The 144179-nt window shown below is 34.1% G+C and overlaps 12 protein-coding genes, 3 long non-coding RNA genes and 1 pseudogene across 23 annotated transcripts; 7 read left to right on the top strand and 9 right to left on the bottom strand.

Moving 5' to 3' along the window:
* Positions 1 to 10479: 10479 nt before the first annotated feature.
* Positions 10480 to 19715, bottom strand: LOC142239189 (uncharacterized). The gene is made up of 3 exons (XM_075310955.1): positions 19578 to 19715; positions 11336 to 11557; positions 10480 to 11253 (listed from the first exon to the last, which is right to left on the bottom strand). The coding sequence occupies exons 1-3, from the start codon at positions 19579 to 19581 to the stop codon at positions 10622 to 10624; spliced, it is 858 nt and encodes a 285-aa protein (XP_075167070.1). The 5' UTR covers positions 19582 to 19715; the 3' UTR covers positions 10480 to 10621.
* Positions 19716 to 24572: 4857 nt separating this feature from the next.
* LOC142239098 (uncharacterized) lies at positions 24573 to 29316 on the top strand. The gene is made up of 3 exons (XM_075310859.1): positions 24573 to 24732; positions 27404 to 27889; positions 27951 to 29316. Exons 1-3 carry the CDS (start codon positions 24729 to 24731, stop codon positions 29198 to 29200), a joined length of 1740 nt encoding a protein of 579 aa, XP_075166974.1. The 5' UTR covers positions 24573 to 24728; the 3' UTR covers positions 29201 to 29316.
* An 8657-nt stretch (positions 29317 to 37973) lies between these two features.
* On the top strand, positions 37974 to 51573 carry Mdr49 (Multi drug resistance 49). The gene is made up of 11 exons (XM_075313365.1): positions 37974 to 38151; positions 43762 to 43907; positions 44481 to 44674; positions 44743 to 44887; positions 44955 to 45055; positions 45118 to 46706; positions 46794 to 46969; positions 47035 to 47301; positions 47376 to 47821; positions 47888 to 48050; positions 48349 to 51573. Exons 2-11 carry the CDS (start codon positions 43782 to 43784, stop codon positions 49096 to 49098), a joined length of 3957 nt encoding a protein of 1318 aa, XP_075169480.1. The 5' UTR covers positions 37974 to 38151; positions 43762 to 43781; the 3' UTR covers positions 49099 to 51573.
* LOC142241522 (uncharacterized) lies at positions 40776 to 41379 on the bottom strand. Its single transcript, XR_012723669.1, has 2 exons — positions 41158 to 41379; positions 40776 to 41095 (listed from the first exon to the last, which is right to left on the bottom strand). It is a non-coding gene; the product is annotated as an uncharacterized LOC142241522 (long non-coding RNA).
* Positions 51462 to 57342, bottom strand: Sans (SAM_USH1G_HARP domain-containing protein Sans). 3 transcript variants are annotated; one of them, XM_075313367.1, is made up of 6 exons: positions 56433 to 57342; positions 56138 to 56266; positions 53770 to 53913; positions 53078 to 53299; positions 52043 to 53020; positions 51462 to 51981 (listed from the first exon to the last, which is right to left on the bottom strand). In XM_075313367.1, the coding sequence occupies exons 2-6, from the start codon at positions 56158 to 56160 to the stop codon at positions 51816 to 51818; spliced, it is 1533 nt and encodes a 510-aa protein (XP_075169482.1). In that variant the 5' UTR covers positions 56161 to 56266; positions 56433 to 57342; the 3' UTR covers positions 51462 to 51815. The 3 variants fall into 3 exon arrangements, with proteins under 3 accessions (XP_075169482.1, XP_075169483.1, XP_075169481.1); XM_075313368.1 differs by having other exon boundaries at positions 56901 to 57342; XM_075313366.1 differs by having other exon boundaries at positions 56138 to 57342.
* Positions 57343 to 59788: 2446 nt separating this feature from the next.
* On the top strand, positions 59789 to 63998 carry SCCRO3 (defective in cullin neddylation 1 domain containing SCCRO3). 3 transcript variants are annotated; one of them, XM_075308711.1, is made up of 6 exons: positions 59789 to 60020; positions 60085 to 60199; positions 60259 to 60762; positions 60822 to 60953; positions 61023 to 61350; positions 62643 to 63998. In XM_075308711.1, the coding sequence occupies exons 3-6, from the start codon at positions 60561 to 60563 to the stop codon at positions 62992 to 62994; spliced, it is 1014 nt and encodes a 337-aa protein (XP_075164826.1). In that variant the 5' UTR covers positions 59789 to 60020; positions 60085 to 60199; positions 60259 to 60560; the 3' UTR covers positions 62995 to 63998. The 3 variants fall into 3 exon arrangements, with proteins under 3 accessions (XP_075164826.1, XP_075164828.1, XP_075164825.1); XM_075308713.1 differs by having other exon boundaries at positions 60256 to 60762; XM_075308710.1 differs by having other exon boundaries at positions 60085 to 60762.
* A 3391-nt stretch (positions 63999 to 67389) lies between these two features.
* Positions 67390 to 70223, top strand: LOC142238392 (uncharacterized). Its single transcript, XM_075310027.1, has 3 exons — positions 67390 to 69364; positions 69423 to 69562; positions 69617 to 70223. The coding sequence occupies exons 1-3, from the start codon at positions 67527 to 67529 to the stop codon at positions 69790 to 69792; spliced, it is 2154 nt and encodes a 717-aa protein (XP_075166142.1). The 5' UTR covers positions 67390 to 67526; the 3' UTR covers positions 69793 to 70223.
* Positions 70224 to 71543: 1320 nt separating this feature from the next.
* Xrcc2 (X-ray repair cross complementing 2) lies at positions 71544 to 72375 on the top strand. Its single transcript, XM_075308714.1, has one exon. The coding sequence runs from the start codon at positions 71621 to 71623 to the stop codon at positions 72344 to 72346; it is 726 nt and encodes a 241-aa protein (XP_075164829.1). The 5' UTR covers positions 71544 to 71620; the 3' UTR covers positions 72347 to 72375.
* A 169-nt stretch (positions 72376 to 72544) lies between these two features.
* sug (sugarbabe) lies at positions 72545 to 82687 on the bottom strand. Of its 3 annotated transcripts, none has more exons than XM_075308708.1 (3): positions 81641 to 82687; positions 74299 to 74808; positions 72545 to 73601 (listed from the first exon to the last, which is right to left on the bottom strand). In XM_075308708.1, exons 2-3 carry the CDS (start codon positions 74676 to 74678, stop codon positions 72737 to 72739), a joined length of 1245 nt encoding a protein of 414 aa, XP_075164823.1. In that variant the 5' UTR covers positions 74679 to 74808; positions 81641 to 82687; the 3' UTR covers positions 72545 to 72736. The 3 variants fall into 3 exon arrangements, with proteins under 3 accessions (XP_075164823.1, XP_075164824.1, XP_075164822.1); XM_075308709.1 differs by lacking the exon at positions 81641 to 82687 and adding an exon at positions 76564 to 76804; XM_075308707.1 differs by lacking the exon at positions 81641 to 82687 and having other exon boundaries at positions 74299 to 75167.
* Positions 82688 to 82831: 144 nt separating this feature from the next.
* Positions 82832 to 83513, bottom strand: LOC142237412 (uncharacterized). Of its 2 annotated transcripts, none has more exons than XM_075308715.1 (2): positions 83361 to 83513; positions 82832 to 83290 (listed from the first exon to the last, which is right to left on the bottom strand). In XM_075308715.1, exon 2 carries the CDS (start codon positions 83237 to 83239, stop codon positions 82838 to 82840), a length of 402 nt encoding a protein of 133 aa, XP_075164830.1. In that variant the 5' UTR covers positions 83240 to 83290; positions 83361 to 83513; the 3' UTR covers positions 82832 to 82837. The 2 variants fall into 2 exon arrangements, with proteins under 2 accessions (XP_075164830.1, XP_075164831.1); XM_075308716.1 differs by having other exon boundaries at positions 82832 to 83303; positions 83361 to 83507.
* A 1851-nt stretch (positions 83514 to 85364) lies between these two features.
* Positions 85365 to 91235, bottom strand: NAT1 (N-acetyltransferase 1; the record flags this gene model as incomplete). The annotated part of the gene is made up of 4 exons (XM_075310589.1): positions 85365 to 86188; positions 86259 to 88066; positions 88137 to 89071; positions 89556 to 91235. Coding segments are annotated over 4 exons (4602 nt in total), but the record flags the coding sequence as incomplete, so codon positions are not given.
* Positions 91236 to 100798: 9563 nt separating this feature from the next.
* LOC142241837 (uncharacterized) lies at positions 100799 to 101755 on the bottom strand. The gene is made up of 2 exons (XM_075313666.1): positions 100948 to 101755; positions 100799 to 100891 (listed from the first exon to the last, which is right to left on the bottom strand). Exon 1 carries the CDS (start codon positions 101548 to 101550, stop codon positions 100984 to 100986), a length of 567 nt encoding a protein of 188 aa, XP_075169781.1. The 5' UTR covers positions 101551 to 101755; the 3' UTR covers positions 100799 to 100891; positions 100948 to 100983.
* A 2264-nt stretch (positions 101756 to 104019) lies between these two features.
* On the bottom strand, positions 104020 to 115462 carry LOC142241169 (uncharacterized). 2 transcript variants are annotated; one of them, XR_012723509.1, is made up of 5 exons: positions 115409 to 115462; positions 115123 to 115213; positions 104665 to 105037; positions 104193 to 104621; positions 104020 to 104134 (listed from the first exon to the last, which is right to left on the bottom strand). It is a non-coding gene; the product is annotated as an uncharacterized LOC142241169 (long non-coding RNA). The 2 variants fall into 2 exon arrangements; XR_012723511.1 differs by lacking the exons at positions 104020 to 104134; positions 104193 to 104621; positions 104665 to 105037 and adding an exon at positions 114967 to 115065.
* LOC142239138 (cytochrome b5-like) lies at positions 106776 to 109118 on the top strand (annotated as a pseudogene).
* LOC142240653 (uncharacterized) lies at positions 111906 to 113432 on the bottom strand. Its single transcript, XR_012723344.1, has 3 exons — positions 112673 to 113432; positions 112503 to 112607; positions 111906 to 112437 (listed from the first exon to the last, which is right to left on the bottom strand). It is a non-coding gene; the product is annotated as an uncharacterized LOC142240653 (long non-coding RNA).
* A 5093-nt stretch (positions 115463 to 120555) lies between the features above and the next one.
* On the top strand, positions 120556 to 122544 carry sel (canopy family protein seele). Its single transcript, XM_075310304.1, has 3 exons — positions 120556 to 120760; positions 121632 to 121951; positions 122011 to 122544. Exons 1-3 carry the CDS (start codon positions 120670 to 120672, stop codon positions 122173 to 122175), a joined length of 576 nt encoding a protein of 191 aa, XP_075166419.1. The 5' UTR covers positions 120556 to 120669; the 3' UTR covers positions 122176 to 122544.
* Positions 122545 to 144179: the final 21635 nt, after the last annotated feature.

Here is a 144179-nt window from a genome sequence, read left to right as displayed (position 1 = left end):
GATAATTAATATAAGGTTTTGGAGAAGTTTTATTGATAGATTTTAAAGTAAATTTCAAAAAAAAATTAAACCAACGCCTTATACAACAATATATTTTCATCAAGGCAAAATTATATTATCCAAAATTACAATTAAATTTATATTTTTTGTTTTTACAAATAGCCCTAAGTATGGCTAAACCGTTTAATGAACTATATTATAGATTTTTTAATTGTGTATTTGATAGCAAAAAAAATTAATTTCACTAGCCATAATTAATTGCACAGGCTATTCAGAATAGTTCATAGTGGCAGCTCAATATCTTAGGGTACACTAGGCAAATATTTGCCCAAAATGAGAGTCAAACATTTTTCCTGGAACAATTTCGAAATATCTGAATACCGTTTTTTGAAAATATTCTTATTGTGATATTATGTATCCAATATGGGCTAAAAATGTTTGATGATTTGACAGTGGCGATGAATTCTTTTTTGATTTCAGTCAAATATTTGCCAGTGTGACCATACCGTTAGTCACACTGGGACTATTCAATCCATTAAGATATCACAGACGGCACCTCTTATTAATTAATGATTGCCGATTCAAATTTCCGATATGATAAAAATAATTAAATATTAAATAAAATTTATTGACAATTATTTTTTTTTTTTTTCACTTGTTAAAGAAAATTTCGTATGTTGAAGGAAAAAATGGGAAATTGCAAATCTTGCTTTACGAAGTTAAAGAATTTTTTGTATAATTTATAAATTATAGGAAATAATGTACACAAAATTAAAAAAATTAAAGTGAAGGAAACTTTTTTATATTGGGAAACTTTTAACTACAATAGAATAATTTCCATGAAAAAAAAAATTAAGTGAAATTGGTTTTAGTGCCCCCTTAATTTGAGTGCAGCCATTGTACCACGGTGATCCATAAAATTCACAATAACTTCTAAAATGGATCGAGGAAATATCACTTTATTAAAATTTGACCTGGAATTGCTAGAGAACGAAATTTTAGGCAAGCGTATTTTGTTTTTCGCGCTAACAAATTTTCTTAAAAAGCAAATAAAAAGATAAGAGACAGTCGCCTATTTTTATTTCAGGTTTATTTGCTATTAAGGTTGCTAATTAGTTCGAGTTTACCTCCTAAAGGTGGGTACTAAGTTCGAGTTTAGCCGCTAAAATCGCTAAAGTGAAAACTAAATCAGTAAGAAAAAGGCATAAAAGTATACATATTTGTTGCAATTTTTTTATAACTTGATGGGGAAAAGCCCAAAGCAAATTTTCACAAAGTTTGTATTCCTTAAAATGGATTATTAAAGAAGAGTAATCGTGAAAAAATGACGTTTTTAGCGGCTAAATTCGAACTTAATACTCACCTTTAGACACAAAAAATAATTCTTTCCTCTTAACCGAAATATTAGCACTACGAAGATTTATTTTGTTGTCTTCTTACCCCCATTTTCAGGAAGCTCCGTTAGCTAACGAACTTTTAAACCGTACTATGGACATGTCTGTCATCTAGTCTATATAATTCATATGCCAGATAGGAACTTAACTGCTAAAATTTTTTCAGTTAAAGTTGACCGGAGAGAAGATATTTCGATTTTACTTTTTGCTAACTGGGAGTTAAAGTCTAACGGAGATACATGAAAATGGCCGTTAAAGGCAAAAAAGGTGCACGTTTTAATGATTCTAAAATTTAAAAATTTATTTTTTGGGTGTAGCCTTCTTAATAAATGTATCTAATATACATATTAATAAAACATGATTTTTATTAAAGAAAACGTGGGCATATTACCAAATAAACTGCCTTTAAAAACAGCAGGGGGAAATTACAAAAACACAATTAAACATTGAAGATACCAGTATACACCCAAAGATAAAATACTTTGCTCCGGAACGATACTTCAGGGAAACAAAATTCGCCTTTCTCATAAAGTATTTTCTTTAAGAACGCACAAACCCGAAGCGATTGTTTCTACTACACCTAGACCTAGCTTTGCGTTGTTTCGAAGTTGCGTCGCTGCTGAATTAGTACTAGTTTTCACTTTGCGTCGTTAGTTTTCGAAGTTGCGTTGTTATCTGTCTCCAATCTTTGCTTGGTTTGGCATAGAAACTCATAATTCACTTTGCGTCGTGTTTTTTTGGAACGTATCTGCGACGCAAAGCGAGGTCTAGGTGTATTTTTTTATTTGCTTCTAAAGAATTTTTCTTTCTGTCAAAAGAAAAACTTCACATGTCAAAAATTTCATTCCACAGAAAAGAAAACTCTTCTTTCAGTGTTTTCAAAACGTAAAATTTAATTTAATTTACTGTGTTAATAACAAATTTTTAATTGCTTTTCGATATCCCTTAACGAACAACAAAATAATATACCTATTATATGCGATAACAGCTCTTATCAGACACAACACAGTCATAAAAAATCACAGTTCCCCGTGTTTGTGTTTTCTTTCTTGAAACATCGACGCCCACAAATGTGTTTGAACGGCGGCAGTTGAAAATGAACGATAACATGAAAATGCCGTCGGTATGGCAAATGAAACCAGCCAACGGAAAGCAAAGAACACCGAACAGTCATGGGGTCGTCATTTCCCACACCGACACATAGCCCACATGTACACACATACACGCACATTAAAAGTTTTGGTGGCGGATGGGGTAAAAGGCAAAGTGAAACAAAAATTTATTGGAGATTTTTGCGGAAGGCATTGTCAAAACATAAGACCTTGAAGCAAACATACCCCTGTGTTTTTGTTTTTGTGCAAATGGCCAATTGGTAAAATAAAGGCAATGGTCAAGCTATTAAACCATCTGTCGCAAAATATGAATTTGGAGAAAACATCATTTAATGGCATCAAAAATGTCAAATAAAAAATATTTTTTTTATTATGGTTATGTATTGCCTATAAGGATGTACCGATAACTACTTCTTAGCCCCATCACTTGAGGTAAGAGATACACTCTCGTAAACGGCTACTGTTGAAACTTCGGTCAGATAGGAGTCGTCTTGTTTTTTTTTTTGCTAAATGTGAAATGGTAAATAAATGGGACACGTGACATGTCACGTTTTCATGCATGAAAACGGCTAGCACTGAGCCGAAAAAACTGCGAATCAAGTTAATTTATTTGCTTAGCATTGAAGTGTTTTAATAAAGTAACCTCTAAAATTTCAACGCGAAAAGTGAACATAGTACTGACTTTATTCTAAACAAAACTGCCCGGCGAATAAAACAACAATAACAATAATTTCCTTGTAATTTCAGGTCAAAAACAAATCCTATTACGCTAGGAATTCCATGATTGGCGTCAAAAGCTACGGAAATTTCCTTTTTTGTCTCTTCTTCCGTTTTGATGAAATATATACTGATCACAGATTTTCCTCAAATATCATCAAACGAAATTTTGGGTATATAATATTTGGGTATGACAAACCTGCCTCCGTGAGTCTATTTCATGGCAATGTTTGATGCTGTTTTAGTGCAATACGGGAGAGTTTTTAGTGATTGCCTACAAACAATACACACCGTAGAACAAGGAACATCTTGCGCCCGTCGAATGTGCTCCGAAGAAGGTGAAGACATTCCCATGCTCAATGACAAGGGACCCCCTTTTTATAACCGAGTCCGAACGGCGTTCCACATTGCAGTGATACCACTTAGAGAAGCTTTGAAACACTCAGAAATGTCACCAGCATTACTGAGAGGGGATAATCCACCGCTGAAAAACTTTTTCGTGTTCGGTCGAAGCAGGAATCGAACCCTTGTGTATGCAAGGCGGGCATGCTAACCATTGCACCACGGTGGCTCCCCATTTGAGGCTCATACAGACTATTCAATCTACTATAATAGCAAAAGTGGTGAACTTTACTCTTATCAATGAGTGATGTCCAATACTATGTTCAGCTCAATGGCCGTGGACAGTTTTTTATAACCAAGTCCGAACGCCGTTTCACATTGCGGTGAAATCTCTTAGAGAAGCATACCTGAAACGGGATAGTCAGTCCACCGCTAAAAATTTGAGATGTTTGGTCGAAACTCGGCTTGATCCCATGAGTCTTTGTATTCATCACAGCATAGTCTCACCCGATTTTTTAAAATACCCACAGTCTCAGCAAAAGCTCGCATCTTCAATCGGTAGCCAAAACCAAGTAGCGACCACTTTAAAACACCGTATATCTACACGGTTGAAAAAGACTGTTTTTCATATGTTTGGCTATAAACATTATATGTTTGGAACACAAATTTTTAAACACAATATTTTTGAGTGCAAGCATATAATGTTCATAAACTAGCATAACATGTTTGGAACATATATGTTAATATGTTAGAACATATTATGTTTGGGACATAAAATGTTTGTAAATATAATATGCTTGAATGCAAACATATATTAATTTAGAAATAGCCTATAAACATATATGTGTTTAGTAGCTTGGAGCGCTATTTAACAGGGAGCGATATTGAATTAAGTTGGTGGTTGTTGCTTGTTATTACAAAATTAACATTTTATTTTTCCTTGGGCAATTAATCAGCTACTTCTTTGATCCTTACAAACTGTGTGGTCCGCTGTTCGAGTCCCCGTCCGGCAAAAGGTAAAATTAAAATAAAAAAATCATAAAATTGAATAATTTCTTCTACAATGTTTGTATTACAGAAAAAGGTGCTAAGAACTAAAGAATCTCGTGGAAGTGAGAAAGATGTCGGGGAATATACAATTGGGCAGAAACAAAATTTTGAGCATTCATGTCGAAAACCTATGTTGTTAGCACCTATATTACCTGTTTATTTTCATAATTCATTATGGTTGTAAATATATAAATACATAAATAAAATTTTGGGCACAATATTGTTTTGGAGAATTTTTTTTAAGCATATAATATTTTTGGGTGCAAAATGCTTCCAAACATATTATATGGTCACATAATAACATATTGTTTTTTTGGAAGACAACATTATTGAATTTGGATGCAAAAATACAAAATGTTTGGAATTTAGACTACCCAAACATATATTGTTTAGACCAATATGCTTTCAAACATATTATATATTGGAAGAGATCAAACATATAAATGTTTGGGCAATACCCAAAAATGTATATGCTTGAAGCAAAATATGTTTGGGAGTATATGTTACAGAAGCGATTTTTTGTGAGCGTGTAGTTTTGATTGTAGCCCTGTACACAGCATCCAAACCGATAGCTATTTCTTTTTCGACAATCTGCGTACACTCTTGCTTCCACATGTGGTACACGAAACTGTACTAAACAGTTCCAAATTACTATTGCATTAGACGGCGAAGCTGTTATATACTGGCTAAAAATTGCTTACTTTCTTTGATTGGTATTTAATATGTAATTGTAATATTAAACGTCGCGGAATTGCTTTACATAGTATTACAATTTTAATATGAGCTTATTGGACGTGAAGATTAAGGAATTGGCAGTATTAAATTATGGAAAAGAAAATGGCAGATACCAATCTCTAGAAGCCTGATATGTTAATTTCCTATGGAAATTACAGGCGAGAATCATTCCCTTCAAATTGAATCATTTGTCACTACCATTGTGCATCATCTTCTCACTTAACTACAATTCCTTAATCTCATCATCATTTTGGTTTGTTACTACACTAATGTAGGTTAGGTGGCAGCACGATGTATCAGGCTCACTTAGACTATTCAGTCCATTGTGATACCACAGTTACCACCGATTCCAAGTAAAGCTCAATGACAAGGGACCTTCTTTTTATAGCCGAGTCCGAACGGCGTTCCACATTGCAGTGAAACCACTTAGAGAAGCTTTGAAACACTCAGAAATGTCACCAGCATTACTGAGGTGGGATAATCCACCGCCGAAAAACTTTTTGTTTTTCTGTCGAAGCAGGAATCGAACCCACGACCACGGTGACTCCCTACACTAATGTAACAACACTTTCTGTCGCTCATTTTGGGTGTAATGGTTATATAATGAAACATCCGAAAAGTGGACACGAATATGCGTGAATGGGACTGAAACATTTATGTCGTGCGTAACAAATAAAACCGATTCGTGCGGTATGTGCGTGAATAAAATTTCTGCAAAATCACGCTCACGAAAAAAAATCTAGATTTAATTCTGACTCGTATCTTAACTGAAATAAATTTAGCTGTCGAACATATTTTAATGATAATTCAAAATTTTGCTGATATATGCCAATCTATTTAATATCCTGATATTTGAACGACTAGTGGTAGTAGTCCTTCAAATATCTACTTTATACAAATATATCATTATACTATAACTGCCGTCGGATAAATTAGGTGGCAGCCCGATCAGAGGATGAAGCCGCCGATTTCAGTCGCCGCCGACCATTTTTTGCTGGTTGACGCCGCCGCCGAATATGTCGACTCATCTCGACTCAAATTTAGCCACCAATTAATCGAAAATATCGGTTTAAATAAAAAAAATGTATTAATAATTGTCGTAATTTTTTCAAAATTTTGAGCATTTCACCCCCAATCAATCTATATCAAAGTGTTATAATTATTTTGCAAACATTTACCTCAGAAAATTTGAATGAAATGTAAATTTGATTGTAAGATTAGTTGTACAATCAATATCATTACCATTCGAATAACTTCAAATTGATTTTATAATGGATAATTGTCCGCCGCCGAAGAGACTTATTTATATCGGCTTAGCCGTCAAGCCGCCGGAGGCAAAAATTTAGTATCAGCCGCCGCCGACATAAATGGGTCGGCTTCATTCTCTGAGCCCGATGTAGCAGGCTCACTTAGACTATTCACTCCATTGTGATACCACATTGGTGAACTTCCCAAATATGATGCCCATTCTGTAATCTCTCGTATTGATATGGTTGTGTATTTTTTGGAAAACCCGCTTCACAAAAAAATGAGATAGGTTTACGGTGATCTTATGAAATATTTGATAGAAATTTCTGATCTTTTATTATTTGTCATTCAATTTGATTGTATCGAATTGACGTAAAACTATAGATATCCCTTTGAAAATCAAATTCGTTGAAGTTACACAACTAATAATAAGTTTTATTTTACCATTGCTACCCCTCCCCTATAATACCAGGAACAGGTCATTAACTAAATTCGCCCGCTATAGTATCAAGATGATACATATACACATTATTTATTATTGGTGCATACTAACTCACACCGAAGGCATAGCGGGGTATTTTCTAAGAAAAACACGAACACACATCGGCTATGCTCAATTTTGATTGGTCGGTTTTTACTATTCAGCATAGTAACGCTTCAAATTCGCCGCAGATAAAAGAGAAACAAAGAGCGAATTCGAAAAGAGGTGGAGTTTCTTTCTCTCTCTCCCTCTCTCTATAAACAAAATTTAAAACACCCTCTGCCAGAGAAAACGTTAGAGAGCGAGAATGAGAATTGAAGCGATTTGAGTATATGAGCAAATTATAAATGAGATTGAAACTCTTCTCCCAACGAAAAATAGAAAAGAGAAAATGGGTACATACAAATTGTAGAAAAAATAATTTATTTAAGGTAACAGTTTTAAGGCGCATTAAATATTTTCATGGTAGTTTGACTATTACTAAACGTAATAGTTCGAGAGTATGAAAAATGTGGACATAGGTTTGAATGATGTTGGAAGCAACAGATCAAATAATAAAAAGTTATTAAAATGTTTAGAATTTTTTAGTATGTATATAATGCAGCTACATTTCCCAATGAATAAATGAAATAGATGTCAAGATCTGAATCTGAAAACTTGTTTCAATGGCCTTTTCTAATCCTGTGGCATCTTACGAAAGTAAGTGTTTGTTGATTTCTTTAAAAACATTGACATCTAGAAGAGATGCCGATTCTTTAATATTTTTGTATAAAATCATAAATTCTGTAATTTATTGTCCGGAATTACTTGCCTTGATTACTTTTAATGCCCCTTCCCCCTCTCTAACACAGTATTATGCATTTCGTATTGCTAGCACGGTTGCCAGAGTTGACAAAATTTTCTAAAGAAACAAAATTTTGATAAAAATTAAACTATGACAAAATTTTCTATAGAAATAAAATTTTCTATAGCAATACAATTTTAACAAAATTTTCTATAGCAATAAAATGTTGACAAAATGTTCTATAGGAATAACATTTTGACAAAATTTTTTCGTCACGGCTTGTGTATCCAGTACCAAAAGAAAACAAGCCCAATATAATACATACGTTTTTTCCTGATAAATCCACAATAAATTAATACCGTCAGTAACTGCTTCAATTTCCTCAATAAAAATTCTATCATGCCCTGGGAAACCTTAAAGGATCAAAGTTACTGAGAGCTCACCTTAATCTGGATTCTGATATAATTTGATTTCGAGAAATATGTATGTGTGTACAATGGTTCCGGCAACATCACTGATGTTACCCCCCTAAGCCGAGGTATACATCGCTGACTGTTATATACAGATTTCACCGTAGTATTATTTTTTATCATAGTAGGTTTTTATTTTTTTGAAAATTTTTAAACTTAATTTATAAATTAGTTTTCATCGTAGTAGGCTTTTGTTTTTTTTTGAATTTATTGAAACCTAATTTTCTCTATAACTTTTTGATTTGTGTTTGAATTTTCAATGTTGCGGAAGGGTCTACAATTGTAAGTTCTTTAATTTAATTGTTAATATGTACATATTTTTCATTTATAATTTTTAGTGAATAAACGAATTGAAAAATTTCTGTTTATCAAAGGCCCTTTGGTTTTTTTGGGCAACATTATTAACACTGACCATGGAAGCCACAACAGTTAACTGGATAAGAGTCACTGTGTACTCCAATTAACTTCCTTTTCCTTCAATGACTCATTGAAATAGGAGCACAATAAATCTTTCATATACAACTTCGATTTCTTCAGATTTTTTTATGGATTTTTATGGAAGTGAAATATCATTCTTTTCGCTTTAGCATGAATAGTTACAGAGATACGGGCGAAATAAATTTTTCATAAAATATTTTGATGTTTTTAAAGGTTGTGATTAAATTTTAGATTTTTTGGTGATCACGATTTTTATACCCTTCACCACTACTGTGGTACAGGGTATAATAAGTTTGTGCATTTTTATGTAACGCCAAGAAGGAAAAGTCTGAGACCCATCGTTTAGTATACCGATCGTCTTAGAATTAAATTCTGAGTCGATTTAGCGATGTCCGTCTGTCTGTCTGTCCGATTGTCTGTCTGTCTGTTGATGTATTTTTGTGTGCAAAGTACGGCTCGCAGTTTTAGTCCAGTTGTCCTAAAATTTGGTATAGGGTCCTGCTTCGGCTCAAAGACGATCCCTATTGATTTTGGAAAAAATCGGTTCAGATTTAGATATAGCTGCCATATATATTTTTCACCGATCTGGTCATAATTGGGGTGTATATCAACCGATCTTCCTCAAATTCCGTACATCCGAATATTTTATGAGTCTCGAAAAACTTGCAAAATATCAGTCAAATCGGTTCAGATTTAGATATAGCTCCCATATATAGCTTTCGCCCGATTTACACTCATTTGCCCACAAAGTCCAATTTTTTGCTCCGATTTAGTTTAAATTTTGCATAGGGAGTAGAATTAGCATTGTAGCTATGCGCGCCAAATTTGGTTGACATCGGTTCAGATTTAGATATAGTTCCCATATATATATTTCGCCCGATATGGACTAATACGGTCCCAAAAGCCAGAGTTTTACCCTGACTTACTTCAAATTTTGCACAAGCGGTACTTTTAACGATACTATTGTATGTGCCAAATATGGTCAAAATCGATTCAGATTTAGATATAGCTCCCATATATATCTTTCGTCCGATTTGAACTTATATGGCCTCAAAATCCAGGGTTTTGCCGTGATTTGCTTCAAATTTCGCACAAGGAGTACGTTTGGTAGTATCGGTAATTGTGCCAAATTTGGTTGAAATCGGTTCAGATTTAGTTATGGCTCCCATATATATCTTCCGTCCGATTTGCACTCATATGACCAGGGGGCCAAAGTTATACTGCCATTTACGTGAAATTTCGCATAGATAGCAGAATTATTATTCTAACTATACATGTCAAATTTAGTCAAAATCGGTTCAGATTATATATAGCTCCCATATATACGTACACCAGAGTTGGGGAAATATGGTAGACTGTTACACATTTTAGACCCATTTTCAATGGAAGTGTCCTCCAATTAACTGGATAGCGTTAGCCGATTTAAATTTTAATTCTAGAGATTTTGTAGAAGTAAAAAAATTGTCTCCTTTATGTTATATAGCTTCCAGCAAATGTGAAATAGTTGAGATGGTAACACAAATTTTGGCCTACATAGGGGTGAAGGGTATAATATAGTCGGCACCGCCCGACTTTTGACTTTACTTACTTGTTTTTAATAATGGAGTTCTATTTTTTTTTTTAATTTTCAAAAATTTAACGTCTATAAGTTGGATCTATGACTATGAAAATATCCTCCACTCTATCCAAACATTTACGAAACGAAATATTTTGATTTTCTTAAAAAAAAACTGAATTATAAAACTTTATTTTATAGAAAACATTTTAATCAGATAACAGATTAAAAGAACAATAAAAAAAACAACAACAACATAACATTCATCTAAGGTGTATTAGACAATGGCAACATTTTAAGCACGAACTAAAACTTCATAATCATTTAGGCGAACCTCTTGACCACCGAAAGGAATATACAAACAGCCATGGGATGGATGAATTTTACCGGGTGTTAAACTGCCACTCCAATGACCACGGCCAATGTACAAAGGCTCTCCGTCAGAGGTGCGACCACAGACAATAGCACCGGGTGGAACACTTCCATTAGAATCGGGTACCCAACCATAACCATAGCCGGCCAATAATTCGAAATCATGTTTGACATGCTCTTGACCTCCATAGGCAACATAGGCACAACCTTTGGCGGGTATAACTTTGGCGGGCAAAAGATCACCATCGTGATAGGCACGACCCACATAGATGGCATCACCATTACAATCGGTACCGGCATGAATGGTGCCGGGAACAATATTGCCACCAGATGATGAGACCCATGTTTCTGGTTGTACCAAAACTTCATAGTGATCCAATTTGTGTTCACCACCTCCGTAAGGAATATACAGACAGCCATGTGAAGGATGAATTTTGCCAGGAGTCAAACTGCCAGCCCAGTGTCCACGGCCAACATACAAAGGCTCACCATCACCAGTTTGGCCAACACGTAGAGCATGAGGGGGGACATTACCACCGCTACTGGGAATCCAAACTGTAATAATAGAGGAATCGATCGAATAGGTTATTTTAGGAGAGTTAACAATTGTGGCACTATGCCCAGCAGGACGACTTACCATAATGATGTCCTGTGAGAATTTCTACATCATGTTTGTTGTGCTCTTCACCACCCCAGGCAACATAGGCTTGTTTTTTGTTGGGAATTACCTTGGCCGGCAACATATCTCCGTTGTGATAGGCCCGACCTACATAGATTGGATCACCATCGGAATCATGACCGGCATGGATGGCGAATGCAGGCAAATCTTCATAGACATTTGTGGAAACCCAAGTGTGTTCTGGAAAATTTTAAATATTTTCGAAAATTCTTAATTTTTGGGCAATAAACAAAAATATAAAGATAGTATATTAAAGATTGTATGAAAGCCAAGTGATTGTTTTAGGAAAATCATGGCATTTTTAATAGTAAACAAATTGTGGCACGTTATTATCGACTGTTTAAATTGATTCCATAAGGAAAGTTATGAAACTCTAACGAAATTTCCGCTACCCCTAACAAATACACTGGTACTTTTGCTATCAAAAATTCTGCGAGGAGTTGTTCCTCCATGTTCCGAAATTTGGAATCGCTAATCGCAAAATTTTCGTTTGGCCATAATTTTTTAACCCTGAAACTTTTATACTTAAATCTTGGTAATATATTTCTCTTTAATGAGAAGTTCAAATTAAAATTGTATTTGAGTCCGAGAGTATCTCTATTTTTTCGTTACAAGTAAAATACATTCTTGCGATTCCGAATTTTGGAACATGGGGGGATTATCTATTTTTTTTAATAAAATCTATTCTCAGTACCGTTCCACCCTAGGTTGGGTTAGGTATAGTGGCAGCCCGATATTTCAGGCTCATTTAGACTATTCAGTCCATTGTGATACCACAGTGGTAAACTTCCCTCTCCACCCTAATATATAAATATTGCTATCTTAAGATAAATGGTGCTCACCGCCATGCGTCAGAACCAATAGGCGTATGCATGATATGAAAGTACCCACGCACACATTCATACAAATGTCTGTAGCTAAGAGCCTACAGCTAAAGCATTAAATGACAAACTCTCCTCATCATATCACTTAGAGACTTAGGGAAAGCTTTTTACCCAAGCCTAAATAATCTATGGACACTTACGATATTGCCGATGTTAAGGCAATACAACACTACCTTAACGTTTAGCAAATTGGTAAACACTAATCAGTCAAAATTACTTGGATAATTGATTGATCATGTGGATGACATGGTGCTCTAATTATAATCAAATATAGAATATTATTATGAAAAATCTCACCTATATACAATCAATTGCAATATTTTATAATGAAATGTAAAAATAAATGGGCTTAGAGAAAAAAATTCTTGCGATAATGGTAATAATTCACTAAAGTCTTTTTGGCGGAAGGAAAATGACATTATTTATATAGCAATGGTATTAACTTGTCAGTATTGTTTATTATTTACACAATTGTTTACGCTTGCCTTTTGCAAAACATGCTGGTTGTCATGCTAATAACGAAGGTATTTCATAATTATTTGCCATAGGTATATTCAGTGGTGGTGTTTGGTAAAGGAATTTTACGCAAAGACTAAAAATAATCAATAATAATTTTATTTTTAATTTTATTAAAAAAAGACTTGTAATTTAGTATATTTTTGATTACTCACACTGAAAAAATAGTGAACGCACCAGGATGAAAAATTTTCCTCAATTTTAGAAAATTTAGATTAGTTTTAGAAATTTTTAACTAAACAATATTACAAACACTGACATCACGCCGATATCAAACAAATAATATTTTTCGACAAATTCAAGAAAATTTATATGCATAATTAATTTTTTACAGTATAATGAAAATGTTGTAGTGTGAACCAAAAAATTGGAGTTCAAAATTGCAAAAATGTCTTTAGTGCCATACATTGTGCATTTGTAGAAAAAATTAAAAAAAAAATAATGATGAACTATTTTGTGAGAAGTACGAATTTAGTAAATCTTTATTCTTCATTTGGGTACATTTTTCCCCGTTTTTTAGTTCATTCAACCAACGTAGGCCAAAAATTGTTAGAGTAAAGGAAACTTTCTCCAAACATAATATTTCTATGAACTAATATAAAGTTAAATTGACTTTAATGAAATAGAGGGTTTACTTTTTTTAAGTGTACATAGAAAGCCCATCAAGACCTTCCTTTATAGGAGGTTACTAATGCCACTTTAGGGGCAAAGTGACTACTTTTTTCAAGCGATTGTAATTTGGTGCCACTAAATGCCATACATTTACTTGATTGTGCCAAATTTCTGGCACGATGTGCCATGTTTTAATTAAATAAACTTAATTAATTTTGATCGCAAAGCCCGTTAAGACTACAATATGATCCATAAAATCGAGTTTACTTGTCCATTACCACTTATGTGAATACTTTTTCCTTCTGATAGCATTACAGGGCTGATAATTTTAATACTATTGTACTTTTTTGATACTTTTGTACATTTTTCGTCTTTTTTAAGATCTTACATATAACACCAGTCATCTCAACTCAGAATCGCCTTGAGTTAAGACCTTCTCTCTTTGGTATTTCTAAAATGAAATTTGCTATTTCTATTTTTTTTTTAATGAAATTTGGTATTACTAAGTTTTTTGATAGAAAGACGTATGGAAGACATCATGGTCGATTCATTCCGATTTAAAGGCAATCAAAAGATTTATTCACATTTAAATGCTGGAGAGTTCCAGCGATAGCCATTTGTGAATTCCATCACGAATAATTTCATTTTTGAGTGCAATATATTCAAATGCTTTTATAGGCTTGTAAATAATAAATAAATCTGTCAGCTCTCAGACGAGCGGGTATTGATTAGTACACTGCAAAAAAGCATGTCTGGATCCATGGTTAGGTTATGTTAAAGTGGCAGCCCGATTAAGATTCAGGCTCACTTAGACCATTCAGTCCATTGTGATACCACATTAACTAAAAGTACCTATTACATATGGGCACTTCTAGTTTTAACCGCTGCACCTTCTTGACTATTTTTCTTTGTTGAAACAACCAGATTGTTCCAAAAACATTAGCAGACTGCTTAAGTTAACGTTTTCCAGATCCGCCAGTAATCTGAAGCTATATGCTCCTAAAAGTTGCTTGCGCTTTACACAAAATGCAGGACACTAACACAAGAGGTGTATAATTGATTCATTTTCCTCCGCATCATGACAACTCATACAATAGTCATTATACTTCGCGCCTATAGTTTTTGCAAAATCGCCTATCAGGCAGCGACCCGTTATAGCAGATATCAGGAGTGATATCTGACGTCTCGAGAACACTAGCATATCTAGTGTGCGGTTTAATGCGCTTTACAGACTATCAGTTATTCCGGACGGAATGTCGGTGTTTGTAAAGAATCGTACAGTGTGTCGAATCGATACGACTTGTCGGCGATGACTAAATAATCGGTAAATGTGTTATCAATCCCATAAACCTGCAGCAGTATCGACTATGCCTTCGGACTTAGCTCATAATGTTCCAATATATGGGATATGTTCGACACGAGCACTGTCGTCCGGAATAACTGATAGTCTGTAAGGCGCATACGTTTAAATGGGGCCATATTTGCTTGGTGTCGTTACAGCCCTTGCAATTCTCCCATCGAACATTTGCCATCATAACAGCCTTCTCACGCAGCATGAGCTTGCAGGTAGCCAGGGGCATACCAACAGATTCTAGTTCCCCTGGAATATGTATGTTAGTCCCTAGCCTTGCCAACTCACCCGCTTCGCAGTTCCCCTTTATGTCCCTATGGTCAGGCACCCATATTAGGTGAATATTGTACTGCTCAGCCATCTCATTGAGAGATTTGCGGCAGTCGATGGCCGTTTTCGAGTTGAGGAACACAGAGTCCAAGGATTTTATTGCAGGTTGACTGTCTGAGTATATATTAATGCCCACATTTTTTGGAACATTACTTCTCAGCCAATTCGCCACCTCTCTTATTGCTAATATTTCAGCCTGAAAAACACTACAGTGATTAGGTAATCTTTTCGCTATTCGAAGTTCCAGATCATTAGAATATACTCCGAAACCCAATTGTCCATCCAATTTGGAGCCATCAGTGTAGAAATCTATATATTCTTTATTCCCCGGGGTCTGTGTGCACCACGCCTCACTGTTGGAGATTAGAGTCTCAAATTTTTTGTCGAAAAGTGGACTCGCCAAAGTGTAATCCACTTTTGTTTTTCTGCTTTTTCCTTTAAAACCGTGTTTACGGTATCTTACATTTTCAAATTCAGGCTCGACTTTAAGCAGAAATTGTGTTATGTTTCAAGTAAAAATCGTTTTTAAAATAACCTCTTTTTTCTTTGTTCTCAATATTCAAATAGACAACAAATTTAAAGACAATTTCATTAATTTTGAAGAGTATTTTACCATTATTATTATATTATTTCATTTTAAGATACCCATTTTTAGTGGAATTATTTATTTATAAGGAAGAAACTATTTTATAAAAAAGTTTATCGTTTATATCAGAGAAATGCGAAAAAACGCATTCGTATTCGTATCTTTGGCCTCAAGACAATAATTATTTCAGTGTACTAAGATCGTTTCTGTGGAAAACGATTATCAGCATTAATCATCGCCCAAATAAGTTAAAAGCACAGAAAAAATGTGGCCCACATATTTCCAATCAAAAAGTTGATTGAAGTTGAAAAATGGGTCAATTAATAAATTAATTGATACAATTAACTTTTTGATCAAGATAGAAACATTAACTTAATTATGACAATGATTTAAATTTTTAAAATTTTTAATTAAAAAATGTGTAAAAAAAATATTTTTTTAATCGAACTCGAAAGACTAATTCAGATGGATTTTTTTTTTATTTTTTTATGAAAACTTTATATCAAACAATCAATTTTTTAATCAAACTAAAAACTCTAAGCCAGTTAAGAAAGTAATAGGAAATTGTTACATTTTTACGAACAAAGTTAATTAAGTTTTGCAATCAACATCATTGCCCACCAAAAATTCCAAAATTAAATTAAAATACCTCACAAAAAATTTTTAAAATTCTGTGTCCGTTTCTAGTTCGAATGCTCTATTTGTATCCTATTATTTTATAAAAATCCTCTGAATCATTAAAAAATTAATTGAAATTTGTTAATGAAATCAATTAATTTTTTAATCATGTATTTTTTTGATGCTCAATTAAAATTGATTGATACCACCATTTTGTGATTGAAGACATTTCAATTAAAAAATTAATTAATTAATTGTGATTGAATTAGAAAAAAAAATTATGTTTCTCAAAAATAAGTATCTTCGAACTAAAAGTGCGTTTTCGAAGCGGTTTCTATTTATATTAAGATAGTGTTTTCAATCGGAAATAAGTACCGCACTGGACATTTTTTTTATAGTGTAGTTAAAAGTGGTTACTCTGAACATTCAATTCCAATGTGTGATTTTCGACCAACTGGAAATAACAGCAATGTTAGCTTAATTTATATCTCTCTCATTTATTTAAGGCCCTGTCATACTGCCATCGATGTATGATTCACTTCTGTATTTTGTGTAAATTACAAAGAATTTTCGCAAGTAGTGGAACTTGCATTGCGGAACTGTATGTTAGTGGTAATAAAAATTATTTTCCTTTTTTTTTGTTTTTTGCTCTTATCAGGTGTTATTAAAGTTTTACACAAGGTATGCCATTGTTGTAATCGGTGTTGTAGGCGAATATAGATGGCCTCAACTTTAATTTAGGTCAGTATTCAATATGACACAGTGTAATTGTATAATCATTTTCCTAAAACATTGAAATATAACTTAGTATATAGACAAGGTGTACTTTTATTTCACCACAACACGTAGCCAATTCAATTTCATATTTATCAGGAATCGACTTATCTTGAGGAGCAGAGGGTAAAATTGTCCAAAAATATTACTGCTTATCAATTTCAGCGGATAAGAACTAAATGAAGTCATATTAGGTGAAGTATTTTTCACATATTTTATTGATTTGTTATTGTCACGAAATTAATTGATTAAAATAATAATATCTAATTAATGCTTCTTCATTAACCAGTATAGTAAAATGCAATAAATTGTGTACCTAATTTTTAAGCTAAGTGAGGTAAAATTTAGGATATTCTATTGATTTTTATACGGAAAAAATATTTTTGATATCCTAATGGGAAATTGGTTCAAAAAGCCACTGATAGTGATATTAGATATTGGTACGAATGAAGTAAATGGTAGGCCTGTTTTCTTTTAGTACTGGATGCAACATTTGTATGGGCTGTCCAGATTATCGTTATACTGTTGTTAAATTCAGAACATCCTATCAGTGCAGATCTCGCCGGTATTTCATGGATCAGTTTCGATAAAGTAACGTTTCTTCAAATCACGATAGTTATCTATTGTGAATCATTTGTTCAATAAGATGAAATTGAACGTACACAATAAAGTGTCATATATTCCCACATTAGCTAATATTTATTACAATTTGAGAAATTTCATCAATTAAAAATATATAATGTCCCTTGTATTCTCTCCCAATATTTAAACAGCTGATTCCAGTATTAAGCAAATTTGTACATGCTCTGGATAAACGGCGAATATTGTTTTTTTTTATCCCCACAACGACTTAAATGTTCTCGGTATTTTCAGGTCGAATTTCGATTAAGTTACAATAGTAGCTTATTGTGAATAGCTTGTACAATGGAAAGAAAATAAACTATGTAAAGTGAAATATTTAAAGCAACAAGTGTTTACCATTAAAGCACTTGTATGGAATTGTATACACCCAGAGAAGGAATATGATCACCTCAAACATATTTCAAGAGCAAAATGTTATTTTTCAATGGTGACCATTTAACATGTTTATCGCACCCATGTTTTTTTCTCGGAAATTATGTATATGATTTCGGCAAGCATGTTATGTTTAGTGAGAAAACAACATTTTTGCGACAAACATGCTACATGGTCACCATCCAAAAATAAAATTTTGCTCTTGACAAAACCGGTGGTCCGGTTTATGTTCTTACCCCGATTTCGGTTTTCGTGAAAATCCCATTTTCGAAGGGCCGATAGAACCGGTGTGTTCAAGTCCTCAACAACCGGCTTTCTCTTTTTATATGTTCATTGTAAAATTTCATATTTAATGCCATATTTAGGGAAGTGTTTGTAAATGTTTCAATAAACTGTACTAAAAACACTTTCAAATAGGTGCGACGTACATTTGAATTATAATTATTTTTTTTTGGCAATAAAATTAGATTTTTCTTTCAAATATATGTGTTTTTATGAAAAGTACGGTTGAACCGGTTATTAGGCGTACATTTGAATTATAAAAAAAAAAATTGCGTACAACTTTTAATAAATCATCGAATTATTTTTTTTTTTGGGGATTTTTGTGACAAAAAAATTAGGTTTTCTTTTAAAAAATACGTATTTTTATGAGAACCGGCTGAACCGTTTATGCCGTTTATTTGTTTCATGAAACACCGGCTTGGGAAAAATTCCTGGTTTTTTTTAAAAACGGAAAAAACTCGGCTTTCCGGGTTTTTATGGCCGGTTTTTTTTTGGATCTCTCTAACCGGGATGGAATCATTTAGTATCTCATGGCGTTGTTATCTTCATTATGAACACCATGGTACGAAAAAGTTACCATCCGAGTACTATTTATTACCGTCAATTTTAAAAAGTTTAGGAAATAATTGCAACAGAAACTATACTTATCGGAAAGACACAGGAAAAATAGGCGACTCAATAATTTGCTTGGGTTCGTCGGATTCTCATACAAATGAGTAGTTTTCGCAAAAAATAAAGGAACTGCAACAACAATTTCCCCCAGCCTTTTGAGCTGTAGAAAATTGTTAAAGACAAAATAGAACTAAATTTCTCTAAAATTTCGTTTCGAAGAAAAGATCTTGGTGTATGCAATTTCCACGAATACCCCACGTCATAAAATCCTGTATTAAATTCGTGCTTTACCAAAAGTGCAAACTAATATTAAAAGTATGGTTTTCTTTGAACAATCGCACATAACTTGAAGGGAAGGATCCATTTCATCCATTCAATTTTTTTTCCTTTAAAATAGCATAGTAAAGTAAGCGTAACAATATTTGATTTTCACCTATGAAACACGAAATTAGTACCGATATAAATATTCCTATGGGCCGTTTACACTTTAAGATATTTCTTTCACATACTTCTGAAGGAATACAATAATCCTTTATTTTTTTTTTAATAATTTTGGACAATCATTTGGTATTATTCACTTTGTATTTTTTATGTTCGAAATTCCGAGACACTTTCACTCACCCATTATTATTTTGAAGAATTTTCTCGACTAACTGTTAGTGGTCAAACGTAGAGTGTCGGGGTTCTTTAGCCTTTCAGCTCCTAAATACAACTGCTTAAAATTAAATGAACATGCACTTTATCAGCTCCTAAAATTCGATGATAAATCAACAGCTGATAAAGTTTTCTACCAGGTAAGACGAAGACAAAAATACAGGGTGTCTGTTTTTGAATGCATTTACCATAGAGCCTCATGACTTCATAGGAAAATGACAATAGTAAACGAGAGAATAATTAAAATGAATATATTTTGTTTTTGTAAAATAGAATATGTGTATACAATTGAACAGATGTCTTAATTATTTTAACTGCGACAGTTTTTTTTGTACTAAATATAAATAAAAACTTTGCAAAAAGGTGTCACTTTGCTTCAGAGTGATCCAAATGAAGCTTTTCGTATGTAAAGTAATATAAAAAAGTCGGGGAAACCCAGTTGCAAGCTAATTTGTTTTCTTAGTAGTGAGAGTTCAGAGCAACATTGATAATCCTTAGTAATAAATAATAAACTAATTAGAGGTAAACGGCTACCACAAATTTTGGAAATCTATATGGCTTAAAGTATTGATTAAAGAAAAATAGATTTTTCTACTGAACAATTGCGCAGTCATTAAGAAAAGTGTGGATGTACAGAATTTTACTTTTTTCAAAATTTGCGAATTTTATCAAAAGAAGAAAGAAAGCTAATTAAAGGCAATTGAAAAAATGTAGTTTTTTGAGTGAATAAGTACTTTTCACTGATTTCAACAAAAAATCCATTGCAAAAAGAGCACCTTTTTGTAAACTCCTCAATTTTAAATATATGGTTTTTAGTTTTATATCCCCTTATAAAGACTACAGTGGTATTGTAATCACGGTTGCCACAGTTGGTAGAATTCTACTGTTTGGTAGATTGAAAGAATTCATGATACTTCATAAATATTCTGTAGATAAATAAAAACAAATTTTTGACAAAATTTTCTATAGAAATTAAATTTTGACAAAATTTTCTATGGAAATAAAATTTTGACAAATTTTTCTATAGAAATAAAATTTTGACAACATTTTCTATAGAAATAAAATTTTGACAAAATTTCCTATAGAAATAAAATTTTGACAAAATTTTCTGTAGAAATAAAATTTTGACAAAATTTTCTATAGAAATAAAATGTTCACAAAATTTTCTATAGAAATAAAATGTTGACAAAATTTTCTATAGAAATAAAATTTTGACAAAATTTTATATAGAAATAAAATTTTGACAATATTTTTCCATAGAAATAAAATTTTGACAAAATTTTCTATAGAAATAAAATTTTGGCAAAATTTTCTTTAGAAACAAAATTTTGACAAAATTTTCTATAGAAATAAAAATTTAACAAAATTTCCTATTGAAATAAAATTTTGACAAAATTTTATATAGAAATAAAAATTTGATAAAATTTTCTATAGAAATAAAATTGTGACAAAATTTTCTATAGACATAAAAATTTGACAAAATTTTCTACAGAAATAAAATTTTGACAAAATTTTCTACAGAAATAAAATTTTGACAAAATTTGCTTTAGAAATAAAATTTTGACAATATTTTCTATAGAAATAAAATTTTGACAAAATTTTCTATAGAAATATAATTTTGACAAAATTTCCTATAGAAATAAAATTTTGACAAAATTTTCTATAGAAGAAAAAATTTGACAATATTTTTATTTTTCTTTTTACAAGTCTTTAAATTTGATATTATGTAATTTTAGCACCTTTTTGCCTTCGAAAAGTGCATTTTTAATACATTTTTAGTACTTTCTCGTCAACATCATCCCTGATTTGAATACGTTACCCGTATTCATTTCCAGAAGATGCACTCCCAATGATGTTCTTTATTTTAACTACCCAAGAAGTTCTTTTAATTCATTTTTTTATAACTTGGCTTTTTCATACTATTAATGGATAATTTTAACTTTTTTGTTTCAAATAGGTTAAAAACTGAGTAAGAATTCATAAAATGGTACAAATCATTTCCGACAAGCGTTAAAATCCATTAAAAATTATAAAAAAATTATAAAAATTATTTATTTGACAAAATATCACAGAACTTTTTAATTTACATCCAAAACATTGTATTCGGATCACACCTAAAGAAGTGATGCAAATTCAGTGCAACGGCTGTTGAAATGGAGGACTTCCGTCCTATGACAAGCCCATGTTAAATTCATCGCTTCTGCGTCAATTTTGCACCACTTCCGGATCCAAAAAGAACATTTTCATTACTTTTTTGGCGACGCTTTTTTGCTGGGATTCTAACTACCCAGCAAAAAAAATAAATAAATAAATAAAAGTATGAAAAACCAAGTTATAAAAAATTGAATTAAAAGAACTTCCTGGGTAGTTAAAATAAAGAACTTCATTGGTTGTTCATCTTCTGGAAGTGCTTTTAAAGTTGTGCCCTTGGAAGAACTTCCAAATTTTTTTGCTGGGTATGTAGGTACAAAGTCAAGTATAGCTATTAATATCAATAAACAATTTTTAATTTATACGTTTTTCCAGTTTTTTTCTCCATGTTTAACAGCACATGAAAAAGGGTTGAACAATTTATATGATAAAAATTTGAAAGTTCATTAAATTCCTGTGCTCATCTTTCAAACAGATGGAAGCAATGTAGCACATTTTTGTTCGTTTTCTAGAATAGAATCTAATTGTGTCCTCTTCCATAGGCTATAACATTTAACATTCAACACCCTGTATAAATTAAAGTTAATCTTATCGCTTTGTCGAAACTGTTAAAATAATAAAAACTTGTACTATTTAACTAGAAGCCACTTCGAATCAAATGCTTACGAAAAAGATATATTTCGGTGGGCATTTGACAAAACAGCATAACTCAAAAAAAAAATAAGAAAAACATCCAATATTATTGTGTTAGTTCCGGAGTTTGGAATTCTAGAGTGAGATACGTTTAAAGATTGCATTGTGGTCTTAGTCATCAATATTTTCCCTAAAATTTATACACTAAAGTTTTATATGTTATAAAAGGTATATTTTGAGTTTCTTGGAAAAAATATTGTTTTATTTTTGGAGTTATGCTATTTTGTCAAATCACCACAGATATCAATATATGAGAGGCCCTTAGGACGCACAGTACTCAAGAAATCATTAATAGGTCAACCAGGTGGATTATCAAAGGATGTTAACAAAAAAAAAATAAAAAAATACTATGATATCATTATTCCATTAAATCCTCTTTACTATTCTATCATAATTAAATGAAAGTTTATCCATAAGGAATAATAATCCACAATACTAATATTTTTTCAGTTAGCGTAACACTGTGATTGGGGGGGATTTACATGTCTCACCTGTACTTTGATCATCAATATTTCGAACATGACTCATTGATGAGCATTAGAAATCTATTGGGAATTTTTCACTTCCAATACTTGGAAGTGATATTGTTTTAATGCGAATATGTAATTGTATAAGATTTCACTTGAACATTTCATATTTGGTTAGACGAATTTCTTGGCCAAGAGACATTATGGTCAAAGCAAAAGTGTAGAGAGTTGCGGTAGACCATTAGGTTAGGTTAGGTTAGGTTATGCGGCAGCCCGATGTATCAGGCTCACTTAGACTATTCAGTCCATTGTGATACTACATTGGTGAACCATTAAGTTTGGAATATATATTGTACGAGTACACAGAAAGAAATTAATTTTGAAGATATTGTAGATAAATCTGCTAAATATGAAACTGGAAATTGAAATGAAGTCACAAACAATGATAAACAACTTTGCTCCGGAATTAAATTTTAGACAGACCACATCCCCCACTATTGAAGAATATTTCCTTTCAACGGAAATATAACGGAATTTATGATCTTCTTTAATTGCTTTTAACATATGCATTTTTTATAAAACTTCGTTTGTCTAAAATTGCATTCCTCGGAAAAGAAAACAGCTTATCCACGTCTGAGAGACGTATGCGTTTTTTAGTTTTTCGCCCTCCCTCATAAAAATGAGTACCGAAAATGTGATTTTTTTTGTTACACAATAAATAAAAGTTTAGCCAAAAACGTATTTAAATGATAAGGATTTGTATATATAATCAATGTAAGTACAAAAATTTAAAACAAATATCCACAAATGTTGTCAACAAGATGACATACTATGATACGTGCCACAGAGGTATGTTTAGCTTATCCGTGACTTTCAGTTTGTTAAGCTTTCTAGGGTTAAACTCGATTACCCCGAAACAAACAAAAAATATATTCTACGGCCTGGGTATAACAAAAGAAATAGTGCTTAATTACAAAATTGTTTTTCTCATCTAATTAGTTGTGGATTAACTAGATTCCTACTGTCCCTATCTACTATCTAGCGCAACCACAGCCAAAGGAACGTGATTTCAATAATTAATGGGGAAAAGCACCTGTGGAGCTTGTTTAGAAGCTAGGGACAATGGTATAATAATAAACATTATTTATTAAAAAAGCATCTCTGGTAAAAAAATTTTGAACATTTTAACGAAGTGTTTTGTAAAATTTTTATTTCAAACTTGTTTATAACATTGCTACAACATATTTCACTACTTACTAAAATTTTTTTATGAAGAAAATTTAATGTTGGTTTTAAAGAGTGAGGAATTTCGAAATAGTTTCGAAGAATTTTTGAGATCATATTTATTTTCATGGCAAAGCAAAACAGTGGGAATAAATAGCCCATTTCTGGGGGTTTCCATAAGAAATACACATAACCAAGTATACGTCTATCGACAGACGCTCCGCTTGTGTTCATACACTAATGCGAATGGTTTTTCTTCAGACCTGCCTGATGTGTATGATTCATAATACCTGGTTGTTTATGCTAGGGCTGACTGTGCGAATTAAAATGCTATCGTTCGTTATCGTTATCTGATTCTCATAGTGGAATTCTTATCAGAGCAGAGCCATTCCACTGGAAATACTTCTTTTTGTTTTCAAAATAAAGCCATTTGGTTGATAGATTGGTTAGAGCGTTATGAATCAGTATCATAATATTATTGTACCCGAAGGATACAAGGTGGAAAGAAATCAATTATCGGAAAGAAAAAGTGTTGAAAAACATTTCGAGAACGATCTCAAAGTAACATATGAAATAAACGAAAATGGGTAAGTTTTTTTTTTGGGAATAGAATACGGATCTATTTCGATTGAGCCAGACACAAGAAATTCAGACAGACGTCCACTCAATGTATGCTCTGTCGGTTGGGAGTTCTCTTCTAGGAGAACTTGATCTTAGAATCAGGATAATGAGTCTGCAGTTTAGAGGATAAACTATGGCTATAGTACCTGAAGCATGGCGAAGCTGCGAGTACAAGAAGGTATTGATCCACCTTTAAGGGCCTTCTTGAATCCCTGCAAAAGCCATCCGATAAGGCGACAACAAAAATCATTCATCGCATTAATGGAAAAATAACCAACGACACGGGACAATTTAATTGGAAACAAGCGTGTTGTAATAATTAGCATTCCCGCCATGCATGGGCCGTGGATTCATTTCCAGTTTCGACCAAACAGAAAAAAATTGATCATCGAGATAACAGGTTGGCTGATAAGTCCCCGGTCTAACAAAGAAAAACACATTTTTTTGTCAAAATTCGTTTTTATTATTCAACATAGTTCCCTTCAAGAGCGATACAACGATTATAACGACCTTCCAATTTTTTGATACCATTTTGGTTGTACTCCTTCGGTTTTGCCTCAAAATAGGCCTCAGTTTCGGCGATCACCTCTTCATTGCAGCCAAAATTTTTCCCTGCGAGCATCCTTTTGAGGTCTGAGAACAAGAAAAAGTCGCTGGGTGCCAGATCTGGAGAATACGGCGGGTGGGGAAGCAATTCGAAGCCCAATTCATGAATTTTTGCCATCGTTCTCAATGACTTGTGGCATGGTGCGTTGTCTTCGTGGAACAACACTTTTTTCTTCTTGATATGGAGCAGTTTTGCCGCGATTTCGACCTTCAAACGCTCCAATAATGTCATATAATAGTCACTGTGATGGTTTTCCCCTTCTCAAGATAATCGATAAAAATTATTCCATGCGCATCCCAAAAAACAGAGGCCATTACATTGCCAGCGGACTTTTGAGTCTTTCCACGCTTCGGAGACGGTTCACCGGTCGCTGTCCACTCAGCCGACTGTCGATTGGACTCAGGAGTGTAGTGATGGAGCCATGTTTCATCCATTGTCACATATCGACGGAAAAACTCGGGTGTATTACGAGTTAACAGCTGCAAACACCGCTCAGGATCATCAACACGTTGTTGTTTTTGGTCAAATGTGAGCTCGCGCGGCCCCCATTTTGCACAGAGCTACCGCATATCCAAATATTGATGAATGATATGACCAACACGTTCCTTTGATATCTTTAAGGCCTCTGCTATCTCGATCAACTTCATTTTACTGTCATTCAAAATCATTTTGTGGATTTTTTTGATGTTTTCGTCGGTAACCACCTCTTTCGGGCGTCCATTGCGTTCACCGTCCTCCGTGCTCATTTCACCACGCTTGAATTTTGCATACCAATCAATTATTGTTGATTTCCCTGGGGCAGAGTCCGGAAACTCATTATCAAGCCAAGTTTTTGCTTCCACCGTATTTTTTCCCTTCAGAAAACAGTATTTTATCAAAACACGAAATTCATTTTTTTTTCATTTTTTTCACAATAATAAAAGTTGCTTCACAAAAAGACGCTCTATCTCACAAACTAATTGACTTACAGACGTCAAATATTGACACGAATCATTTGAAGGTTGGTACTATATAAATATGCATTTAATACATAAAAGTGCTTTCGCCTCCGATCGAACTCGGCTATAAAAAGTAGAGGCAGCACTGATTGATAAGAGAGAAGTTCACTACTTGTATCAGAATGGACAGAATAGTCTAAGTGAACCTAAAAGAACGGTCAGCCTCTGTACCAAACATAACCGAAGTCGACCAAAGTTGCCGATGTCGTCAATAGGGGTTAAGCCAAAGTACTCCAATGTACCCGGACCATACTCAATTTTCTTTAGACTCACTCATCAATCCTCAGGTCTATTAGGCTATTAGGTAAAATAATACCGCTAATGAAGCCAAACAAATAGTAAAATAAGGGCGAGTCGTACAGACAGATCTCCCTCCTTTCCATTAATATCTAATTGAAACCGCTTCAATCACTGGAATCAATCCTCAATGTTAATTAAAATATTAATTTATACAACTAAAACTGTAATTCCTATAAATTTCTGTGATCGCGATTGCTCACGATCCCAGCAGGATCAACTTTATGTGTATGTTAAGGTATCATCATTTTTGGGTTTTTATCGTATAAATCACTCAAGTCCCCATTTTGGGAGTAGGTAATCTTCTCTCAGGAAAATAGTGGATGGTTCCCATTATTTACATCGCTGGCGTATCGGGCAGCGTATCAGACAAGAATCACATTTCAAACACAGCCTTTAGAACCGCAGGAAAGAGCTTGCTCGAGGCATACTAGGGTAGTTGTGGCTTAAATACGATCTTCCAAGTTTCTGCGGGAGTATAACATAAAGGAAATCTTTTCCTCCGGTGATTTCGGTAGATAGACATGTAAGCACATAGGATCCAGATGGGATCATCCCTTTAAAGAACTGTGGACCGATATATGTAATGGTTAGAATAGGGAGGTTACGAACAATTAGCTCGTCTATCACGAAGCGATAATAGACACGCTATAAACTATGTCCATGATATCGGTAGATAACAAAAACACAAACTTCATTGTTAAAATTAAATGTCGATGTTCCCTTCCATTTCAGCCAATAACTGGTTACATTCGTCACCCTACGCTCCACTTCCACCGCATGCTGTGGTAGGTGGTTACGACAGCGATGGTAGTCCAATATATGTAGGACGCTCCTTTCATGAAGGCGACTGCCTACCCACAAAGGTAATACCCAGCAAGAGATCCGCTTTCATTTCATGGGCTGGCGTTGAACACTCCAAGTCCCACTATGAACTTCTATTGGGAGAAAGTTATACATGGCAACCCTGTTTTGGAGCCAATATACCACCGAATGCTATAAGTGCAGGCAAAACAAGCAGTGGAGAACCCCTTTATGTGGGTAGAGGACACTATGCCAATAGCTTGACCGTGGGAAAAGTACAGCCATCACATGGCTGTCTTTATATACCCTTCCAAGGGGGTGAAATCAAATTGGAGAAATATGAAATTTTGGTTTATGGAGGTGGAGCTGTTGACCCAAGTGGGGCTTCAGGCTCTGCGTCCCTAATAGATTTCGAAGGTAAGGTACGATTGTATGGTATATTTTCTGGATTAATCCCATTCAAATCTTAACATTTTAGATTACAAATGGGTCCATTCATCGGCCTATTCGAACATCCCTCCCAATGCTGTGGTGGGAGGCAATGATTTCGATGGAGATATGATCTATGTAGGCCGTTCATTTCATCATGGCGATATGTTGGTGATTAAAATTATACCAGCCAAACGGCTAGCTTTTGCCTCGTGGCGAGGTGAGGAGATACCCAAGGATCATTTTGAAATTTTATGTGGTCGTAATCTGGTATGGCGGCATTGCTACAATCACATGATTCCCGATAATGCTGTAGTATGTGGCACAACCTCATTAGATCAGCCTGTCTATATTGGCAGAGGTCATTATGAGGGAAGCCTGACTGTGGGTCGTGTTTCTAAGGTATATCGGGCGTTATTTATACCATTCAAGGGAGTTGAAAGACGTTTGGAGGCCTATGAAATTCTAGTTGAAGAAAAGAATACAGCTGGCTGGAAAGTTGAGTTGGCATCTACAGATCCGTTGCCACCACCGCCTCCTATGACACCTGAAAAAGTATGTCCATATCCAAGTGAAAAATCTCCATATCCATATCCTTATCCAGAAATTAAACCTCCCATGCCCATGCCCACACCTGTTGATCCACCCCCACCATATACTCTAGTGCCTCCATCTATGCCGATGGCTACCCCGGCGGTAAGCTACCAACCCCCAAGTTATCCACCACCAACAAATGCATCCACCTCCTTAGGATTTAGTCCAGCCTATACCTATGTGCCACCCAGTTATTCCGCGCCTCCTGTTGTTATTCCAGCTTCGACATATAACCCAAGTCCTTACGAAAAATGGGTATCGGTATCTGGAAATTATTTACCCGCTGGAGCAGTACACGCTGGGCACGATTGTGATATGTCCACCATTTATGTATGTCGAGCCTTCCATAATGGTGACCTACTGCCCGGCAAATTCGTAACCGGTCACAATTCAGCATATATCAGTTATGAAGGTCAAGAAATGAAAATGCAAAACTATGAAATTTTGGTTGGTGAGCATTACATCTGGGTACCGGCCATAAATGGTTATGCTCCGGGAGCAGTTGAGGCTGGTCGCACTGCCACTGGTGAAGTTTTATATGTGGGAAGGGCCCATTATAGTGGTACCTTGACATGTGGTAAAATACATCGTTCACATGGTTGCCTCTACATACCATTCGGTGGATGTGAGATTGCCATTCGGGGTAACTATGAGATTTTGGTTAAACGCAATGCATACTACAGCGGCCAAGGAATGATCTACTAAAAACACCATGACTAAAAATATAATTATTCTCCCTTCATATGTATATATTTTTTTTGAGAAACAAATAAATTGCTAATAAAAACTTTTATTTAATTACTTGTCAAAGTTAAACTAAATGAATGCTCTATGATGATATGATATTACCTTTTAAATTGAATATTTAGTTGATTTCGGGAGTCAGCATAGATCTTTTAAAATATGTGCAATTAAATGCGTAAAAACACAATCATAGTGACTGCGATGGGCGAACCTTGTCCTATGAGATGAGAGATGGAAATCTGCAACGTTTCACCAAATAAAGGATCCACCGTGGTGCAATGGTCATGTATACAAAGGATTATGGGTCTGATCCCAGTTTTAATCGAACACCACAAAGTTTTTTTCCGTGGTGGATTACCCCTCTCAGTAATGCTCGATGGACATTTCTGGTTATTTCAAAGAGAGGAGTTCACCACTGAATAGCCTCCATCCATTATAAACCTAACAAGGTGGCAACTATGGTCAATTTAATGTTATCTATGGTAAATCACGCCAAGCCCTTCATCACTGTCTCTATGTATGTACCCCCATTTCTTTCTTCTTTACAAATGTGCACCATCATGGACACTGTAAAAAAGTTATAAACTTTGATTGGTAAAATTCCTTCCCACAATTAGAGAGTGTTTTTTGTTTTGCTTTCATATAGAGACATAAAAACCTACAAAATAATCTAATCACATATTTACAATAATTTAATGGTTTTAAAAGTAGAGATACAAAACTGCGCTCATAAAATTTTATTCAGAATTCACAAACCAATATAGAATGACCGCTGCTAGAATGTTCTAGGATGACTGATAATAGACCTACTTTTTTTGTGTAAAGAACACAAAGATAATTGCTAGTACAACATTGGGCAACCCTGACATCAGATGTTTAAATAAAATCGCAGTATGTCAACATATTTAAATTGAAAATTAGATTTCAGTTTGAAATATTTATTTTAATTGTGGTAAATTTGAGGAAATTAATCCCCCATGTTCCAAAATTCGAAATCGTAAATTGCAAGAATTTTCGATTTGCGATTCTGAATTTCGAAACATGGAGAAATGTATCGCGTTTGTCACTACGACGAGTGTTTTTGTAGTTATATTATTTAGTTAAACCGCGGCGGACTAAGAACAAAAAAGAAAATATTTGTTCAGAACAAAAACAAAAATTTGCAACACCAGCATCAGAAAATAAGTTTTGATACACCCAGAGAAGGAATATGATCACTTCGAACATGTTCCAAGACCATCATGTTACTTTTTAACAGCGACCATGCAGCATTTTTGACGCAAAAATATAAACAAAAAACAAACAAACATAACATGCTTTCGGAAATCAGATACATAATTTCCGAGAAAAGAACATGGTTACGACAAACATGCAACATGTTTTCGGTGAAAAAGTAACATTTTGCTCTTGGAACATGATTGGGGTGATCATATTCCTTCTCTGCGTGTATTAGTACTAGAAAATATTTGTAATGCTCACTAAGAAAAAATACTTTCCTCCGAACCGAAATTTTTGACAAACGCGATTCCCCTTTAATATAAGGAATTTTGTTTAAGAGAAAATAAGCTCGACTTTGTGACAAACGAAGCAACTATTGTCTTTATACCCTGCGCCACACTGTGGAACAGGGTATTATAAGTTAGTGCGTATGTTTGTAACACCCAGAAGGAGACGAGATAGACACATGGTGTCTTTGGCAATAATGCTCAAGGGGGGTCCCTGAGTCGATATAACCATGTCCGTCTGTCCGTCCGTCCGTCTGTCTGTGAACACATTTTTGTGATCAAAGTCTAGGTCGCAATTTAAGTCCAATCGCCTTCAAATTTGGCACATGTTCCTAATTTGGGTCAGAATAGAACCCTATTGATTTTGGAAGAAATCGGTTCAGATTTAGATATAGCTCCCATATATATATCTTTCGCCCGATATGCACTAATATGGACCCAGCAGCCAGAGTTTTATACCAATTTGCATGAAATTTTGTACAAACATAACACTTAGTCGTATAGTCAAGTGTGCGAAATTTGATTGAAACCGGTTCAGATTTAGATATAGCTCCCATATATATCTTTCGCCCGATATGGACTAATAATGTCCTAAAAGCCAGAGTTTTGGCCCAATTTGGTTGAAATTTTGCACAGGGAGTAGATATAGCATTGTAGCTATGCGTGCCAAATTTGGTTGAAATCGATTCAGATTTAGTATAGCTCCCATATATATCTTTCGCCCGATATGGACTTATATGGACCCAGAAGCCAGAGTTTTATCCCGATTAGCTTGAAATTTTGCACAAGGAGTACAATTGGTAGTATAGTCATGTGTGCCAAATTTGAAATCGGTTCAGATTTAGATATAGCTTCCATATATATTTTTCGCCCGATATGGACTTATATGGCCCCAGAAGCCGGAGTTTTGGCCCAATTTGGTTGAAATTTTGCACTAGGAGTACAATTAGTAGTATAGTCAAGTGTGCAAAATTTGATTGAAACCGGTTCAGATTTGGATATAGCTCCCATATATATATGTTTTTCTGATTTCGACAAAAATGGTCAAAACACCAACATTTTCCTTGTTAAATCGACACTGCTTAGTTGAAAAGTTGTAAAAATGACTCTAATTTTCCTAAACTTCTAATACATGCACACAAAAAAATTTCACGCAAATTTTTCCAATTAAAATTTTAATTGAGTTTTAAAAAATATTCAATTAAAAATTTAATTGATTCAAAAAATTTTTTAATTGAAACAAAAATCAATCACAAAAATAATAGTATCAATTAATTTTTTAATTGGATCAATTAACTTTTTAATTGACCTTCAATTAATTTTTTAATTGATACTATCATTTCTGTGATTGAAGACATTTCAATTAAAAATTAATTGGATCAATTAATTTCGTGATTGAATCAGAAAAAAAATTTTTTGTGTGTATATATCGAGCGATAAATCATAAATAAACTTTTGCGAAGTTTCCTTAAAATTGCCTCAGATTTAAATGTTTCCCATATTTTTTTACTAAAATTGTGTTCCACCCTAGTGCATTAGCCATCTTAAATTTTGAGTCTATAGATTTTGTAAAAGTCTTTCAAATTCTGTCCAAATCGAGTGATATTTAAATGTATGTATTTGGGACAAACCTTTATATATAGCACCCAACACATTTGACGGATGTGATATGGTATCGAAAATTTAGATCTACAAAGTGGTGCAGGGTATAATATAGTCGGCCCCGCCCGACTTTAGACTTTCCTTACTTGTTTTGATTTGTTATACCCACCACCATAGAATGGTGACGGGGGTATAATAAGTTTGCCATTCCGTTTGTAACACATCGAAATATCGATTTCCGACTATATAAAGTATATATATTCTTGATCAGGGAGAAATTCTAAGACGATATAACGATGTCCGTCTGTCCGTCTGTCTGTCTGTTGTAATCACGCTACAGCCTTCAATAATGAAGCAATCGTGCTGAAATTTTGCACAAACTCGTCTTTTGTCTGCAGGCAGGTCAAGTTCGAAGATGGGCTATATCGGTCCAGGTTTTTATATAGTCCCCATATAAACCGACCTCCCGATTTTGGGTCTTGGGCTTATAGAAATCGTAGTTTTTATCCAATTTGCCTGAAATTTGAAATCTAGAGGTATTTTATGACCATAAAGAGGTGTGCCAAAAAAGGTGAGTATCGGTCCATGTTTTGGTATAGTCCCCATATAGACCGATCTCCCGATTTGAATTCTTGGGCTTATAGAAACCGCAGTTTTTATTCACTTTACCTGAAATTGGAAATCTAGAGGTATTGTAGGACCACAAATACGTGTGCCAAAAATTGTGAGTATCGGTCCATGTTTTGGTATAGCCCCCATATAGACCTATCTCCCGATTTGACTTCTTGGGCTTATAGAAACCGCAGTTTTTATTAAATTTACCTGAAATTGGAAATCTAGAGGTATTGTAGGACCACAAATACGTGTGCCAAAAATTGTGAGTATCGGTCCATTGTTTGGTATAGCCCCCATATAGACCGATCTCCCGATTTTACTTCTTGGGCTTATAGAAACCGCAGTTTTTATTCAATTTACCTGAAATTGGAAATCTAGTATTATTGTAGGACCACAAATACGTGTGCCAAAAATTGTGAGTATCGGTCCATGTTTTGATATGGTCCCCATATAAAACGACCTCCCGATTTGGGGTCTTTGGCTTATAGAAACCATAGTTTTTATTCAATTTGTCTGAAATTGGAAATCTAGAGGTATTTTAGGACCATAAAGAGGTGTGCCGAAAATGGTGAGTATCGGTCCATATTTCCCCATTTTACTTCTTAGGCTTCTAGAATCCGAAGTTTTTATCCTATTTGCCTGAAATTGGAAATCTAGAGGTATTTTCGGGCCATAAAGAGGTGTGCCGAAAACGGTGAGTATCGGTCCATATTTTAGTATAGCCCCCATAAGAACGATCTCCCGATTTAACCCCTTGGGTTTCTAGAAACCGTAGTTTTTATCTGATTTGCCTGAAATTGTAAATATTCTGGTATTTTAGGCTCACAAAAACGTGTATCGGATTATGTTTTTATCGGTCCATTTGGTAATGCCTCCATATAGACCGACTTCACTTCTTGAGGGTGTAGAAGGCGCACTGATCATGAAAATTGCTTGAAACTCAATGTAAAATTTCCAGATTTTACTTCTACAGATTTAGGATTTCAAATCAAGACGTTATTTTATAATTTTCTTGCACACTTACAAGAGATGCTAATGATTCCTCTAAAACTCAAACAAAAATGGTTCTTATAAATCCAGAATCTGATATAGTCCTCATAGGTGAAATCTTTAAATTTATCTTCGGGAAGTGTCCTCAAGTCCTCAAGCCCTCCTGAAATTTCAAAGGACACCCTAATATTTGGTTCATGGTGGTGGGTATTTAAGATTCGGCCCGGCCGAACTTAGTGCTGTATATACTTGTTTTTTTTTTAAGTTGTTTTTTAGCTTCAAGAGGAAACAATTGTCTAAAATTTCATTCATGAGAAAAGAAGCCTCTTCTTTCAGTGTAGATAGTGCTAGTGGTTATGTTGTTTAGTAATCTACTACGACCCAGCTGAGTATGAACTAAGCGGCTCCTCCGGACTTTAGTGTATTCTTACGCCTATATTCATAATAATTTACTGACGGTTTATGGAAGAAATTTGTATGGTAATAGTAGGTTTAAAGTCTACGTTAACTTTTATGAATATAGGGGTTAATATTTAATAACTGTGAGTATTTTTGTACATTGTGAAATTCTTATATTTTGTATGATCTAGAATACTGTGCATACAGATAAGAAATCTTTTGAGATAATATTTTTATTTCAATTGTTTCTGGCTTTCTGTCACAGATATCCGTTACCATTCCACTCGGAGACTGTAGAACAAAGTTATTGTTACAGGGCCGTATGACAATAAAATTTCCAATGGGCAGAAATTATTTCGATGGTTTGGAAACATATGGATTTTGATTCAAATTAAACATGGAAAATTATCATACCAAAATTTGATATCATGATACACAAAATTTCTTCGAGATTATCATAACAGCGAATCGCAATAGGTACCAAAACGTCTGGGAGATATCATGTAACTTTTCCAAAGACTTTTTATTGGAAAAAAATGACAACTGAATATGTATTGGAGACACTCGTCACCATTTTTCTTTATATCAATCCAGCGTAGTTAATACACCCTCAAAAAAATCGTTTCTGTAACATATACCTCAAAAACATTTTGCTTCAAGCATATATTGGTAGCAAACAAAATATTGTTTGTATTGTTCAAATATATTATGTTTTACCTCAGGCATACACTGGTAGAAAAAAAAATTATGAATTTTTTTTTGTGTATATATACTTTTAAGGAACGAATTGGTTACTTCCATTGTTTTACTTGCAGCATACTCTCTAGGTCTCTCTTTCTAAACACATATATGTTTATAGGCTATTTGTAAATTAATATATGTTTGCATCCAAGCATATTATTTGTAAAATAATATGCTTGTAAAATATTAACATATATGTCCCAAACATGTTATGTTATGTCGCAATTATTAACCGATTTTGTTGAAATTTGGTACAGGGTGGGTTTTGGGCACAAGGACGAACGCTATTGAATTTCGAAGAAATCGGATCAAATTTAGATATACCTCCCATATATTTCACCCGATTTCGAAAAATGGTGTTACGTTGCGCTTTTGCACTAACCAATCATCACAAAGTAATATTTTTTTAACACCCTTCAAGTCTGCAAAATTTCATCGAAATCGGTTCAGATTTAGATATAGCTATATATATATAAAAGGTGATACGGTCAAAACTTGGTAAATATAAACTTGACGTATTTCTTTCAATTTTGAATTAAAAAAAACCTGAACACCCCTCATTGTAAAGGTGTGTGTAGAATGTTGCTCCTATTTTGATTTTGGAATTCACTCTTCAGTTGTCAAAATGCCGTCCAATCAAGAAGAGCAGCGTATCAAAATTTTGCTCGCGCATCGCGAAAATCCGAGCTACTCGCACGCAAAGCTGGCAAAATCGCTAAAAGTTGCCAAATCAACCGTTACAAATGTAATTAAAGTGTTTGTCGGCAGCCAGGAAGTCTGAATCGGCGGGAAATCGAAAACCGGAAGCCGCTGAGACGACAAAGAGAGTTGCCGGTAGTTTCAAGCGAAACCCTAACCTCTCTCTCCGAGATGTCGCAAATAAGCTGGGTGTATCGTCTACAACCGTGCATCGAGCCAAAAAACGAGCCGGACTATCGACTTACAAGAAGGTAGTGACTCCAAATCGCGATGATAAACAAAATACGACGGTCAAAGCGCGATCCCGGAGGCTGTACACGACGATGCTGACGAAGTTTGACTGCGTGGTAATGGACGACGAAACCTACGTCAAAGCCGACTACAAGCAGCTTCCGGGACAGGAGTTTTATACGGCAAAAGGAAGGGGAAAGGTAGCAGATATTTTCAAGCACATAAAACTGTCAAAGTTCGCAAAGAAATATCTGGTTTGGCAAGCCATCTGTACCTGTGGCTTGAAAAGCAGCATTTTCATAGCTTCCGGGACTGTCAACCAAGAAATTTACGTGAAAGAGTGTTTGAATAAACGTCTGCTGCCTTTCCTAAAGAAACACGGTTGTTTCGTACTGTTTTGGCATCTTGCCATTACGGTAAAAAGGCCATGGAGTGGTACGCCGCCAACAACGTGCAGGTGGTTCCCAAGGACAAGAACCCTCCCAACACGCTAGATCTCCGCCCAATTGAGAAATGCTGGGCTATTATCAAGCGGAACCTAAAGAAGACCAAAAAAACTTCTAAGGACGAGCAGCAGTTCAAGGCAAACTGGCTTTCTGCGGCGAAGAAGGACAAGGTGGCTGTACAAAATCTGATGGCAGGTGTCAAGCGTGAGGCCCGGAAATTCGGATTTGGAAAAGCGAAAGCCTAACTGAATATTTTTCCTGAATTTTATACTAATTGAACTTGAAAAGGAAATTTAATTTGATTTTTTAAATAAACGATTTCACCGATTTCCACGCGTTTTCCCTTGACCATATTTTGACCGTATCACCCTTTAATACTCTTATTTATTAAGCAATGTTACTCAAATTTCAAATTTTAATGTATTGGACGATCGTATTTAGACATACATGTTGCTCTTGCATAAATATATTGGCCGATTTTCACAAATTTGGATTTTTTACCATTTGAGCGAATTCCTATTTTTTAAGAATGGAATCAATATTAGTCGCATACTAACTCTCTGTTCGCAAAATCAACTATAGCTTCTAATATCACACATAACTCACAAATGCTAATGTTTTCTAATTTAGTAGGGATGGTTTATGGTATGATATAGTCGGTCCCGCCCGACTTTCCACTTACTTGTTTTTTTTTTAATTTTAATTTTCTTTTTTTATTTATTTTTTTTTTTTTAATTAATTTAAAAGGAAAACTATGGATTTCAGAAATTGAACTTAAAACCCTACCCTCCCTATACTAAGAATACAGCAAGGAAGCGGGGTGGTGTTTAAGCTAGGATTTTATACCAAAATTCGTTTAAAATATTTGAGAAATCAAACAGCGGAGCGAAATGGATTTATAATATGGCGTGCTCTAACTTCTTACCAGCGGCGCTTTTCAGATCAAATTTCGACTTTCGATACGAGCATTTGTCAACCGATTGAAAATTAAACCTAAAACTGATTTTTTTTCATAAATGTTATGAAGACAAAAAATTATGTATATTTTGCGGTTACTGCCATAATCCCACAAACCCCCTCCCCCACTTTCCAAAAACATTAATGTTTTACTACGTCTCTGTCCATTGAGGATAACAAACCACCACTTTTGCTTTGTTTATATTCATTTACAAGCTCTTGAGAATATGCAAACGCAAATTCTAACACTCACTTCTTCATCAAGTCTCTTACCTAGTCCATATATTGGATTGGATGATTTTATTACGCCCCCATTGTTTGTTATCGGTCTATAATAGCGCTATATTGCTAATAATGAGTGGATGGTACGTATTTATTGGCCCCACCACTATTTAAACTCATATATATGACCTATGGATTTTTCAAATGACACTGATGAAATACCCTTTGGAGGAAAATCATTCCATAGGATTGTTAGTGTGTGTCGAACGAATTAGCCGAACAAACGAATCTCGAAGTCGTTCTGAAAGGTTTTGTCAAAATATGAAGTTTAGTATTTTGCAATTGCTCATAGAATTCGCACCAAATCGGTTCGTGGTTGGCGAATGGTATACATCTGGTATAGTCATAATAGTATCCGAATTAGTTTTATTTTACGAGTCGTTTAAAAAAGATTAACGGGTGTTCGGTTCCACATGCACATTTAATTCGAAGATCCTAGTTTATGGTAATTTTATCTCGAATACAAAAAAACATTTGTGATTTTTGTATAGATATCCAGAAGTGTTTCTATCATTTGACAAATCATTGATATCGTAGTGTTTTTCAGAGATATTTTATTGAATTTATCCACACGCAAAGATGCAGCAAAAAAAATTGGAAGTTGTTCCACAAACAATTTTTTCCCGGGATCCATGCTTTGCCACTTCCAATGCAGTTATTTTGTACGCCATTGTGACCGTTTTAAATGAAAAACTACATTTTGGACAATTAAATGTTGCATAAACAAAAGATTAAAAACTCATTGGAAAAGGCAGCAATGGAAATAAAATTAAAAATCTCTCTCCTAACATTATTTAAGAAGGTTGTGTTTTTGTTGAATGTAGATGAAAAAAATATATTAACACAAAAAATATGTCGAAGATTGCGAGATAGAAACGATGTGTAAACTTAACAAATAAAAAAATATAAGAAAAAAAATCGCGGATGGTGTGATTTGAACCTGCGTATTTGTGCCCTGTTCCTGTATGCCGAGCGAAACGCCATTCGAAAGTAAACCAGTCACTCGAATTCGAATCAATTTGCGGTATTTTTTAAAGTTCCTTTCATTTGTATGAGAATAATCCATGCATTCTCATCAAAAATGAGTATTTTAAAATTTTTAGTCTGAAAATTCACCCAAATTTTAACATTTTTTTTACTTTTTTGCATATATCAATACACTCAAAGACTTTATTTGGCTCCAAAGATTTTGACCTTCCCTTAAGGATTTTGGTATTGATTCCAAACAAAAGATGCGGCTTTTGCTTGCTCTTCTTTAAACTAAAGTTTTATCAAAAAAATCAAAAATAAACCAAAAATCACAGCCGATTTCGTTTATATTAAACACAAATGAGGTTTCGCTTCCTTCATGTATTTTTCAAAATTGTCTATAGAAAAAAATTTTCGACAAAATTTTCTATAGAAATAAAATTTTGACAAAATTTTCTATAAAAATAAAATTTTAACAAAATTTTCAATAGAAATAAAATTTTGACAAAATTGTCTATAGAAAAAAAAAATTGACACAATTTTCTATAGAAAAAAATGTTTGAGAAAATTTTCCATAGAAATAAAATTTTGACAACATTTTCTATAGAAATAAAATGTTGACAAAATGTTATATAGAAATAAAATTTTGACAAAATTTTCTATAGAAAAAATGTTTGAGAAAATTTTCTATAGAAATAAAATTTTGACAAAATTTTCTATAGAAAAAAAATTGACAAAATTTACTATAGCAATAAACTTTTGACAAAATTTTCTATAGAAATAAAATGTTGACAAAATTTTCTATAGAAAAAAATTTTTACAAAATTTTCTATAGAAAAAAAGGTTTGACAAAATTTTCTATAGAAATGAATTTTGGCAAACTTTTCTATAGAAATGAAATTTTGGCAAAATTTTCTATAGAAATGAATTTTGGTAAAATTTTCTATAGAAAAAAAATTTTTGACAAAATTTTCTATAAAAAAAATGTTTGAGAATATTTTCTATAGAAATAAAATTTTGACAAAATTTTCTATAGAAAAAAAATTGACAAAATTTTCTATAGAAATAAACTTTTGACAAAATTTTCTATAAAAATAAAATTTTGGCAAAATTTTCTATAGAAAAAAAATTTTACAAAATTTTCTATAGAAAAAAAGGTTTGACAAAATTTTCTATAGAAATGAAATTTTAGCAAAATTTTCTATAGAAATGAAATTTTTGCAAAATTTTCTATAGAAATGAAATTTTGGCAAAATTTTCTATAGAAAAAAAAATGACAAAATTTTCTATAGGAAAAAAATTGACAAACTTCAAAATAAGTTTTTTCTTTTTAAATGTGGTCGATTTTTTTTAATCTGGGTACATTGTTTTTGATACGAGCGGAAACCGCAATAATACTCCAAATCAGACGTTTATGGAAGCTACACCCTCAAAAAAGATCGCTTCTGTAACATATACCCCAAACACATTTTGCTTCAAGCATATATATCTTCAGGTGCAAACAAAATATTGTTTGTATTGTTCAAACATATTATATTTCACCTTAGGGCATACACTGCTAGTAAAACAAATTAATGAAATTTTCTTTGTGTGGATATATTTTTAAGGCGCCAATTGGTTACTTCCATTATTTTACTTGCAGCATGCTCTCTAGGTCTCTCTTTCTAAACACATATATGTTTATAGACTATTTCCAAATTAATATATGTTTGCATCTAAGCATATTATATTTACAAACATTTTATGTCCCAAACATAATATGTTCTAACATATTAACATATATGTCCCAAACATATATGTCCCAAACATATATATGTCCCAAACATATTATGCTAGTTTATGAACATTATATGCTTGCACTTAAAAATATTGTGTTAAAAATTTATGTTCCAATCATATAATTTTTACACCCAAACATATGAAAAACAGTCTTTTTCGTCCGTGTATATCTAAATTCTCTATTGGTTTTCAATGTTAGAAAGCATATGGATGAAATATTTATATATAAACCAAAAACCTGTTAAAATATTCAATGACAAGTGTTCTTGGATTTATTTTTAATATTATTTGTCACACACGATATTAAATACTTCAAAAAAATTAAAATTATCTACAATCGCAGAACTATTTATAAATAAAAGTAAATATTTAACAAAAATAACAAATCTTACTGGTATTTCTGTTTTTACCGTGTGTAGAAGTGGGGATTCAATAAAACGATCAATATCTAAGAGCGATTCGAAACGAGGAAGCTTTTGAATGCTATGTATGGTGTATGTGGTATTTGTCCATATCCTATTGCCACTGAAACGGTTACCACTACCAAGCGCTTACGAAACCATTTCCAATTTCCAGGAAGATGAAGGTCTGCGTTTTCTAGGGATTTTCGAAGGGTGAAATGGTCACAGGTATTACCGATGCTAAATTGAAGAAAAAATTTTATGTTTTTTCTTTAATTCGATGGAGACAAAAGTACTCTTACCAACCGAATGAGGGGTCATCAACTCTAAGTAGGCCTGTAGGTGTTCTAAAAGCCATTTTGACTAACGAAGGGATTTGGGAGACGAATACAAATTTATCACAAAAATATGCATGTCCGCCTTGTCGGCGGTTCAATATCAGATTTGGCCGAACATTAAAAAATTTTTCAGTGGTGGTTTATCTTCTCCCAGTAATTGTCCCGTTTTTCGACTAATCGACTTTCTAATAAGTATATACGGCCGCAAGTTCGGCCAGGCCTAATCTTATGTACCCACCACCATGGATTGCGTAGAAACTTCTACGAAAGACTATCGAATTACTTGGGTTGTGGTATCTTAAAACTTCTTAACATCGTTTTCTAAATTGTGATTTAGTCCATACATGGTATATATTAGACAAAAAAGTTATGTATAGTTAAGTCTACAAATAATTACGAATCGATATGGACTTTTTGTACGTAGAGAGCCAGAATTGAAATATGGGGGTCGCTTATATGGGAGCTATATACAATTACGAACTTGATATGGACCAATTTTTGTGTGATTGGGGATCGATTTATCTGAGGGCCATATATAACTATAGACCGATATGGACCTAGTTAGGCATGGTTGTTAACGACCATATATTAGCACAATGTACCAAATTTCAACTCACTCGGATGAAATTTGCTCCTCCAAGAGGTTCCAAAACCAAATATCGGGATCGGTTTATATGGGACTATGTACGATTATGGACTGATATGGACCATTTTTGGCATGTTTGTTAAATATCATATACTACCACCACGTACCAAATTTCAAGCAGATCGGATGAATTTTGCTTCTCCAAAAGGCACCGAAGTTCAAATCTGGGGATCGGTTTATATGGGAGCTATATATAATTATGGACTGATAGGAACCAATTCCTGCATGGTTGGTGGATACCATATACTAACATCACGTACCAAATTCCAACCGAATGGGATGAATTTTGGTCTTCCAAGAGGTTCCGGAGATCAAATCTGGTGATTGGTTTATATGGGGGCTATATATAATTATGAACCGATGTGGACCAATTTTTGCATGGTTATTAGAGACCATATACTAACATCACGTAGCAAATCTCAGCCGGATCGGATGAAATTTGCTTCCCTTAGAGGCCTCGCAAGCCAAATCGGGGGATCGGTTTATATGGGGGCTATATATAATTATGGACCGATGTGGACCAATTTTTGCATGGTTGTTAGAGACCATATACTAACACTATGTACCAAATTTCAGCCGGATCGGATGAAATTTGCTTCTCTTAGAGGCCTCGCAAGCCAAATCGGGGGATCGGTTTATATGGGGGCTATATATAATTATGGACCGATGTGGACCAATTTTTGCATGGTTGTTGGAGACCATATACTGACACCATGTACCAAATTTCAGCCGGATCGGATGAAACTTGCTTCTCTTAGAGGCCTCGCAAGCCAAATTTTGGGGTCCGTTTATATGGGGGCTATACGTAAAAGTGGACCGATATGGCCCATTTGCAATACCATCCGACCTACATCAATAACAACTACTTGTGCCAAGTTTCAAGTCTATAGCTTGTTTCGTTCGGAAGTTAGCGTGATTTCAACAGACGGACGGACGGACGGACGGACATGCTCAGATCGACTCAGAATTTCACCACGACCCAGAATATATATACTTTATGGGGTCTTAGAGCAATATTTCGATGTGTTACAAACGGAATGACAAAGTTAATATACCCCCCATCCTATGGTGGTGGGTATAAAAATGAGCAAGGATCGATTTATTACAATAACTCAAATTGACTAATAGAGTTTTTTTAAATAAAAAAGTCGAATTTGAAATGAAAAAGGAACTTGGCGAAGATTGTCAAATAGTTGGAGTATGAGATAATTTAAAGTTTTTAAAAATATTTTATTGAAATATATTTTTAATTGATTCAACAAATTGTTTAATTGAAACAAAAATCTATCACAATAAATAATAGTATCAATTAATTTTTTAATAGTATCAATTAATTTTTAATTTATGCTAGTAATTTTTTAATTGACGTTCAACTAGTTTCTCAATTGATACTATCATCTCTGTGAATGAAGAAATTTCAATTAAAAATTAATTGGATCAATTAAGTTCGTGATTGAAGACAACAAATAATTTTTTGTGCTATTTTATATGACTTTCCGACTTGAAGGAAAACTATATAGTTTTTTTTGGAATTAAAAAAGTAAAATAAAACACTGTGCTATAGTCTAGTTCATTGGCCAGATTAAATAATATTTACACAGTTGGTATACACTATTTTTCTTTTAAATTTACCAAAATAATAAACAACACTTCGTAACAATGCCTTAACAATGACAAGATTAGACAAAAGCTTAAATGTTACGTAGTGTATGATTTCAAAATATTTTCTTACCATTTGCAAAACTAATGTCGTCTGTGTGATTTGTTGAACTCTAGATAGTGACTATCATATAAATTTATAGCAAAAAGATTATTGATTAATTAAAAATTTCCCTGATTCAAAAGGTGAAAAGATTTATTCCATATACAATAGATTTTCTTTTCTTTATAAATCAATAATAAATTCTTTTTCGTATTTACAGTGTCTCGAGTATTTTAGAAAATGGAAGAGGGATCGAAAAAGAAGTACGTTGTAAATCAATTCTCAAATTCTACGAATGAAAAAGAGGAACCTCAACCAGATCTTACGAAAAAAGAGAAACCGGCAGGAATATCATTCCTTCAATTGGTATGTATGTCTATATTCATTAGATGTGGTCTAAAAAGTTTGTAATGTCAATTGATGTCATGTCAGGATCGGACTAATTAGAGTATCCAGAGTGATACCTTCAGTATTCAGGCTCCATTTTGAGCCTACTACTTCCCGGCGTAGTGTCCAACATCTCTGATCCATTTCCTTGCTTTGATTGATGTTTTCGCCTCGTCAGATATAGGTGTAATCTTAGCCATGAATTTCTAAACAATCTTATTTTTTATGAATGGATATATTTTTGTCTTCTTCCAGATCACATTCAAGCATCTCGGTTAATCTTGACCTGTAATATATCGAAAAACATAACTGTCCATTTTACTCTATCTTCTACTTACTTTCTTTTCCCATACTCTCCACTATTGTCTTCTTTTGAGTATGGCTTTTAGAGAGGATTTTTCTCAATGTCATTTGTCCGCATAATATCCATTGTCTTAATAGTGCCTTAAAAGAATCTTCAACATGATTCGTCAAGCTTTTGGCCACAATTCAATAAAATCAGATAACTTCTAAAGAACTAAACTTTCACATCACACTTTTTCCTTCAAATAGTTTCGATATTCCACTGTCGGAGAAAGATGTCTCATTGCTTTTGGCATTTTATTTGCTTCTTTGGCTTCGACTGGTATGCCCTATTCAATTGTGATATATGGTGAGTTTACATCGCTATTGGTGGATCGAACTTTGGGAATTGGAACATCATCCTCCACATTGTTTCTCCGTTTATTTGGAGGTGGTAGAATACTGTAAGATCAAATTGGATGATAAGAAAATTTCGAAGATTTTGGGAAAATTATTTTATTTCTTACGGCAGGACAAATGCAACCTATGAAGAGAACATGCAGGCCATACGAGAAGATACCATAGCTTTTGGTCTAGGAACATTAGTTGGGGCTGTGGCTCTCTTAATTGTAATAGCCATTGCAGTGGATATCTTAAACAGGGTAGCTATGAGACAGGTAAGAAATTTAACTTTTCCATCAAAACAATGAAATGTTCATAACGAATTATTTCTATTTGTAATAGCTTGGCCGTATAAGGAAAATATATTTGGAATCCATATTGAGACAAGACATGTCATGGTTCGATACATCATCTGGAACAAATTTTGCCAGTCAAATGTCAGAGTAAGTTTCGCAAAATTATTGAAGATAAAGAATTTCAACATAAACACTTTTTTGGCTTCCAGAGATCTCAATAAGATGAAGGAAGGAATCAATGAGAAAATTTCCATTTTCGTCTATCTCATAATGACCTTTGTGGTGGCCATAGTAGCCTCTTTCATCTATGGTTGGGAATTGACTCTTGTGGTAGTGGCAAGTTGTCCTTTGATTATTGTATCCACTGCTTTGGTGGCTAAAATTCAAAGTTCCCTAACAGAAAAAGAGTTAAAAGCCTATTCTGGAGCAGGATCCGTCGCCGAAGAAGTTTTGGGCGGAATACGCACTGTATTCGCTTTCAGTGGAGAACGCAAGGAACAGAATCGTTTCGCTGAACGTTTATTACCTGCCGAAGTTGTGGGCCGGAAAAAGGGCCTGTATTCGGGTATAGGAGCCGGTACCATGTGGTTTATTATCTATTGCTGTTATGCCATTGCCATGTGGTATGGAGTTCGCTTAATCATAGACGACCGTTTCGAAGAGAACCGACAATACACTCCAGCTGTTTTGGTCATCATATTGTTCGGTGTTATAATGGGTGCACAAAACCTGGGATTCTCTACGCCCCATTTGGAATCGTTTGCAACGGCGAGGGGAGCTGCCTATAACATCTTCTCCACTATAGATCGCAAGTCCAACATAGACCCATTCGATACGAGAGGCGAGAAACCCAATGAGGTAGTGGGGCATATCGAATTTGACAACATTTACTTTCGCTATCCTGCTCGATCGGACGTTGAGGTTTTAAAAGGTTTATCGCTCAACATCAAATCGGGTCAGACGGTAGCCTTTGTGGGTCCCTCTGGTTGTGGTAAATCCACAGCCATGCAATTAATGCAGCGTTTCTATGATCCTCTGCATGGATCTGTGAGGCTGGATGGTAGGGATCTACGTAGCTTGAATGTGGCATGGTTGCGTTCACAAATCGGTGTAGTGGGCCAAGAGCCCGTCCTATTTGCCACCACAATAGAGGAGAATATTAGATACGGTAAGACTGACTGTACCCAGGAGGAAATAGAAAAGGCAGCACGTATAGCCAATTGCCATGACTTCATAGTCAAATTACCCCATGGGTACCAGACAATGGTGGGAGAGCGAGGTGCACAAATGTCAGGAGGGCAGAAACAGCGTATCGCCATAGCCAGAGCCTTGATTAGAGACCCCAAAATTCTTCTCCTAGATGAAGCTACCTCGGCCCTGGATCCCACTTCAGAGAGACGAGTCCAGGATGCCTTAGAAATAGCCAGTCAAGGTAGAACAACGTTGGTGGTATCTCATCGTCTCTCCACCATTACCAATGCGGATAATATTGTCTTTGTCAAGAATGGTGTGGTAGCTGAACAGGGTACACATGAGCAACTCATGGCCAAGGGTGGTTTATACTATGAACTGGTGAAAATATCACAGCGTAACGAACAAGAAAATGCAAAAGGAGAGAAATCTCATTACGAATTCCAAACAAATCCCAACTCGAATAAGAATGCTGATGATGACAACGAGAACGACAACAGCGATGAAGGGGATGTTAGTGATGAGGACTTTGATGAATCCAAATTGGGGGTGGTTAACAGAGGTTATGAGGGCTCACTGCAGGCAAATGGAGGTATTGGAGTAAAAAGTAAGTAAACAACATGTGCGACCACTCAAATTATCTTCTAATTGCATTACTCTTCCCCCGCTTCTTTACCTTCTTTGCCAACCCAAGAGAGTGCCCACAAAAAGAAAAAGCGGAAACAAGTTGAAAAATATGACATTTCCTTTCTACAATTGATGCGCTTAAATGGTCCAGAATGGAAATTCTTAGTGGTTGGTTGCATTGCCTCAATGATGCATGGTGCTACCTTTCCCATATGGGCAATCTTATTTGGAGATTTCTTTGGCGTATGATGATCATTTTGTATTAATTGGTATACTGGAGTTCCTAAAGTGGATTTAAATATTTGCAGATACTGGGAGAAGAAGATGATGACCTCATCAGATCCGAAGCGAATTTTCTTTCGTACATGTTCCTGGTGATTGGTATAGTGGCTGGGCTTGGAACATTAATACAATCGTACATGTTCACAACGGCTGGCGTAAAAATGACTTCACGTCTTAGGAATAAGACTTTCGCAACTCTGTTGAAGCAAGAAGTTGGCTATTTCGATGATGAAAACAACTCGGTGGGGGCTATGTGTGCCCGTCTGGCAGGTGATTGTGCAAATGTCCAAGGAGTAAGTGGAGATTTTTGGATAGAATGATCGACCAAATGTTATAATGTAATTTCATTTTTGCCTTCCCCCTTCAGGCTACTGGAGCTCGTGTGGGCATAATTGTTCAAGCTCTATCTACCTTAACAGTTGGTATTGTTGTGGCCTTTACCTACTCGTGGAAATTGAGCTTGGTTACTTTAATCACTGTCCCCTTTGTATGTGTGTCCATACTTCTGGAAGCACGATTTACCGAATCCTTTGTAATGGACGAAAAAGCAGCCGTTGAAAAGGCCTCACAAGTTGCCGTTGAGGCTATATCCAATATTCGCACAGTTACCAGTTTGGGACAGGAAAGAGATATCGTAAAGCGTTACAGTGCACAGATTGATTTGGTTGACCAAGCTTGTGCGAAAAAGCTACGCTATCGTGGTACAGTCTTTGGAGTGGGTCAATGTGCACCATTTTTGGCTTATGGCATATCATTGTTTTATGGAGGATTTTTAGTAGCCGATGGGAAAATTCCATACGAAAATATTATAAAGTAAAGAATAGTTTTGCTTTTGCACGGCATGTAAGCCAATTAATTCGTGGTCTTGTCTCATTCTAGAGTGTCTGAAGCTTTAATATTTGGATCATGGATGTTGGGTCAAGCTTTGGCATATACTCCGAATGTTAATGAAGCTGTACTGTCGGCAGGACGTTTGCTCAATCTTTTTCAACGTGTACCAAAAATGAAAAGAGAGCCATTGTCAACTTCAAATGCACAAGAGGTAAGTTTAGGACAAATCACAATTTTTTCCATTCAAAGATAGATAAACACGCCAGAAATTAGCGATTACTTGTTTTGAACCAACGAATTCCTTATAACACTTGACGATTAAATTTCACCCTAAGTCTTCCCTTTTGGACTGCTAGACGTTGAAAGATTTCGTTTTGTATTTCAATTCCTGTGAGTTTCGGAGATTCCTATAGTCCTGAGACAATTACGAGTACTTTACAATAAACAATCCTAACCTTAATTAGTTAAGCCAATATTTGCACTGATAATTCAAATTCCATCTCTTTTAGATATGCGATGGTGACATAACCTACAATGAGGTCTTCTTTGAATATCCCTCCCGCAAAGGAATACCTATTCTAAACAATTTTAATTTGGACATACCCAAAGGCACTACAGTAGCACTTGTGGGACCCTCCGGCTCCGGAAAATCCACCTGTGTCCAACTTCTCTTGCGTTATTATGATCCCGTACACGGTTCGGTAAATCTTAGCAACATTTCCACTACTGACTTACCCATCGATACGCTGCGTTCAAAAATGGGTTTAGTTTCACAGGAACCAGTACTCTTTGATCGTTCCATAGCTGAGAACATAGCGTATGGAGATAATTTCCGTGATAATATACCCATGGTTGAGATTATTGAGGCTGCGAAAAAATCGAATATACATAATTTTATAACCTCCCTACCGCAAGGCTACAACACGTCGCTGGGAAGCAGAGGTACACAGTTATCAGGGGGACAAAAGCAGCGTATTGCAATTGCTAGAGCGATGGTTAGAAATCCTACGATCCTCATATTGGATGAAGCTACATCGGCTTTGGATATGGAAAGTGAAAAAGTTGTACAGGAGGCTTTGGATGCAGCTCGCAGTGGTAGAACGTGTGTAACCATAGCCCATAGATTAACTACAGTACATGATGCTGATTTAATTTGTGTACTCAAAAAGGGTGTGATCATTGAAAAGGGTACCCATGATGAGTTGATGGCCAAAAAGGGATTGTACTATGATCTATATTTGATGCAACAAGTTGCCTAAGTTGTGGCGACAATTCTTCATAATCTCAGAGTAAGCTTGATGGGCCGTTCACATTAAACAAAATATTGCATTGAAAAACAAAGTTGGCAACTCTAATTTGTCGACATAAAACCATGGATGTAACTATAACCAAAACGAAGACATAACGGAAAATATTATTTGATGGCCGAGTGGCCTGGCCAAGATTGGGAGACAAGGCCTAGACTCTTGTGGCAAATATTGTGACTCATGACACAAGAGGCTATGATTCAGGCACGAATACTGAAATAATATTTTGATACTATTTGGTAAGGGAAAATAATCCAGTGGAAAAATTCAGGAGAGAACAAGCATGATAAAGACATTGAGTGGGAGTCCAAAGGTCAGCAAATTGTCTCAGAAAACCATCCCGTTGAACCATTGTAGAAACTGAAAATACATTTTTTTCTACAAATTGCCACGATGTATAGGCAAAATATTGTAAATTTGTGTCCTTTTCTAAATTCCCTTTTATTTCAATAATCGACTGGTTAAACAGACAGACAACAATTTTGGGGAATATATGTCAGAAGACGACATCCCTATTGCAACTGTAATTAGAATCCCAGAAAGGCAAATCACAGTTACCATCGTTTTACGAGCCATTAAAACAATCGGATTTTTTTTATTTTGTTGTAAAGAATTTCATGGATACTACTTTTTTGCCTCCTTTAAGATTTCAGTAGAAAATACATACATAGAGATGCAATTGTGTGATATGAATCTCCCAAAAGTTGTAATAAAAAGAAATTGTATTACACTTTTATTTGGACGTCTTTTTTGAAGATTTTACATAAAAAATATGGCAACGCTGATTTGACTCGGAATGATTTCAATTGATTTCCACACCTAGAGAAGAAATATTATCATCCCAAAAAATATTTCAGAGCACAATTTTACCATTTCAAGTTGACCATGGCAGCATTGTTGCCAAAATATTGATTACTCGCAAACATAACATTGCCGAAGTCAGTAACATAATTTCCGAGAAAATAAAGTGGTTGCGACGAACATGTTACATGTTCTCCGAATTCCTTGCATTCAACACATTCACCAAAGCGTTTGAAACATTAAAATGTTTTTGTAATTTGAGAAATTATGTAGAATTTTACTGTTGAGTGTAATGTCTGATTATTCTTGTGAATACGGGTTTCTCAAAAATTTCCCAAATTGAAAGTTAATTCATTGCAAAAAGGTTTGAAAGGATGTTGTATATAAACACTTATCCAATGCTTGTGTTTATTGAGTTAATACCAATGTCGTGTCCCTAAAAGTGGTACCAGTGTTTTTCTGGATCTTGTCCCCAAATTGCGAGACTTTCGTGTCAGTAAATTTTTTACAAGTTTTTATGGAAAAATAAAGAAATATTCTCTGCAGTAGAAAATCAGTAATAGTTGTTAAATTGGAAATAATATAAAATTTTTGTCGTACCTACAATTTTTTCATGCAATAAGATCAAAATCTAAAACACAAAACCAGGATAGCTGTGAACTTCTATATATGAACTTCTATATACACAATCAATAAGACGGTGAACAATCTTCATCATTTATATATTTATTGTCCAAATTATTGATATACACTGATAATGGTGTTACATTTAGGTCTGAGTCTTCACGAAATTATTTCACAATTGTAGAAAATTGTCCTAGTCAGACTGAGTAAAATTATAAATTAGCAAATAAAATCCTGAGATTGTTTCTATGCTGTGTAATAAATATGAGCAATGTTTTCTTCTATAAATTTTGACAATAATGATGTAATAATGTAAAAAGAATTTCATGTAAACCTGATGTATTATACTAGACCGATTTCGAAAAAATTACCCACAAAATCTTCAAGTCCTCAACTCAAAAGCTTCATACCCATTCATGAAAATATATCCCCAATTTCGGGGACAAGTGCCCGTTAATTCTCATTCTGAGAATGAAACCACCTAACATAGTTGCTCAAAATGAAAATTGGATTTTAAGATTGGTTGTACTAATAATCTGAAAACAATTCGAATACTTTTTGTTTGATTTTTTAATGGATAATTGATCCAGCCAATTTTTGTTTTAATAAAAAAAAAATAATTGGATCAATTAATATTTTAATCGAATTACAGTTGTAATTACAAGAAAACAAACATGGGTGATAACTATTTTTGTGTGATAATAAAAACTTTCTGTGTCCAGTCGTCATCGTAAATTCGTAGCAGTATCGATTATGTCGTCGACAACAAATTATGCATTTTAGGGATGCTACCGCAAAATCGCGTAAATGTAACGAGTATCTGAACGGTCCACAATTAGCAATTATATATAAAAATATCTATAGAATTAATAGTATAAATAAGAAAAATGTTTTATGTATATAAATTATTTTAAATCTGTATACATGTATTATATTTTCAATGAAAATAACTTAGGAACTAATAAATAGAACAAATTATGTTTCTTCTTATAAAACCAGAAATACCTCCTGTTTAGTCTTGGTACTAAGTTCGTGTTTTACGGGTCAAAATCAAAATTGAATTGTAAAAAACAGCAATAAAATACATCAGCATCAATTTAGTATATTTTCTTTCTCGAAAATAAATAAATAAAAATTATGATTTTGCCAGTGAAACAGTAACTTACTACTGGACTTAAGCCAATGCAAAAACAAAACTAGAAGGCAAACATGAATACTGTAGCGATGTTGGAGATTAGATGAGTCTACAAATGAGAATCACGAATAGCACCAGGATTACTGAGGGCATTCTTACGCTCCTGTATAGCAAAACTCAATTTACGAAAAGGTCCCAAGGGCAAGCCCAAAGATTTAAGATCAGCTTCGGTAAGCAAAAGTAAAGTATCCAAATCAATTTGTTGCTTTTGGAATCTGAATAAAAAATAAAAACAAATGTTATTTAGAAATTATTTTTCTCGTATCATTTTCTTACATATGTAGATATTCTTCCAAGCCCCATACGGTTAAAAATCTTTGTATGGGACCACCGGCCACATCTTGATCATCATCATCACTAAAGCCGTCCCCTCCATCCGAGTCTGAATCGGTCAGATTCAAAAATGATCTCTGCTTAGCCGATCGAGATTTAGAACACATCGAACTACTACGTGTTGAGGATTGAGTATTGTTGGTATTTTCCTCCATACCACTATACACATCGGTATTTAATTGACTCAAAGCGGCCGTAACAGATCGCCGAAAGGCTATGCTTCCCAACATGGGCCGATCAAATAGACCCGAAGGTCTTTGTATGTTTATTTCAGGTCTTAGTGTATCACTGGCCTCATTATCACCCAAAATATCCGGTTGTGAAAATGATCGCGATAAAGTAGCTGTATAAGGTGATTTTTGATTCGATGATTCAGCATCGGAATTACCATTTTCCTCCCTTTCGAAGAGACCATTTATTTTGCCACGTTTGCAATTATCTTCGTTGGAACTAAATGTTCCCACATACATAACTTCAGAATCTCTCTGCACACCACTCAATGAGGTTATGGTCCTTCGACCATCTGGCTCCATTTCACCAATCTTGAAACCAGTATCTTGGCTAAATGTCTTCGATTTGGAAAATGTATTACCTTTACGACTTGTCATAGAACCAGCACTTGTTCCACCCGAACTACCAGTTTGCACCAATTCACTGAACTTAACTCCTCCTCCACCGCCACTCACAACAGCAGAAGAGGGAGAATTTTCTTTTGCTATTTTATGTAAATTTCCTTGACTGGACCAGATTTTTTGTTTTAAGGTGGAGAGCATTTTTCCAGATTTTCCATTGGCACTATGAGTTGGATGATTCTTGGTATCCTTGAAATCTTGATCTTGTCTCTGTTGACGTTTCATATATTCCTTAATTCGTTTCTCACAATTCTTCTCGGCCAATTCTTTCATAGCTTTGGCTTTTTTTCTAAAATTACACAATAGTATTTGATTTTTCATAGGAAGGGCGTGGATCACGACTTACCTGTCGGTGGTCTCAAAAGAAGCTGTGGCTGCATCTAAATATCTTAAAATTTCATCACGATTATTAATAGCTGCCAAATCCTTCGCACTATGTTTATCTATATCCAAGGCATAAATGTTAACTCCAAATTTCACCAGAAAATCCACACATCTTAGTTGACCTTTGGCAGCAGCCAAGTGGAGGGCGGTGTTGCCGAATTGATCGCATTTGTCAGGATCGCCACTTTATGTATGAAACACAAATAAAAACTATAGAATTAAAACACGTATACCCTTTCCAAAAAAATAATCAACAAATAAAAATGAGTTTATGCGGAGCTTAGCAGGACAATATGAATGTGGCCCTAAGAAAATGAGTATCAAAACCTAAATGAAGTATGACTCCAAAAAAAAAAGTATATGGAAACACGAACTTGTTATGTTCTGGAGGAGTGACATCATTTTATTTTTGGGAAAATTTATTCAAATTTTCTTTTTGAGATCCTGTTCTGAGCCAATTTTTGCAATTGAATTGGCGATAGTGGAAAATATATACCTTTTGTTTCAAAGGTGTCACGAGATCCCAAAGTGATATAGTTGAGATTTTAATCCTACGGACAGAGTCCAAAATGGGCTAGGGATTTTATTGATTTATGGTTTTCCACGACATTTGGGGTTTTGGGAGTCAATTTCTTTGAATTCAAGTAAACTTACCCTCTACCACATAGCAGGCGCAATGCTTCTAAATGACCTTCAAATGCTGCCCACAAAACTGGTGTCATTGAGTCATCGTCCTTGGAGTTGGCATCTTTTCGTGTGGCTTCCTTTAAAACCTCCAATAAGCCATCCTTAGCGGCCCTGAAATTATTTAAAAAAAATCTCATTTATCTCTTCTATTAAAAAATTTGTCGTTATTTCTAATTCATCTTGAATTTTAGCAAAAGTAGTAACTTTTATTGATATAGGTTACATGCTATTGAAAATGGAACCAGCCCCTACTTAAACCGATCCCCAGATTTAACTTCCGGAGCCTATTGGAAAAGCAAAGTTCACCCACTCCGTTTAAATTTTGGTACGTGATGCCATTAGACGTCCTTTAACAGTCATGCAAAAATTAATAAATTTCATCAGATCCGGTTGAAATTTAGTACGTGATGTCAGTAGACGTCCTCTAACGACCATGATAAAATTGATCCATATCGGTCGATAAACCGATCCTCAGATTTGAATTCCGGAGCCTCTTAGAAGAGTAAATTTGATCCGATCCGGCCGAAATTTGGTACGTGATGTTAGCAGACGCCCTTTAACAATCATACAAAGTTTGGACCATATCTGTTGTATAATTTTATATAGAGCCAATATAAACCGAACCCAAATTTAACTTCCAGATCCTCTTGGAGGAGCAAATTTCATTCTATCCAGCTGAAAGTTGGTTTGTGATGTCAGTATGCACACAAAATTTTTTTCTGATTCAATCACGAAATTAATTGATCCAATTATTTTTTTAATTGAAATGTCTTCAATCACAGAAATGATAGTATCAATTAAAAAATTAATTGAAAGTAAATTAAAAAATTAATCGATATTATTAATTTTTGTAATTGATTCTTGTTTCAATTAAAAAAACATTTCAACTAATTAAATTGTTAATTAAATATTTTTTAAAACTCAATTATAACTTTAATTGGAAAAATTTTCGTGAAATTTTTTTCTGTGTGTGCTTTCTAATAGTCAATGCGAAAATTAGCCCATTTCGGTTCATAATAATATATAGTCCCAATCCCGACCCGCAAGATTTGAATTCTGTAACAATTTTCATCCGATCCGATTGAAATTGGGTAATGTTAGTGGACGGCCTCTAATAACCATGCACAAATTAGTTCATATCAGTCGATATTTGTTTATAGAGCCCATATAATTCAAAACCACAACATTTGACTTCAAATTTCTAATCTAATTGCTACGCGGAAATTGGTTCATAACAGTTCATAATTTTTTATGGACTCCTATATATAAAAAAAAATTACTAACTGGTAATTTACCCTAAGGTAGTTGACCAACCAACCCTTAACCCTTAAAGGCGCACTCTATCTTTTAAGATACAACCAGAACAACAATTTTGACCGAATTCTATGAAATCAAGTTTTTTTGCATTTCAAACATTACAACGTTATTGTAGTACTTCGGAGTAATCTAAAGCTAAAATTGAAACTCAAATTTTTAACAAAAATTCAAAAAACTACAAATTTGTAGTTAAATAACACGATTGGAAAGTAATGTTGGTAAAAAAAACTGTAGTGTACAAATAAATATCTCTATTCTCTACTTAAATCAAATTGTTTATTTGTTTAATAGGCACTGCATTTTTTAAGATACAACCATTAGTTTTTCAAAAAGAAAAAAAAAACCATAAACATTAAACAAAAAAATGTGGTATGTAGATGTTCTTTTTTACCATTTTGCATATTATATATTTTTCGGAGGAATCGATAATCTGGTACATTTAAGGGTTAAAGTAATTAATTGAGTTTTGTATAATTTAATTTCTCTTCATACCGTAACATTTTATTTTATTGCATTTTAATTTAATTTAGGTCTTTGTTAAATGTATGTAAAACTTATGTAAATTATTCATTTGTCATTACATTATGGTATTAAATATTCTCGTTGACCTTTTCGTAATTTGAGAAAATAAAAAATGCAAATTGCATACATAAAGAGAAAACATTTAGTTAGCTGTTTCTTTAATCTCGTAATATTAACTACTTATGAGTTAAAAGATAATATAATATATTAAATTTCAAGCCCGCTACATTGCTCTCACAAAATTTCGTTACTACGATGTTATCGATTCTTTACATTTTCTCCCATACGAATTACATGACAAAACTGTTTTATTGGCATGCAAAAGGAATTTTCGCAAGAACTGCATACCGCGCTTCAATTGATATGTCATAGACAATTTTCTCCCAGAATTCAAACATCTCTAATGATGTTCCATTATCTTTGGAAACATTGTACATTATGATAAGATAAAAACGAAAACTTAAAACTAAGAATCTTACAGGTTATAAGTACTAACTTGTGAAACCGATCAGATGACATTCTGGTGGGAAAGGGGTATACACGTTCCGTTGATTAATAGAACTTCAGAACACTTTCGCCACAGGAAATGGGGGTACAGCGAACAATAAAATTCGTAGATTGACAACTTCATGAGAAATTGTTGCAAGAGAGAGATAGAGAGCAAGCAAAGAGACAAATAGAGAATGTGTTTGTGTGTTATTTAAAGCATGCAAATCATGTTCTAATTTAATGTTTGAGTATGAATGAAAATCACTGATTTTTGTTATTGTTTACGTTTAGTTATCACTGACCCGATTCCAGAATTACAATTCATGTCCAACTATACATGTGTATGTATGTATGTATGTACACGTATAACACTAAGTACGTCAACACATTAGGTATTTTGGTAATCAAGTATTTCTTTCATGTGGGCTCAATTATTTTCAGCTACAACAAATTTCGATACTCAAGTTGTATTGTCGCAGTATGAAGCCAGCATTAAAAGCAAGACATGTACGCAAACTCATTAATTTTCACGGGTTTCATTAAAATGTTGTTCCACATACATTCTGTGTTCCAATACCCAGTCTCCCCACATTGATTCCATTCAAATTTTGAACTGTATGTGCGATGTAATGCAAGCGGGGATAGATGTTGGATGATGATGTTGCTCGGTGGTTGTCGCTATATTTCAATGTTCATTCAACTGTGCCACTACATTTGTTGTGTTATTTATAGTTGTTGGTTTGGCTTTCCGCCTATATGAAGTTTGTTACCTGTTACCACAAGCAACACTTGGACTTGAATCTTCTTTCTCACTCAACCATAGTCTCTAAGCCAACAGAAGTAAACACTGAAGAGAATGAACGAACAACTTCAACGTAGTGGCTTTCTTCTCTGGTAGTTTCTTTGGTTTTGTGACCGACAAGTTCAGAGGGCCAACATAAAAAACACTGAAGCTTTCTTTTGTCTAACATACACGAAATACCAGCGAAGTTGTTAATTTTTTTACAATATTTTTTATTTTCTTGTCAAACCCGTAATTCATTTAAATCTGCAATGAATTCATATTGCGATAGTAATATTGCCACAAAAATGCATTTAGGAACAGTAAAAAAAAACTTGCGAAAACTTAATGCATTTCAATTGTATTCCGTGAATTTCGATTTGACTTTTCCGATGCGTTGTTATTACGGAGAGAGAAAGAACACAACTAACTCCAAATGAGGCTTACAATGCCTGTTTTAGCCACATTTCGTATACTAGTGTTTAGATCGCAATCATGGTAACATGCTTGATAAGCAGAGTGTTGGAACCAAAAACAATAGAAAAGGAAGATTGGAAAATGGGCGACGTCATACCAAAAGTTGCATTTACGGTGTTCGATACATACACGTTCGTTCATTTTTAATTTGCAATATTTTTTGTTAAAAACTCACAAATGATGTTAAATTTTGTGTAAATAATAATGAGAAACTTTTGACCGATTGTTCTACGTCATTCCCTGATATAAATTTCTTTTTATTCTTAGTTTAATTTGTGGAACAAAAAATCATAAACGACACGTTTGCATCGAACGCCGTCAATGGTTTGATACCCTCTGCTGCCATTTTCCCATCTTCATCTTCCATTGTTTTTGGTTGGAACCCATAACTGGCTAAGAGAGTGGCCAATATGGGCTGCTATACAACAAACGTGTACTTCTATAGCCTGTTCTATGTATATGAGGCCGCTTCATTAATAATACAAATAGTAGGGAGAGTAATTATTAGTTTTTTAATAATATATAATACACTCAAAGAAAATTCTATTAATAATTGTTTATAGTTTTCCACAAATACACATTTTTTAAGTCTGTTTTGCATCTCTAGCAAAATGTTCGCTATCCATGAGAAATGCGTAGCTATATTTGCTACCGAAAATTCAGTGAAACATTGTTATCGACTGTTTACTTTTGTCCCTAAGATAAATGCATGACAAAACTTTATCATTGGCTCTTCAAATGAATTTATTTGCAAGCCTCTAAAACAGTTTCATCACTTGTTTCTTGTAGACCGGTATACACCTCAAATGAAATACATGGCAATTGGAAATTTCCGCTAGAGGTGCACAATGGACTTATGGAAGCAAAATGACACGTAATGGAATTTTCAATTTCCGCTACATATACATACTGGACTTATGGTAGCAAAATGACACAAATCCTCTAGGGGAAATGCTTGATAAAGCAGTTTTGTCGTCTGCTTATGTGAGAAAATTGGTACACTCGTCCATCGCTTGCTACCTGTGTATTTATAAGGGGTATCAAACATTTCCTTAGAGTTTCATACGGGTAGCAAAAACTTTCGCCAGAAGTGCAGAATTCAAATTTTGGAAAATTTAACTTCTTAAAATTTTGTAAAAGTCAAAAATCAGCCAAAAACCCTAATTTAATATCGATAAACATATTTTGCAGAGGTGTATTCCAGGCTTTATGCCCTTTACAGACTCAGTTATTCCGGACGACAGTGCTCGTGTCGAACATATATTGTGCACATTATAAGTTAAGTCCGAAGGCATAATCGATACTGCTGCATGTTTATGGGATCGATAACACATTTACCGATTATTTTGTCATCGCCGACAAGTCGTATCGATCCGACACACAGTAAGATTCTTTACAAACACCGACATTCCGTCCGGAATAACTTATAGTCTGTAAAACGCATTACCCTCTTCGTTTTTTGCAATGACAATACAAAATTTATAAAATATTTCACAACAAAATACGATTTTTACATAACATATGTCGAATGAACCAATTTCAGCATGTATTTAATACCTAATATTTAAAACCAGCACATTCTTAAGAAGTTTTCTCACTGTAGAAGATACTTTGAAATATATGTTGGTACAATACACATATTACAGCGAGTTTAGGGGTAAACGTTTCAGTTGAATGCGCTAAAATTTAGATAATACATGCGCTTTCTAATCAATTTTTCCACCCTATTACACCGCTTTGGGTATTCAATTTTTTAAAATAATTTTTAATAAAAACTGCTAATACGACACGATACGTTTACTTCACCAATTTGGCGAAAACACACCGTTGTTTTAAGTCAATTCGACTTTGGAGCAAATTCAATTGGCCCCAAACAGGGATGAGAAGGTGGATTTTTAAAAAGTAATAAAATGAACCCAAAAAGTATTTTTTGCTACCAAATTGTATTGACCATATAACAATTTTGTTTATATGTAAAATAATTAAACTATCAAAAGGTTTTCTCTTCTGAGGAATGGTATTTTAGACAAACGAAGTTTTCTTTTAATGTTAAAAATTTTCTTTTCATACATACAGAAAGCTAAACTTGTCATTAATTTGGTTTTATTTGCTCTTAAAGGAAATATTTTATAATAAATGGGAACTTCGTTTGTCTAAATTTTCATTCCGGGGGAAAGAGTTTTTCCTTTGAGTTTAGAAAAACAGCAAATCATTTGATACATTTGTTCATTAATATTCTCAAAAGTCATCTTGTAGCTGCATATTTCTTTTTGGCATAGAATTTTACAGTAGTATCCAGAAAAAGTACTTTTTGAGCTCGTGGGGGTACTGCGTTACTTTGGCATGTGGAATAGTATTGAAAAAAGTACCGAATTTTTCATCCCTGGCCCCAAAGAGAAAAAACGTCAAAAATAGAATGAACGATAACAAATTCAGAAGAATAGAAGATATATTAAAATAAATATTACATTAAAAAAATATTGACATTATTATATAGATCATTGATAGTAGTGAGCAAACGAAAAGTAAGCACATGTGGTTGAAATAAAATCAATACCAACAAGGAAATGAATATCCTTGGAATGAATATCCTTTAACGCCAGCAAAAAGATATCAATAATAGAATTGACAGGTAAGAGACCATATACATATCACGAACATATGGTGCAAATTTCTCATGTTTTGTTTATTTATAGGATAAAATGTAGTTATTTTGTAGAAACGTAGTGCCAATATTAGTCAACCAGAAAATAGAATAAACAAATGCGACAACATTTCCAGGGATTATTATTTTCTTCATGCAAATCATAGGTATTTCTTCACAACTCAAACCACCAACAATCAATATACAATACGATATTTATTAGTAGTACCCCCCACACATCAATGCAACAACATTCGAACAAACGTCATATAGTATTGTACCATAACCATATGACGAAGACATCGACCTCCCCGACAGCACTCCCAGCGTTTCTAAATTAGACTTAAAAAAAGATACTGCCATTGTACTCTGTCGCAATTAGAGCAGAAGGAAGATCTTATTTAATTTAGAAAACACATCTACATTTTAGAATAAAACTCCAGTATTCAATTTCTTGAGAACAGAAAGATTGCAAAAGCATAATAGAAAAAAAGACAACTTAATATAATTTCACAACGTTTTCCCGCTATGGGAAACTGCCTGCAATGCTTCCAATCGACGTCAGAGCCCTTGGGTAGTGGTGCTATACACTCCGGCTGTCATTCGACACAAATTGGTGAAGGCCGCTATAATGCGGCAACGACGACATTAAATGCAAACGAATGCCAACAAACGCAATTGCAGAGTCATTCAACAGCGAGAAATACATTCTCCAAAGAAAGATCTCATGGTGAGTCTAGAATGCAGAGAATTTTCTATATTATATGTTAATAATATTTCTATTTAAAGAAACTGATGAACTGCTCTCTTCAAGAAGTCCACTCAAACAAAACCATTGTGATACAAAACGTAGTAGTTTTAAGAAATCATTAGCCCTTCTTAATGGTAATGCGGCCAACATGTGCGATATTATTACAACTGGTAATTGCAAAAAAGAAAAGTTTTCTATTTCATGAAGGACATGTTATTAACATTTTCTTGGTTTTGCAGTTAAGGAAACCTCTGAAGTATCCGATAATACTCTAAATAAGCTATTTGAGGAATACAAGGAGCCAGACGAGGACATGATTTTGGCTGAGGGTATTGAACGTTTATGTTGTGATCTCAATTATCAGCCAGATGAATTTGCCATTTTGGTGCTAGCCTGGTGCTTAGATGCTTCACAAATGTGTCGCTTTACTCGTAGTGAATTTATAGAAGGTTTACATAAAATGCGAGCCGATACCATAGAAACAATACATATAAGACTGGAGCAGACAATCGAAACATTAAAAGTCGATTCCGAATTGTTTAAGCAGTTGTATCGTTTTACATTTAGGTAAGTTGAACTTGTGTTTTAAAACAAATAACTGTTGGAATATAAAAAAATGAGAAATATAATATAAACGTAGTCAAATCTCATGTTTCAAAATTTGGAAAATTCTATTTTTTGTTTGATTGAATCTTATTCTAAAGCTTTTTGTAATACTTGTAATACTCCACTTTGTAATCATAGAAAGCCTATGATTAACGTTTGCCAAGGTATATTAATTGATATGGGAATTCGATAAACATCGCGAAAAGTGTGGTCAGTTAGCCTCGCCGCAATCACTTTTCTTACTTAGGGGATCTCCGTATTTTAGTATAGTTAAGACTTATTATCCTTCAATTCCATAATAAGGTCATCATTTACCAGTCATTCTATAAGTAGATAAACTAGTCAGTTTCTCATACTCCGATTAATACTTATTTTATTTTATTTTTTTATTTATTTATTCAACAACGTAATATAAAAAGCCGAAACAGGCCAAATAAAACTATATTACATCTCATAATACTGAATAAAAGGAAAAAAAAACTTATGCATACGGCTAGAGAAAAATATAAAATTATTCACTCTACTTAGAATATACTACTGAAATTTTCAAAGCTTAAGGCTAGACCATCGTTTAGTAAATTTTATGTATAGGATAAGTTGTTTTATCGACACGTCAAATAATAACAAGACATTGAGAAACCGGCTCAAAAAATAAGACAAGGCTTTCCTAATACCAACAGAAAACTTTCAAGAGCATCTCTAATGGAGAATAATGGCTAAATTCAACCAAAATAAATCCCTCTTTCTTCGATTAGTAATAACTGTTAATTACAACCCATAACCATTGACTTGATTTTTGAACATTATTTGGACTTCTATATTAGCATTACTTTTAGTAAAATTTTTATTTATTTATTTTTATTTTCATTATTTAATTTGAAACCACAAAGCGGCCAATTTATATAAATGGATAATGAATAAATTCAAGTTATGACAATGTGAGAACATACATATATACGCGTATGTTCTCACATTATAAACATGTATATAAGATAGTACAAAAAATAAAATAATTAATACGATAAAAAAAGAAATATGACAAAACATTTTAGCTTCCAAATATAATTTTAAAAAAAGACAAAACAAAAAAAATATAACTTCTATATTAGCATTACTTTTAGTCATATATAACCACCTAATATCTATTTATTTAATTTGTTGTTATTTGCTGGTCAATGTAAACGAAATACAATTTACGAATAATTTTGCCAACAAGCATATACAATTAATGATATTTTTATATTTCCAATTAGGTTTGGCCTTGAACCTGATCAACGGATATTATCACTAGATATGGCAATCTCTTTGTGGAAATTAGTCTTCACTGTTCATACCCCTGATATACTTAGCAAATGGATACATTTTCTAGAACAACATCCTAGTATACGAGGCATTCCCAAGGACACCTGGAATATGTTCTTAAATTTCTCCGAGCAGTGTGATATTAACAATTATGATGATACAGAAGCTTGGCCAAGTCTATTCGATGATTTTGTAGACTATGAAAAATCGCGCCTTGAAAGCGTTGACGATGATAATAATAACGACGATCCTCTACAACAAAAACAAATACATGATAATTCAAGCTCAATGAATGTATTATAGTATTAAGATAATCCCCAATTTTTTTTGGTATGATGAAACACACATGCAATCTTATTTAATAGTACCTCCTTTTTGTGAGGATAAGTTAATGTTAAATGTGTAAAAAAGATGTATGATATACATATACCTCTAGAAATCCTTCTCGGTCTCCCCGTTCCTCCCAAAAATACATATACATATTGTTTTTTTTTTCGTTTTTTGTTTTAACATTCCCTCTATACCCATTTCGATGTAAAACAAAACTCGCATTTGTCATATCGTTTTTTTGGTGCTGGTTACCATGTCAGGCAAAAACGATCTCAATTGAGTTGATTTTTAGTTGATTCTGATTATTAAAATTTAAGTTTGTACATAGAAGATTTTCACGAGAAAAAAACAACATTGTACTCATAATGACGTAAAGAAAAATACTGAAATTCTGTATTTATTTCATAATATTAACTAGATTAATTCCCATATACAGCGTTACATTAATTTCAACGTGAGCTAAGTCGGAAATATTATCTTTGTAATATAACTACAGCCATTATCATATATTACAAGGTACAAGTAAAATGAGATGTAGACCCAGCCCATGTTTGAGATTAAAGTTTCGATCCCAAAACCAATTTTGTCATTCATTGTGGATTCGCATTACATTTTACATAAATAATATACATATATACATTACATTCAAAGAACATTTTTGTATTACTTCATTCATAGTTTCAATATCAAATTTTATTAAAGCTTATGGAAAATTTTATTTGCACAAATCAATGCAAGATCATTCCAGCTTACTACCTTTATATGGCTAGAACTTTGCCTATACATTTCTTGTCGTAATGACAAGCCGTCTTGAATTTCACATCTTTCTTTAAATTCGTATCATTTGCATGCGTTATCACTATATTTCCTGCATACCAAGTATGAATGAATTGTTTGCACAAACTTAATATGTGTATACATAAATGGTCAAATAAATAGCTCTTATGATTTCAAATTAAAGCTCACTGCTAATTTAAGTTAGTGTTTCAATTTTTCACGCCGAAACTCCCCTTTATTTTACTTTCTAATAAACATGGTCCAATTAGCATGTCCGTCTTGAATAGAAGTGGCTTAAAGATTCCAACCGGAGAAAAAAAACACCGGCCTTTCGGCATTTTTAAAAATTGGAAAATCAAGCCACAATCTTCCTTAGATATACGGTAAAGAAGTGGATGCTCATAACATAGTTGTGATATTTTTACTAAATGGACTTATTTGGTTTCATAATATTTCTCGATAAGGTAATTTGAGATGATTAAAAAAAAACAAACAAAAACGGAAGATTATCAAAAGTCGATTTCGATTTTCCGCTTTCGTACGGGGTCCTGATTTTTATCATTATCGAGTTGAAAATCACTTTATTTTCGCCATTACTTTTCCTGAAATATTGACATTAATATATACTCAGACAGTCAACCTGCAATAAAATCCTTGGACTCTGTGTTCCTCAAATCGAAAACGGCCATCGACTGCCGCAAATCTCTCAATGAGATGGCTGGGCAGCACAATATTCACCTAATATGGGTGCCTGGCCATAGGAACATACCGGGGAACATCGAAGCAGATGAGCTAGCAAGGCTAGGAACTACCTTACATATTCCAGGGGAACTAGAATCTGTTGGTATGCCTCTGGCTACCTGCAAGCTCTTACTGCGTGAGAAGGCTGTCATGATGGCAAATGTTCGATGGGAGAATTGCAAGGGTTGTAACGACACCAAGCAAATATGGCCCCATTTAAACTTAAACCGCACACTAGATATGCTAGAGTTCTCGAGACACCAGATATCACTCCTGATATCTGCTATAACGGGTCGCTGCCTGATAAGCGATTTTGCAAAAACTATTGGTGCGAAGTATAATGACTATTGTATGAGCTGTCATGATGCGGAGGAAAAGGAATCAATAAAACACCTCTTGTGTGAGTGTCCTGCATTTTGTGTAAGGCGTAAGCAAATTTTAGGGGCATATAGCTTCAGATTACTGGCGGACCTGGAAAACGTTAACTTAAGCAGTCTGCTAATGTTTTTGGAACAATCTGGTTGGTTTAACAGAAGAAAATAATCGAGAAGGTTCAGCGGTTAAAACTAGAAGTGCCCATATGTAATAGGTACTTTTAGTTAATGTGGTATCACAATGGACTGAATAGTCTAAGTGAGCCTGAATCTTAATCGGGCTGCCACTTTAACCTAATCTAACCTAACCTTTCCTGAAATAATCAAAATTATAAATGAAAACAAAGATATTCCCGTAAAGTCATACCGAAATCTAGAGGAATAAGAAACTGCGCATCAATTGAATTAATTTATTTGCTTTATATTGCACTGTTTTAATAAAGTAACCGTGAACATTTCAATTCTAAAAGCGAACATAGTACTTACCTTTATACCGAACACTAATCAATTTTTTTGCCGTGATTTATCTTCTCCCAATAATGCCGGTAACGATATTCGGATATTCGGAATTTTCGCTTCTTTTATAAGATATTCGGAATTTTCGCTTCTTTTATAAGAAGTTCAAATGCAAATTGAATTTAAGTCCGATAATATTTGTTTTTTTTTATAAGAAAACTAAATTCTTGCGATTTTCGATACCGAATATCGGAACATGGGGAAAGTGTTTTCACCCATAATATGACTAGCCGCTTGAACTCGGCCATAAAAGTAAGTCTCTTATCGTTGAGCTCAATTTTGTATACTTCATCATTTTTATTAACGTACAAGGTTTCAAATTATCCCAATAAACACAGGATAGCGTTTTTCAAATGCAACAACTTTTCAGTTTGAGGGTAAATATAATTTTCAACATAAATTCAACTTAACTTGAAATAGCTCATATTCAATACATCTTCAAATTGTTTGTGAATTACTTCCAATTTGCCAAAATGTTGACGAAATCTTTGAAAAGGTGTTGAAGATAATATGAGAAAACTTTGACAAAACACTACCCTAAAATGCAACGAAAAAACCATGTGGTTTTCAATACTTATTTGTGCAACGAAGTTCGTGGTCAATTGCAAGAAATAAAAAAATGGACAAATAACCAAATAGTTTATAAAAATAGGTAAGTGAACATAAAAAATGAAATAAAACTTTAAGGAAGTCACTAAATGTATATCTCTTTGCAGAAAACTAAAATTATGGATTCTACGTTCCTGATAACATTAAAAAGCTGACCGATGAAAAAATGTTGGACAATTAACTGGAACTGTTTAAAATAGTTTATAATAATTGGTAAGTCAATATGCATTAAACAATTAAATCAACATTTTAGAGAAGTCACAAAATTTAAATATTTTTGCAGAAAACTAAAATCTTTGGATGCTACATTCTTGCAAATATTATGAAGCTGGCCGATGAAAAATGAATGGCTTATCAGAAAAAGTTTCCAGAAAGATTTCAAAGTGCAAATTGCCCGCATGTTAATAAATTTTAATGCTGTTTTATGACACCAAATGGAAGGAAATCGAATTATCAATGCAAAAGTGTTTACTAATAATGTTTAAGATATTTAAAGTTTTGTTGTTTGTTTGTTTTTTTTTTTTTTTTGTTCTTATTTGTTGATATGTTTAATAAGATTATTATTTATCAATTGGTATTGTAGTGTATTATGTAGTGTAGTGTATTATTATATATTTTATTTCGATGAAAATGAATAAAGTATACAAAATTCATAGAATTTTGGCTTTGACTTTCAATTTGAAGTGGGGATATCATTCATACAAATTTAGGTTGAAAAGTATTTGCAACTATGTTAATTTTGAATTTGACTCGCATCGCAAATTGTTTGACAAATTATTGAGTAGCGATGCATTTCAATTTGAGGATAACACGATATATTATTGCTAATGTGTTGAATTTCACTGTTGAGGGTAATGTCTGTTTTTTGTTGAGAACGCGATTTTCTCGACAATTTCTCAACTTGAATATTACCCTAATACTTTGAAAAAATGTTTAAAAAATTGTTGAAATTTAGCATTTTTCAAACGTTTGTGTTTATTGGGATGCTCTTCAAAATTTCATCTATTTTAGCTGTCTTTCGGCACTTTTACCTCAACCAGAGTTGGCAACACTGCTGCGACGCTCTAGATCTCAGTTAAGATACACCCCAATAAATTTTTGACATTTTGTTGATATCATTCAAAGTGATTTGCTTGATTAGAAAAAAATTGCATTTCACCAGGAGAAAAAATCATGAAAGTTTCGGTTATCAAGTCTGTGAATATGATCATAATCAACAATAGCTAAGTGTAGATAACAACGATACGTTTTTAACGAAATATGACTCAATGTACGCAGTCCTGTTTATTTGATATGGAAACAAATTTGTGGGCCTTATGTTTAATAATTGAATGCGTTTGGTTGCCAATTACGACGGATAAGAAGAAGAAAGTGATTCATTGATTGATTTTTGTCGTATAATAAGTGAATATTTTGATTTGATTCGATTCTTCCCTATTGCTTGGCCCGACAAGGAGAGTGGAGGTCAAACCACTTTGCGAAGGAAGAATGTCTTGCGAACAATGTCATGTGAAATTTACAGTGTTTAAACGCAAACGTAGTTGCTCTGATTGCAAGCGGTATTTCTGCCATAATTGCCTAGTGTCACGAAAAAATTCTCAACTTTGTGAGAGGTGTATACTCTTTAGTAGGCGACCACTGGAAAGGTCCGATTTGGTTAAACTGAAAACCAAAGATTTGATATTTTATTTGCAATCGAAACACATTTCAACAGCAGGCTGTGTGGAAAAGGAGGATTTAATCGACCTGGTTATACAATGTGTTGAACGAATGGATTCGAATCAATCATCGTCGAGTGGTAGCAGTAAGAGCAGCAGCAAGAACACCACTCCGCAACACCAACCACCCAGTGGAGATCAGAGAGGAGCTGGTGGTGCGAGTGCGGATAGTGGTGCTGCTGGCGGCGGTGGCAATAGAAGATCATTTGATACCACAAACTCCTTTGATAATATTAAACAAACGTGCCAAAACTTCTTTAGTCATTTAAGTGACAACATAAGTGATTCCATTGCCAATTTGGAGAGTAGAGCTTGCTCAAAAAATAGAACGGGTCGATGTTCTAATAATGGACAAAGTCGAGCAAGTAATGTCACAGAGCAACCCCGAGTGGCTACCAGGGAAATACCAACTTATGCAAGCATGCAACAAACAAACAATAATTATGGCGTAATAGAAACACCCGCTCCTGTTTATTCAGTAGCTTCAAGTCCTGAAGAACGGGATCCGCAACAACAGACAATACCAATACAATCTCCTACTGCAAATACTATTGTTAGCACTGTCCAATTGCCACCCGAAGCAGAGCAAACGGAGGTAATTGAAGGTCGTGGTCATGACGTCCAAGATACAGCTAAAGAAATCCTAGGCGATTGTGAATGCTCCGATGAAGAACTGATAGTTACTTTCAATTCTCGCACCAGATCTCCAAAAATAGAAATAGAGGCAAACACTTCTATGAGCAATGACGAAGCAGACCAAGCTACTAATTATGGTCCTTCAACTTCGGCATCTACCTCCAAACCTTCTTCTCAGTATTCCAAATTAGACATATATCCCAAAGATGAAGAGGAATCATCACATTCATCTTTCGAAGAACTGGGTGCAATTGGTGGAATATCCGATGACAGTAAAACCACAACAGATACCACAAGTAATACAACAGACCAATGGCAGATGCTAGATCTGAAGCAAGAAGCAAACTCAAATCAAGCGGTGGACGCAATCGACAATAAAACCTCGTCAACAGATCAGCCACCTATCCAAACATCGCCACTAACTCAATCACTCCGTTCCAAAAAAGTAACACGCAGACGATCTGAAAGTTATCTTAACCGAAGAAGACATCAGTTCAGCATTGATGATGAGGATGATGATGAAGGATCAACTACACTTTCTACATCTCTCAATAACCCTTCCAGTCATGACCGTATAAAAGAAGAAACGGAAACACCGCCAGCTACAAGTAGCACTTCCAAGCGATGTTGTTTGCGCTGCGGTAAAAATAAGGCCAACATACGACACCAGGTGGAAAAAATGAGAAAACATCTGGAAAGTTCCCAAATGTCTGAATCAGATATAAAACATGAACTGAGTGAATTTCTAGCTTATCTTGAGCAGCGCACAAAGTCGGTGGAGTATTCGGATTCGGAGGCGGGAGCGTCAACTCCAAGCGCAGGGGTACATACAGATGTTAGCACATTACAACTGCCAGAAAACAATCTTACAGAAAGGGATACAGCCCACAATTCTAAGACGGGGATAGATGCCTCAACAACTATACCAGAGAAAGACTCTAGATTTATTAATTTGGAGGAGTATGACTCTCTGTAAGTTGTTCTTTATTCATATTACCCACAGTTATTCAATATTAATTTCTAATTTCAGCCAACAATTGGAAAATTTGAGCGTTAAACAGTTGAAAGAAATATTAATGTTGCACAGAGTCGACTATAAAGGCTGTTGTGAGAAAACCGAACTTTTGGATCGGGTGGGACGTCTGTGGAAAAATTTAAAATCAACTCCAGGTTTGTATTTTCAATTTGTTTCATTAATGCATTTTTCATGTGCCTAATTTTCAGCTGTTGAGAAATTACCCACAGACGAACTTTGTAAAATATGCATGGACGCACCAATTGAATGTGTTATTTTGGAATGTGGTCATATGGCCACTTGTACCAATTGTGGAAAAGTTCTAAGCGAATGTCCAATATGCAGGCAGTATATTGTACGAGTAGTCCGATTTTTTCGCGCCTAAACACGTATTTTACATTTGGAAGGAATCTTCATTTTGCTATAATACTTATATACCCTTTGAAAGGGTACGAGTTTAAACTCAATTTCAGTTGTAGGAGGCGACACCATTCGCTCTTTACTATTATCATTAAATGTTTGTATTTGATTAACAGAAAGTGTTTCGTATTAATTTATATTTTTAATTACCACAATTCTAGAATTTATAGAATTTAGACTAAATACAATATTATTAACTATAATCCATTATTAGAATTGTCAGTGATAATTATTTGAGATTTCCATTCCAATATATTATATATAGTTACTTATATATAAAAAAGTGAGAAATTTACTAATAATTTAAAAGTAATGTATAAAAAATAATAAATCGTTCGTACCTAAAAACTGTATTCAAAAAAAGGTTTAAAACAATAAAACATATGCAATATTGAACATTTTCGAGTGTAGTCTTTAACTTTTTTATGTTTTATCCTATTATCATTGAAAATCTCATATTCTAACGAAATAGCGGTTCAATCATTTCTATCCACCAAAAAATTTGAAAATTGTTCCGAAGGCACAACTTTAAAAGCACTTCCAGAAGATTCTCTCCCAAAGATTTTCTTCATTTTAACTACACAGGAAGTTCTTTTAATTCACTTTTTTTATAACTCGCTTTTTTCTTATTTTTAATGAGTAATTTTAACTTTTTTTGTTTCAAAAAGGTTAAAAACAGTAAAAATTAATAAAATTGTACAAATTATTTAAATTTTCAAAAAATATTATAGGTCAAACGTTTCAGGCAAGCGTTAGAATGCATTAAAAATTACAAACAGTATTCATTTGGCAAAGTATGGCAACATTTTTTAATTCATTACATCGTAAGAAGTGATGCAAATTCAGTGCAATAGCTGTTGAAATGGTGAAATCCGTTCTATCAAGCCCATTTTAAATTCATCGCTTCTGCGCCACTACTTTGCACTACTTCCGGATCCAAAAAGAACATTTGCACTACTTTTTTGGCGACGCTTTTTTGACGGGTAATAGTATGATTCTCTATGTACTGAAGTTCAAAAACGGCCACTACTATACTCATTTCTTCGAAAAAAATCAATTATTTCGTTGTACGGAACGAACGGGTTTTCATAAAGTTTGCTTTTGCAGGCTTAAAGGCCGTTACTATTGCCAGTTTCTTTATTAATTTATTTTAATAAATTATTGTGACCGCGAAAATAAAGTGATTTTCAACTCGAAAAAGAACACAGTACCGGCCTTTAAGCCTAGTACTAAGATCACGTTTTCGCACGAAAAACTGTTATACTCCATATAAAAAACGTTAGCGCGGAATAAATGCGAAATCTTTGTTTTGAGCATTTTCAAACACATACTTATACAACCCTGGATTTTTCGCACGAAAAAATAGGCAGGTATATTATTTCGCATAAATAAGATAACATCCCTGGGCTCGAGACCCTATTTACGGAGATAAATGAAGATATTCGTTTTTCGCAAAAAAGAACTTAGTACTAGGCATTAAAGAAGAAATTTTTCGTTCGCAAGCATGGGTATTAAGTTCCGAGTTTAGCTGCTAAAACCTAATATAAAGTAGTAAAAGCCAAATAAAATTATAACTTTTGTGAAAAGCCACAAATTGGGATTATTTTTTCGGGATTCCGAAAAATCCCGGTAGTCAAACTAAACAACACCGCATGTCACCCCTAGAAAAACCATCTAATGGTCGTTTGGCGACATGAATGTGTTTAGCAGCGCTGTCACAGGCTGTCATTAATTTGTGTCATTTACAGATTCCGACAATTTAAATTTTTTTGGAAACACATTCCAGCGAAATTATGATTGCTTCTGGATATGAGATATTGGTGAAACAAACTGCAAATAAAAGAAGAACACTAGAAGGATTATGTCACATATTTCCCAAATCAGCTCCCAAACCAAGTACATTAACAGAAATATCTGGTACTCCGGGAAGTGGAAGAAGTGAACTTTTGGTTCGCCTTATAGCTAGGACTATTTTGCCAGATGCATATAAAGGAAAGTCCAGTCAAGTAATTTTTTTGGATTTAAATCATAAGATCGATGAAATAGAGAAATATATAAGAGAAATTATAGATGCTTGTGGATCAATTGAGCATATCGAAGCTACGACTGTTACAACAAATTGTTTGAATTCGATCATCCGTATGGCATGTTACTCTTCCGAGCAATTGGATATAGCTTTTGATGAACAACTGGAAGATTTGTTGTGGGATAATGAGAATATTTCTTTGTTGGCGATTGATGGGTTAGATTCATTCTATTGGGAAGATTGTTATGGTCGTTTGCAGCGAATGTCTACTCACTACAAGAGGTTGTGCCAACGTCTAAAATCAATTTGCCAACAACACAATATCTGTTGCATTTATACTGTTGATGCATATTATCTGCAAAGCAAACCTAATGCCAAGGTCAGTACCCATTCATCCTTTAACTCTTCGCTGATAGATTATAGATTCAAACTTACTCAGAAGGAAGATTCCATATATATAAATGGTACACATTTGGTCTTGGACGAAATTTGAGAATCCAATAAAAATACACAAACATTTGAGACCATGTTTCTACGGTGTAAATGACATTTCTATAAGATTTTCAATATTTTTAATATAAGAACAAATTACCCCAAATAGGCTTATAAAAACACTGTCATATACAATTCATTTCCCCTCTTATTTAATACTACTACCGGAAAATTGGGTCCGTTCGATAAAAAAAATGAATTTTAAAATTAAAAAAGTCTTTTTTTATTTAAAAAAATCATTAAAAAATGGTAAAAAAAAACTTATTCATAGTCTCATACTTAGAGAGAAGAAGGAAGACTAAAGTCAGACTAGATATACACAATGCTATTATCATTCTACAATATAAAGAAAACTAATACTCAATGCATGTTTTAGCATTTTCCCTAAAATTTAAGACGAACAACGTTTAACTCTTAGATCTAATGGCTTATCTGATGTTAAATCTAGTGTCAATTCAGCTTCTTGCGATATTGTGGGGGTATGAAAGTGTGAGTGAAAAGTTGAGGGAGATGGATTTTTATCAGTTATCTCATCGTGTAACCAATAATTGTGTGAATCCACAGGCGTTGGCGTGGTCTTGTAACAGTCAAGTGTAGCTCTAATGTGGCACATTTCCTCCATGGCCATACAAAAGGAATCATGACCAGGGACAGTGGTTGGTGCCGCTGCTGTCATGATTAGATGATAGGAGGGATATGCTTGCTCTGCATTTTCTAAAGGCGAAAAACGAGATTCATCTAAGCTATTTTGATTTGGATTGTATTGCAGCTGATGATAATTTGTTGGCGGCGGAGTTGAGTCATTAGTATTCCTTATTTGTACTGAATGTCTAAATGTCTTGACATGTTTTCTTAGAGATGATGGGTCAGTGTAGCGTTTATTACATCCCGGTACTTTGCATATGTAGGGTTTTCCATTGAAATGCGTTCTTGTATGTTTGAATCTGTCCGAACTGTTTGAGTATGCCTTATTGCAGCCCTCAAAGGAACATATATATGGTTTTTCTCCCGAATGTGATCGAGCATGTATTTTGAGATTTTCAGCACGAGAAAATCGTTTACTGCATAAATGGCACTGATGGGGTTTTTCTTTAGTGTGTGTTCTTACGTGAACCAGCATTTTATAACGGGCATTGAAGCCCTTCTGTGTACGATGACAACCAGACCAACGACAATAGTAAAGTCCATCCGTTACGGAAGCCACAGCATGGATTTGTGTTACATGAATGGCAAGAAACTCTAAGCTCTCAAAATACCTGTAAAGAAAATTAAAAAAAAAAAACAATGTTTAATAGTTCTGATATTGTATAGGATTGAAAATTACTTATTTTTATTTATTCATATGTTATACTAAGCCTACAAGGTCAATAATTAAAGTACAACTTGTCTTAAAGCCTGAAAGCCCCCATTTTGCAGTTCGAAAGACATAGTATGCCCGTGTATCACCGAATTTCGAATTAAAATTCTGGAATTCATATGATTTTCTCCCTTGCCAGTAGTGGGCGCTACTCTATTCTATAATCTAGTTCAATATTATGGGATCTTTTTTTTGTAGTCAAGCTAAAACGGTATGTCACACAGACATTTGTAGATAAATTTTTCTATGGATGCAAAATAGTTTATTGGTAGCTACCTTATAAAAGGTTTTGGACCTTAATGGTGTTTTATTTACCGATTCTATGTTTTTGCTTGAGGGCTTTTGATAGCCAATTTCGGATGGTCTCTATATGTACGAAACCACATAAAGAAAGATTGATCCGAATTCTAGGAAAATATAATTTACCATTGAAAATCTACCCTAACATAAGTTCGAAAATGATATATTTTATTGGTAATTATAGCAATTTGATCAGCAAACGGATGGACGGTTTTGCTATATCTATATTTGGATTCAAATATGAACAAATAACCAAAAATTTATTGTACTATGACCCATATTTTCAAATAGCTTACCTTCCACAATCGATCCAATCACATACAAAGTCACTATTGGAACTGGGAGAAGAGTTAGCACTGGTTGGTGTATCAGGGTTTGTAGGCTGATGTTGATGATTATCTGCGGTATGGTGGTGTGTTGTAGCTGTTGTATAGGGCAAATCGGCTGGTAAATGGTGGGGACTTTGGTCATAACCAATTCTCATAATGACTGATTGAGTACGTTTGGGTGTCGTCGTTAAATGATAATGATGACTGCTGTGATGATCAACCACAGGTTGTGGCTGCTGTTGTTGTTCCGCAGAACTGAAACTTCTGGGAGGTGTTATAGGTGGTGTTGGAAACCGTAATTGCTGCTGCTGTTGTTGTTGTTGCATCTGTACAACATCTTCATTCATGCTAAGCGGATGATATGTATATTCTGGCCATGAATTATTATTTCCACATCCCACATTCAGGGTATATGGCGGTGTATGATATGGCGTATAAAAAGGATTTGATGTACTGCTATGTGCAAATGGATTGTGGCTAAAAATTAACGTTTGTCCTTCCATTATTAAGGATGTTTTTAATTTTGTAATTTGTTTTTTCTATAACATTAGCTAAATATGTTTTATTTGTTATTATTATTGTTTGTTTGTATTTTTAAGTAATATTCTCAGAATGTATTTTCTCTAGCAAAGTTTTGTGAACGACTGATGTGATAGTGACTCGATTCGTATGTAATATTCTATGCGAATTGTACTGATAACATATTCTTATCAATTCGAGGCCTTCTCATTCAGACCATGGCAGCAGACAGTCAAGAGGTCTCTACGTTTGGGGGTTTAGTTCTTGTAGTTCATACCAAGCGTATGTGATTGCGTAGAGTTGTTAAATTCTAACCGTTTGACTTAAATATGTTCGCGCACATATTCGTCTACATACAGATTTGAAGTGTAGATGAGGTGCTCATAATCTATAACACGATTTTCTTATTAACCCATTTGGGTAGGACATTAGATGGATTAGGGAAGGTACAATAAAAAAAATATTACTCAGCACATAGTTTTTATTCATAGCTTAAATGTTAATGGTTAACCCAACATAAATTGAGTAACGACTATATCGCGTCAAACACTTAAATACTCGACTTCTGCAAATTTTTGAAAACCGACTTTCAAGACGGCGACTAATCAATCAACTTTTAAAAGTTTTGAAACTCAAGTTACCCTATTTTTTAGTACGGAGACCACCGTTATGGCGATATTGCTGAAATATTGGCAGAACCCGTATTAAATACAATATAGTAAATTCCCTTGGGGTATTTTGCGTTAGGCGGTACAGCTGAGCTTTATCGGATCTCCTCCTAAAAAAATCCGCAATTCAAACAATTTTTGAAAAAAATAAAAATAACGCCTATTGTGTCGCATATATACTTAAAAAATATTGTTTTTAATAATAACAAAAAAAATTGCTAGAATAGCAGTTTTTGCTTGCTGAAAAATAGTAAAGCAGTCAATGTAGTTGTTTCAATCAACATCCTTTAGTTGAAACAGCAAAGATTTTTCTTTGCTGAAATTTGCTAAAAAAAATTGACAAACATCGCTGCTGAAATAGCAAAGCTATATCAACTAGTGCAGTTGGTATAGCTGAACTTTTTTCTCCATTCGTTTTGTTTTGGTATTGTTGGTTTTGTTCTTTAAGCATTGTTGTTGTTTTTTATTTCAGCTTAAAACCATACATTGGGCAAAGCCCTATAGACTGCAAGATGGTTGGATGGACGCACGTTTCGGAATTACCACATTCCTCATCAGCATCCTCTACTTGCAGCAAAACTATCAACCAATTATCAGAATAAATTCAGGCAGTTCATTAAACCGAATAATGAACCACACTTGAACCTTCCTTTTTCTGCTATAACGGGGGCAACTTATTTACAAATGTTGTTTTTGATTGTTGAAGTTTTGAATGGTGCAATGTTTACTATACAACTGTTTCTCTTATCAGATAGAGCGGTGTGAATTTATTTTTTATTAGGATCAGCAGGAAATTTCAACACACTACTGACTTCTCAGTAGTGTGCTGTTTATTAAAAACGCTGCTAAAACGGCCTGCTGGAAAAGACCAGTCAGTGTTAGCTATTAACAGCAATCTTTTCTATAAATGTACTGTTTTTAACTGTATGTTAGCGTCAATGTTAACGGTAACAATAATAAAAAAATAATTTATGTTAAATTTTCGAATTCTTTAATCCAATGCAATCTTTCTCTTATTTTAGAAGAATTTAAATATTCAACTTACCATCAAAATTTAGAAAAGATTGGATGATTTTGGTATATTTACGCCGAGGTATACATTTTCGCATTTATTATGAATGCTTACCTCGATTATATTCATACCAATATCACAATGTTCACTTCAAAAAATCCATTGTTAAAGGCTTTGTAAAATTCCCTATAGTCATCATGCCTCCTCAATCATATAGTAAACCTTAAATCTCCAAATTTACATATTATATATTTGTATCTTACGCGTCCTCAACAACCCTCAATATGTTAAATGAATCACAAATAAAACGCAAGGAGATACTTGCCTTCTTGCGCACCTTACTACGTGCCATATCTAGCGATTCCATTTTATTTGCTTGCTATTTTTACGCCATGAACCGTAACATTTTATTTGTATTTGTACATGTGTATTCCAAAAAACTTCGGTGGTCTCTTATCTCTACTTATCTTTCTTGGCCCCACAGAAATCACGGGAAATTCACGAACACAGCTCCAAACTTTCTGTTGAACAATAAACCTTTTGGGGGGCATCTGATAATAGAGCCTACTACCATGTGTATTTATTATTACTTTATATGTCTGCTGTACTTCGCACCCAAACAGTTTATAAAAAAAAAAAACAATAGCAAAGAAGCAGAAATATAACCAGGAAAATATTGAGTTATTTTAAAAAAATCAACCCTTTTGTTGCTAATTGTCTGGCGCAAATGTCCGATAATTCGTTTAGAGGTCTACAATAGTAATGTTGGGAATATAATGGAAAAAGTAGTGACGGATATCGATAATCATATTCTTTGGTGGGCCTTCAGTGTCTTGAATACATATATTCTTGAAAATTTTCGTATACACCGTGTAATAATGACCAGTATTGCACTATGGGGTACTTTGTATTTAATATAATTAATTTTCAACTTTGTCGTCACGACTGCAAATTAAAAAATTTGGAATCCTACATAGAAAAATCTCTGCTAATAACACAAATACCGACTGCTATTAAACAAATCAATTCAATTTTGAATTTTTTTTTATAAAATTTACATTCCCGCAATTTTGTAATAGCGAATGCTAGATTTAGAAGGTTAGGTAGAACGATTCCATGTTTGGGTCAATAACAAGGGCCGCCTTTTTATAGCCGAGTCCGAATAGCTTTTCACATTGCACTTAGAAATGTGAAACACGAAAATGTCACCAGCATCACTGAGAGGGGATTATCCCCATCGCTGAATAACTTGTTGGTGTTCGGTACATGGTTGCCACTGAAGGTAATAAGAATCTACCAAATTTGGAGAAAATGTTGCTAAAAAACTAACACACAAAAAAATCTTATTTTGCAATATTTTATTTCCACTGACAAATTTGTCAAATTTTTATTTATTTATTTTATTTCTGTAGTAACTATTGTTAAAATTTTATTTCTATAGAAAATTTTAAGAAAATTTTATTTCTATAGAAAACTTTGTCAATATTTTATTTCTATAGAAAATTTTGAGAAAATTTTATTTCTATAGAAAACTTTGTCAATATTTTATTTCTATAGAAAATTTTGTCAAAATTTTATATCTATAGAAAATTTTGTCAAAATTTTATTTCTATGGAAAATTTTGTCAAAATTTTATTTCTATGGAAAATTTTAACAAAATGTTATTTCTATAGAAAATTTTGTCAAAATTTTATTTCGATAGAAAATTTTGTCAAAATTTTATTTCTAAGAAAATTTTGTCAAAATTTTATTGCTATAGAAAATTTTGTCAAAATTTTATTGCTATAGAAAATTTTATCAAAATTTTATTGCTATAGAAAATTTTGTCAAAATTTTATTGCTATAGAATTCTACCAACTGTGGCAATCGTGGTTCGGCAGCGACTTGGATTGAACCCAAGAGTCTTTGTATGCAAGGCGGGCAATTTAAAAACTGCTGAAACAACTATCTTTTTAAAAGACACATACCCCACAGTGCATTGTAGTACGCCGTATATTTTCATACGAACCAAAAGTCAAATATTAAGGAGTGTCTCGACTTGGTAAAATTAATTTCGAACTAATCTAAAATGAACAATATTTGAGGTATGTGTTCTGTATATTTTTACCAAAAGCAATTTTTATTTCACCATGACTGTACAAATGTCTGTGTTTTTTGTCCAAAAACAAAATTTCACGCTTTTAACTATTAACCCCTTATGAACCAAAGGTACTAAAACGTAGAATAGTAATTCTTAAAAAATCTCTTACAAATAAATTCCAAACACATAATACCGGTTGTTTCAAATCCACAACTATTTCTTCGAATTAGAACAATTACCTAGTGATAAGGAAAGGTTAGTAAAATCTATTTCCATCCAATTTGGACTATCAACAATATTCGGAAATTGTTAGTAAAAAAAGAGCAACAATAGCACTGCACTGAATAATCTATGCCAAAGTTCTCGTAGTATTATACGTTGATCCAGTTAAAACCAGATTAAAATTGTACATTAAATTCTAAAAAAAAGATAATTGGATTGAGTAAAATCAAAATCTTGTAGGTTTTTTTGTAGCTGATAATGTGATTGAAAACCCCCACAATGAGTGTGTCGGCGGCTGGCATTCCTTTGTATGCTTCATAGTAAGCGATGCGTGATTGATTGGTTCTGTACGGGTTGTACAATGAGTTCCTATAAGAACAGATCATCCGAAGATGAAATGATGAAGAGAAGCTGCTAGTAAGTGAAAACTGTGCGTTCGATTGAATATATCCGTCCGTCCAGGCTGTCGGACTGATAAACCGCATCATTTGAAACTGATATAGTGAAATAAAAAGTCTATCCTGGAGGCCAGACATATAAACTCAATTCGTGCGACGATCTGATTTTTCTGTGGGTGTTATCTGCATCATTTATTCGCATAATAATGACCAGACTTTGTACTTATTTCGATTTATTGGTATATGTTGCTGTTTAGATTTTTACACTGTTTTCAGCTATTTTTTATATTGGCATATTTTAGCTTTTAAGAATTTGGACGACAAGAAGTGAAATCGGGAAAACGAATTTTAGCTAAATGGAATAAAAGTAATTTAATCCAATTAGGCCTTAAGAAGGCGAACAAAAAATATAGGTCATACTTCAAATTTACCCATGGCCCTATGTAGTTATGTCAATATTAAAATAATTTATTATTTTGTGAAAAAACAGGCATAATCATCTTTTTAAGGATGTAGTAGATAACTACGTAATCGTTGTTACATCTGCAAAATTAAGTGTCTCGCCAATATATTTTTGGTAACACAGTGTGCCATGAAGAGAACCTTCTTCCAGAAGTCAGACGTCCAAAGGTCACAATGCGTCGTATGTTAGTAAACAAATAGTAGTCACAATTCCCGCACTATAAATACCATCATAGAGCTCCTGGCTTCTTTTACTTTCTTGATTATTGAGTTTTGTTTTTGTGCAGACAAACACGAGTTGATCGCGTTACTTGATTATTTGGCAAAAAAATAATCAATAAATTATTTTCTTTGACTTTATCTCGTCTAGACGCCTAAACATTGTATTAGATTGCATAGCTGTATACCAAAATAAAATACAAAAATTTCAGCAGAAAAATCTGCTAAGATAACAAAAAAGGCAAGCAACCAATGTGTGTTAAAACATCAAACTTGATTGTCTTTCTGAACCTCAATTGGCTCAGCATAACAAATCATCTCTCGATTTTAAGTCTTGAGCTCATAAAAATGACTTTTTATGATAAAACCTCCATATTGATTAAACTCTCGTTTGTCTTGTCATGATTTGAAAATCTCTTCGATTTTCCTAAAAATTGGAATCCAGAAAAATATTTTGTCTAAAATTAAAATCAAATTTAAAATTTAATTAATTAATTTTCCTCTAGTTAATTTTCTCCAATTCAATTCAAATTTAAATTGGAGCCACAATGGTGAAATTTATTTCGGTGTACGTTTTGTATCGGATTCTTTTGAAGTAGAATCTAATGCCTAATGGAAGCTCAAAAAATCAAAATCTCAAGATTTGACTATATAATAACTATATCTGATAATGTTCAAAAATACTTTAGGATGAATACCGACATCATGTTTCAAATTTCAGGCGAATCTGATAAAATTTTAACTTCAAGACGCTCAACAAATCAAATTTATGAATCAGGCTATATGGGTACTATATCCACAGTTGGTAGAATTCTACCAAAAATGGTAGATTTTTTACTGTTTGGTAGATTGGTAGAATTCGTGATGGTTTGGTAGATTTTGAAAATATTCCTCTCTAAAATTTTTCGAAAGAATTAAAATTTAGACAAAATTTTCTATAGAATTAAATAAAATAAATAAAATTTTGACAAAATTTTCTATAGAAATAAAATTTTGACAAAATTTTCTATAGAAATAAAATTTTGACAAAATTTTCTATAGAAATAAAACTTTGAGGTGGTAAGTAAGTTCGTTTTCCACGTTGATAATTATATTTTTTGAGACATATTTTTCTTTAACTCATTTTAAAGAAATTTTAGCTTTGACTTATTATCTTCCACGATATAATGGGTTTTCATAAAATGTAAATATTTTAATTTTGTTTGATTTTCGTTGTGAAACATGAGCAGTATCCATCTATAACGTGGGTACTATGTTCGGTTTCCACGTCGAAAATTAAGTTATTTTCATTTCATAAGATAAAATGTTTCGTAATCAATGCTTTAAAACTTTTCTATGATTTCACAAGATTTCATAAACATATAACCTTTTTTATATATATTTTTGAACTTTAAATTTAGTTTTTTTTTAATCGAACATAATACCTATCTATAGATTAAAAACTTTAATTCGATCCATAATTTACTTCACAATTTGAAATCGAAAAAATTGATGGGATTTTATCATAATTTGCCGGATGACCCAATAATTAAATTCACTTCTGTCGGGAATCCTCTCTTACTACATTAAGTTGTTTTTGCTTTTAGAAAGTTTCCACTGGATACGTCTCACTGCCTTCTCCCATATTTGATCCCAATGCCACAACTTTTTTTAATGTCATACTCTCATATATTGCCAGGGTCACTAATGGTTATTTATTCAAATTCTGTATACAGTTCTTTTCATATACCTTGCCAATTATTCACATTTAATTTCTGAAAGTTTAATTGCCAATTATTGCCGGATGTGAAAACATCCATATTATTATATGTTCTTCATAATTTTAATGATTTGTACAAATGTATCTTAACACTTTAAATTCCATAAAGAAACGTAACACGTTAATTTAGATATCAAAAAATTACCCTATCCAGGTATTTGGCGATCTGTTACTATGACACGATTCATTTGACTAAATCGTCATCATCACTAATCTCAATCATAAAAGTGCATAACCGTTGGCTCGCTGGAATGAAAGGTCCGTGGGGTGCCCTTTTCATCGTCATCACCATCAATTCATATACATAATACAAAAATAAATGCGTTTTGTGCACACGCAAAGGAGACATAGGCAATCATAAATACAAATGCCATGCATTCATGTGAGTCGTACTATCTCAATAGTGACCCTCCACGGCGGTCTTTGTATTACTGCACACACAACATGAAGTAACAACAACAACAACAAAAATAATGATGAGTGACTCCCAAAGATAGAATGTAAGGTTGTGAAGGTGAAATGTCCCCCGCTAGATAATGAGGATGATCAGTTATACAACAAACATTAACAAGATCAATTTCATGTTGTTCTTCTTTTAGATGTTGATGGACTTTTGAAACACGAAGTCTATTTAAAGTACAGAAAATTAGTTTTTAAGTGTTTTGTAGGCACAAACATAGCTATGGCATTATGATGCTTCCCTTACTTACTATTAGTGAAGGCTATAACGGAATTGGAGGGGCACTTGATAGTACACTTCATAAATTCTACCCCCAGGTATTGGGTAGGAAATGTGGGCCCCAAAATGGATATTGGGATAAAATCGAATATTTCGAACATTTGGCTAGCAGGAGTGTTTAAACGGAAAATATAACCAAAAGGGAGCATCCAGAAGATATTTTTGTAAGTTGTTAGTTGAAAAATTAATTTTATAAAAAAACTTTTTTTTGGGAAATTAAGAAAAAGTCGTAAAACGTATTAGTTAAGGTTTTTTTAACTGGTTTGTACCGTAACAGAACATCACCCACATTCTTCTAAGAAAGCTCCCAGCCAGTTTTAGTCCGATCAGAATACCCTAACAAAGACTTTAAATATCAGTATTTAACTAATGGAGTTCAATCATATCCTATTCGAGTGTTCCGCAGGCGAATGCCATTTCACTGGGTTTCAAACAAATAATTCTTTATTTTTATTCATGTATGCACACAAGTGCTTCTCAAGAATCGGTCCCGTCATACGATCCACATTCACATTGAAGCTGACAAAAAATTGACGATTATAGCGACGTGTTAATTGTTCTGCCATTCGTTGGGATTCTGTTATATGCGGTCCCAATATTGTAGTACCAATGATTTTACCATCATTGGGCATTTTCATAGCCACTGCCATTTCATCTAAACATTCTGGTTCACTGGCACTCAAAAAAATCATTGTGGAACCAACCATTTTTAAAGTCCGTAGAGAATATTTTTGATCTCCTACAAGCAGTTGTCCGTGGCTGGAGGTAAAACTGTTTGATTTCTCCTCTTCACCCCCATGCTGTGGTGTATTGCCATTCTTTTCTGCCATTGGATCGGTCTGTGATTTGTTTGTTGTTTTTAGCGGCACCAATTTAGAACACTGCAAGTCATCACTGTGAGATAAATAAATAAGTACATAGGAGTTTAATTATATAGATTCTGCATATTACCTATTTATGTGTATGTTCTCTGCTCTAGTAAATTAATTGGATATATATTCACGTTTAAGAATTTGTACTTTCTATATGAAAAATCGCTTATATATATGTATTTGCTTTATGAAACAAGTTCTCATATGTTGTTTTTTGTTTTGGGCAATTTATGTTCTGATTACAGGGTGTCTCGTTTCTTTTTTACTAGGCCTGTTCGCGAAGATCAATCAAAAAGCAAACATTTTACACGAAGTTTTTGCCATGTAACAAAATCTATAAAGTCCGCTATGACTCTCTATGGATATTTTTTCTTTCTTCATTTTTTTTTGATTGTAATATTTATAAAGCCTTCAACGCCAATAAACATTTTCGCTATAATGCTTAGTACTAAGTTCGTTTCTGCGAAAAACGAATATCTTCATATATATCCGTAAATAGGGTCTCAATCCCAGGAATGTTAACTTATTTATGCGAAATAATATGCCTGCCTATTTTTTCGTGCGAAAAGTCCAGGGTTGTATAAATATGTGTCTGAAAATGCTCAAAAGTTTTAGAATTTTTCGTGTTAGTGCCTTAGCAATTTTTGATGTATGTAATTAATATTTTAAATCTCATTATTGCTCTACTTTATATATCTATCAACATATGGCCCATGGGGGCTCAGTTTGATTAAATAAATAAAATATAAAATATACCATGGAAACAAAGATTACGCATTTATTCCACGCTAACTTTTTTTATATGGAGTATAACAGATTACGCATTTATTCCACGCTAACTTTTCTTATATGGAGTATAACAGTTTTTCGTGCGAAAACGTAATCTTAGTACTAGGCTTAATATGGCAAATGTATGGCTATTTTGTATATTTTTGCACTTCATGGTATGGTGTCCAACAATTTGTATAACTTAAAATGTCACGCCAAGTATTTTCAATATCCAAAAATATTTGTTTATAGCTACAAAGGCCTAGTCCAAAAATTGTTTCTTGTATTTGTATATGGGAGATATGTTTTTTTACGTTAGACCCACCCTAGTTTATCTTTTTTGATTATCTCAGCCAAACTAAAACATGTTTTAGTGTAATCGAATTTACAATACCAGACAATTGTGGCTATTTTAAAATCTCCCTTTACAGCAGTCTTTCTTCTGCGCCTACCAACAAATTTCTTGGGGTGTAGATGTTGTGTTATTGCTGAAAAAATAGATTAACAGTCTGTTTCTGTATGTCGAATAAGCTCTATCGATCGACTGAAATGCATAGAAACAGCTGATTTTTGGTTATAAATTTAGCTGTTTGTTTCCATTTCAGTTGATCGATAGAGCTCGTTCGACATACAGAAACAGGGTATAAGGGATTGGCTGTTACATGAAAAGATGATGTACAGTGTGGTTCAGTTTGAAAAGAAAATATCTCGTGTGCTTGAATCATACACTCATAGAAACAAGTGAAAACTGACCGATATTTTTCTCCAGATAAAACACCGCTGTTATGAATAACAACATTTTTTGAGTTTATTCCCGGCCAATCCTATAATGCTGACTATGGAAATACACTAAAACATCATTTTTTTTTTGTCCGAAAAGCTCGAATATAAGAATTATAATATAGATGATATATGTATATGGGTCGCCCGATTTCTTATATAGGGTCGTAGTCTTTTGTACGCCTCAAATATCTCATTTAAATGTACCGCCCGATTGCTATAGATTTCATAATTGTGTTCTTGGTGTTGCCAAAACATCAAGGCAGGATTTCTTCAATTTTCAGGCATCCTACAATAATGTACTGAACAAGACCCTGTCCACCTTATTAACATTCATACCTGAAAATGTTCATATACCGCGTCTTGGGATTGATACATTCCTCCGCCATTTTAATTACTGCATAGAATCGGTCTGCTTTGTCTAGTACGTTCAAATTAAATTCAATACTTAATTTCACAATAAAAAACAAAATAAATCAATTTCAAGCGCCACGCTTTAATGTTTATGTATATCCCCCCAAAAAAGAATAGTGGATACAATTGTTCAACTTTGCGATAAGCTGTTGTTTTCGCTTTATTGTTTTCTTTGTTTTTTTTTTGTTTTAATATTTATGGAATTACAATATGTATTAGTTTTTTTTTCTATTTTGAATTGATTTTCTCTTTTTTGTTTATCATGATCAATTATCAATCGAATCCACATTTTGTTTTTATATAAATTTCGAAGAGTAAATTTATTTTCATAATTAGTATATTTTTTGCTAAATTTTGTCAATTTGTTTGTTTTAAGTTACGGTAATAAAAATAATTGGGAAAAAAATTAAAAAAAAACTGCGGAAGTGGGACAATATTTAAATCTTAGACCGCATGAGAATTGGGTGTGCACGTGTGTGTGTGTGTGAGAGAGAGAGAGGTGTGATAGGTACATTTGGTTTTGGGAGCTAGCAGTGACGAATGCGAGTCAGGAATTTTGATAAATATTGGAAATTGTTGGGTGCTTGCGGTTTGCAATTTTACTAAAATAATTTTATAAGAAAAATGTTACGTAGCGGGAGAACAAATATAGACAAGTTTGGTGTTTAAAATATTTATCCGTTACAAGTTCTAGATGTTCTGCAGCTGTTTTGTTTTTTAGTTAAATTAATAAATGTTTATAACAATAATGTTGTTCATAGGGTTTTTAGTCTTCATCATCCTCAGATTCGGCTTCTTGTAACCATGTCAACCAATTGTTGACCTGGAACAAAGCTGCACCCTTGCCGGGATATTTGTCGGATATTTCTTCTTTCCACATTATAAATGTTTCCTCATCAATAACTTCGGCTTCATACAGATACTTAAACCAGCGGCAGAGCATACCTGAAAGCAAGGAGAAAGAAAATTAATGATGACATTGGTCCAATGGTGGTGGTGTGCATGCGCATGTTACCTTTTGGGAAATTTTCATTAACACAAAATACTTGTAAAGCATAGATGGCTAGCAATTGCAAATCAATACTTTGGCCCAAGAACGACTTAAGGATTTGGCAGTAGTTTTCGAACAGACTTTCTTCTTTTTGAATTGTGGCTTTGTCGGGACAGTTCTTGACATCTGTTCCCTCAGGGAAGCTAGTTTGCGATGTTACATATTTGACTATCACTGTCATGAGAGCACTGATAAAACCTTCCTCTTTGTAATATTTAGCATCCACATTTGCCTTAATCCATTTGTAGAATGTGGTTGGATCAGGGTTAGCATTCAATTGTTTGCTCATTTCCGACTGTACTTTGAGCAATGGATAGAGGAAGGTCAACGATCTATCTTCTAGAATTTCTGCTAAGCGAGCTTTATTGCGATCTACCTCGGGCAAACAGTTCATCAAATCGATTTTGCTAGAGCGGAAAATCTCTTCCAATTGGTCCTTGCCTATGATCTTACAAAGCTGTTGAAGCACCAACAAGAACAATGGATAGTGTTGACCATTGTCGGTATAATTGGCAATATCGTTGAGTTTCAAAAGGCCAGATTCGCCTACAGTGCCTTTGGCCAAGAGTATAGCTACGAATGTGGTTATGCGTGGATTTAGAGCTTCTCTCTCGTTCATCTTTTTGACGACTTGCTTGAAGACCTCCAATATGATGTTGGCCTTCAAATTGATTTGCTTTCTGAGTATCTGCAAGAATTGCAAAACTCGTTCTAAATAGTGTTCGTCAGCCTTCTCCAGCACATCCAATATGCAATTGATCCAAACATCCTTCATGCACTTTTCGGGCACTTTCAATTCCAAGAAAGCGTTAACAACTTCGGCAAGCCTTTGCTCTTCTTCTTCGGCATTCTCACCCTTAGCAAAGAAGAATTTATCTTTGATAAAGCTGGCAGTTTTCTTGAGCACCTCATCTTTGTTGAAAGCTTTTTCCTTCTTTTGCTGTTTATTGTTGTTGGCGGATGATCCTACTCCATTAGCACCAGTTTTCTCTGTTGAGCCTTGCTTTGTTATCAACTGTGATGTTGGCGTATTAAGCCGAGGTTTCTTATCATTGCTGTCTTCGTTTTGATCAATGCCTTCAGAAGCTCTCTGTTGAGTGGATGAGCTGTAATTAGATGAGTTCTTAGCAAAGTCCGGATTCGAAGATGTACTCTTCAAGGTTTTCTCCATGTTATTGCTGCTTGCTCCTTTATAATCTGCTTCTGCCGAAGGCGTGGAAGATGGTCTGGAATTTTGTTGATGTTGTTGTTGGCTCGATGAAAGATGAGTTGTTGGTGTACCCAATAAAGGATATTGGGCATTGGACAATTGCATATCCTTGCCACTACCTCCTAATCTGCCAAATCCTCCAGTCATTGGGCTTGAGTTATTGCTGTTGACCATGGGTGGTGTAGACATCGGTAACATCGAGGGAAGCTTTTGATTTTGGGATGCTGCCTTAAAGAGCAGCGAGTTGGCAGCCGGTCTCATTTGCAAATTCTCCACAGAATCTTGATTGGGAGTGATCAGATTGCGTTTGAAACGTGGCGCTAATTCTTTGTTTAAGGGGTTCCCACCACTATATTGGCCGTTCGGATCACGTTCCCTTTCAACCCTGTCATTCCTGTCTCTGTTATTCTGGCGATCTTCACGATGACCACCACTATTATTAGGGCCATTCTGTTGGTTATGTTTATTATAGCGATTGCCACTGTAGCTGTTTCCGCCTTGTTGATTTCGATCCCGATTATTTGAATTATACTGACGATTATTGCCCACTGGTGTAGTAAATCTGAAGGGAAAGGAAAGAACAGTATTGGAAAAACGAAAAAAATCAACAAATGTTAGTGTGTACTACTCACGGTGATATAATTGGCGATGCTCCAGTCACACTCAGTCCCGAGAACATATCGTTTAGACCACCTGGCTGTAAATTCAAAGACAAACGCCCCATCCAACTGTCATTGTCACGATCGTCCCGATTATTGCGCATATCACGATTGCGGTTAGTGAATGGTGTACGAATTAATGGCTCGTCATCGGTGCGTATTTGCTTGATTGGCACTGGTCCCTCAGCGGTGCCCACTTTTCGAGGTACCCAATTATTTTCACGCAATTCTATTACGTCTTTCAACAAGAAACGTATTCTGGGTGGATAATCAGTAGATTTTGATCGTCTTTCCAATTTGTTTATCACTTGGTTCATCAGCTCTTCGCCCTGTTCTGAATCCAGGTTCTTGCCGCACGTTTTGAGCAACTGTGCCAAGCACTCCATGTCCTCGCACAATTCTTCCTTCGAGGCCATACGTTTGTTTTTCTTTTCCAACAATTCGAAAATACATTGATGGAGGACGTTCTTCGAAAGCATATCCAATTTGTGTAATTCTCCAATGAATTTAACATTGCCCAGCATTCGCTGTTTGGCCAAATGACGACGCTCTTCTTCATCAGCATCATTTTCTGCAGCTGCTTGTGGACGATGAACTTTATTGAATTGGGTTTCTCCTTCGTCGTCTCGCTTTAGACGATTATTAAATTTGTTCCGACAAACGGCAATAAGTAAACGCAAGAATGTACTCAAACTGCTAGGTTCCTTTTCAAAAGATGGCGCTTCTTGTGATAAACGTTTGCACAATTGTGCATACATAGACGAGTATTTGGGCTCATCCAAAGCCTTATCGAAAATCAATAGAATAACACCGTTTAAAATGGCAATAGAATTTAAATCGAGCTTCAGTAGTTCGTCGCTAAGTTCTTGGAATTTTTCTGGAGTCAATTTGTTAAGAATACCACGGACCTGAAAAGATATTCAACATTTTTTTTTTTCAAAATTTCACAAATAATTTGCACCGGACATAAGATGGCTGGTCCGAAGTGGTTGGGAAAGGAGTGCAACGAAGAAAATGAGATAGAGAGTGACTGAGTTCAATCATGCGCATTCTCCGCTAATGCTTGAATGAAAGCCGATGGATGGTATGTTCCATTTTAATTTATATTTTTATGATATTCTAGTTAAAACATAGTTTATTAGGAATTAGTAAAAAAAAAAAAAAAAACAACGCGAAATTAAACGAATTCTCGCAGTGAAAACCGCTAATAATGCCACACTTAGGGCCAAATGGATATATATTGAGTGAATAAAATCCGTAACTGTAAATGTTTAAATTTTTCGCAAAAATTATTTATGGCTAACATATGGAGTTGGAAAGCCTTTCTAGGCCTTTCATTTTATGATTATTAACAATCTGTGTTATTTTCATTTGCTTCTTAACTTCACTTACCCTTCGGAAAACAGCATCATTCTTTTCGGCTTGTGTAAGTCCATGTTGAGGACGCAATGATGGTGGCACCCAACGACCAGCTGATGGTGGTGGAGTTGCTGCCGGTGTGGGCTGTTGACTTGCTGCACCTGATGGTAATGCACTTGCTCCAATAGCAGAATTTGGCGAAATGCCTCGCGAAGATGATGAAGAATTTACGTTAGATGACTGTCCTGATGATGTCTCTTGTCTGCCCAATACATTATCGTTTCCTGCCCGAGCGGGTGGTGAACGATTGTTTGAAGAACGGTCACGTTCGCGATGTTCGTAAGAGTTGGAATTACCACCCGATCCTCTCTCTACACCCGATGAGCGCAAAGCAGAGGGTGGCAAACGACGTTCCAAACTATTTGTATTACTGCCTCCTCCGTTTGTTGTGCTACCAGTCCCACCAATGCCGTTTGTGTAGCGTGGTCCACTACCTACTCCACCGCCCCCAACACCTCTGGGCGAATCGTAATCTCGATAATTGTGGCTGCTATTGCTATTGCTACCGTTGATGCCGTAATCGTCGCGATCTCTATCACCTCTCTCTCGTTGATGTGATGAGCGATAATTGTTGTTTACATTGCCATCATTGGCGGATGATCGTGATCCGTATGATTTGTTGTTGTTGTAGTTGTTATGGTAGTTGTTGTTGTAGCCAGCGTTAGTTGAAGAACCGTACTGACGCTGTTGTCCGTTTCCATTGCCGTTTTCGTAGCGTTGACCCTGGTGAGAGCGGTAGTTGCTGCCAGAGCCTCCCGAATTTAGATTGCGCGTATAGCCGCCATCGGAATTGTGCGGTTGATAGTTACGTCGACCGCCTCCGCTATTGCCTTGATCTGAAAGCGAGTTGTGATATGGGCCGCCGCTATTAGCGTTCAGCGAGCCACCACGAAGATTGCCAGAATTGGAGTTGTTAGCGTTGCTGCCTAAACCTCCAGCTTGAGAGCCTCCCAAAATGTCACTATTTTTGTTATAGTAACGCGACGACGACGAATCGTTCTGGAAAGATCGCCGAGGCCGTGGGCTTACTTCTGAATCGTGTTGACGAATTTTGGCGGAATTCTTATTATAACCAGTTGAAAAGTGTCCCGAAGCACTAGGAGCTCCAGATCTGCCGCCGTTCAAACTATTGCGAGAATTCTCGCCTGAGTTGGGCGAACGCTTGTAACTGCCGCCACCGATCTCCTTGGAGCGATTACCACTGCCGCTTTGGTGGTTGCCTAAGCTACCGTTGCTAGTCGGCGACGAGCCCTTATCGATCTTTAGGAGATTTTTCAGGTTACTGAAAGTAACCGATGCAGTTGTTATCGGCAAGAGGTTTGCACTGGTGTTCAGCAAGGTTTTACCGACAGTAGGTGTCGGCGGGGATTGGCCGCCGCCTCCTCCTCCTCGATTGTTAAAACTGTCGTTAAAGCACTCAGTATCGTCTTGATTAGCCGTTATTGCTAGCTTCAAATTGCCGCCGCCAATGCTTGGATCACCGGTACTGCTGCCTCCCTCAATGGTGCTTGTTTTATAAATTCGACCCTGCAACGCGAAATTACTATCAGTGTTTGGCGCTTGAACAATGTTGGAATCCCAACACTGTCGTTTATCGTCGTAAGACTGAGAGGAGTGACTATTTAGCGTTGAATGAGGAATGGTGAAAAATTTTTAAATAACACAGGACCAACAAAATATTTTTCTTTTTTTCTCAACTGCTGTGCAACTCCCGAAAGTGTTGCGGCAAGTTTACTTCTTTTTTCAATGTCTTTCTCAAGTCCTTTTTTTGTTGGCTTTTCGGTAAGTCCCGAAGCACAATGCTGTTATCGTCTTCGACTTTCTCGTAGTAGTTCTAAACAAAAACACAAATACACTTAGAGAAATATGACAATGAGATTTGTTTTTGTTTCGTTATTTCTTCAATACAATACAAGCAAAATTTCTAGGTACAAATTATTTGATAAGAATTCGCGTTCAAATCTTCGATACTCTCTCCGGCGATAGACTAATACGAACAACAAAATCGGTTTTCCAGTGAAAAATGATCGGATCTATTACGTACGTGATAATTTGGGATTGTTATCTCGGATATTTCGTGGATTTAAAATAAATAGTATGTATTTCAAAATGGATTTAAGAAGATTCTGTAATAATATGCTAAGGAATTTTCGACAATATTATATGTGTATAATTTATAAATAGATGTCTTGAAGTCCTGTAAAGAAAAAAAAAAAATACGGAATAATAGGAATTAGTTACGGTTTTTATAATATGATCATACATTGTATACATAGAATAGTATTATGGAGACTATCAAGATTTGAAATATGTGATGAGTGAGTGGTGACTGGGTTAGTTTTAGAATAATACCAATTATTGAGCAATTATATTTGCGACTGAGGTTTCTCTTGAAAGCCTATGTGATGTCTGAGGTATACTCTCAATGAGTTTAAAATATAATATAGATAATAGTGAATGGGATCTCTAAATTATCGTAGTAGAAGACTACATAAGATTTTCTCAATTTTGCTATACTTATTAAAATATTTGTTGAGTTACACTATGCTTTCCCATAGTACGTGATAGTTATTCCACCATTGGATTAAGTTGTAGATATGTGGACCCATATTTATACCCTTCACCACTACTGTGGTACAGGGTATAAGTTTGTGCATTTGTATGTAACGCCAAGAAGGAGTAATCATAGACCAACCTTTTAGTATACGGATCGGCTTAGAATTAAATTCGATGTCCGTCTGTCTGTCTGTCTGTCTGTTGATGTATTTTTGTGTGCAAAGTACAGCTCACAGTTTTCGTCCGATTGTCCTAAAATTTGGTATAGGGTCCTGTTTCGGCTCAAAGACGATCCCTATTGATTTTGGAAAAAATCGGTTCAGATTTAGATATAGATGCCATATATATTTTTCGCCGATCTGGTCATAATTGGCGTGTATATCAACCGATCTTCCTCAAATTCCGTACATCCGAATATTTTATGGGTCTCGAAAAACTTGCAAAATACCAGCCAAATTGGTTCAGATTTAGATATAGCTCTCATATATAGCTTTCGCCCGATTTACACTCATTTGCCCAAAGAGGCCAATTTTTAACTCCGATTTGGTTGAAATTTTGCACAGGGAGTAGAATTAGCATTGTAGCTATGCGTGCCAAATTTGGTTGAAATCGGTTCAGATTTAGATATATCTCCCATATATAGCTTTCGCCCGATTTACACTCATATGACCACAGAGGCCAATTTTTAACTCCGATTTAGTTGAAATTTTGCACAGAGAGTATAATTAGCATTGTTGCTATGCGTGCCAAATTTGGTTGAAATCGGTTCAGATTTAGATATAGCTCCCATATATATGTTTTTCTGATTTCAACAAAATGGTCAAAATACCAAAAATTTCCTTGTAAAATCGCCACTGCTTAGTCGCAAAGTTGTAAAAATGACTCTAATTTTCCTAAACTTCTAATACATATATATCGAGCGATAAATCATATATAAACTTTTGCAAAGTTTCCTTAAAATTGCTTCAGATTTAAATGTTTCCCATATTTTTTTTTTTACTAACATTGTGTTCCACCCTAGTGCATTAGCCGACTTAAATTTTGAGTCTATAGATTTTGTAGAAGTCTATCAAATTCTTCCAGATCGAGTGATATTTAAATGTATGTATTTGGGACAAACCTTTATATATAGCCCCAAACACATTTGACGGATGTGATATGGTATCGAAAATTTAGATCTACAAAGTGATGCAGGGTATAATATAGTCGGCCCCGCCCGACTTTAGACTTTCCTTACTGGTTTTTGTTTTATTTTATTTAATTTAATTAGTATTAGAAACGAAAGATCGATCAGAGATGAATGTTTATTTTTTTCGAAATCAAACAAAGGCCAATGAACCGTTTCTGAACCATGATTAATCCCTCTACAATCTCTTGCGAGTATATTGAAGTCTACTAAATTCGAAGACTACACATTGGAATTACCTCGGTGCACATCGTCCATTATTAATTTATAGCTACCAAGGATATCTGCTCCATTATTTTATTTCAATTAACTCATTTTACAACCAAGTCCAAACGGCCATATATGGTTACAGACATACTCATCGTAAAGAAAATACATTAGTAATGTATCTCCCGACCAGTAATGCATTTCCCGAATTTATTTATTTATTAATCCACGAAGTAATACAAAAGCCCTAGGGCCAAAATACATTTATTCCAAATACATTTATTCATTTGGAAGGCGATTCTTGAGACTAACTTAATGAATCATGACGTAGGACTTCTTATTGTGATGTGGAATAAACGAGATTGTCAATTTCATCCCAGAGGGACTACACCTGTCCCCAACAGAAAAGGAAAGTTTTATCGATTTCGATGCAAACAGACCCTAAACCCGCGTTTTTATATGTCAACTATAAAAGTATATTGCAACTAAAATATAAAATAATTGATTTTTGTTTTGTATTGGCTATTTTTACAGCACTTTTATGGAACTCCAATCTTGACAATGCGGTTCCTTCCCTTAAGCGAAGCAATAACACTTTGAGGCATTCATCACTCATCATTTATGGTTTTTTAATAGACCCTAAGTAATTGCTAAATGGGATACTATGGGTTCGTATCGAGTCGAGCGAGAGTTCAACGATCAGGGTTCCCAAGAACGAAGGTTTATGTTTATTAAAAATTCTCTCAAATTGTAGTGATTCATTCGAACCCAGAAGTAAAAAAATATATATATATATATATATGCTTTTGTCTCCAGTCCAAAATAAACGGCATAGCATCCGAATTTGTGCGTCTGCTTCCTGCTGAAAATCCGATGTCATTTTACCGTTTACTTAGTGCAATGATTGAGTAGTTGTTATTCGTTTATATTCCATAAACAATTACTTCAAGATCAACAGCCAACAACAATCTATTTAATTATATTCAACTGCTTCTTTTTTGTTCAATCCACAGACCCACATGCACACTCACGGTTACACTCGGCACACACACACACAAACAACCTCATAGACGAATTATACATCAACAAACTCGATAGCTAGCTAGCAATGATGTTATTAATTTTTTTGAGGTTAAAAGAATTTACCCGTAGTACCCGTTCCAACGTCAATCTCACTCAGTGGTGGTTGTTTAATGAATCATTTTAATTCCATGCACATTATACCAAGTGTTATGAGTCTGTCATTGTGTGTGTATATATATGCTTAGTTAGTATATGAGAAGTGCTTTTGTCTGCTGTGCTGTCGTGCATTGGGAACTTTCTTTGTTCTTCCAGAGTCGGAGATACAACACAACAAAGGAATGAAAACAGAAAGAAACCATCATTTCACATCAGCCAAGCAAACAAACAAACTAAAGAACGCCAAAACGTCACATACAATGGACGAGAAACAATGTGGCATTTGATCACATTTTCGTGTTTTCTTTTTCGTAATGAGAGCAGGGATTTATAAACCTCCCTCTTTCTCCTGCACTGTACACTTTTACCCCCTTTGGCGATTGCTCTCACCAAGAGAAAGTCTCTAAGTCCTTCTTATCGAGTCTAATAAACGTCATAAATGGTACAATGCACTTAGTCACAAAAAAGGCAAAACATGAAAATGGGGAGAAGACATTTTGGTGTGTGTGCGTGTGTCCGGAATTTCTTAAAACAGGTCATTGATTTCTCCATATTTCAACAATGACAAAGTTGTTGTGTTATTAGGGGTGTTTTTGTCATTTTCGGGGGGTGGAAAGAGACCCACCCTTCCCCTACATGGACTGTGTGTGCCACCACCCTACTTGTTCATGTATAATATACACGAGCAGGACTGGGGTTGATTGGATAGATGTTCATTTTGTACTTGCTAACAAGTTTCAATGATGACAAAGTTTGAGGTTATTTTTTGTGCTTCTTTGAAGGCATCCCCTTCTTTCTCATCATCAACCTACATACAGAGAGATATACGAATGTCTCTTTGTGATTTTGACCTCAATTCCATTTATATGCGATGTACTTTAACGATTTTTCAATAGCAAAGTAAAATTGCGTTGTTATATTACGAATTTCGCTAAGGAAATTTCCACTTTTTCCATTGAAATGGAGGTCAAAGTTCTGTCTTTTCATCATACACTCTGAAAAATCAGAAACAAAAATGAAACAAGTCTCATGAATACAAATGTACCGACACATGCATGCATACATACACATTCGTATGCGACACACACTACTACAAAAATGAAGTGAAATTTTTTCAGTGGAAATGTAATTTGAAGCTGGGTCTTATCTTTCCAAAAGTGGCGGGGATTTTCATCTCCATCATGATTCGTTTGTTTTTTGAACGCTTCTTTACCTCAAATTACACACAAGCACCATATCATCGTCATTTGTTTTGTAAACGTACGTAGGTAGGTGCCTCTCTTTTCGTTGAAACCTAAAAACACAAAGCGCACACAATTTTTTTTTTTCTTTTTCGCTAACGCCGCCATCTTGATTGAATCAAATCAATTTCTTTTGTAGGCATTGTCTTCTATTTTCCCATTGTACATAATTTGAAAATTTCTTGGCGTTAGTTAAAAGTTAATCCTTCCTTTGTGGCTTCAATTTGCACAAAATGAATTATTTTCAATGCATTTATCGATTTTGTTTTAATTTCAAGGCTGTTTCTGCTTCCGCCAACTAAACTAGCCAAGCCCCAAGTTGAAGAAAAAAAATGACATCGACGACGTTGTTGTCTCATTTTCTAATACATATACTACAGAAGAAAAATCACATTGGCACCAACACATCACTTTTTTTTCATTGATTAAATATCTTCGTTTGGTTTGTTTTTACACTTTGCTTAGTAAATTTGATCAGTTCACAATATTTTCCATTATATTATACATATTTTTGATGAAGATATTCTTCTTCTGTACTCACCTTTATGTAAAATATATTTACTGCGACGACGAAATTCCAAAGACAATCACAATCCAAGTGAACGGTTCACTAAAAGGAACGATTGTAACTAGATCCATCTCTTTCGTTCTCATCGTTCCTTTTGTCATTTAGTTTAACTCCATCGTTCCGCGGATCGCATTTTGATTGTGCTGGCAGAATGTTCTCGTATCAGTGTTGCCAGGTTAGTGGTTTTCCCCCCAAATTTAGGGGGTTTTTTCACGTTTAGGGAGATTTTTAGGGGTAAAATTTATTTGGGGGGATTTTTGGGGGGTAAAAAATTATTTCAAACCTTATAAAGTGGAGCAATTCTCAAGCAAATTCGGAACAATTCTAGCATGAGTTATGAGAAAAAGATGCGGAAATTCAACAAGAAGATCCTAAATAGAAACAAGTATCCAATAGCATTATTTTCGTTATCTTTTTTAAACTCTTCTGTTGAAAGGGCATTTTTAATATTTGACAAAATTAAAAACAATCGTATTTAAACTTAGCAGCTGAAAGCTTTTTAAGAGTAAGCCCGCTTTTCAAATTGATATACATATTGTATTATTACATCCATAAAAAAAATAATTTCCTCAGGGATGAAATTGTAAACAAACGAAAATCTCTTTTGTTTTAAAGTATTTTCTTAAATAGCAAATTTTATTTTTTATTTACTTCAAACGAAAAAAAATTTTAGCATCAAAAGAAAACTTAGTTTTTCTAAAATGTCGTTTCTCAGGAAAGAAACCTTTCTTTAAGGATATATATTTGTGTTGAATTTAATTTTTAAAGTGTATCACTACAGGATTTTTTTTTCATGTAATTTTGGGACCACTTTTTGTACTTTTATACTCTGAAATTTTTTGGGGGTTTTTGAAAAAAAAGCTTAGACCAATTTAGGGTTTTTTTTCTTAAGATTTGGGGGGAAGAATCAAAAATCACCTGGCAACACTGTCTCGTATTGCCAAACCGTCGTATATAAAAGCGCTCGCATGCTGCTAACGAGTTAGTTAGTGAAGCCATAGTAAAGTAAATAAATTGTAGATTAACGTTATTGAAACGAACAGTAATTTAATTGTCGGGTAAATTAAAACACCTAAATATAAAAACGTAACATTATTGAGAAAATCGCAACAGAAATGCTGTGTGATGAGCAATTGGCATAAAAAAACAGTTTGCATTTCATTCTTTTTAAATACAATTAAATAAAGAAATGTTTTGATATATGGATAGTTGTTCTTATTCCGTAATTTCTTTTGAACTTATTGTGTTGTTTGGAACTATATTCTAATAAGCTCACAAATCTGTTGACTTACGCATCAATTATACTTAAATAGGAGTACTTTTTTTAGAGTTTCTGATAGGGATAAAAGCGATTGCTATATATCCTACTTATACGTATGATATAGAACATGGATAAAATACGAGTTCAACATGATATATGCCTTGATAAAACTTTCAAAACTTTTGCCACATACATGCAGCAAGGATACGTAAAAGAATCCTAACAAAAACGGATACATACAAAGAACAAAGATAGGAATTTTGTATTATTTTCGTTTTTATTTAAATAAAATATAACAAGCTGGTCGCGCTTGGCGTTGTCACAAAAAATAAAATGGCTAACAGTAGTGATGGCAAAATACTTTCATGTACATTTTGTACTTTTTGATGTACTTCCCCTATCATAGTTGTAGTGACATTTACGACTCTGTGCTAGCGATGAGGATGAAATGGAACTTTCAAATGTTGGCAGGGTAATAGGAAATTGGTACAAACGGCCAATAAGGGAAGTATCATAGGACTGGTACAGGTGCTCCGTTTTATGACAATTTCAAAATTTGCTTATATACATATTTCTTTGATTTCTGTACTATCATGATCAAAATACCAAAATTGACTGAAGTACAATTGTCAGGAAAATTTGTTGTTCAACATTTTCCACGATTTACGATTTCAGTTGATTCGTTTGGGTTCAACTCAGTCATACTTTCCACCATCAATTTGCGCTCCTAAATCAAGTTATCTCTTGTTTTTTAATACAAATACACATAACATTTAGCTTCTTTATTGCTTTATTTAAATTAAATAATTTCGTTTTAAAACCTGCTATTGTACAATTGTGTAATCTGTACAATTTTATGTACATTTTTATTCTCGATTTTCGAAATTTAATTAATTTCGATTAGAAAAAAAAGGTGGCAACATTAAACACAAACAGACGTATTATTTTTTTCGCGGAAAAATTTTTTAATTTTATTTGCAAATTTTATTATTACCAATTGCTCCAGGCATTTCTGCTGCAGAAGCTGCAAAGAATATGCCTGGCCGTATTCCTCACGACATGGAGTGTGACGTGATAGAGGTAGAAATACCCACATCAAAACAACATAAACAAATAGCCGCTGCCGGCAACAACAAAAACGATCAACCAATTACCCAAGTAAATGAACGCAAGAGGCAACGGCTGGAAAATGCAGTAGGCCCTTCAGACATTGTAATTCCTGATTTATCAGAGAAATTAATGAATTACAAACCAATTGATCAAAACAGGTTTGGCATCTTAGAAGTATTAGCCGATGTTAATATTGAAAGCGCCAGGGGCCAAATCACCGCATTCGTTATCGAGTTCTGTTTCGTATCGAGAAACATTTCGATCGCAGTAAATTTTTGGATCACCGCATTCGATCGTAATTTGTTTTGTCTACTACTTTTTTTTACATTTCTGTAAACATATGGTAATAAGAAAATGTAAACAAAAGATGTTTTCAAAATAACTTTTTGTGATCAAAATATTTGTGATCTGAGAAGTTTTCATTGTTTTTGTGCGTTATATATAATAATATGTTATGAATCCAAGCGTATTTTTGTTTTCCTCGTCTTCGGATTCAGAGGATGAGCACAAAGTGGCTTTAATAAGGAAAAATATTCGTGACAAAAGCAGTCCTTTAGCATTGTCTGAAGTAGAGTAAGTGATTCTATTTTGAAGTGAGTGCTTTTAACTAATTATGTTTTTAACATCCATAGATTTAAAAGACGATTTCGCCTTTCAAAAGATGCTTTTAAATATGTTCTAGAAAACATACATTTTTCTGGGCACATTTCGACGTCCGTACCACAAATTTTACAGCTTGCCGCCACGTTGAACCTTTTGGCCAGTGGCAGTTTCCAGCATAACGCCGGGAACGACTTCTTACTGGGGTTAGCACAAAGTACCATGTGCAAAGTGATAAAAAATGTCACTATCGGAATACAAAAGAAGTTGTGTCCCATAATGATACAATTTTTTCCTCAAGAATCTGAGGAGTGCATGGAATATTTCATGGAAAAATTTAAAATCCCTGGAGGTATTTGTACAATTCATATTGGAGGTATATATGTCACATCTTTAAAACAAAAATTACTTTCAGTGGTTGGTTGTGTAGACGGCACACACTTTGGCTTCCAAGCACCCACAGATGATGAATACATGTTTTTCAATAGAAAAGGATTTCATAGTGTAAATTCAATGATAGTAAGTTGTGTATATTACAAAAGCATTTATCTGTTAACAGTTTTGTAAAACATTTAGATTTGTGACCACAAGTACAAAGTACTGGCCATAAATTCAAAGTACGGTGGTGCTTCGCACGACAGTTTTGTGTGGAAGCACTCTGAAGAACGAAGTTTACTGGAGCAACTGTACACAGAGAACGGTTTAAACGTTTGGGTTCTTGGTAAATATTATATTATTGGGCTTATTGTAAATATTCACATATATATGTATTTATTATTAGGTGACTCTGGATATCCCACAGAGCCCTGGTGTGTAGTTCCATATGCTGTTGCTGCTGAAGGGTCTACAGAAGCCTATTTTAATTGAGTTCATGCAAAGGCTAGGTGTATTATAGAACGCACAATAGGAGTTTTAAAAGCTCGATGGAGAATCCTATGCAATGAGAGAAGAAGTCGATACACTCCCGAAAAAATGGCACTATTTGGAAATGTATGCGCTGCTTTGCACAATATATGTATAATGTTTAATGTGGCTATGTACACACATGTGCATTCTAGCGAGCCTTGCAGCCTTGAAGTATATACTGGCGGGGAAACCCGTTTGATAAAAATTGGTGAAAAAAAATAAGGGACCAAATAAAAATTTCTTTAAATAACATTTAAAAAATGGCTTTATTAAAAAAAAAAACTTAGTAAACAAAAATACATTTTATGTATTGACAAGTACTACGTACTTTAATAAAAAAATGAAACGAAACAAAAACGAATTTCCATTCTTTGATAAAAACTATACGTATTAAAACTGTTCATCACATTTAAGTGGTTATGAGATCATGGAGGTAAATCGATCAGCCAGAGAATGAGAATTTCATTCATTAAATTCAATAAAAAATGAAAGGATCTGAAAATAAAAAAGCTATTAAACGATATTGAGGCAAAAGCAATTCGAATACTAACCCGACCGCAATAAAAAGCAAATTTATTTAATTCTCCTCAAAGGGAATTTGATTTCAGCGCGTCAAGCTCCAATGTTTTTATTTGTAGGTCCATTCGTTTAGAGGCTATGCTTCCGTCAAACTCCATTTGTTTCAATTTGAAGGCTTGTTCCTTAAGAGAGATCAATTTATCTAGCTTACGATTAGTTTCCTCTTTTATTTTAAGTGACCGCTCTTTAATGTCAATCAACTTGCTCAATTGGTCAATGTTTTCTTTAACAAAGTCTATCTTGGTATGTTTTTCATCAATCTTTTTTGTGGATATACGTCTTTTTGAAGTTGTGGGCAACTCAATTTCAATATCTGAAAATTCACTTTCCGATGTACCACTAATGTTTTTTTCGTTTGTGGGTATATTCTCATTTTCGGCACAAGTTCGATTGGTGGCACTTCCGAAACACTCGACATTTCTTAAGCCAGCTACAGCCGCAGTTAGCCCAGCTGCTTCCACAATTTGCTCCTCTGCAACAGTAAGCATTAATTGATCATATGGGCCGCCACCAGTTTTTTTTTCGAGGCCTTGTTGTGCGAGAGTTTTTTTTTGTATTATGCTTTTGATCGGCATACACCTTGCGCCAACTTGTCACATCTTTCACTGGAGGGCCCCAGGAATTTAGTTTGGTAGTCAACTCGCGCCATAAGTTGTGGCTCTTGACTTTAGCTTGAGCACAGTTTTTTAATTTATTCTTGGCTAGATCCGGGTGTTCCACCATAAATTGAGCCAGTACTTCTTTTTGTTTTGCGTTTACTTTGTTACAGTTTTTTTTGAATCGGCTGTTGAGCACTTTATTTTTTGATCCGTTTCCCTAAATGCATGTAATATTATATTTTATTAAATGTATTTTTGCCTAAATAAAATAATACTTACATTTTCACAAACTTCTCGTATCTTTTTGTTTACCTTTTTTCGCGCAAAAATACTACGTACGTTGATTTCGATAACATACTACCTATCGAGTACAACTTCGAGTAGAAACAATTCGATAACGACTGCGGTGATCCGCGTAAACTACATTACGATAGCAAAGTACTCGATTTCGACTGCGGTGATTTGGCCCCAGCACTAGTTCAAAAGCCTCACCAAAAAGAAAAAGTAACAACGACAATAGTACCAACACGGGAAAACCAAAATGGTGTCCACCCATCTTTATTTACAACGTTGATATAAAAACCTTAGTCGATACTCTTCGAAACACTATACCAACCTTTTCATTTAAAGTTAAAAACATTAACAAAAATAAAAGCAAACTTTATTTTGATGCTACTGTCCACTCTTCAATGATGGCAATTTTAAGAGAAAAAAAACATCCACTCCTATTCTTTTACTCCGAAGGAGATGAAACAAACCGCACTGGCGTTGAGAGGCCTCACATCAAACACTGAAATTGAGCAAATAAAAATTGAATTAGATACAGTCGTCCCACACGCTCACAAAAAATCGCTTCTGTAACATATACTCCCAAACATATTTTGCTTCAAGCATATATATTTTTGGCTATTGCCCAAACATTTATATGTTTGATCTCTTCCAATATATAATATGTTTGAAAGCATATTGGTCTAAACAATATATGTTTGGGTAGTCAGTTTTCAAACATTTTGTATTTTTGCATCCAAATTCAATAATGTTGTCTTCCAAAAAACAATATGTTATTATGTGAATATATAATATGTTTGGAAGCATTTTGCACCCAAAAATATTGTATGCTTAAAAAAAATTCTCCCAAACAATATTGTGCTCAAAATTTTATTTATTTATTTATATATTTACAAACATAATGAATTATGAAAATAAACAGGTAATATAGGTGCTAACAACATAGGTTTTCGACCTGAATGCTCAAAATTTTGTTTCTGCCCAATTGTATATTCCCCGACATCTTTCTCACTTCCACGAGATTTTTTAGTTCTTAGCACCTTTTTCTGTAATACAAACATTGTAGAAGAAATTATTCAATTTTATGATTTTTTTTATTCGAACAGCGGACCACACAGTTTGTAAGGATCAAAGAAGTAGCTGATCAATTGCCCAAGGAAAAATAAAATGTTAATTTTGTAATAACAAGCAACAACCACCAACTTAATTCAATATCGCTCCCTGTTAAATAGCGCTCCAAGCTACTAAACATATATATGTTTATAGGCTATTTCTAAATTAATATATGTTTGCATCCAAGCATATTATATTTACAAACATTTTATGTCCCAAACATAATATGTTCTAACATATTAACATATATGTCCCAAACATGTTATGCTAGTTTATGAACATTATATGCTTGCACTCAAAAATATTGTGTTTAAAAATTTGTGTTCCAAACATATAATGTTTATAGCCAAACATATGAAAAACAGTCTTTTTCAACCGTGCAGATACTGTAGCAAATGTAGTAAAATTTACTACAGCAAATTCTTTAAAGAACAATATTGACACTGGTCTCTTTCTTGTCTCACTTCTCCCAGGAAAGAACATAAGCGATGTTTCTAAAGTCATTGGTCTACAAAACCAAATTGTTGAGTGGGAAAAACCTAAGAAAAAAGGATCAGAAATTCAATGTCGTAGATGTCAACGATGGGGTCACATCTCACGTAATTGTAATTCTGGATATAGGTGCGTTAAATGCGACCAAAATCATAATCCTGGCGAATGTCAGCGAAATCGAGAAGAGGCTGTCCAACTTACAAAAGATATGCTGCAGCCAGAAAGCAAAGAATTGCCAAAGCGGCAGAAGAGCGCACCATTGCCAAAAATAACGTTCAAAAAGCTATACGTACTTCCAACATAATTCCAAATCAAAGTTTTGCTGACCTCTTCCAGGCACACACTGTACATCAAAGCGTTACAATACCAAAACCGTCTGTCATCGAACAATTTATGAAATTGAGTGCCTTTTTTCTTGAACCAGAAGAGTTGACAATCGAACAAGAGGTAAATATATTCCTCTCTGAATATTCCAAAATGCCAAAGTCTGAAGCGAAGACTGAATTCCTTCGCATCCTAAATAAAATAAAAACTAAATATGGACCATAGATCTATGAATTTTCTAACATTTAATGTACGGTCACTAGTTGATTCCAGTCGTCAAATTGATCTTAAAAATACATTATTCCATAATAGAATAGATTTTGGCCTTATTCAGGAATGCCATCTGAAACGTAAAAGACGATTAAAAATAGAAGGATATAATTTTATATATGACAACTCACCTGTGGGAGTCGCTGTTGTTTTAAAAACACAACTCATTATGATAGAGTTTTCCTAAATGATGTTGGAATCAAAACATCACTTGTCAAAATTGAATTCTTTTCTAACAACATCAGGAAAAGATATTTGGTTGGATCGGTTTATATACCATGTAATCACCCAACTCAGACTTTAGAATCCGACTTGGAGAAATTACTTCAACTCTCTATGAGTTTTGACGGCTTTATACTTGGAGGAGACCTCAATTCAAGAAATCCATCATGGGGTGACACCCTCGAGAACTCAAACGGGAAAATTCTTCTTAACTGGCTAGAAAATCATCCATTGGATATCGTCCGTCTTTGTGATTCTTCGCCTTCTTACCCCAATGGTCCCTCCTTCCTGGACCATTTTTTAATCAGCTCAAACCTGATAAATAGTAACGCGACAAACTACCAAATATCAACATTACCATCTTTTTCGGATTAAACTCACCTTAAAATTGGATCATACTGGTCTTATTTTGAGAACTCCAACAACTATTACTTCTTACAAAACCACCAATTGGGAAAATTTTCGCCGTGACATGGATTCAGCTTCAAATCGCCTACTACCTCAGCTTAACGACAACATAGGAAATGATGAAATCGATTATTTAATTGACGAATTTAATGAAAATTTCAAAATGATACATAACTCACACTCTCAACAAATCCAAATTGACAACAACAAATTCCCATTGTAAGAAAGGACGAAAAAGCTGTACAAAATAAAACACAACTGGCAAAAGCAATTGAAGAATATTTTCCATCGCACTGGGAATAGACGAAGTAGTGAGTATGTTATCCTCTCTAAGCAAATTCAACTCCTGAAAACAATAATTAAAGAATCAGTTAATATTGAACAGGCTGAAAAATTCAAACAAAAATTACAAAATATAAATCCTGGTCCGTCCGCCTTCAAGGAAATTTATAAAATAACGGGGAAAACAAAATCCCCATTTTGTAACCAAATTGTTATTAATAATGACATTTCCACAAATTGTAGTGAAATTGCCAATCATTTCCAACAATATTATTCTACAGTCTTCCAACGTACAATTCCCCTTCATCCTGTACCGGATTTCAACACAAAAGTACCCGCTTACATCGGAGCTTCAGCTTCTCACATATACTCATTTAACGAAGACTTCAACGCATTTCAAAACGCTGATAATCTTCATTTTACAAATACAATACTCACCGCAAGTATTATCCAGCGTATACATAATAAAAAATCAAGTGGCATAGATGGAATTTCCAATTTTATCATTAAAAAATTTCCAAGTACTACGATAAAATTATTTACCTGTATATTTAACCACTGTATAAATAATGGATACTTTCCTTCGGCCTGGAAAGTGGCAAAAGTATTGCCCTTAAAAAAACCTACTAGCGTTGATCCGGCTGATTTCCGTCCAATATCACTTCTATCCAACATAGGGAAACTTTTTGAACATATTCTAAAGGAAAAAATCGTAAATGATTTCATCATTGACCCCATACCATGCTTCCAATTTGGATTCAAAAAAAGTCATTCCACTCAACACACCCTGTTGAAATTCCACAATGACATAACATCAAACTTGAGGATGCAGAACTGCACTGTTGCCATTGCATTGGACATTCAAAAAGCATTCGATTCAGTATGTCACAAAGGTATTCTATACAAACTTGCTGAACTGGAAACTGACCCGTACATTGTGAAAATACTCACCAGCTATTTCACAAACCGAAAATTCACTGTTGACATCCAAGGAGCTTCCTCTAATTACGGCGAAGTAAATAGTGGGGTACCACAAGGTAGCGTCCTGGCACCATACCTGTTCAATATCTTCCTAAATGACTTTCCACATGTCCATAATGGTTCTCAAGCAATTTTATATGCAGATGATTGCCTAATTTATGTCCATAGTATTTCTCCAGCAGATGCACTTAAAAAAGCAGCCAGACACCTCAACCTCATCAACGACTACTACCAAAGATGGGGTATAACAATAAATGCTTCAAAATCCGAAGCAATATGCATAAGAAATGCTTCTGGAAAATGCCCCAGGTTTGTAGTCCCTGAGAGTAAAATTCTTAAACTCGCTCAACCTCATCAACGACTACTACCAAAGATGGGGTATAACAATAAATGCTTCAAAATCCGAAGCAATATGCATAAGAAATGCTTCAGGAAAATGCCCCAGGTTTGTAGTCCCTGAGAGTAAAATTCTTAAACTCGCTCTAAATGATGTTGAAATACCCTTTAAGACGAGCATAAAATACCTAGGCGTCACTTTCAACACGCTGCTCAAATTTAACGATCACGCTAGATCGACACTGCAAAAGACAAAACGTTTACTTGGGTCCTTTTCTTTTATATTGAGTAACAAACACTTACCTCAAAAAACAAAACTGTTGCTCTATAAGGTGGCTATAAGACCGATGTTATTATACGGATTTCCAATCTGGTTCACTATAGGGCTGTTTTCTTTTTGCACTGATAACCAGTGCTAAAATAAAACGCAAAAAAAAAAATTCAGTTCAAATTTCGATTTTGATTGGCAACACTTGGTCGTCAAAATCAAAGTTATTGTTTACAAATAAAAATAGGGGGTATACATTTAATAATCAATTTATAGAAATAAGTGTACCAAAAACGAAAGAGTGATTATTAATTTTAAAGGATTTGCTGCTTGCCTTTCAAAAACAAATGACTGCTGGCAACAGCTACGTGCGTGGAAACAGATTCAGTGCGTCATGTTTATCAACCAAACGCGTGGAAATATGGGAATTTGCTCAAGTGATGGATTTACAAGTGGCTAATACCACAAGCATGTGTGGTATAGAAATGGATATGCCAATTGCATCAAAATCACAAAAGCCTAGTTAACGTAGAATTACAGACATCGGCCAGCCATCACAAGAGGGAGAGAATATACAGGAAATATAATTCAACTTAATACCACAAATTATTTAATTAAACACCATGTCATCGCAAAATGTAAAATAATTTACCCACGCCGAAGTTGCCAAAAATATTACAAAAGAAAAGAATTGGTTCATAATCCACAACAACGTGTATGACGTGACCCCTTTTCTCAATGAGCATCCTGGTGGTGAAGAAGTCTTGATCGAACAAGCTGGTAAAGATGCTACAGAAAATTTCGAAGAAGTTGGTCACAGTTCATATGCCCGTGAAATGATGCAACAATACAAAATCGGTTAACTAGTTGCTGAAGAGCGTACAAATGTTCCAGAAAAATCCGAACCCACATGGAATACTGAGCAAAAGAACGAGGAATCGTAATGAAGTCATGGCTGATGCCTTTTGTCTTGGGTTTAATAGCCACCTTGGTTTATAAGTTTTTCTTTGGAACGAAATACCAATAATTGTAGGCAGAGAAAAACATCACCACCACCAGCCACAAACAAATATCGCAAGTTTATTTGTATATACAAGTCATACAAAAAACAAAAACAAAACATATACAGTGACTCACAAAAATATTCTTTTTTATATCTTGAAATCGCATACCGCTTAACATTTATATGAAAAAGTTTTATTAAAATGTTTCCATGGATATACATAACAGCAAAACGTAAACAAAAATCGTGAAATTAATTTTATTGTATTATTTTTAATCATTAAATCAAAAAACTACAAAAAAAAGCTCACAAAAGTATTCGTCGTATCAGTAATCACATTGTATGAGACATTATTTTGGTCCACTTAGTATTTGGAATAGTACCCTTTGTTAGCGCAAATGGCTTCCAGTCGTCTTGGCATCGACACGTTTCTTGAGAGATTTTGCCCCATTCTTCTTGTAACACTTTTTTTAAGGGCTGTCCAAGATGAAATTTGGTTTTGTCCGATCCACGGTTCCAAATGAGATCCTAGTTTTCAATGGAGTTGCTACCTGGGATTTGTGGTTGCGTTTTGAGATATTTAGTGTTGTGAAGGAGCCATATTTTCACATCCCAGGCCGTGTGTTTGAGGTGTTTGCTTGTTGGAACAAGGAGTCTTTATCACGAAATCCCATTTTAGAGGCGCTGGAGTGAAGATTTTCTTTCAAAAATTTTAAATATGGTAAAAAACATTTAGGCGTTCATGGTTCCATCAATAAAAACTAAGTTTCATTACACTTGTTTTTACATTTTTTATTTTCAAGGTTTCCCTAAGCTTTCGCCGTGAAAATAAAAAATGTCGAAAAGTGTAAGACAAAAGTTTTTATTATTTTAAAATGTATTAAGAAAATGTAACCATTAAAAAAATTAGGTTTATTTTAGTTATCGGAATTATTATTTCTTCAGCAAATTAACTTAACTTTATTCATTTTTGGATTATGTTTGTATAATTAACCCTCTAATGCCCCAATTTTTTGGCCATCTGAATAAATATTTAATGTTAACGACACAAAAGCAAGAAAACTAAACAAGAAAATTTTATAGCTAAAATTCAGTATATGCTGCAAAGCCTCTTGAACAGTTCCAACTGTTTTCTTTTTATTTTACCCATTTTAATTGTGTTAAGGTGTGTTTTACTAAAAGCTTCCTTATTTATTGAAGCCCGCCTAAAGGCGGGATTGGGCATTGGAGGGTTAACTAAAGAATAGAAAAGTTATACACAAATGAAGCGTAAATATCTAAAAAATTCATGAAAATTTTAAATTTTACCGCAAAATCCAAACCAAAATCATACTGTCTTGGTGAATATTTTCTAAATAATGATGAAGAAGGCAATTTTCTTATTATATACTATTCCAAATGCTATTTTTATACCCTCCACCATAAAATGGTGGTTTTTTAAGTTTGTCATTCCGTTTGTAACAGATCGAAAAATTGCTCTAAGACCCCATAAAGAATAGGGTGGTTAAATTTTCAAGGGCCGATGTTGATTTTGAATAAAACACAAACTATTTAGGACATTATTGTAATTTTATTTTATTATGATATATTCGTATTACTCAATTATGTATGGAACAAACTATAGGCCAAATAGACGCCGCGACCTCGGTGGCACACCTCCATCCGAAGGTGCAAATTTTCGATGACTCTGGGGCATAATTGAGGTTCTATGCCGTTAATGTGCCGAATTATCTCGTCCTTTAGCTATTAAATTGTTGCTGGCTTATCGACGTACACCTTGTCTTTCAAATAACCACAAAGAAAAAAGTCCAACGGTGTCAAATCACATGATCTTGGCGGTCAATTGACATTGCCATTACGTGAGATAACACGGACATTAAATTTGTTGCGCAAAAGAGCCATTGTTTCGTTAGCTGTGTGGCAAATTCGGGCCATACAAAGTTCGTTATCATCTTACGATAGCGAACACCATTCACAGTAACTGCCTGACCGGCCTCATTTTGGAAAAAATACGACCCGATGATGGTCGGTCCGTCTGTTGAAATCACGCCAACTTCCGTTCGAAACAAGCTATCGACTTGAAACTTGGCACAAGAAGTTGTTATTGATATAGGTCGTATCTTATTTGAAAAGGGCCATATCGCATTACTTTACGTATAGCCCCCATATAAACCGATCCCCAGATTTGACCTTCGGAGACTCTTGGAGGGGTAAAATTCATCCGATCCGGTTGAAATTTGGTACGTGGTGTTAGTATGTGGTTTCTAACAACCATACAAAAATTGGTCCATATCGGTATTGGGCGGGGCCGACTATATCATACCCTAAACCACCCCATGCGAATTAGTAAACATAAGCAAAGATTTTGTCTTTACTTTAAAAATTTACTTTTTCCCTTTCCTTTTTTTCCTTTTTTTTAAAAAATCCGAGCCAAAGAAGCGGAGAATACTAGTAAGGATATTTTTAAGACACATTTTTTTTTTAATTTCGGTTTCGTGTACTTCTTTCTAGGAAGCGAATTTTAAGTTTTCATTTTTTCAGCTTTTGTTCTCCATATGCTATTAAAATCCTTTAAAACGAGTTAACAACTTTATTTTCCAAATTCAGACTCGACTTCCAGTATACTCATAGAAAAAGTCTGCTAAAAACAGCAGTAGATGTCTGCTGTTATATTTTTGTACTTCACGGCCTAATGAACAATAATTTATAAAATTTTTATACCCTGCGCCACACTGTTGAACAGGGTATTATAAGTTAGTGCATATGTTTGCAACACCCAGAAGGAGACGAGATAGACACATGGTGTCTTTGGCAAAAATGCTTAGGGTGGGCTCCTGAGTCGATATAGCCATGTCCGTCTGTCCGTGAACACATTTTTGTAATCAAAGTCTAGGTCGCAATTTAAGCCCAATCGACTTCAAATTTGGCACAAGTATGTGTTTTGGGTCAGAATAGAACCCTATTGATTTTGGAAGAAATCGGTTCAGATTTAGATATAGCTCCCATATATATCTTTCGTCCACTTATACGGCCCTAGAAGCAAGATTTTAACCCAAATTTGGTAGAAATTTTGCACTAGGAGTACAATTGGTAGTATAGTCAAATGTGCCAAATTTTATTGAAATCGGTTCAGATTTAGATATAGCTTCCATATATATCTTTCGTCCGATATGCACTTATATGGATTCAGCCTGAGTTTTACCCTGATTTGGTTGAAATTTTGCTCAAACATAACGCTTGACCATATAGTCACGAGTGCAAAATTTGATTGAAATCGGTTCAAATTTAGATATAGCACCCATATATATCTTTCGTCCGATTTAGACTCATATGACAACAGAGGCCAAAGTTTACTACCGATTTTCGTGAAGTTTTGCACAGAGAGTAGAATTAACATTCTAGTAATGCTTGGTAAATTTGATTGAAATCCATTCAGATTTAGGTGTCGTTATGTGTGTTAAATTTGGTTAAAATCTTTAATATTTTAGATATTTAAGTGTGTTAAGTTTGATCTGATTTGGTTCAGATTTAGATAAAACCCCCATATATTCGTGTTTCCAGTTATTACAAATATGACCAAAATTCCCACACTTTAGACAAAACTCTGTGATGATTTCCTCATATCTTAGTCATATCCTGCAGTGCCAGAATTTCCACAGAACAGTTGATTTTTAAATAAGGCCCCCAATCGCTCGACTTGACCAAATAATATGTTACAACCCACACTTGACCACATATCTTGGCGAGATCTACCAATATCCTTTTAAAATCGCCACTGGTGAGTAGCAAAAATTGCAAATATTACTAAAATTTTCCTATATTTGGTATACATATGTATCGCCTGATAAATCATAAATGTCCTTTTGTACACTTGCATTAAAATTTCTCTCGCTTCATATTTCCCATATTTTTTACTAACATTGTGTTTCATCCCATGGTGATAGCCGATTTTAATTCTAGTGTTTTTGTACAAATATTCTCTTCATTATAAGTATTTGTATCTGGAAATGCAAACCTTCCCAATAAACACAAACGTTTGAAAAATGCTAAATTTCAACAATTTTTCAAACATTTTTTCAAAGGATTAGGGTAATATTCAAGTTGAGAAATTGTTGAGAAAATCGCGTTCTCAACAAAAAACAGACATTACCCTCAACAGTGAAATTCAACACATTAGCAATAAGATTTCAAGTGTTATCCTCAAATTGAAATGCATCGCTACTCAATAATTTGTCCAACAATTTTCGATGAGAGTCAAATTCAAAATTAACATCGTTGCAAATACTTTTCAACCTAAATTTGTATGAATGATATCCCCACTTCAAATTGAAAGTCAAAGCCAAAATTCTATGAATTTTGTATAATTTATTCATTTTTATCAAAATAAAATATATAATAATACACTACACTACATAATACACTACAATACCAATTGATAAATAATAATCTTATTAAACATATCAACAAATAAGAAAAAAACAAAAACTTTAAATATCTTAAACATTATTAGTAAACACTTTTGCATTGATAATTCGATTTCCTTCCTTTTGGTGTCATAAAACAGCATTAAAATTTATTAACATGCGGGCAATTTGAAATTAGGAACGTACTGGACCGCGTGTTAGAATTGATTTCCAGCAGAAGGAATTCACAAAATATCCATTTTAAACTGATAATAGCATACGAATTAAACTGACGATGTGATGCACATTTTCATCCAGAAGTTGTTGATTTCAACAATTTGTTGTTTTTAACAATTTTAATTGGTTGCACTTGTAATGTTTCTGGAAACTTTTTCTTGTCGATAAGCCACTCATTTTTCATTGGTCAGCTTCTTATTGTTTGGAAGAATGTAGCATCCAAAGATTTTAGTTTTCTGCAAAGAGATTTAAATTTAGTGACTTCTTTAAAGTGTTGATTTAATTTTTCATATTGACGTACCAATTATTATAAACTATTTGAAGCAGTTCCAGTTAATTGTCCACCATTTTTCATTGGTCAGCTTTTTAATGTTTTCAAGAACGTAGAATCCATAATTTTAGTTTTCTGCAAAGAGATATACATTTAGTGACTTCCTTAAAGTTTTATTTAATTTTTTTATTTTCACTTACCTATTTTTATAAACTATTTGTTTATTTGTCTAAAATTTTCCATTTTTTTAATTTCTTGACCACGAACTTCGTTGCAAAAATAAGTATTGAAAACCACATGGTTTTTCGTTGCATTTTAGGGTAGTGTTTTGTCAAAGTTTTCTCATATTATCTTCAACACCTTTTCAAAGATTTCATCAACATTTTGACAAATTGGAAGTAATTCGCAAACAATTTGAAGATGTATTGAAGATGAGCTATTTCAAGTCAAGTTTAATTTATGTTGAAAATTGTATTTACCCTCAAACTGAAAAGTTGTTGCATTTGAAAAACGCTCATCCTGTGTTTATTGGGTTTGCATAGCTCCCAGCAAATTTGAAGTAGTTAAGGTGGTAACACAAATGTTGGTATACATAGTGGTGAAGGGTATAATATAGTCGGCCCAGCCCGACCTTAGACTTTACTTCTTGTTTTTTACTAACATTGTGATCCACCCCAGGGCATTAGCCGACATAAATTTTAAGTCAATAGAATTTTGGTCTTAAATATATTGTCGGTTCAGATTTAAATGCATGTATATGGGAACATAAATCTTTATATATACCACTCAAAAAATTTGAAGGAATTCAGATGGTGTCGAAAATGTAGATCACAAAGTGGTGCAGGGTATAATATAGTCGGCCCTGTCCGACTATAGACTTTCCTTACTTGTTTTTCTATAGAAAAATTTGTCAAAATTTTATTTCTATAGAAAATTTTCTCAAAATTTAGCATATTTATTGAAAATGTATTTCTATAGTAAATTTTCACATAATGTTATTTCGTGCTGATGGTCACTGATTCTTAAAAAACCTCTAATATAAATCTTTCAACCGATTATAAATTCAATTTTGCGAAATTGCCTAAAAATGTATACCCTGCGTCGCACTCTTTATAGAAGTATTACAATATACATTGTCCAAATCGAGTGAGGTAAATAGCAACATAAACCTTTATAAAAAGCACTCAACAAAATTGAAGGATTGAGATTTTATCAAAATGTGGATCTAAATACAAAGTTGTGTATATTATAGTCTGCCCCGCCAGACTTCAGATTTTCTTATTATTATTATTTTTTTATTTTTGACTAAAATTATGTTTCGTCCCATAAAGTTAGATTCAAATATTAAGTACATAGATTTTGTTGAAGTGTATACAATTTTGTCTAAATCGGTGCAGATTCAAATTCATGCATATGGGAATATCAACCTTTATATAGCTCGCAACAAACTTGAGATGGTATCAATGAATTTGGTCCACAATGAAGGGTATAATACATTATTTTGTTTTTAAACATAGGAACGACATTGGCCTGAATTCGAAACATAGAGTACAAGTACACACACTTTTTCATTAGAAATAAGTTGTTTTAGCACACTATACGAGTGCTGGAGATCATGATCGCACTGAATAATCCATGTAGACGGTATTTCCCGTGTTTGTTATGGTAATATTACATGGGACAAACTGTTTTTGAAGATTTCCAAAAGCATAGTGCCCTCTATACTCTATAAATCGGAGCCATAACATGTCCAAAAAACGACCCCCAGACCATAATATTACCCCCACCATTGTTGAAGGAACTGTTTTTATTTCTTGGATTAAGACTTTTCTTTGGACCTTCGTACTAAACTTCCACCACCCGAGCCATGCAATTTAAACTTTGATTTGTAGGAAAATAAAACACATTTCACTGATTCTCATGCCATTTAAGGTGTTTTTGTAAAAATTTAAGGCGCGGTTAAATTTTTTCGAACTCCATAATTATTGTGAGTCTCACGAAATACAGAGAAGGCCTTTGACGAAATGTCCAAATGAAATCGTCACTTCCGTGAGAGTTCCTTTATTGGAAGTTGTTAGAGACGCTACATTTAAAGTTGGGCCACTAGATATTTCTACATAATTCGATACATATTCCCGTTTTTGTTGCAGTGAAACAAAATTTAAACAAATACTTCTGTTTTGTTTATTTACATTTGCTTTTGTTTCTTCTTCTTTTCAGTATGTGACATTCACTTGAGATGTGTTCCTCCCCAGTATTTTAGTTAGTTGCCAATTCATATTTTGACAACTACAAAATTTGCATATAATGGTGACTCTGGTGCGACTTGCACTGATAGTTGCACTGGATAGAACACCAGTGCAACGATTGCCATACAAAAGTTCTATCCAGTGCAAAAAGAAAACAGCCCTTATATCACCAACAGTGGCCAATGAAAGTCCTGAGAAAATGCGTGAACAAACACTATCAAAACCGCGAAAAGAAATTCTCTAATTCCCACATCTACGAATTATCAGGGATTGAACCACTCTGCAGATACGCCTTCAAACTCCAGCTATCATTCATCGAGAGGTTAGCCACACACGAAAACGATCTGCTGACAACAATTTTTAATATAGAACAAAATTTACATTGGTTTGATTCAACTTACCTTTCACCTGTTGCCATCATTAACGAAACACTTGACAATGAATCAGCCAACGACATCTTACCACAATTCTACCAGAAATCTTATCCTGGAACTCATAGAGGATAAAACAGTATAATTATAAATAATTACTACACTTACAATTATCTAATATTTACAAATAATTTTGTATAAACATAATCGTAATGAAAAGCAATTGATCTATACACTTATTTTTTACTACCAATGTACCTATAAAATGCAAACAGCATATTCGATCAAACTGTGATATTAATGTAAACATACTTACCACTATACTATAATTAGCGATTATGCTAGCTTTCGTTGCTAACATACAATTTTGTTATATCGTTCCTATACGCTCACAAAAAATCGCTTCTGTAACATATACTCCCAAACATATTTTGCTTCAAGCATATACATTTTTGGGTATTGCCCAAACATTTATATGTTTGATCTCTTCCAATATATAATATGTTTGAAAGCATATTGGTCTAAACAATATATGTTTGGGTAGTCTAAGTTCCAAACATTTTGTATTTTTGCATTCAAATTCAATAATGTTGTCTTCCAAAAAACAATATGTTATTATGTGAACATATAATATGTTTGGAAGCATTTTGCACCCAAAAATATTATATGCTTAAAAAAATTCTCCCAAACAATATTGTGCTCAAAATTTTATTTATTTATTTATATATTTACAATCATAATGAATTATGAAAATAAACAGGTAATATAGGTGCTAACAACATAGGCCTGAATGCTCAAAATTTTGTTTCTGCCCAATTGTATATTCCCCGACATCTTTCTTACTTCCACGAGATTTTTTAGTTCTTAGCACCTTTTTCTGTAATACAAACATTGTAGAAGAAATTATTCAATTGTATAATTTTTTTTATTTTAATTTTACCTTTTGCCGGACGGGGATTCGAACAGCGGACCACACAGTTTGTAAGGATCAAAGAAGTAGCTGATAAATTGCCCAAGGAAAAATAAAATGTTAATTTTGTAATAACAAGCAACAACCACCAACTTAATTCTATATCGCTCCCTGTTAAATAGCGCTCCAAGCTACTAAACACATATATGTTTATAGGCTATTTCTAAATTAATATATGTTTGCATCCAAGCATATTATATTTACAAACATTTTATGTCCCAAACATAATATGTTCTAACATACTAACATATATGTCCCAAACATGTTATGCTAGTTTATGAACATTATATGCTTGCACTCAATAATATTGTGTTTAAAAATGTGTGCTCCAAACATATAATGTGTATAGCCAAACATATGAAAAACAGTCTTTTTCATCCGTGTAAGCGTTATGTAGTTGTAGATATTATTAAATTATTTATTTATTTTCACAGACACTCACGCTCTGTAAGCAACAGTAAAGGCAAGGAGCAAGCCTTATTTCCATTCATGTTATGTGCAATTTACGCACAATCGATACATTCATAAAAGCATGTTGCTGTTTTACCCCATATATTGTGTATTAGAACAAGACAGATATAGTTCTAAGTTTTCCATAAAATTATCGATAAATCAACAAATCAACATTGTAATCGAAAAGAAAAAAGTCTCAAATAAATTTACTTACTTATGGCCAGTTTCTCATCTTCCGATTAATTTTAACCGGAGGATAGACCTCCGGTTAGTAAAATTTTTGTATGGGATCAGCTATTTTATCGACACGATAAATAATAACAAGACATTGAGAAACTGGCCCTTACACGGATGAAAAAGACTGTTTTTCATATGTTTGGCTATAAACATTATATGTTTGGAACACAAATTTTTAAACACAATATTTTTGAGTGCAAGCATATAATGTTCATAAACTAGCATAACATGTTTGGGACATATATGTTAATATGTTAGAACATATTATGTTTGGGACATAAAATGTTTGTAAATATAATATGCTTGGATGCAAACATATATTAATTTAGAAATAGCCTATAAACATATATGTGTTTAGTAGCTTGGAGCGCTATTTAACAGGGAGCGATATTGAATTAAGTTGGTGGTTGTCGCTTGTTATTACAAAATTAACATTTTATTTTTCCTTGGGCAATTGATCAGCTACTTCTTTGATCCTTACAAACTGTGTGGTCCGCTGTTCGAATCCCCGTCCGGCAAAAGGTAAAATTAAAATAAAATAAAAATCATAAAATTGAATAATTTCTTCTACAATGTTTGTATTACAGAAAAAGGTGCTAAGAACTAAAAAATCTCGTGGAAGTGGGAAAGATATACAATTAGGCAGAAACAAAATGTTGAGCATTCAGGTCGAAAACCTATGTTGCTAGCACCTATATTACCTGTTTATTTTCATAATTCATTATGATTGTAAATATATAAATAAAATTTTGAGCACAATATTGTTTGGGAGAATTTTTTTAAGCATATAATATTTTTGGGTGCAAAATGCTTCCAAACATATTATATGTTCACATAATAACATATTGTTTTTTAGAAGACAACATTATTGAATTTGGATGCAAAAATACAAAATGTTTGGAACTTAGACTACCCAAACATATGTTGTTTAGACCAATATGCCTTCAAACATATTATATATTGGTAGAGATCAAACATGTAAATGTTTGGACAATACCCAAAAATGTATATGCTTGAAGCAAAATATGTTTGGGAGTATATGTTACAGAAGCGATTTTTTGTGAGCGTGTACTTACTTACTTAATTTCGATTAATATCGAAAATCGATTTTTTTATTGATACACGCGGTGGAACGCCTTTTGTTTTTATGAATAACGGTATTTGTGAAAAATTTCAATGAATTGAAACTTAAACGCACGTTGAATGAATGTACTGAAAACTTGGAGTACATAATAATGGACGACTACGACGTTGGCGCTTGTGAGTACGCCAAGGAGGTTATGTACCTGAAATGGACTCACCATATAACAACGAATACTATAAGAGCGTTTGTGGAGGGGGTATGTATATTTATACCCTCAACAGGGTATTATAAGTTAGTACAGGAGACGCGCACATGGTGCTCCAAAATCGGTCCCTGAGTCGAGATATAGCCATGTCTGTCCGTCTGGCTGTGAACACATTTTTGTAATCAAAGTCTAGGTCAAACATGTTTGAATAGTTGAATATGAATAGTTCGAAAATGTGGATCTATGGATCTACAAGTTGGTGCAAGATAGAAACCTCGCTTTAGACTTCTCTTACTTGTTTAATTAAAATGAGCGTAATTTCAGAAGGCATCGAATACGTCGAAGCTGTGGACAAGGTGGAAGTGGACATGGATGAAAGCATTCAAAGAATGGGGAAATTGTTGTGATCTCCAGGAAGTAATGATTCCTTCATAGTGTGAGAATCTCAGTTGCAATTTTCACGGTTATTTTTGTATCAATTGTTGCTTTGTATAAGTATAATAAAATTTCAAAAAATGTTATGTTATTATGTTTGCAAATCGGGAGAAAGATATGGGAGCTATATCTAAATCGGAACCGATTTCTTCTAAAATCAATAGGGTTCTATTCTGACCTAAAACACTTACTCGTGCCATATTTGAGGTCGATTGGACTAAAACTGCGACCTAGAATTTGATTACAAAAATGTGTTCACAGCCAGAGGGACATGGCTCCTGTACTAACACAGACATTCCGTCCGGAATAACTGATAGTCTGTAAAGCGCATAAGAGAGTTGGCGTCAATGGCGGTAATGCGCCGTGCAGATTATAAGTTTATACGGTCGAAAGTGCTCGTGTCGAACATATCCCATATATTGGCCACATTATAAGTTAACTCTGAAGACATAATCGATACTGCAACATGTTTATACTACGTTCGCACTAGACACGAAATCTCGGTATTTAGAACAAAAATCTCTTTACAAATCTCAAGTGTTCGGACTGGCAAAATAACGAGATTTCGTAGATTTGAGGATTTAACAGCTGTTTGTAAATATATCAATACAAACACATACCCGTATGTGTACACGCGTGTAGTTAGTTAGTTCTCGTACGAAACTTCAGAGATTGTGCAGACATCGTCTGAAAAAAGATCAGAGAATGTGCAGACAAAGACGGATAAATCTCGGAAGAAATAACAGATTTTCGGCTAAATGTCTGATATAATACCAGAGATTTAGCAGACATTTTCGGACGTCCGACACGTCGGACATAATTGCTCGCTGGGCGCCCACACACATTCATCTACAAGGAAAATTGGGGCAAGGTTGCAAACAGCGCATTTTTAGTACTAAAACCACAGTTGTACAAGGCAGTATAGGGGATTTTGAAAGAGTTTTTGTTTAAATCCTCTACGAGCAACCTGATATTTGCAAACAGCGCATTTTTAGTACTAAAACCACAGTTGTACAAGGCAGTATAGGGGATTTTGAAAGAGTTTTTGTTTAAATCCTCTACGAGCAACCTGATATTTGCCTATTGCAAATCTACTGAGATCTAGGAGGATTTCGGCCAAAATCCTCGTTTACGAGGATTTCGTGTCTAGTGCGAACGTAGTATTATGGGATCGATAACACATTTACCGATTATTTAGTCATCGCCGACAAATCGTATCGATCCGACACACTGTAAGAATCCGTACAAACACCGACATTCCGTCCGGAATAACTGATTGTCTGTAAAGCGCATTACTCTAAATTCAAATATACACTCCGTGTGTTCAAATAAATACCGCGATCGCAAAGGGAAAAAATTTTTAAGTTATTTTCACATTCCTATGTTCTTCAAAGCCTTTGTTTATACGTTTTTTCTATAAAATTTATTTCAATAATTTGACATATATTTCGAAAAAGTATGTTCAATTAGAGCCTATTCCAAACTAGGGACGTTTACATTATAAAATTGACGTATTTTGAATTAGATTTTTTGTATGGGGAAATCGACTCGTTTTGAAATGCTTATATTGCGCCCTCCAGACTATTGGCCATATTCATAATAATTTACTGACAGTTTATCGAACGAATTTGTATGGTAATAGTAGGTTTAAAGTTTATGTTAACTTTTATGAATATGGGGGTATAAGTTTATCCGGACGACAGTGCTTGTGTCGAACATAATCTATATATTGTCCACACTATAAGTTAAGTCCGAAGGCATCATCGCCGACAATTCTTATAGTGTGGTCAAATGCTACGAATTTCCGGTGATAACAAAAATATCGATAAACATTTATTAGATCACATTAACAAGTTGCCGTATCGATTGTGTCTTCGAACATAACTTATAGAGTGGCCAATATCTGGGGTGGGATTCACTTGATTTGGAAAAAAGTTTCATTTGATTTGAAAAATGATTAATTTGATTTGAGTGCAAATGCTATATGTATTGGCAGAGACATCTGGTGCTTCAGTTTCACAATAACAAAACTGTTTCTTCATCTTTATAGTCTTTGGTTATAGTATTGGCAACACTATACCCTGTTGATTGTTGATTTTTGGCCACGTAATTCACATGGACGATAAGTTCTATTTATGATAAAAGGCCGACATAAAAGCCCCTGCAAGTATTAGACAAATTCAAACTGGAATCATGGCAAAGTCATCGTTAATCTTGTGCGTGTTCTTAACATTGTTTGTGTCTTCCTTGGCTAAATTTACAGTACAGGATGTGAAATGTCATGGTAAGTTAGCTCAAATGGTTGCTGGTAAACGCTCTTTATTTCTTCATGATTTGGTATGGCAAACAAACAATTGATGAATTCATCTGGTGGTGCGGTATAGGAGATCTTCTACACTGAACATACTTAAAACTAAATGTGTTTGTTGAAGCCTTTTGATTTTTCATCTGTTTTTCTAATACGAGTATCGTCGAGGATTATATTGCGCTATTTGCCTATAGATGGCGCTGATGGAATATGTGTACGTCGTAGTAGTGGTGTGCGCGTGACTGAAGTTTCACTCACACTCACGCATATTCACGAAGCAAAATATTTATTCACGCACGCTCATGCACGATACGTGTGGTAGCCAATCACACTCACGCACGAATTACTTTTAAAGACTCACGTTCACGCACGATTCACGACAATTCACGACAAATTCACGAGACACGATATTTTCCAAACGGAAATCAGCAAAGGTAACAAAGTTCAAAAATATAATATGTTCGTGAGCCAAATTAATTTCAGATTACATACGAGTGTGAATTAAATCTTGATTATTTTCGTGAAAGTGATTTTGCAGAAATTTTATTCACGCACATTCACGAACCGATTTTATTTCCCACGCACGAAATATTTATTTTAGTCCCATTCACGCACATTCACGAGAGTTCCTTTGTTCACGACTCACGTGATTCACGTGTGAATCAAGCGTGTCACGGGAGTTTCGTGTCACGCGCACACCTCTACTTCGTAGTGAATTTCCAATACAAATCTATTGACAATATTCATAGTTATTTAGCATCTTTATTGCTTTTTTTGTTATTTCCCTAAAAAAATAAATGTATATTATTGATTTATCTATACTTATATTTTTTATGGCTACTTTCAGTTTGCAAGGCCGTGGTCAATGAAATGGAGGAAGAAATTGGCAAAGTAGATCCCAAAAAGAAAATCGAAGTTAGCGGTTTCCGGTTGGATGCACATGGAAATGCTGTAGGCAAAAGTGTTCCAATGGCTAAATCCGAAATGTTCCTAAGCGAAGTCATGGATAATATCTGTGAAAAAATGGATGACTATCTTAAGGCTACCTACAAGAAGACTGGCAAATTTACTTTAATGAAGATAATGATAGACGGAAAAATGAATCCATTATCAAGTGAAGTTGATTTTGTTCAAGACGGAGATTTGAACAAAAGTTTAGGACACTATGTAAGTAATATGATGTTTTGGGAACTTGCGAAATTTCTAATAAAATTTATAAATTGCAGTGTCTTGAGTTTGTTGAAAATCACGAAGATGCTCTACTAAAACATTTCAAAGCTGATACTCTGAGCGAGCATTTGGACATTAGGATATGTTCCGAAGATGCTGGTTACTGCAATGATGCACCCATACAAGAGGAATATGAGTTTGATGACAGAGATGAACTATGATTTCCAAACTAGTTCTTTTTTTCTAGCTTGAGACTAATTTAATTTATAGTACGAATTTATTGTTAAGATTTGTTTTATACAAAATTTAAATTAGGAAACGTTGGTCGTTGTCAAACTTTTTTTGTATTAACTTATTTTGCTAAAGCTTCAATGAAGCTATGGTGTTCAAACAGATGCCAATAGTAACAAATGTAGATGGTATTTCAGAAATATTTTTACCTTGCCCTTAAATTGTCTGAAGTCTATTTTATTCTTTGAATGTTGAAAATGTCCCTGTGAATACAGAAAAACAAAACAAACTTTATACATTTTTGAGAGATGTTGCAATATAACCTTTTGTAAATAAATACAAGACTTGAGTATTCTTAAGACATCAGTGACTTATTATTACTAAATCGGAACAAATTGGACTACAATACTTATGATGATAAGTTTGACATAACGTTGTTAGTAGTTTGGTAGATTAAGCGAAGGTTTTTGAAGTAAATGTACATGCTCGCTAATTGGGCTTAGATTCTGATAACCAAACAAATTTCGAAAATATCAAAGTCGACTTTTCTATTCCTAGTTTGTGTTTTGATGTAATAAATAAAAATTAAAAACCAAGGAACTATTGTAAAACAACAAAACCAATAGGAACATGCAATGTGGCTCATTGACATGTTGATGTTTGTCAACATTAAATCTTCTCAATGGCAAGGAGAGCACACACTAAATAAATGTATAAATGATTAATTTACATAATTTGTCTGGACAAATTTCGAAGACTTGACATCCCTCTGGCATATTCTAAAATTTTTGAAATCAACCAAAAATGAAGGCAATACGAAGACAGTGTCATTTTGTAAATTTCCATAGTTTAAAATTACAATGATTCACGATTTGTGTGAGTAACAAATGGACACACTGCAAAAGGGTCTCTTTTGCTTTGGGATCAAAGCCTTTGATTTGGCACGCTTGTACATAAAACCTACACAGAAGGGTGGAATAGTCAAGATTCATAGCTATGATGATGAATCCACCCGGGCGGACAGTGTGGCACACCAACAATCATAGACAAAAAGAAATTATTCCGTTTGCTTTAAAATATTTCAATTTCAAAACGATTTTGGCATAGCGAACAGTGTTCATAAACAAAAACAATTCACACAAAAATGTGCATCTCATTCTGTAGTTGGTATTCATCATGCCCATATATAGAAAACAATTTTTAAACCGTTTATGTTGATTACTTCTTATATTATTATAGATAGAAAATATTTGGTCCAAATTTAGTCAAAATATTTGGATCCAAATCGATTTTTTTCGTGGACCGTAAGAAAATAATGCATGATAAAACTTACAAGTGTTGTGTGCGTGAGTTGGTGTGCTGGTGAAAAATCTCGCAAGTTTTACATTGCTGGGCAGCACACTCACTCATACATATGGTATCACAATGGACAGAATAGTCTAAGTGAGTCTGAAATATCGGACTGTAACTACACCCAATGAAATTTTTTAGTAGGGACAGCAGAAAAGTCTGCTAAAACAGCAGAAAATCTGCTGAAAAAGGGAAAGCCGTTGCTGAAATAGCAAACATCGTCTGCCATTTTTTTTGCTTGGTTAAAACAAATAAAAGTGTCAACTTAGGAGCTATCCTAACACAATTAAAATATTTTATTAATATCTTTAGTATTTGCCCAAAAATCTGAATATTATCAAATTAGAAGCTTGTAAGTATATTACAGAGCAAAAATATACCAAAAACTACTTTTGGTTCTCATATAGGCTTTGGGGGAAAATTGATAACCAAAATATTTTATAATTTGTTGTTCGTTAGCCCCTAAAGTACAAAAATATAACAGCAGTCATCGACTGGTGTTTTTAGCAGATTGTTTTCTATAAGTGTATGTCTAACCAAAACCTCTGTACACTAAACCATATTAAATTTAAATTCATTTAAATTAATTTAGTTCAATTTAATTATTTTAATTAATTCCGTATTAACCAGGTTTATCAAAAATTGTTTTTAATTTTGTATTAAAAATTAGGTTAAGTAAAATGCGGCTTGATAGGATTAAATTTCAATTAAATAAATTATGTTACAAATACAATTAAATAAATATTTTCTTTTTTTGCTGTGGAAATACATCGGTTGAATGTATTTGTTTCTTTGTTTGAGACCACTGTGTAGTCTACATTAGATCCCTTCTATTTCATAGCAACACAACATAAAGGCTAACTGGCATGGTTGAATTCATGCGTAAGGACAACTTTTGTGGAAAAGGTCGAGCACCTGTTTTATTAAAAATCAAATAAAATTCTAAACGTCATTCATCCCTGCCAACCAAAGAAAGTTCCATTTTATTACATACGAATATTATGGACCACCCACCCGTCCATCCTCCCACCAAGATACCGGGGACAAAAGCAATTCGTTTGCCTTGTCCTAGTGTCGGTTGGCCTATGAGCCATTTGAATGATAATATCTGTGTACATGCTCTCTGTGCTAATCTCTAAACACTTGTCATTTGAAGTGGATGATAGGATGGGGGAGTTCTTCTGTGGTGGTGTAATTGTGCGTGTATGGGATCCACATTCACATCATTTGTCCGTTCGTTATTACAAACGCAATTGCTTCTCATCCTTCGTTTGTCTTATTTGTTTTTTAATAAAGGACATTATCCATTGATTATAATCGTCATGGTTTCGTTGAATTGTGCGAAAAGACAAATGGGCACGTGGGTTTGTCTATCATGATGTGAGATTTGGGTGTATGTGTGAATGAGAGTGTGCATTTAACAAAACTATTAAATATTTAATTAAATGTTGAATGAACAGGATGTTTTTTTCGTTTGTTTTTGATTTGTTAACTGCAAAATTAGTAGCGAGGTGGGTAGAATTTTAAAAGTGGGAGAGATGTTTTTGTTGCAATAACCTTAGATAAAATGCACGTGTTCAATGTTTCGGGGTTATTATATATTCGTGTTATTTTTTATGTTCAGATTTCGCATTATAAGTTAAAAAAATTTCCAAGGGATTGATTGCATAGGTTAGGTTAGGTATAGTGGCAGCCTGAAATATTTTAGACTCACTTGGACTTCTTGGTGATCGTAGCTTTTTTTGATGGTGTCGAGGCGAGAGGTGTGAGCCGTTGCATTATTGTGGTGAAGAGCCCTTTGTTCGCCAAGTGCAGCCATGTTTTCAATTAATAGCTCTGCAATCGTTGCAAACTTCTCCCTGTGGTGAGTGACATAAATCAGAGGTTATCACCTTTCCGGCACTTTTCGACAAATCATTGGTTCTGAGTGTGACACAGTGGTTCCATAGATGGGTTAAAAGTAGAAAACACTTCTTTGAAATGGTCACCACTCACGTCGGACATTTTTTCTTACATACCAGCTTCGGAACACCCAGAGAAGGAATCTGATCACTAGAGGTGTGCGCGTGACTGAAATTTCACTCACACTCACGCACATTCACGAAGCAAAATGTTTATTCACGCACTATACGTGTGGTATCCAATCCCACTCACACACATTCACGAAATGAAAACCAGTACTCACGCACGCTCACGCACGAACAACTTTTAAAGACTCACGCTCACGCACGATTCACGACAATTCACGTAATTCACGAGACCCACGACATTTTCCAAACGGAAATCAGCACAGGTAACAAAATTCCAAAATAGAATATAGTTCGAGAGCTAAATTAATTTCACTTAACGTACGAGTATGAATTAAATCTTGATTTTTTCGTGAGCGTGTTTTTGCAGAAATTTTATTCACGCACATTCACGAACCGATTTTATTTCTCACGCACGCTAACGCACGACATATTTATTTTAGGCCCATTCATGCACATTCACGACAGTTGCTTTGGATTTTGTTCACGACTCACGTGTGTCACGCGCACACCTCTAATGATCATCTCAAACATGTTTCAAGAGCAACATGTTACTTTTAAACGGGGACATGGAACATGTTAGTCGCAACTATGTTATTTTCTTGGGAATTATGTATATGATTTCAGCAACTATGTATATGTTTGTCCAGAAAACAAAAGTTTTGCGACGAACATATTTAGGTTAGGTTAGGTATAGTGGCAGAATTGTATCCCATAAAACGGCCAGTGAATAAAACATATATTATTAAATACATGAACACCATAGAATCATTGACTTTTAAAAGTGAAATTGGTTTTGAATTGATTTATGGGATGATAAATTGTGATTTGGTGATAGGCCAAAATTCAATTTACGAGAAAAATCCCACTCTCTAGAATTAAACGGATTTTGAAAACGTCCTTTTGTTTTTATGCTTTTGATAAACGTTTATTTATTTGACATTTATTGCTCTAATATCTCTTCAGCATCCATCCATTTCAGCATCTATCCGTCCATTCTCACTCACTTGCTTTCGTTCATATCAAAAGTCATTGGAAGTCACCCTTTTCCACTCGATTTGTTTGCTAAGCCAAACCAACCAACAATTAAAGGAGCAGATTTGGAGAAAGAAAGTGGGAGAGAGAGTGAAAGGAAAATAATACACTGTGAATTTGTAGAAATATGGAAAAAATGAGAGTGATAATCCAAAATGGGATATGTTATACTCATAGACCTTATAATACATAGATGGGCCATGGGTGTCAAACTATGTTTGACAGTTCCGAAGATTAAGAATAAACGAGAAAAATAAGAGCACGCTTACAATCTCTTTCGTTTTCCATTTTGTAGTTTGCCAATTTTACACAAAATTAGAACGTTTATGATGCACCAGAGGATTTATAAATAAATTAATATATTAAAAGTTCATATTTGAACAAAAAATTGTGACCAAAACAGCGAAAATACGAAATTTAATTTTGAGCAGCATTGCTCTTTACGAACAACACAAAAGCAAATGCACGAAAATCAATATTTGGGACCGACTCTTTACGAAAAAATCAAAACGAAATGTCAGAAATTAGTTTTTGGAACTGACACATTCTTTTTTAAAGAGACACATGGCCTATCTATATAACATCTATTGTCTATGGTTATACTGTCCTAGAACAAAACCAGCTTTCCCGGAGAATTAGCCAAAACAAAAATATGGTTTGGACACACGGTTGCCACAGTTGGTAGAAATCTAGCAAAAAATGGTAGGTTTTTTACTCTTTGGTAGATGGTAAAATTCTTGATGTGATCATAGACTATAGACTTTAGATAGATGATCCACTATTCTCTTTAAAAACAATGTGTCAGTTCCAAAAATTAATTTTCTGACATTTCGTTTTGATTTTTTCATAAAGAGTCAGTCCCAAACATTAATTTTCGTGCATTTGCTTTTGTGTTGTTCGTAAAGAGCAATGCTGCTCAAAATTAAATTTCGTATTTTCGCGATTTTGGTCACAATTTTTTGTTCAAATATGAACTTTTAATATATTAATTTATTTATAAATCCTCTGTTGCATCATAAACGTTCTAATTTTGTGTAAAATTGGCAAACTACAAAAAGGAAAACGAAAGAGATTGTAAGCGTGCTCTTATTTTTCTCGTTTATTCTTAATCTCCGGAACTGTCAAAAATAGTTTGACACTCATGGCTCATCTATCTAAAGTCTATAGTCTATGGATGTGATGGTAGATTTTGCAAAATATTCCTCTCCAACTAAGAAGTACTTAATAAATTTTTCTATAGAAATAAAAGTTTAAAATAATGTTCTATAGAAATAAAATGTTGACAAAATTCCCTGTAGAAATAAATTTTGACAGAATTTTCTGTAGGAAAGAAAAAATCAAACCACTTAGAGAAGCTTTGAAACCCTCAGAAATGTCATCAGCATTACTGAGGTGGGATAATCCACCGCTGAAAAACTTTTTGGTGTTCGGTCGAAGCAGGAATCGAACCCACGACCTTGTGTATGCAAGGCGGGCATGCTAACCATTGCACCACGGTGGCTCCCTGGCTGCTTGTTGGTGCACACTAAAAATAGTTAAAACTTCGACAAATTTACAATTCAAGGGATAATATATACACTCAAATAAATTGTCGCTGTTAAGAGTGATCAAAACATAATAAATAAACCTCCAAAATAAAATATTTCTTTTGAAGAAATATTTTTGTTTTCATAACAACAACAAGAATTGATCCAACAATACAAAATAATAGTTTTTGATTTGGTAGTTTTTTGGTAAAACTTTCTTCAAAATTTGGTAGATTATTTTTGGCTCGAGTGGCAATCGTGTTTGGGCACCATCAAAGGGAACATTTCAAATCCAGGTTAGTTTGAAAGCAGGATTCGGATCTTATCGCTCTCATCCCTAGAGTCATACACCTAGCCCTAAATGCCTAGGATAGAAATTCATTCATTTCGGTATATTCCCTAAATTTACGGTCTCATGTCTTCAACCGAATCTCTAAATGTGAATTATGTGTATACAGGATAGTGATAGAGTCAACGCCCCTAAAGTTGCGTTTCAGACCAAATTCTAATGATCCTACTGATCGCTCTCTTATCCGCATGGACCCTTTTTATTTTGCTTTTTGCTACGTTTACCTCTTGTGAGCCACATGATTGCACTATCAGTTTGTTAACTTTTTCGTCTCCCATATTTCGGTTTGTCCTGACACCCAAATGATGAGTAACCGTTGATCGTTCTCTCATTTACTCTGGACGTAAAAATTCCGTTATAGCTCGCCTAGGAAATCGCGACGTACATTAAGAATTCGTGGGGTAAAATGTAAAAATGTAGACATCGAGAGCAGCGTGGACCTGTTCTATGATCGGAAGAATGAAGAAAACATTATGAGGTGACTCCAACAGGAATAAGAATGGCAAGTCAAGAAGGACATGCGAATCATAACTGGTAGTGGTTGGACACATCTGTGTTCAATGGATGTGGAGTAAGAATACTTACATATCAAGCCTAAGGATATGCAAAGTTTTGATCACCATCTTTAGTGGTAACGCGTTATTTTAGGTCCATTTGAACTATTCAGTACACTATGGTAGCACAAGTGGTGAACTTCTCTCTTATCAATGAGTACTGTCCGATTCTATCTTTAGACAAGGGACTACCTTCTACCACTTCGAGAAGCTTTGAATCACACAGAAATGACACCAGTTTAAAGAGAGGGAGAGAGAGTAATAATCCAAAAATTTCACGAACATTTTTCCAATTAAAGTCTTAATTGAGTTTTAAAAAATATTCAATTAAAAATTTAATTGATTCAACCAAGTTTTTAATTGAAACAAAAAGTAATAGTATCAATTAATTTTTTAATTGACTCTCAATTAATTGTTTAATTGATACTATCATTTCTGTGATTGAAGACATTTCAATTAAAACATTAATTGGATCAATTAATTTTGTGATTGAATCAGAAAAAATGTGTGTTCTTACGAGGTATAAATCAGGGTTCGGGAGAACGGGATCACACAAAAACGGAACCATCTTGGACAAAGAGGCTCGAGACATGCTGGGGTATACGGTGCTGAAAGTGCAAGTTGGATCCCATATCATGTCGAGTACAGGTTATCTTTCCAACTTAACTTAACATACCCTCTTTCTAACCTGCCCTCAAGGGAAAGGAAAGTTCAAGCTCAAAATACAAAAAGTTTTTTTTTTCTGTGTATCACATTGATTGCATATGGGCGAAGGGCTTCTAAAGGTTTCTAACATTGAAAAACAGGCTAGCATCAGTGACACTTGTTTTATATGCCAATGATATGCCTTCATAGCTGGTGAGGAGAATGATGATGTTGATGGTGTGAGATGTTACTACAACATCAACCCATAAAGATCTGCCCGTATTTGAACAACGGAAGGAAAGAACAAGTGGTAATTTGACAACAATACCGTGAAATAAGGATTAATGGTGTTTTCATGCTATTAAAAGGACAAACATATTAAAAAAATGAACCCTTAGAGTGAGAGGGGATGTCTGGAAACTGGAAATGTTATCCAAACTTTAATATGTGTACCACACACCCACACACGCTCTGGCTGGTGTTGTCATCCTTCTTAGCTTATGCCCATTTAATAACGTCCACAAGAAGATAAGCTCAAGCAAATTTCTCACTTTACTTTAACTCTGGATAGCAAGGACAATGTATGAATGGAATACTCAAAATCCTTGCAGTGGTGGTAGGCGGACAGCCATACTGCCTGGGTTACGAGTCTTTTGTTGTCTGTCGACGGGTGGGGGATTTAATAAAAACGCTTTTGTAATGATTGCCATATCATCGTCATCATGATGAGACCAGAATTTCATATTCATCATTGAGAAGGGCATTCGATGATGTAGACTCTGTCGTCGCCTTCAATGAAATTTTCGTTGTAGTTGGCATGATATATGCAGAGCAGAGTGTGTCCATCTGCCCACTCAGTCATCCCCCTTCTTTAGTTCAATTTAGAAATTCATTTGCAGATTATGAGAATATGTTTCTGTGGGTGGAAATTAATATGTTTGTTCGAAGAGGGCGATGGCGGTGGCAAAAACAAATTATTACTCTAAATATTTTAATTGAAATCATCGTATTAATGAAGGGAAGATTTATTAAGTGATTTATAACCAATTTAAATCATATGATTAATATTTTTAATAAAAAGGTTTAAAAAATTGTGAGTGAATATTGAAACTTAAGAATGTTAGGTTAGGTTTAGGTGCATGGAAACAAATTCACGAAAATTTTTCTAATTAAAGTCTTAATTGAGTTTAAAAAAAATATAGAAATAGTTTGACACTCATTTTGGCCATATGTGTGACGACCATACCCTTAGACTATGGAGTCAAATGCTATAACATACGTGGTAAACTTTTCTCTTATCTATGAAAGGTGTCCCAACCTACATTTAGTTATTGACAAGGGACCTAATCCTATAGGAAATTCCCTTTACGATTAAGCAACTTAGAGTCATCAGATTTAATGAGAGTGGTGAAACCACCGCTGAAAAACTTCTTGGTTTTCAGCCTATACTGGATTTAACCATGAACCCTTACAGGGTGACTGATATGTATTGCAACCAACTTCACATTGCTAGCGGCTTAGAAATATCGCTCGTCTGAAAGCCGATAGATGTATTCCAGTGACAGTTCATTTTATTGTTTACAGAAATAAAGTTATTCGTGATGGATGGAAAAGAAATTTAATTGGAAAATTTTTCTAAAAATAATATGGAATGGTTCAAAACTTACCGCGGTGGTAGAAAACTTTTTCGTGAGCTGAACATATCACAAGATCCTTTCCACAATACATATAAGCTTGGGCAAAAGCCATTAAAGTACAAAACAGATTGTGAACAATCAAAATGATCGGGGTTATTTACCAAAGAGGTCAGCTGAAAATGTACACCATTGATTGGACGATGGTGATTTTGAGGGCCACCGAAATGGCCGATGGGTATAAGTATATCCGCGACGCATACAAAGGGTCATGGGTTCAATCCCAGTTTCGATCTAACCTCGCGCGGGGTCTGCTAAAAAAAGGAGATCCCTTGTCACTGAGCTAAACGTAGAATCGGGCAGTACTCATTGACAAGAGAGAGTTCACCAAATGTGCTATCAAAATGGACTTGTTTAAAAAATGGAGTAAAGGGGAATTGGTGACGTTGATGCTGGGCACAGAAATGAGAGTGGACACCAAATACGGGAGTAAATATTGTGGACTGTATGATGTGGGCTAGAGGAGCAGTAGGAGGTTACCTTAACAATAGGAGAGTTGTGGATGTTGATCAATTGTCATAATTTCTCGATAAATGAGAAATTATGACTTGTAGCAAAACCGAGAAGTGAAAATAAAAAATCGAGAGTTACAATTTGTGGGTTTTGTGGGTTTATTCAAATATGCTCACCGTTGAGGCAATAGAAAGTTTGTAGGTCTTTAAGCCTACCACGAAACCTACATACATATAATAGTTTTAAATGATAATTCACAATAACTCTAAAGTATTTGGTAATTTCGATGAGTTTTAGGATTTCAAAGATAAATTTTTTTAATTCACAATAATTCATATTACGTTTAATTCAAAATATTAAGAACATAATATTTTTAGAATAAGTCTAAAAGTTAATTTAGACATGACTGAATAGTCTAAGTTAGCCTGAAATAACGGACTGCCACTGTAGTAACAGTAATTTTTTTAAGTTTATACACTCAAAAAATGGGAAATAATTAAACTTTATTTTAGTTCATGGGACTTATTACGCCTTAAGGTGAGTACTAAGTACTAAGTAAAATCAAAAATAAATAAAATAAATCAATAAACAAAGTATGAAATTATACGTCTTTAATGCAAATTTTGATATAACTTAATGGGGAATAACCCAAGGCAATTTTTTATAAATATTTTATTCTTTAAAATGGATTAATTAAGAAAAGTAATCGTGAAAATGGCAATTTTAGCGGCTAAACTAGCCAATAAAATAAAAAAAAAATATTTTTTTATTTTATTATTTATTTTTGCAGGTTATTTATAAAATTATTTATATTTTTTTATAAAATTATTTATATTTTACTATGAAATTATTCATATTTTATTATAACTTAATTATCCAATGTAACAATTGAAAAAGTTTTTTTTGTGAAGAATGAATTATTAAAGGAAAGTAACTGTGAAAAAACGGCTATGGCGATGTCAAAATAATACCGGCTTTTAATTGAAAGTTTTGTCACTTTCAGATTAAAGTTTTGGTGGAAAAAAATAATATTGTACCTATATGTTAAAATTTCTTTAATATGAGAATGTTTCCTTCATTTTAACAATTTCTTGTTTACTTATGTTAAATGAACTAATTAAGAGAAAAAAGTTATACACAATCAAGCATAAAAGTTTACTACATTTCAATTTTCCACACAACATTTCAAAACTTTCTAAAATGTGTAACTTGATGTGTATTCAATATTCTTAAGATAAAGATATTTTTGAAATATTTCCATTTTTTTCTCCCAAATATGGAATTTTCTTTAACAAGTGAAAACAAGTAAATATGTTCTTGAATTTACTTATAGTATGTACTTATTTACGAAAATAGATAATTATTCTTATCATATCGGAGTTTGTAATATAATTTCTAAAATTAATCGACATTTTCTTTTTTTGAGTGTATAACAAATTTCATTTTATCACAAAATTTATAAGTAAGGACATAAGCATATGAATACGAAGACATTTTTTTTAAATATTTAGTCCTCTGGCTGTTAAAAACAAAGCTCTCCGTAATAAGAGGAACAAAAAAGAACTCATCATTAGTTCGCATTCGCAGTCTTTATAGTCAAATAATTTTAAACACAATTTAATATGTGTTGCTATAAGAATTCGCCTACTTTAAGTCTGTATGGAGTACACAATTTTACTTTAATGAGCAATACAAACCCCTCCATTTGGGTGTTTTTGGGTCAAAGGGTTGGTGGGGTTAGACATTTAATAGAAGGAGCACAGCCTTTCGTTTCTTTCATTTGAGCTGAGTGTATAAACCATAGAATTTTATTTTGTCGTAATAAACATTCCAATGGGTCCACCAACTTAATTTCTTTTCCTTTCCGGTTTTGTGCCTGTTTTTCCTTTTTTTATGTCCTTTTCATTAAGAGGTCTTAGAGACGTTAATTTTGTTTCTGTTTTTTTTTTTCGTTGAATGAATGGAAATATTTCGAATTTGGGATTGTGAGAGCGTCTGTCTTAGTAAGTTTTCCCCTCACGCTAACCTCTGCTCATTTATGGAAAGGGAATAACATCTTAAGAGGTTGTTGGTTTGGCGGCTTTTGGTTACAAGTGCCAAGTGTTTGTATGGGCCAAGCCGTCTTCCATATTGAAAATTGAAATAAACCTGCACTGAAAAAAATATTGTCGTGAGGTCAAAGATTTCATGTCTTTCAAATACGAATACAAATTTTGCTTAGCATAGAAGACGCATTTCTCTAAAATAAAGTTATTTTCCTTGTCCAAAAGTCGATAAACTTTTCAATGAAGTCATATTGTCCTTATAATTAAGTGATTTGACTTAAAATGGGTATCTTAACATGAAAGAAAAAAATTATAGGCTAAGGTCAACTTGACTTTAATAATTCAGAAAAATTCTTTAAATTTAATGAAATTGTCTTTAAATTTGTTGTCTTTTTGCATCTTGACTACAAAGCAAAAAATCGTTCAAATATAGGACATGTTTTTCAAAACTTTATTTTAAAGAAGTTTTTTACTTCAAACCTAGCATAATATCTACTGGAAGTCGAGTCCTAATTTGGAAAATAAAGTTGCCGTTAACTCGTTTTTAAAGGGCTTTGATAGCATATGAAGAAAAAAAGCTGAGAAAGCGAAAAATTAAAATTTGCTTCCTAGAAGCAAGTACACGAAACCTAAATTTAAAAGAGAATTGTTTCTTAAAAGTATCCTTACTTGTATTCTCCGCTTCTTTGGCTCGGAATCAATACCAAATTTTTTAAAGTAAAGACAAAATCTTTGGAACCAAGTATGCTTTTTTTTCAGTGTGGGAATGCAGGACGACAATGAATACAATCAAGATAAAAATGTCCTGTGGTATGTTTATTACACCGAAAGGGGTACGTATTACCACCACATTCAAAGGACACAGGTTCTTTGGCTAACAGAGTTTATGTTTCGAATTCGATTTACTTGCTGATGGAGTTGTATGCAGTGTCCTTTTTTTTCGTTGATGCACTGATGTTTGATTATTGTGGTTGCATGCCAAGTGTTGACATGACATTTGTGGAACTCAAAAAAATTCAAAAAGGTGTGGGATACTTGCTGTGTAGAGTGTTGCAGGGTATCCGAAGGATGAAGGTAAAACCCTGCACTGATGGTGGTATATTTTTCCAAAAGACTTGTAAACTTATCTGAAATTAAACATCAGTGGTTCGAACTCGCTGCTATATGATTTATTATTACCTATTAATGAATGACCTACCCTAAATGAAAAAGAGTTAGTTTGGTTTGACCATTTAATTACCGTGTAGTTATCTAACATACATTTAGCTATCTGAAGGATGTCATCACTAATTAAAATGTTTTATGATAAGCCATCCCGGAGCAAAAAGGGATAAACGCCATGCCTCGGGAGAATATTAATAAAAATGTTATGACCCTATCATAAATGTTGTTTGACATCATATGCATATTTCGTAACAAAATGAAAATATTTTTCAAATGGAAAATTTGTGAACATGCATTTCGTGTACCTTGGTGGTCCATCATCGATTAGGAAATTACAAGGACTCAGTTTAGATATCGTCCAGATGATCTTTTAACAAAACGTTAATTTATGCTAAAGGCCAGCTAAATAGAGTCAGAGAGAGATCAATGGAGAATTTGCAAGCACTGTTGCAAAGCATTGGGAATTTGTCACCAAACTATATTTTTTGGTGGATGGGGATGAAATTTTTGACTTGAGGATTTGGTAGAGAATTACCATAAATTCGGGGACATTCTTGGTTATATTTTCAAAATTGGTTCAGTATCAGAGAATGAAGCCGACCCATTTTTGTCGGCGGCGGCTTATACTAAATTTTTGCCTCCGCCGGCCGCGGCTAAGACGATATAATTTGTCTATTCGAAGTCATAATCAATTTGAAGTTATCCGAATGGTAATCAGGATGAGAATGGTAAGACCATTACAGAAAAGTCTTTGACGCTGTTTGGCAACAATGGGAGCCACCATGATGCAATGGTTAGAATGCATACACAGGGTCGTTGAACCACACGACCCAGTTTTGACCAAACACCAAAAAGTTTTTCAGCGGTGTCAAAATCTTTAAAATAAAGGACGATTAAGGACGATTTTTTTAAAATCAAAAATGTGTTTCTTTACTTTGAGGAAAATTGACCTTAGTCCCAAGACATACGACTTTAACGGAGGAACGCAAATTTCCAAAATTTGTGTCCTAAATGTAATAAAAAATATTTTTGAAGCAAAGATTTTAAACTTTCTTTTAATTAAAATGTAATTATTTTAAAGAAATTTGTCCTCAATATTTTGTAAATTGCTCATCTTAAAATTTAGTTTGCGTAATCGTTAATACCACGTAAATATTTTTTTCAGTGTAGAGTAGAGAACGCTTTGGTGTCGAAAAGAAGTAACTAAAAAGGTAATGAATGTAGGGCATGTATGAGGGGCAATGAAACCCTGTAGTCCTGATTTTTACACAACATCTTGTCATTTAGAAGAGAGGATACTAGGCCCTTTTGTCAATAGAGCTTTGAGGCAGCTCAGGGAATAATTCCAGGAGAATAAGTTCCAAAACTGGACAAATGGGGTTAGAAACGGTCCTATCATCATTATATCGCACAATAAGCTCACGAATTTGATCCTCTCATTAAAGAAAACTATATTGCCAAAATTTAAGTTAATATGTTTTAGGATTGAGAAAATATCACCAAATTAAAATTTTTAAATTTAAGAATATTGCAACGTTGCGGTATAACATTAACCGCCAAGGAATTAGCATAGTTTTGGGTTTGGCCACATGCTGCTAGCTAATGTATTCGCCTTTCGGCAGTCGTCGCGGTTATGTTTGGATATCAAGGATTGTTTTGTCGATTTAAGGCGGAAAACATCCTATTACTCTGCAACTTAACCTAATTCAATTTTAAGGAAGTAATGAAAATGCCGAATTGTATGAGAAATCCGATATATAAATCCAACCAAACATTATTGCCATTGTCCTGGTTTATAAAGCGTTTTATTTTTGCTATGCCTTACCAAACGTTTTCCCAAATTTTTCAATCTAGAATTTTGTTTTTGACAACTGTGTAAACCAGGTCAGTAAAACGTTTGTCTTGTCACATGCAAAGGACACCTCACCATTCGAGAGAAAAAAGAAGCCACTAGCTACCATTAACATTCCAAACATTCCAATTCGAGCTTCCTTGTAGTTGATTTTGTCATAATTCAAATAAGTCTCCACTATTTAACAGATGCATACATATATGTGCGTATGCATGGATGTACAAACATGAGGACCTGAGTATGTTTGTATGTAATCAACTCCAGGAATACGAGTATGTGCTGGGGTATGTGAGAGTGCATTTTCAGGGTATCCATGAAGTCACTAAAATGTAGTTAACATTTTCTATGCCATATATGACGATGATGCATCCGATCTCCATCACCAAAGTCAAGGCAGCCCAGCCGTAGAAGCAATGACAAACCACCAACTGGAGGTAGCAACAACAATTGACGTCATGCAGCCTGCCAATGAAACCGCCACAAAGGCATTGCCATACTTTTTCGAGTTCTAGAGCAGAGCAAAGATATTTACAAACTACTCCTAGAAGGCAACAGTAACAACAACAACAAAAGTTAAATAGAAAGACAAAAAACTGAAGTGTGGAAAACCATTTCAAAAAATTATACTCCAAAGTAGCGGCATTACAAAGAAAATGCCTTTCGCAAAAGCCATCTATGGTTTGCGGCAAAAGAAAAGCAGCACACAAATTGAAAGGAAGGTAAAAAGGGGATAATTTAGTAAAAGCAACGTAAATTTTGTGTAAGAATGATTGGGACACTGGAAGAGGTAGGTAGTAAGTTCTTCTAATCGAGACTACGTATTATACATGTTATATGGGAATATGTATATTTGTATGTATTACAAAGGTAATACCAGCTTAATGCAGTATTGAATATTATAAAGATATTGACTTCTAGACAATAGTATCGATCAAAATTTTTTGGAAAGTATAAGATTAATTTTTTTCTTAGTAAAAATGGATTTAGCGAAACCAATGATTGATTTCAATGTGTTTCTAAATTTATTGCATACTTTTAGGGGTTATACTTCCAGAATAGTGTTGCCACTGCCATCCTTTAGTAACTCACCACTTTCAACCGATTCAAATACCATAGTTGGTCTTTGTCACGAATAAAACGTAATTAATTTTGTATTGAATTTCAATTAATTTGGTAAATCTTTATGCTTTATTTGTGTATAATTTTTCCCAAATTTTTAGCTAATTTAACTAAAGTACGCAAATATTTCTTAAAATTAAGGAAACTTTCTCAAAACATAATAATTCCGTGAATAGATTTAGATTAGGTTTAGTGCCCTGGAGGGTTCACTTTTTTTGGAGTGTAGTGTGGATGTAGTAAACGCTTCAATTCATCTAGTGATTATCAAATTTTTATCCACACAGATATTCATGTTCTAGGATGCGAGGTCTTTGTAAGCCAATATGAACGTAACTGAATGCGCACGCACAGAAAAACCATGTTTGAACATGGTTGCCGCATCCACTTAATGCTTATCTAGAGCATGTAATTGCAGCGAAAACCATGTATTTTGTCTTTGTAAAAATAATTTTCGAATGGAGAAAAATATATGTTGGCAATAAGCATTTAAACGGTTCTCAAATGCCGCAAACATGTTCTATCATTTAAATGATAGAATGTGAGACCATTAAATGGTCGGGAAAATCATGTACCTGACCATTCAATTTTTTTACTTTTTTTTACAGGGAAAAAAGTATTTTATAGGTTAAGTATAGACATGTCTAGAAGCATTACATGGCCATAAAGACCATTTACATTTTTTTCGTGACCATTTAATTTTTTAACTTTTTTGCAGCGAACAAAATTTTATAAAAACATTGAGCAGGTACATACGATTTTCATTTTGCGCGTCAGTCGTGTGTTGATTGTTTCTTGGAATGGACGGAGAATACGGATTTACTGTGTTTTGTGTTAATTTTTTTATTCAGAAGTGGCACGTGGTTTTATGTGAAGACAAAAAGGAATGTGTAATTGAAAAAATGTACCTGTTTTTTGTTCTGCATTTTGCTATATGGTATCATTTATTTTTATTTGCAGTTACATGATGTCTGCGTTTTGATGGGCACGATGTAAATATGTGAATAATTACTTATTGTTGAAATTAAAATAAAATAGAGTGCGTAAAAATATATGATGTTTGCTTGAACGGCATTATAAATACAAATAAACAATGAATTAGTTTTAAATAAATAAAAACAAATAAATAAAGTTAATTTTGTGTTTTCTTTTCTCAAGTTGCGTCCTTTTTTCGACGACGAAAAAAGTTTTTTTCATAAAGATCAAAACATTTTAGGTGAATACCATAACATTTTAAATCGTGGCCATTGTCTTTTCATTCAAACAAAATTATTATTATATTATTATTATATTATCAATATAATAACATTTTAGATGAGGACAATTATATTTTTCTTAGAACCATGTTCACTGAGCCAACATGGTTGCAGGTGAAAATGTTACATGGTCGCCGCAAAAAAAGCTCCTATCATATTATTTTGCTCTTCAAATATGATTGTGACAATCATGTTTCTTCTCTGCGTGCGGGAATGGAAGTACTTCTAGTTTGAAACCTCCTTTGATGAACGATGAAAGGTTTTGTATTTTGTTGTTGAGGTTCTCTATTGTCGCGAAAATTTTGTGCGAGTCTTTAAAAGCCAAAAATAATCTACCAGAATTGGGAGAAATTTTTACCAAAAAACTACCAAACAAAGAAATCTTATTTTCTCAAAATTTTATTTCTATAGAAAATTTTGTCAAAATTTTATTTCTATAGAAAAATTTGTCATAGTTTTATTTCTATAGAAAAATTTGTCATAGTTTTATTTCTATAGAAAATGTTGACAAAATTTTATTTCTATAGAAAAATTTGGCAAAATTTTATTTCCATAGAAAATTTTATTTCTATAGAAAAATTTGGCAAAATTTTATTTCTATAGAAAATTTTGTCAAAATTGTATTTCTATAGAAAATCTTGTCAAAATTTTATTTCTATAGAAAATTTTGTCAAAATTTTATTTCTATAGAAAATTTTGTCAAAATTTTATTTCTATAGAAAATTTTGCCAACATTTTATTTCTATAGAAAATTTTCTCAAAATTTTATTTCTATAGAAACTTTTGTCAAAATTTTATTTCTATAGAAAAATTTGGCAAAATTTTATTTCTATAGAAAATTTTGTCAAAATTGTATTTCTATAGAAAATCTTGTCAAAATTTTATTTCTATAGAAAATTTTCTCAAATTTTTATTTCTATAGAAAATTTTGTCAAAATTTTATTTCTATAGAAAATGTTGTCAAAATTTTATTTCTATGAAAAAATTAGGGAAAATTTTATTTCTATAGAAAATTTTGTAAAAATTTGAGTTCTCAAATTATAAATTTTTTTTCTATAGAAAATTTGTGAATTACCTATTAGTTAAAAAGGAATATTTTGCAAAATCTATCAAACCATCAAGAACACCACTAATCTACCAAAGAGTAAACAATTTTTCACTTTTGGTAGAATTCTATCAACTGTAGCAATAGCGTCATCATCAAAGTTGGCCCAAACCGCTTTACGGCCATTTTCATGTAGCTCCGTTAGGTTTTAATTGCCAGTTAACAGACAGTAAATTGCAAATATCTTCTCTCCGGTTAACTTTAACTGAAAAATTTTCGTCAGTTAAGTTCCTAACTGGCCTATGGAATATAAAGGCAAGATGACAGCGGTTTAAAAGTTGGTTAGTTAACGGAACACTAACGGAGCTCTATGAAAATGGGTGTTAATTGAGCAATAGACTGATAGCATACAATATTTATAATTTTCTCCTTCGCAAATATTGATATTTTAATCAATTATTTTTAATCGGTCTCAATCGTTGCAATTGGCGTTGTGTCTCAGCGGCTTCATTTCCTGCCTGAAACTATGGACAACACTGCCAGTGAAATTTTTAGGAGAAATATAATTTGATATAATTTAATTTTCCTAATTAAGTCCATATTGAGTGCACTATTACCACTATTTTTAGATAATACAAAATGGATTCCACACTCCAACTATTTCAAAAGTGTGAAATTTGCCAACCTATTTCGATGCATCAGAGGATGCAATGATTCCGTCGGAGAGGATACACACATAAATTCCTTTTGTCTTTTTTCTCAGATACAAGTTCTCTTAATATAGACTTAATTGTAGTTAAATTCGAACACTGGCATAACGATGATGAATGGCAATTGAAATAGACTTCATTTCAAAGGAATTACAGCTTCAGAATTCGGTGTTATAAGAGCTACATGGTAAGGTACAACCTGCAATATATGGACAATGGCAAACAACAAAAGCTATTGGGATAACAAGTGGATGAAATCATGAATACCAACAGTCAGAGCATCTCCATTACAACAAGTCTATAGAGATGCTGCTTGGAGAAGTACGAAGTTAACTGCATTTGATCATGGATGAGAATATAGATTCTTCCATGCATGCATGAATATCTATTGCCAATACTCTCATGGCAGGGAAATGGTTTGCTACCCCAAGCTATTATCAGCTAATGAGTTGAGTATTGCCAATCGATCCATCATTTGGTTGAATGCCACCCAAAGTCATAAATGATCGGAAAATCGGATCCAAATGAAAAAACGAAGAACGTTTTGAACTTGATTTTGACATGACATTTAAGCTTAAATTTAAGTGGAGGCAAGATTACTCCTTGGAAATCAGTTCACCATTGTGTTTGACCACATATTGAGGATGATTCGTTTGCAATTTGAGTCTTCTCATTCATCTATAAAGGCACTACCATTACCGGAGACATTGAAAGGCCTAATGGTTCGGCTTTCGGCTTTGCTCATCCCCATTCAGAGCAGAACGAACGAAAACATCTTGTCTGGTTTTACATTCAGGATGCATTTCGAAAATTCAAAGCAGGCCAGTAGCAATTAAGATAAGACATTAACACGCTGATTGTGTCCTGTCCACAAATCGTCGATTGACGCATTTAAAGATTTGCTCTCAGGTGGTCGTTTGGTGGTCATCCATCGATTGGCCCGACTTCTTGTTGTCTGAGTAGTTCAGTATGCACACAAGTGCTTTGGAAACCGTTTCCCATATTCATTTAATTTTTGTTTTGGCTAATCTTTTACACAATTTATGGGAATTTTTAGTTAAGACCATCCATCCGTCCATCGTGGCCATTGCAGCCTTAATGAATAAAAAAAGAAACCGACCAAAAGACTACAACGATGATGACTACAACGACAGGTGATTTTAACCAACTGAGTCAAGCGTTTTAAAATATGGAACACACACTTCAATTATTCAATTATGTATTTTAAATTGGGCGAATGGCTCTGATGGTGATCGAATGCCTTTTTCTAAGCGCGCACTAAATTCATTTAATTTTAATTCAATTTTCCACATTCGTTTGATCTTCGCAGCAACTCATTAAGTTTCCTAAAAATTTAAGTCCATTTTTAAAAGACAGTGAGCGCCATTATATTTTTGTATGGCCTAGTTGGCATACTATATAAGTCATATTGGTGAGTATCTTTCGTTATATACTAACGGAGCTGTCGACGAGCTCCTTAGCAATGTTTTAGCCTAAAGGAAACTATTTAAGTCAAACTTTCAAAGTGCTACCATTCACCATGTACTAATTCCCCAAGACAAAATGACATTGGTTTCAACGGTTGACCAAATGGAATTTGGTCAATGAACAGATGATAGTGAAAATTACAAAGCCAAATAAATGTGAGTGTAAAAATCAAATTATAATGGATAATAAAAACCATAAAATGTTTTGTTAATTTCAAACAAAAAACTTTTTTTGAACTTTAATCCAAAGATTCAATATCTTAATTACTTTAGAGTTTATTTATTTCAATCTTTATCTTTACGTTAAGGGAAATTTGCTTTACTTCAAAGACATTCGATTTTAACGGAAGGCCGTACCTTTCAAAGATTCGTGTTCTAAACAGAAAATGAAGCCGCCGCTGATTTTAGTCGCCGCCGATCATTTTTTGCCAGTCGAAGCCGCTGCCGACAAAATTAGGTCGGCTTCATTCTCTGGTCCCAAATTGAAAGCAGTTCTTAAAAAATGTAAACTTTGTTTTGTTTACATTTTGTATTTTAAAGAAATTTGTCCTAAATATCGTGTAAATTCCGTATCCTGAAATTTAAGAGTAAGCGATCAAATCTATGAAATTTTGGGGTTTTAAGAGAGACCTAAGTTTTTCCTCACGAAGAGAAGGAATATGATCACCCCAAACATATTTCAAAAGCAAAATGCGTTTTTTGGACTATGAACATGGAACATTTTGTCGCAAAAATGTTGTTTTGTTAGCAAACATATACATGGTTGCCGAAATCAGATACATAACTTTCGAGAACATAACATGGTTGCGACAAATATGTCCACCGTCCAAAATTAACATTTTTTTCTTGAAGCATTTAAAGTGGTGATTATATTCCTTCTCTGGGTGCTCGTAGGGCAATTCTAACGGAAATGTCTGACAGTTATGAAGGTTACAATTACAGGTGGTGATCATATAGACTTGGCATCACTGGATGAAACAAATCAATGTCGGAACAATTTATTCACGCAGTGAAATACTCACGCAATGCTGTGGACGGTAACTCTTCCGATCACCGTCAAGTCAAGAGCGACAAAACCTATATTCTCGAAATTCAACGTGGTCATACGACGGTTTTTATTGAATCGTGCTCGTACCGTGGGAGCCACCGTGGTGCAATGGTTAGCATGTCGTCCAAGCAAGAAGAGCGGCGTATCAAAATTTTGCTCGCGCATCGCGAAAATCCGAGCTACTCGCACGCAAAGCTGGCAAAATCGCTAAAAGTTGCCAAATCAACCTTTACAAATGTAATTAAAGTGTTTGGGGAACGTTTGTCGACAGCCAGGAAGTCTGGATCGGGGGGAAATCGAAAACCGGAAGCCGCTGAGACGACAAAGAGAGTTGCGGTAGTTTCAAGCGAAACCCTAACCTCTCTCTCCGAGATGCCGCAAATAAGCTGGGTGTATCGTCTACAACCGTGCATGGAGCCAAAAAACGAGCCGGACTATCGACTTACAAGAATGTAGTGACTCCAAATCGCGATGATAAACAAATTACGACGGCCAAAGCGCGATCTCGGAGGCTGTACACGACGATGCTGACGAAGTTTGACTGCGTGGCAATGGTGGCTGTACAAAATCTAATGGCAGGTGTCAAGCGTGAGGCCTGGCAATTCGGATTTGGAAAAGCGAAAGCCTAACTGAATATT

This window comes from Haematobia irritans, chromosome 5, assembly GCF_050003625.1.
Source record: "Haematobia irritans isolate KBUSLIRL chromosome 5, ASM5000362v1, whole genome shotgun sequence".
In the NCBI taxonomy this organism is placed as follows: Eukaryota; Metazoa; Arthropoda; class Insecta; order Diptera; family Muscidae; genus Haematobia; species Haematobia irritans.
This window is presented reverse-complemented; position numbering and strand designations above follow the sequence as displayed.

Bases quoted from the DNA above. Each gene is read 5' to 3' on its own strand.
- LOC142239189 (XM_075310955.1), bottom strand. The intron at 11,254-11,335 runs GTAAGTCGTCCT...CTATTATTACAG, and splicing joins TCTCACAGGACATCATTATG to TTTGGATTCCCAGTAGCGGT.
- LOC142238392 (XM_075310027.1), top strand. From the start codon at position 67,527: ATGTCTTGCGAACAATGTCATGTGAAATTTACAGTGTTTAAACGCAAA. The intron at 69,365-69,422 runs GTAAGTTGTTCT...TTCTAATTTCAG, and splicing joins TTGGAGGAGTATGACTCTCT to CCAACAATTGGAAAATTTGA. The intron at 69,563-69,616 runs GTTTGTATTTTC...CCTAATTTTCAG, and splicing joins AAATTTAAAATCAACTCCAG to CTGTTGAGAAATTACCCACA.
- LOC142237412 (XM_075308715.1), bottom strand. From the start codon at position 83,239: ATGGCAGAAAAGAATGGCAATACACCACAGCATGGGGGTGAAGAGGAG.
- sel (XM_075310304.1), top strand. From the start codon at position 120,670: ATGGCAAAGTCATCGTTAATCTTGTGCGTGTTCTTAACATTGTTTGTG. The intron at 120,761-121,631 runs GTAAGTTAGCTC...GGCTACTTTCAG, and splicing joins ACAGGATGTGAAATGTCATG to TTTGCAAGGCCGTGGTCAAT. The intron at 121,952-122,010 runs GTAAGTAATATG...TATAAATTGCAG, and splicing joins ACAAAAGTTTAGGACACTAT to TGTCTTGAGTTTGTTGAAAA.
- sug (XM_075308707.1), bottom strand. From the start codon at position 74,834: ATGGAAGGACAAACGTTAATTTTTAGCCACAATCCATTTGCACATAGC. The intron at 73,602-74,298 runs GTAAGCTATTTG...TTTTCTTTACAG, and splicing joins GATTGGATCGATTGTGGAAG to GTATTTTGAGAGCTTAGAGT.
- SCCRO3 (XM_075308711.1), top strand. From the start codon at position 60,561: ATGGGAAACTGCCTGCAATGCTTCCAATCGACGTCAGAGCCCTTGGGT. The intron at 60,763-60,821 runs GTGAGTCTAGAA...TTCTATTTAAAG, and splicing joins CTCCAAAGAAAGATCTCATG to AAACTGATGAACTGCTCTCT. The intron at 60,954-61,022 runs GTAATTGCAAAA...TTGGTTTTGCAG, and splicing joins GTGCGATATTATTACAACTG to TTAAGGAAACCTCTGAAGTA.
- LOC142241837 (XM_075313666.1), bottom strand. From the start codon at position 101,550: ATGCCGATCAAAAGCATAATACAAAAAAAAACTCTCGCACAACAAGGC.
- Sans (XM_075313366.1), bottom strand. From the start codon at position 56,160: ATGTCATCTGATCGGTTTCACAA. The intron at 53,914-56,137 runs GTTAGTACTTAT...AAATAATTTCAG, and splicing joins TCATCTGATCGGTTTCACAA to GGCCGCTAAGGATGGCTTAT. The intron at 53,300-53,769 runs GTAAGTTTACTT...TCATACATAAAG, and splicing joins CGCCTGCTATGTGGTAGAGG to TGGCGATCCTGACAAATGCG.
- Mdr49 (XM_075313365.1), top strand. From the start codon at position 43,782: ATGGAAGAGGGATCGAAAAAGAAGTACGTTGTAAATCAATTCTCAAAT. The intron at 44,888-44,954 runs GTAAGAAATTTA...TATTTGTAATAG, and splicing joins ACAGGGTAGCTATGAGACAG to CTTGGCCGTATAAGGAAAAT. The intron at 46,970-47,034 runs GTATGATGATCA...AAATATTTGCAG, and splicing joins TATTTGGAGATTTCTTTGGC to ATACTGGGAGAAGAAGATGA.
- LOC142239098 (XM_075310859.1), top strand. The intron at 27,890-27,950 runs GTAAGGTACGAT...TTAACATTTTAG, and splicing joins GTCCCTAATAGATTTCGAAG to ATTACAAATGGGTCCATTCA.
- Xrcc2 (XM_075308714.1), top strand. From the start codon at position 71,621: ATGATTGCTTCTGGATATGAGATATTGGTGAAACAAACTGCAAATAAA.